We start from the raw sequence: 135,350 nt of genomic DNA on the forward strand, positions 1-135,350 counted from the left end.
GGAGTATGAACCCAGTGTCAGTTACGTCCACTGGGATGATGGGCAACCGTTGGACTTTTTGAAGGGCTTATGTGCTTCAATGTCCCTGGACCCTAAAAATGATTTCAAATGGCAGAGTGCACGCTGCTGTGAAAGAAAGAAGCCTGTCTGCTATAAAAGGCCAGTATGCCTCAATCCTTCACAAAATTTGTTTCCAAACTATATTCCTTACGTTTAGTGCTTGTTATAATGCTATTCTTCTTTAGGCTCATTAACTTTATATTTGTATCACCACCTGCATATCTGAGCTGTATTTTAAAATAAATGTCATTTGTCTTTATATTAGATTTATTTTAGACGGATAATACAATTAAATAAGGTTAATGACTTTAAGCAGTTAAAGTCAAATGACATAATTTGACTTAAAGTCAAATGATGTCAAGCAGTTGCGTTGATACCATGAATGTATGGAAATGTTTTAAACATTCAAACAGATGGATCCTGAATTATGTTTTCAACTTAGCTTAGACATCAACTCAAATGGAAGCAGGAAATAAATCCTGGAGTTATTAATGCAACCTCAACAATAAAATGAATATAATTAAAATTCTATAAAGCATGATATTTGGTATCAGTCATGAGTTATGCATTATGCTTTTTTAAAAATGTATGCAGTCCTTATTTGTGCCTTATTAAATATTAATTCACCACTTTCTATGGTATCATCTGCTGATTTAATGCTCAAAATGTAGTATAGAGACTGATAAACATATCTAGTAAAACATTTAGTGACCAATATAATCCACTTTGTGTACAGTAGCAAGTTGCTGTATCAATGAAAATCTGTAAATATCACTGTGTGCAAACAGAGTCTCAGGCCTGATGTGAACTGAATCTGACTCTGCAGGACTACATGAAACAAATGTATAGCTGGGCGAGCTTAATAGCTCTAATCTCACCCTGTAGGAACCATTAATCAGCCTATTTATGACAATTCATCCCTTATGGCATTGTTCTGTATGTTTGAGCCTCGAAAACTATATGATTTAAAGAAATCTCTATTATTTGATTAAATAAATAAATATGCTTTCATAAAGCACAGCATACCAAACATTCTCTAGAATGTTATAGTCTCTAGAGCCAAATTAATGTGTGTGTTGAGTGCTTTTTGTAGGTGCAAATTCTCTTTAACCAAGGCTGGATAGATGAGGGTATTTACTACCCACAGCAATAACTTGTCGGAATGTAAAACAACTATATGTCATAGCTACTGTACATTCAGGCTATTGTCAGCAGAGATGCTATAGTGAAGCAAACATTGACAAGCACTCAAGAGAAGATCAAGTCTGTCCAGCTTCAGATTAATGGTTCAATGGAATGGATGCTATGATCAACATTATCGCAAGACCGTCTTTATTAGTACCCGAGGGTAACCAGATAGGGTAACCAAACAGTTGATGGGCCCCATTGACTTAAAAGATACTATGGAAGTCAATGAGGCCCATCAACTGGTTACCAACATTCCTCTAAATATCATCTTTTGTGTTCAGCAGAAGAAAGAAATGCATACAGGTTTGGAACAACTTGAGGGTGAGTAAATGATGACAGAATTTGCACCCAAAATTTGTGGGTGAACTATCCCTTTAAAGGGGTGGTTGAATATGATTTCACTTTTCTAACTTTGTAAGCATAAACAACATCTGCAAAGTTACAACGCTCAAACTTCAAAGCAAAGGGAGATATTTTCCTTTAAAGAAATTGCTTTTTAAGGACTAGCTACAACAAACGGCTGGGGACTACACGAGCTTCCTGCTGGGTTAGTGACATCACTAACCCTAAAATTGACATAAACCCCGCCCCCAGGAACGTGATTTATAGATTATCTAGCTAATCACTGACTAGAAAATAACTAACACATAAGCTACATAAATTCATCAACTAACCATTCAGAAATGTTGTCTACATGTTGTCCCTTCTTCTTGAGTCTCTCCATTCTGAATTCAGTTTGAACATAAAAGGCTAAAAGTTTTTGAAATCCCCAGTGCATGTCTGTGTGAGGTAAAAGCACACAAGCTGTTGTAGCTCCGCCCCCTGTGCTGGGAGCAGCAGCTCATTTGCATTTAAAGGAACAGACACAAAAACGGTGCGTTTTTGCTCACCCTCAAAAACGGACAACTTTAACATGCTATATAAAAATATCTGTGGTGTATTTTGATCTAAAACTTCACATACACACTCTGGGGACATCAGAGACTTATTTTACATCTTGTGAAAAGGGCATTATACCACCCCTTTAAAGTGCCATGCAAAGTGCTTCATCTCATCTAATACTATTTATCTTTAAAAATGCAATCGCTACAGGTACAAAAGTATTCCTGTATCGTTTTGTTCTCCACCTAGGGGCCACAAACCGACAACAAAAACGAAGGAGCTGGAATCCAACATGGAAACAGTCTTTAATAGGCTAATAGAGCTAGCCTTACATCGCAGCTGTGTGGATAGAGACCTGACAGGTTGAGTTGAAGCTCACATAATCTTAGCCCACTTGACAATTTGGTTGAGAATTTCTGTTTTTCAGAGACAGATTATCAAACCACGACACAGGGGAGGAGGACACGGTTGATTCAAAGAAAGCCTGATAAAAAAGGGTCATCATAGATTTATCAATGTGAAATCTGGATAGTTTTCTGAGGTAAAACAGATGCTGGTGTCGCTTTTAACATAGGCTACAGATTCACAGTTCTTCTCAAAGGTCAATTTTGACTGTCTGTCACAGACCACAGCCTGGTCTTTACTGATCTTAGTATCATAATGTGAAACATGAGTTCTAAAATCTATAATCATCCTTTGTGATGCAGAGAGGAGATCCAGTCAGATGATTAAGTCAAATTGTATTTCTTAATAGCAGACGATCAAATAATAAATGAAAAGTAAAATGAATCCACATAATCAGGATTAAAAGTTTAATAAGGAAACATAAATGAACAGTTAAAATCACTTCTAATATTTCTAAGTAAAATACTTAGAATAGTACTTAAATACTTAAAAAACACTCTGAGTATAATATTCTTGCCTAAAGGCAAGTAAGTTGTTTGAGAGAGCTCTCTTAGAAAAAGACAGGTTGCCAAAGGAACAGAGTCTCGTCCAAGTTGAGACTGGCCATTGCAGAAAATATTCTTCCTCTTATGCAGATGCTTATCAGCACAGGGCTAAGTTCCTCTTTACTATCACATTGAGCAAACACTAACGACAAAGACATATCGTTCTTTTGTGGTTTCAAACCGTGGAGGGGGGCCCTATGGAAGTAAAATAATGGCAAATGTTTTTGAAACAAAAAAGCCTGTTGAATTGCACTACTTGAAAAAAATATGCATTGCATTAACCATGCTTGCATTTTAATGCATTGCATTTTTAGGGCTTGCATTTTTATGGGCTGAAATTCAGCATGGTTGAATATTTAAACTGTGAATATTTCAAATCAAAACATTTCAAACACATTTTCATTCATATTCATCCATATTCACCTTTCATATTTCACTTCCAAAATAGTCAAACTGTTTAAAAAAAACAACCTACAATATTCAACAGGCAATTTTTGGTCCATTTTATTTCACTTTGCAAACTCGCTTCCACAAATTCAGTGGTTCAAATTCGACAGAAAATTCGACGTTGACATCCAGGAACTGCAGGAAAAGCAGTAGATTACTGAGCATACTCTTCATCAGCTGTTAGTCGACCTCACCAGCAGGGGGTGCAAGTGCGTGTTGTTGACGAAGACCAGAGCAACAGTTAGAGCAAGCCATTCATTCATAAAACTAATTTACAGCAATGTAAGTGTATTTGTGATTATTTTACTTCCATACGGGCCGGACACACATTGTCTCGTACCCACAAGGTGTCAGAAAGTTGTTAATCTTACTACAATACAGAACAACTGCACAACATGTCTCTTCTGCAAGATCTTTAGCTAAGATAACATTCGTTTATCACTTTATTCTGAGACATTAGAGCATTTGTGGTTTGTCTACTGGAAACTTATAGATGACCTCATCTAAACCGCAAATACAAAAGTTCACCCTGAGTCAATCAGCTAGATTTGAGGCATAAATATTAATAAAAGAAAAGCATTAAACATCAAATTATAATAATGGTAAACACATGATAGTAAAGAGAAGCACATCAATATGATAATAATGATTTCTTAAAATATGATGATTACACTTGATTAAATGATATTTAAGATCTAAATGATAAAACGTAAATGATAAAACATATGTAAATGATAAACATAAGTAATATAAATATATATATATATATTCTTTTCCTGCTTCATCATTTTGTTTAAGTTTTGTTTAGCTCCAAAAAAGATTTTTCTTGCAGGTGACAAAATCCTCAATGACAGGCCCATGATGGGCTAATAATAATAAAGGTTCTTCATTGACATAATTCAATAAAGAACATTTAACATCCATTGAATCTTTCCATTCCACAGATTCTTTGTAGTGAAAAATGTTTTTCAGATAATTAAAATGTTCTTCGCACGAAGAAAAAAAGAAGAAGGAACTGTTAACATTTAAAAACTGTTAACTCAAAGGTTCTTTATTGAGGAACCAAAAATGGTTGGAAAACCAATAGCTGCAAACCCCTCCCTTTTGGAACCTTTATTTTTAAGACTGTAGCCTACACCGACCTGATAATGATTTTCCTGGTAATAGTTCAGCAGTCATGTCACGTTGTGGGTTTGCAAAAGATAGCCTGCTGAAATAGTTTCCGATTCAGTTTGATTCATTAGGACAGTTCAGTCTCACGGACTGAATCGTTTGCTGCGATTTCTCACACATCGTAACGGGATATTTTATAATACAGAAAACAAAAAACAGCAATGGATGAGGTCATGTCTACCTACAGTATGAAACAATACTCGCAAATGTCTTCTATAGACGGTTTTATCAGTAGCCTATCATAAAAAAAATATCAAAATATGAATACACTTTTGGTAGCCTACTTATGATTGTTATAATTAGGATTCCATTTCAGTTGATTTCGAACCTTATTCAATCTCAGACTGGTTTATCAGTTCCTAATTCTGAACGCTTGGTGGCGCTGCGTTCTAATAAATCACTCTTATTCATGGTCTGAGCCGGTCTGAGCTGTTACAACAGCTGTTTTAGGCTACAAGGGACCATCAGAAAAATAAAAATACATTAAGACGTAAAGATTTATGGATTTTAAATTTTAAATCATAAAACAAAATTGAGAACAAAAGCAAAACTTTTTTAGTTCATATAATGTTATCCTGCCTGAATTCTCAGTAATTTGAGAGATTATTCTGAATACATTTTTCTCCTCATATGTGGTCTTTGCATGAGCTCGCTTGTTAATATTAAATGTATTTACCCCTTCACAAAATATTTAATTAATGTAGGCCTATGTGAGCAAAGCATAAAGGAAACACAATATATTAATAGGCAGAATCCATTACATAATTAGTTATGTTATATGTAAATGATTTTTGGGGGGTCATGCTTTGGTTATTTGGTTAAGCAATTTGTTCTAAGATTTTATAAAATTACTAAATCAAAACTACACTTCCCATGAACATGTGCGGCACTTTACGGCAGCGCTGACGTCACACGGCGTTACATGTGGATAAGCGATCTGTAGCTTAACGTTTGAATTTCGTAAATTGTGTCGGTTTGCTGTAACGTTAGTCAGTTAACTCTGCATTAAAAAAAGAGATTCTCGAAGCTAAGCGTCCACATTTCATTTATATGGAACGACACAAGCCCGCAATTATTTAGAAGAACAGCTACAGCCATCTGAACTTGCTAGCCTGATCGCTACTTTAGCAAAGGAAACGAAAGTAAGTTGGTCATAATATTTCTCACGTGTCACTCTGAATAATGATGCTGTTTTCGATAACATATAAACACATATGTGACAACTTGCCACAAGCTGTCATTTATGAAAATCATCCTTGATCTGAGGACACTGCCAAATATGATAGTTAATTAGTTTTAGTTTGGAAAATGGTTGTTTATTCTACCTTATGTGGATATGGGGATCTTTGAAACCACCGTCATTATGGACGTTTTTGAAACCAACGTCACTGATACAATAAATGCACTTTTGCAGTTGGGAATTATATACTTTTGTGGGGAATTTTTGTGAGATGTTTTTTTTTTTTTTCAAAACAAACTACATATACTCTTGAACCACAATACATTATTACTTGCATAACTGATATACAGTCATTCATTCTGCCTTTTGTCCTTTGTGAAGGCTAAATGTCATGGAGAACTACAGAAAAGCACGCACAATTGACCAGCCCTGCCCGTGTCCGTTCCCCGACCTGCCCAGCAACACTCCCGAAGTTCGAGTGAAGGATGGCAGCAAAGTCCGCAACCTGATGAGGTTTGCTTTAAGCCGTATGGAGGAGAAAGCCCCTTCAAAAGATCAACCAGACACCTGTGAAGGCTCAGAGGTGAGCGTTGGGTCGGGGGAGAATCTATGCCGCCAAATCGTGTTCACAGGTGTGGGTCAGAGCGTGGCTAAAGCCATCACGTGCGTGGAGATCATGAAACGCCGTGTTCGCTGCCTACACCAGCATACCAAGCTGGCCTACCGCACGGTTCAGGAGGTCTGGGAGCCCCTGGAGCCTGAGGCCGGGTTGGACAGTCTCACAGTCAGCAGAAATGTACCTAGTGTATGGGTTCTGCTCTCCAGAGACCCACTTGATAGTAACCAGCCGGGTTACCAAGCGCCAGGTTCTTTTGATGCCTTTTGGGCTCAGGCTCTCAAAGAGGAAGCGGCAACCCCAAGACATGAACAGAAAAGGAAGAGGGGAGGAACGGGGGCTGGAAGGGCAGAAGGGGCGGGCAGAGGAAAGGGTCCGCGCAAGCACTCGGGCCGACCTGGTGGATCACGTAAACCTCTAGGTCATGCTGGGGGTGGGCAGGAATGAATGAGTTTTGCAGCTCCCTGCCACAGCCGTAGCTTGGTTTATGCTGACAGACACATTTTGATGAAGAATATTCAGTGCCGTATGTCATAAGCAGATTCTTGAGGATGTCTGTCATAAAATAGATGTTCAGTCCCTGAACATTTAACCCAAATTAAAAACTGTCATTATTTATTCACCCTTATGCCATTACATTTTTTTTTGTGGAGCGCAAAAGGAGAATTTTTGAAGGGTTTTCATGCCCGTACAACATTATTCAATCATGGTCACGTTTGTCAATCTCCATAAAGCACCATAGAAGTGGTTCATATGACTTGTGCGCTCTTATCCCAGTCTTCTTAAAGCCATGCATGTTTTCAATTAATTGTGACTTTAATTTGAATCCCTTCTGCACATAAAGGATTCAGAAGACTTGGAATATAACACACGCGTTTGAATTAAAGAATGGGCCAGTTTTATAATGAATTTTGGAGCTTCTGAGGTTTAAGGGTGTGTAAATAATGACAAATGTTTTCTTTTTTTTCTTTTTTTTGGTTAATTCTCCTTTAAATACATTAGACAGAAAGGCCTAAAACTAAATTTCCAGATTGATCTATTGTGCCAGAGACTAGAATGAGGTATTCTCCTTTTTTTATACATCAGCATGTTTTTTTGTTTTTTTTGTTAGAATCTCTTATTGCAAAAACAATTATTTTTTAGGTTTCTTTAGAGATGATTGTGTTGGCTGTTTTTTCAGCATATATGGTATAAATTGTTTAAAAAATTGTGTTAGAAATGTCCGAATTGGCGATCATATATGTTTAAATGGGGAAATGTTTTTGTTATTTATTTTTTTAGAGGAAGTGTTAGGTTGCTGCTTCAGGAAGCAGTTCAAACCATACTGAAGTAAACAAACACAATTCATTTGATCTTTGTAATATATTATTGCAGATTTGATTAACAGATGAAGTACCAGGAAAAGTTTTCATATCAGAAGAATTAAAATAGCCTATGTCATCATTTGCCACTAACATATCAATTATTTTATGCAAAGGAAAGGAAATTGTGTATTTTGAATACCAAATATATCTGCAGAAAATACACAAATTTGGGCTTAAAGGGCTCTGACCAAACGCCAGTGTTTTTTTAATGTCACAGCTCAGAAAGACTAAAGGCATCTAGATGTTGTATTGGGAGTTGTTTTTTAATATATATTGTAAAGTTCAAATGGAAAACATGTTATTGGATCAGATTTGGCCATATCAGCCCAACTTCAGACAAAACTCTAAATGAATTTCATAATGTTTTCCCAGCAGCAGACTGTTTGTTGGGGTAAATTATAAAGAAAGTGAACACTTAAGAGATATAATGAATTTAATGTTATGTATTCTTTAGGAAATTTCTATTTTGTGAAATTCAGAAAAGAGAAGTTCAAACAGTAGAATTGAAAGTTGTGATGTGTTGATACAAACAATGGTCAGTTCTGTGGCAGATAAAAATGTAACATGGAAAATATACTGTTTTGAAACAGAATTATTTTGAGTGAATAAAGTGTGCATTCTTATGAAGATGTTGGTGAATTTCTACATTTGTTATTTGAAACTTGTTGATTTTAAGACTCAAATCTTTCCAGCATCTTATGCAAAACCACATGGGGAGAGGAGAGAACGATTTTTGAATGTCAAATGTTCTTTTACTGAAAGAACAGAGAATGCACGGATCATTCTGTTCAAATAGAGGAAGAGAGCGCTGGTCAAAATATAAGGTAGGATATTTTTTTTCATTACATTTGAGTCAATAAAAATGCTTTCAAAAGTGGTCTAGCACTATAACAATATGTAGACTACTATTTTTCTTCAGAAGGGAATCTAATTAAAGGCAATGCAGAATAATTGGATGTCGTCATTATAAACAGTTGTTAATTCTATAGAAATACCAACAATTTAAGCACATGACAAATCAGTTTATTTTGATGAATAAAAAGCTTTAACACAGCCTCCTAGATATTTAAAATATAGATTATACAAAACCTTTATTTAATATGTGACTACTCAATCTGAAGCTGCTCAACACATTTGCTGAAGAGTAAATATTAATGTTGTTTAATAGTAACCATCAGGATTATGTTTCATATATTCTTCTTGATAGCTATAAAATGTCTATTTGTCTGTTTATTAATTTGAATTTTCTTGCTTGTTCAGTGTAATAATTTCACTGCCACCTGAAAACATGTAATGACAGTCCTAGATATGCATGTATGTATGTGTGTATATATAATGAATACTTTTATGGTGCAATAAATTGCCCAAAAGTGACAGTAAAAATACTTATAAAGTAACAAAATATTTCTATTTCAAATAAATGCTACTCTCTTGAACTTTCGTCAGAAATTCCTGAAATAATGTCACTTTCCACACACAAAAAAAATTTAGCAGCACAAATTGTTTCAGAAATGGTTATAATAAGAAATGTTTCTTGAGCACCAAATCATTTTAGAAGGATTACTGAAGAATTATGTGACACTGAAGACTGCTGAAAATTGCCATCACAAGAATCAATTATATATATAAAAAAAAAAAAAGAATAATACAAAATATATATTTTAAATTGTAATAATATCTAACAATATAACATTTTAACTGCATTTTTACCAAACCCAAACGTTAAAAAAATTGCAAATGAGAGACAAAATATATTGAAAGCAGGTATTTTACATAGTAGTCTTGTTTCAGCACTAGTAACTGTAACAAGAGCCTCCTCAGTGGAAAAATATTATCGTCTTTTTGAGTGCACGTGAATTTTGTACAGTGAAAACACTGGATCAACTGAGTGTTTTTAACAAATCTACTAAATAATTAGTCATTTACTCTTTCTTTTTTTGGCAGCTCAGCACACAGCAGTGGCTTACCATCTGAAAGCAACTTCACGAGTCACTCAACGAGGAGCTGCACAGAAGACACAGTCATGTTGACTGTTCTGTTGACCATTTTAATGTTTAGTCAAGGTAAGTTACTATTTAATGGGATTACTAGGGATGCACTAATACCATAAGATAACTCCAGAAGATAATGTTTTTTTTAATCAGATTGTCCTACCCTTGAAATCGCTGTTATATATTACAATTGGCAGTCTTTCTTTTTGTTCTTGTTTTAAAAAAAAAAACACTCAAATCTTTGATATTTTCAAAGTAGTCCAATTTTGTCGAATCAAGTCATCATTTCAGAGACATGATGATGATATTGATACCAAGTACAAGTATTTACTTACCCTCCTCCATTATCAACAGAGTAATATTGGTGCATCAGTAGTTATTACCATCGGCTGAAAATAAATTGAATTAAATAGCAAAACAAACTGTGATTGATGATTATTGGACTGTTGAACTTTCACAGGGCTTTCAATGGACAGTCGTGGGACTAGTTTCATCACTGCATTCCCTGAGAATATTGCTTTTTATTATAAAAAGACCATTAACCTACTGAAAATCACCACCCTCCACCCAAACACTACGGTCAATGTCATCTATATGGCCAACGACACCGTCAACACCACTGCATGCATCAGAAATGGGAGCATTCTGACAGTGAATTTGACAAAGAATGTTGAAGAATACAAGTTTGTTTCTTCCAATAAGTCTTTTCGAATCACCAGTGATAAAAACATCACAGTTCTTTCTGTGAGTGGATGGCAGGGGAGATTCCAGTCTCATGTTGTCCAGCCTGAACAACATCTCGGAACAGTATATCAGGTCCCCGCTCTGAATTACACCAAGATAGTTGCGTCCTTGAACCTTTCAGTGATATCGGCGGTCAGATTTCTCCCTTTTAGGCTGATGATTATCAATGCAGTAGACAGAAACAACAGTGTCACCATCGATCAGGTAGACGAAAGAGGTCAGAGCCAGGCAGGTAGAATAACACTCGGTCCTTACGAGCTTTTCCAGATTGAGATTAATGGGACAGAGAGAGAAATAAATGCAACGGACAAAGTGGCCGTGCTCCTGACCCATCCGTGTTTTGACAGAATAAACTGCTCATGCAACATGGTGTTGAACCAGCTCAAACCCCCAGTGTTTGACAGGAGTCCAGCCACATTCCTCGTGCCCTCTATCTTCAGTGCCAAACAGCTACTTGTGACAACAAATCAATCCTGCAAAGTCTGTCAGGGTCTTAGTGATTGTATTTTGGTGCAAAATTCTACAGACATCTTGCCGTTATTCAGGAATTTTATAAACATGTCTTTTATTTCTACCGCTGTGCATGTTTCCCTCCGATTAATCAGTCCTGGACTCATTCTAGACCTCATTCCGACAAGCAAGTTCTCTGGCTGCTATCTGTTAGGTTTTAATTCTTCAAGCAGTGGGGCTTTGGTGATCTCTAATACATCCAGCACTAAAGGTGTGCGAATAAATGATCAGCCTTTGCCTTCAAACTTCAACTGGAGTGTTATAAATGGCACAGAGTACTCTTGGGCTCTGGTGGAGGCACAAAAGATAGGCACTATCTGGCATCCTACCTCAAAGATTGGTGTATATATGATAGAACGCTTGGAGACCAACAGTATCTATGGGAGCCCAGCAATGGCTATAAATAAGGACCCAGGTAAGTCTGTGTTTAAAGAATTGTGATGTTCAACCATAACTATATTCTACACACATTTACTAAGACTGTCATTTTGAATTTTTATATATAAAAAATATGATTATTTTATATAGATGTACTGTATACATGTTTTTAAAAGTATAATCATGATGCAATTAAATGGCTGAACAATATGCAATTGTGTAAATCTATATATACACGCAGTGTTCAATCAAATAAATATAAATTTAACATATAAATGTCACCTAGGGACACGCACACACACACACACATACATACTGTACATACTGAAATGTTCATGCTACTGTGACCTTTTAGTCAGGTTAATCGGTTAGCAGCATGCTATGCTAATTGGTTAGCACTTTGAAAACGGTTCAATACCAACTGACGCCAAATATTTGTTTGTGTGTGTTTAGATAGTAATGGTTGTCTGGTGACTCCGGAGATGTTTGTACTTGGTGAAAATAAAATGAGCTGGTTCATGTCCCGTAACTACTGCTTGGAAAACGCTGATCAGTTTGCCAGGATCGTCGCTCAGAACACAGTGAATGTGATGGCTTTGAACATGACACTCCAAGAACCCACGGAGGGCTGGATCAGTCTGCGGCGCAACTTGCTCACAACAGAGTGGTACTGGAAAAACGAGGACAATTTCACATCCACTGTGAACTTCACTTACTGGCAGAGAGGACAACCTGAAAAACCTGAGAAAGGCTTGTGTGCCTCAGTTTCCCTGGACCCCAGGAATGAATTCAAGTGGAAGAGCGCACGCTGCTGTTCTAAAAAGAAACCTGTTTGCTATAGAACCACAAAATATCTCACTTACAGTGATACTGTAATACTGTAAACAACTTATGTCTCAATTACAATACTTATGTAAACTTCAAATATATTTTTGGCTTGCATGACGGTATGCTTATGGTTCAGTAGAGAAAATAGTATCATTTTCATGCTCAACATTAATCTGTCTAGACTAGATAATTATACCCCTGTATTACACTAGACTTAGTAGGCCTATATGTTATTTGGTGGGCAATGACATTATATCATTAGAGATACTGTTAACTTTTTTTTTTTTAGGCTAAATATGACTATTATTGGCCTATTATATGTTAGTGTTCAAGTTGAGATGCATTTTGAGGTGTATTCAGGTTAAGCTTTAAAACAGTGAAATTAATTAAAGAATGTTAATAGAACTAAATGTGTCCTTAGACTTTTTGTGGAGTTCTGTAGAGCCTTTTTTAAATACAAAATAGTGTCATGGGCTTTATTTGATATTCATTTTTAAGTCATTCAATTTACATTCTTTAAAGTTATAAAATAATAGCCTATTGTAACAGTCAAGTAATTCTTACAATATCTTTTTTTTTTTTTTCTTTCCAAACCCTCTAAGGACGTGTCATATATACCATTTTACAGGATTCAATTAATTTTTGATGGATAAAATAAAGTCCCAGTCTGTTGGCTTTATTTGATTTGTGAGGAAAAAAAACACTGAATTGTGATGATGAATGCCGTTTAATGTTGACTTGAAAGTGTCGAGAAGACAGAAATATATTTTTTTAATCTATTGGTACAGCATATCTCAGTTTAAGACAAAAAATAATGTAAAATTCCCTATATTTTCCAAACTCAGTTTAATTTTCAAAATGTTTATTTGACACTTATTTAACAGATAATTGCATTAATGAAGTTTGTGGATTTGATCAGTTAGTATTCTATAAGTCACTAGATTAGATTATCCAGACAGGTCAGACAAAGACGGAAGTCAGAGTCATATGGCTCACCTCAAAACAGGAAGTTTTATTTTAAGACCGTGTATTTTTAAAACACATGGAACAAGAAACAACTTTGAAGACCAGAGTGTTTTCATTATTTGAGCATGACATTTGTGTCTTTTCATTGGTCCACACTGCTGCTGAACCTCCTCTTGATCACCCAAGCTCCCACACCCAGAGCCAATAGCAGCTTGGTCCCCAACGCCAGAGCAAGAAGCAACACAAGGAGAGAGAAGGAGCTCTTTGCGGTTGACCTCTCTGGGCTGGGGGGCAAAACAAAGAGAGTGGCTTGATCCTTCCCCAAAGAGTTTGAAGCCACACAGATGTACTGTCCTCCAGGTTTGATGTCCAGTAGTTGGCTTGATGTGCGGTATTGCCCGGTAGCCTCCTGAGAAAGCGAGAATGAAGTATCTCCCTCTAGAACACCATCTGGTGCGATCCACTGAACATCTGGAAGAGGGGAACCCTGAACGTGACACACGGCTTTGAAGCCAGATGTTTCACTCCCCTCAGCTGACAAACTCAGGATTCGTGGTGCAGCTGGTAATGATATAAACAAAGCCTGTCAGAATTTAAGATTTTACTCCCTTTTAATGCATGAGGTGGAATTTGGATTGAATTGGCCAAACTGAATTGGAATTTGACAGGACATTGAATTTACTGAATTGCTGCAGGAATTCAAGCAAGTATTTTTGCACTTCTGGATTCATCGTCCTGAAGTCAATAGATTTTTTTTTAATCGAATTTTGGTTAAATGCCTGAAATAAGGTCTGTGGTTAATACAAGCTCAAAATATTTTTACATTTTATGCTACAACATGAAATACATGCGTCATACCCTACTCGAGAACTTTTAAGCTTTTATCCCTAGTTTCACAGACAAGGCTTAAGCCTCCCAGACTATAATGCATGTTTGAGCTGTTTTAACTGAAAGCAGCTTGCACTGACATATCTTAAAAATATGTCAGTGCCATTGTTTTGTCTCAAGATGCACACCACCAGTAATGTTTTTTTTCTAGGGCACGTTTATAAAAGCTACTGAAAAATCCTAATTGAACTAAGGCCTAATTCTGGCTTAGTCTAAGCCCTGTCTGTGAAACAAGGCCTATGTGTCTTGAAAAAGGCAGTCGCTAAAATAGCCAACAGAGGTTTTCTGGGATATTAAATGTCATCATGTCAAACAGGTTAACTTTATCTATTCACTAGTCTGCTTTTACAGCCTTGTTGTGTCTTGCAAACTATTCTAACTCAAACTTTCCATCATGTATATTTTAAATGAAGATTGAAAGAGTTTTCGAAAGCTTGGTGGTGGTGACGTTGAAGGTCATGTTGTAGTTTCTTTATAGTCTAAATGTAGCTTCTTTTTCTTCATTTAGGCTTCAAAATTTGTGTTAGTTTGATTATCTTGATAAAACTTATAAAAGTCATAAACTGGTGTAGGCCACTGAACTTATGTTCCACAATAATCCAAAAGCCAAAGGAAATATTCCAAATGGGGTTTTGTTGAGGGAACCGGGGTGAAACTAACTTCTGGGTTGGTTTACAAAAATACGCCATTACTGTTGCGCTCTAATAAGAGAAATTCAACAGGCATTAGGAGAAACGATGTGCTCATTGGTTCATAAATTCCAAGTCCATTCTTATTGGTCTTGGAACAACCAATCAATTTGGCGTTAGAGTTCATACCAACATATTCAGGTTTTTTATTTATTTATTTTATTTACATTTCTCTTTTAAGGGATAGCTATTGATTAGGACAGAAATGTTGATTCAGGAAGCAAAATTCTGGTCAACGTAAATATACAATATTACAATATATTTCCTTTCCCATTTCAAAGCATGTCAAGACAAGTCAAATGTTGTTTTTCTTACCTTCCACTCGTAGACGGGTTCCCAGCGTGTTTTCAAAGCTTATATGAGGGTGCCCCGGTAACTCTACACGGCAGTAGTAGCGGTCACTATCCTTCAAGGTCACGCTGTTGATCCTGAGTGAGATGTCATGGTTTCGGTGGTTGCCCTCCAGACGGTAGCGCTGGTCCTGGTTGGTCTTGGACTGGCACTGCTGGCTGTTGTTCAGGCTCGTGCAGCGGAACAGAACTGTGGCAGCCCGTCCGTGGCCCAGGGTCCACACCACATGCATGGAGGAGGGATGGGTGTGGTGCGGGTGGGTGAAAGAGCAGGGCAGCACTATCGGGTACCCCTCGGTCGCCCGCACCTCAGCTGGTGCTTTCATCAACCAGCCGTCATCGTCTTTGGCTATAGCTGGAGAAAGATGTTTATAAAGCTTGAGAAGTTCAAAGCAAAATAATTCTAATAAGTAATTCTATTCTAATTTTGTTTTGAATAGTCTCACCTGCACTATGAAGGACCACCAGCAGACCGAGAGTTTTACTGAACCGTTGCATGTCCATTGCAGACATTTATGATTCATTATGAAAAAGAAAAAATCTACTTGCAACATGTTCCTAGTTCTGACTCACCATCACACATTACTGACTTCATGACATTAATAAACATAATCATTTCTTTCTTTTCATCTATCTATCTATCTATCTATCTATCTATCTATCTATCTATCTATCTATCTATCTATCTATCTATCTATCTATCTATCTATCTATCTATCTATCTATCTATCTATCTCTCTCTCTCTCTCTCTCTCTAAAGGATGATGCTATTATAAACAGCAGCAGGGCCTTTCAGAAAAAAATACCTGCACATACCAGTTCACTTAAAAAGTTATTTGGGAAACGTAAGCAGACAGTTCCTTGTTTTAGTCAATACTTACCATCAAGTTTAGTCAGCATGCCTTCATTTTTAAAGTGTCTCTCTGTGAGATCCAAGAATGTTCTCTCTAAAGAAGCGAGATTTTGTGTTTGGTTTCCTTTTTTTTATTTGTAGTCTCAAAGGTATTTTTTGTTTATGTCTTTATATATTATGTCTTCTGGTCTAGCAGTCTTATCTTTTAAGATTTATAGTGTAAGAAATAATTAAAATTGAAACAATTAATATAAACTGGATACAACAGATTTATATTTTCTCAAGAATCTGAAGTTATTATATTATATATTATTATATTATATGTTCTGTTCTCATATTATATTATTATATTATATGTTCTGTTCTCATCCGCAGGCTTAACATGTTCACCATGGACCGTGTCAGTACAGCCTAAGGTCAACGGCTCTTTGGGGGAGAATGTGATTCTCCCCTGCGTCTTCACACATCCAAACCAAAACAATTACCAAGGCATCATTCGTGTCATATGGATGAAGGGCAGAGAGCACATCTTTAACTGCAATCTTCACAACAAGACAAATAGCCAAGACAACAATAACTGCACTGTTCTAAGTTCATCAGAGAAGCTCTCGCTTAACGGTAACCCCAAGAAAGGAGACATTTCCTTGCGTATCAGTAATTTAAAGTTTACCGATGCTACAAGGTACTGCTGTAGGGTGGAGCTGGATTATAATAAATGTTCATCGACAGACACAGAGCTTAATGTCAATGGTGAGTGTTACACATTTGTATGATCACACAAATATACAGTGGTATATAATATACAATATATCTAAGTATTCGGACACTTAAGTCACACTTTTCTCAGTACTTTCACTTCTCACCGGTGTAGTTCATTATATTAAAAATAAACATGTTCCACAAAGTTTGACAACCACTGTATTGATTTTAAACAATGGTAACACTTTATTTTAAAGTGATGTAGTTACATAAGTTAACAGTAAATTGCAGTAAATTATACATAATTACAAGGAACTTAACTTAAACCAAACCGTAACCCTAACCGTAACTCAGTACTTATTTGTGTAATTAAGTTTGTTTTGTTTCAAAATACAATACATACACAAACATATAATGTTTATATTATTATTGGGACCACTAAATGTACACATTACATTACTGATATATTTTTTGATGGTCAACTGTAGCTCCAGCACAAATCCTCAGCCTGTCCCTGGATTTAGATGCCAAAGCTCACTGTGTGATACTGAAATGCGTTGCTCAAGGGAATCCGTTTCCAGAAGTGAAATGGACCTCCTCATCTGGACTGGTGGAAAATGGTCCAATTAAAACAGACCTCAGCAACTACATAGTCAACAGCTCAGTTCCATTCTCTGACCAGGACGTGTACACCTGCCAAGCTGTGAACTCACTGGGCCGAGATCAGAGAACATTTACACCAGATCATTTACATCCTCAACCAAACTGTTTTGGTCTTTTGGTAGCGACTTGTTTTCTGGGATGTTTGCTGTTGCTTGGACTTGTGGCGTTCGTTATAGATGTGATAAAAAGAAGTAAGTATGACCTTTTTCTAAGTTTTGTTTGTGCATTTTTGTTTTTATTTTAAAATAGGTTGTGCAAATTCTAATGTGCCGTGTCTGTTATTATTTCCAAAAAAAGGACGAAGTGTGCAGGGAGTCATGCAACAGTAAGAATTAATGTTATTCAATTAAACTGGCCGCTGAAATAAGGAATCTTTAATGTGCCATAATAATTGTTTCATTTTCAGGCATATAGATGTACAAAGGGTTGAAACCTCTATATATAAAGCTAATGAGACAGTATATGCCAATGTCAGCACTGATCCAGTTGGTGAGTATGAAACCATTAATAAAACCAATTTAATTGTTCATTATAGTGTCACATATTAACATGTGATACACTACTATAATGGACAATTAAATATGTTTAATTTTATTGAATTTTTGGGGGGGTGACCTAACCCTTTAATAAAGGTTATGTGTACATATATTTGGGTTAGATCACCCAAAAACGAAAATTCAGTCATTAATGACTCACCCTCATGTAAGACTTTCATTCATCTTTGAAACATAAATGATCTTTTTGATGAAATCTGAGAGATTTCTGTCCCTCCATTGACGCAAATACCACTTTGACGCTTCAAAAAGTTAATAAAGAAATCGTAAAATATATACCAATAAATTGAGCAGTTTAGTCCACATTTTCTGAAGAGACATGATCGATTTACATGATGAACAGATTTAATTTAGGATTTTATTCACATCTCTCAGACTTCATTAAAAAAAATCTTAATTCGTGTTTACAAGATGAACAAAAGTCTTACAAATTTGGAATGACATAAGGGTGAGTAAGTGATGACAGAATTTTAATTTTTGGGTGGACTAATCCTTTAATCTTTTTAGGTTGTGAAACTAGACAAGAGGACATGTACTCAAAAGGGGTGTCACTAGAGGGAGGAAAGGTGGATCTGATTCCTGGGCCCCAGAATCACAAAAAACCAAACCTAGTCCGCCCCCGAGGACCCCCTCCAACCCCACACCCCAAGTCCTCCCTCACCCCCGGAAGGCACCAGTGAAAAGTGAAAGGTAAGGACTATTTATGTGTAATATCATAAAAGCATTGTCTCAGTCAAGGGTCAGTTAAATTGACCTTTATGAAGGCTCCATATATATTTTCATCGATTTTACCAACTTCTTGTCAACAGACCTCAAAGAGAAATGAAACCGATGTTGAAAGAAGATATCAAGATATAAACACAGCAACAAACAACAAAAAAATCTGGCCTTTAAATATTTTATGTGAATAAAGTTGCAGTTTAAAATTAGACATTTGTATTGTTTTCCTTTTTTATTTGTGTGATGCAGCAGTTCAATATAACTAGGTTTTATTGCAGCATGTGAGCTATCTGAAACCTTACAAAAATTGAACAGAGAAACTACCAAATAACCACAGTTTGAAGGGAAAATCCCCATAAGAATGTAGTCTATATACATATCCACCCGTGAGTTTGTGTGTTCAGTGATTTGTGAAGGGGGTGGGTGACATAACTAGACTCATTTTGACACCCCCTTTGCTTGTGGTGGAAAATTCTCATATATTCAGGAGAAAACTAAACACTAAACATGGCCACACATTCAACACTAGATAGTATAATACTGTTGCTGATTTTGGTCCCTCCTCTTATGCTGTTATAGCCATAGAAATAGAGAAGGTGGGTAGAAATGTCAATCCCTTTACAGTAAGTGATTAAAACGGGCGTGGCTTAGTGATCCAGAAGTTGTCTTTTATTCAGGCACGAAAGTGAGTAATATTTTTTATTTGAACTCTATACGTGTATATTCAATTCACTCACTATTATACTTTAATGTGTAAATTATTATCCAGAGATCGCTGCTGAAGCTGCACGTTAACGGTGTTATCACGTGGTTTCTGTTACTTTTCAAGGTGCTGATCAAGCTGTACCAATCACAGTCGTTTTTGATTACACTATGAGAATAAAAAAAAAATGACTTTATAAATATTTGTATGGTGTGTTTTGCTTCGTAGGTCAGATATAAGTTATTATAGTTCATATATTTTAAAAATGTGTGTTTTTGAGTATAATTGTTTACAAGAAGACGAAAAGTTTTGAATGCAGTTTAGTGGAAGCTTCAGCTTTTGGGCCTTCACGCGCCCCCTCATGGACGAAGGTAGTTTTGTATACCATGGGAAACCGCTAGGAGCAATGACTCCGAGTTTTACCAACGTCTATGGTGGTCACACCCTGTTAAAGTTTACACACTTCTCCTGTCTCGACCTTTGGTCCCATGTGAGCAGCTTTAAATAAAAATAATCTTGTTTTATTTGTAAAGTTCCTCATAAATTAGATACCAGAATGTCTCACACTGTCATTACTACAACCTCCACAACAACGTCCACCGTGGATGGAGGATTTTGCAACATTGGTTATGCTCGCTCATTTCAAGGATTACTGAAAATCGGCCAAGTGGTAAGATAAAGTTATACTTACATCACATTTATTTTATGCAGTAAACGTAGACATAGAATCCTAAATTTAAGGAAGATAGTTGGTTAAAGAGACGGTAACTGAAACTGTTTTACACCGCCACTGTGCTTCATTGACCGATTAACGGAACTTCCTAGTTTCCATGAATAAGTTACTTTTGCTTATGTACGAACCATTCAAGATACAGTAGCCTAATTAGTGGATTTATTTACAGTAGCTAATTTATTTAAATATCTCTGCAAAGTATACCAGAAGTTAAATCTAAACCTGATTTTCACTAACAAACGTGCTAAAACGTAACTACCGTGGTATTACCATGTTTTTGTTTTGTTACATGTATCATGTTATTATAATGTATTTTTATGGACAGAACCGTGTTATTTTTCATATATATAAAAAAAAAAATCCAAAATGTACCATGGACTTAAACACCATGGTATTAGGAATAGGAAAATCATTCAAAACTATTATGTAAATCGAAGTACCATGGCAAATTGCCATGTGACACTATTACTATTATAGTACTGCAACACGTGAAAAGAGAGGGCCCACAACAAAACCCACCAAAACCAAAGATTTTATATTTATCATGCTTTTTAAAGGAATTTGAGAAATGATGTTACAACTATTCACACGTACAGGAAAAATCCCAAAAGTTATCTAAATTAAATAATGTCTTTATTAACCTGGCTACTTAACCAGCTGTTGTGTTTTGTGGTCAGAGTTTTAGTGTTGCATGAGGAAGAGAGAGAGTGTAGTAAGTGATGACAGGCAGTGATAATTTGTAGAGACTCACACACCCCGGATGCTCAGGAACAGCCAGCTCCTAAAATGGTTGCGGTGGTGAGAGAGATTTAGAGAGATTAGCACTGCAATCTGAAACCACAAAAAAAAAAAAAATTGCAACCTCAAAACCGAGAAATCGGTTCAACAGGACACAAGTGTTTACAGGAAAATATACTCTTTTAATGTTTGCATAAATTATTCAACTTTCTATTCAAGAGCAGTTCGTACTGAAGTGGAAATACATCATATTTTGAGTTTAAACTGTAATATAGCCCAAATCAAATATGATTGCAAAACCTGTGTTGGGTGTAATGCATTGTAATTACTGTAATTTAATTACTTTTACTCTTAATTTTCTGTAGTTACATGTTCTGTATTAAATACTGCATGGATATTATAAAACAATAGTGGATTAAACATCAAAATGTAACATCTAATGTGTGTTTATAATATAACCTTGTCTGTTTAAATTCTTTGGCCAGTTCAAGAATAATTTATGCAAATTTAAATTATTTCATTTGAAAGAATTAAAAGAGCAGTTTCAAGTCTATCCTTGTATTGTTAGTAATTAGTAATAAGTAATGCCTTTAGAGAGAGTAAATAGTACAGTCATCTAATTACACTGTTGAAGATGTAATTAATAGCTAGTAATTAGTTACTTTTTTTTTTAGAGTGACTTACCCAACACTGTGCATAACTAATACCTAGTAATAATGTTGTTTCTTTTTTTGTTTTTTCAAATATTATGCATATATTTTTATTGTTCTAATTGGTAAGGTATTTATTATTGTGTTACAATGCAGAAATAGGACAATAATTCATAAAAAAAATATATATATTTTTTAACATTTAACAAATATAAAATTAAAAATGTAATACAAATCAGACAGTTAAACTTAAAATATCAGACACTTAAATATAAAAAGAATTTGCTGATAAAGAAAATAACAGAAACTTCATTATTCCTTTTGGTCCAAGGACTTGTTTTATTTACTGAGTTATATTATCTTGTTGAAATCTTGTTATTTAAGTTTATCCCAGGTGTTACTGCGCAAAAGCATTGCTTCCTCATTCTGTGGTTTCTGTCTAAGTAATTATATTAGTGTTTGTCTGTGAAAGACAAGGGGTGTTTAAATGAAATTGTCTACATCTGATTTGGTTTTGATCAGGTGATCCTCCTGATTGCTTTCCTTTGTGTGCACTGTGAGCGGGTCTATGCATCCTCTGCCTTACGCTACTTTGAGGTGGTCACTGCATGGTTTCTCGTCGTCTTCTTCTTCTTCTTCCTCATGTATTTGTTTCGACTTCAAAGCAAAATCACATGCATCAACTGGACATTGACGGCAAGTCGGCACAGTTCACATTTCACTTACGTATCTGCAAACTGAAGATCATGGCATTAGGTGTTGTTTATATGCTACTCTAATGAACTCTTAATTGCTTTCACAGGAGTTTTTACATTATGCTGTAGGAGGAATCCTGGTCTTTATCGCCTCTATAGTTGTAGCTGTGAATAATTATGGGAACTCATCTTTAATCGCTGGATCTGTGAGTGCTTGCAGTATTTACAGTACATGCAGCTGATTGGCCAAGGAAATGCACAAAGACTTCTTGTGTAGGAAGAGGAAGCAGGAAATACGTATCTGCAATGTTGCATCATGTCCTGTTACCACCTGGGCAGTGCATGTGCAATTCTCATAAAGCTCTTTTAAGCATCAAAAATTACTTTTTATGTTTGGTAATTCATAATTGTAAAATATTGTTAAAGTGCCTCAATTATGTTCTTTTTATATTACATTTTGGCCCTGTTTACACCTGGTATTAAGATCGTTTTTGGTCGATCAGATCACAAGTGGACGACGCTATTATTTATATGGAGAGGATTTGAGTATGTAGATACTCAGTAGATCTCTGTAGATCTCAGCACTTGACACATCTGACTGGCAATTGCTTTCAAGAAATCATCAGACATGCTTGTGATTGGCTACATTGCTCAACACTGCAAAAATACGTTGTAAATAGAAAAAAATATTTATATTACGCTCCCAAGAGCAAATTCACCAAATCTGCTTGTGTTTATCGGTTTATGATGAGAGTATTCGTGAGAGTGTCTGTTTTTTGCACTGAACAAAACTCCGGTGTTTCAGCGATGACTAATCTTAATGCCTCTGATTGGCCATTGCATTCATAAGTTCAACAGAGTCATGTGTGATTGGTTATAGTGTGCAACGCTGTAAAAACGTGTAAAAAGTATGACGCAACACGAGCAGATCTAAATTTAATGCCGCAATTGACACTTTATTATATTTTCATTTTATTACTAGATTTAGTTTAACTGGGCGATTGCACCAATCACAGCAGACTGGGCCATCTGACCAATCAGAGCAGAGTAGGCTTTACAGAAAGGAGAGTAGGAGAGCTTCAAAACAAAACTAGGAACCTTTAAAATATCATAATAAGTGCATTTTAATATGTTACTAATCCCTGTTTTTACATAAACACAGGTGTTTGGCTTTATGGCTACTTTTCTTATTGCAATCAGCATATGGACTTCTTATAAGGTCACATGTGGCTCTCAACCAACTGGTGAGTCCGACACTGTTTTAATAATGTAATTTGTGAAATATGAAATCTGTGAACACAGTTTAACAGAACGGACCTGTTGAATTTAATTGCATAATCTGCTGCTAATACTCTCTTGAAGGTGCCGCAGTGTAACCAGAAGGAAGAAACTGTCCAATCAGCTGGAAGTAGCTGGAAAAATTCTCAATTTGTTCTAGATGGATGATGAGTGCTTTGACAACCTGGAAGGGACATTTTTAAATGTTTTGGAAGATGCGTGCTTCAAGAGTAGATTTCTTCATCAAAATTTCAGTGCCTCAATGAACTTAACTGTCTCTTTTATCTCGGCATGCGCAGCAGCCGGGATCAAATTTTCACCAGTAGTAATGGATTATTTTAAGAGTGGAGTTTTATATTCATCGGCGATGTCTGAAACTAAAAGGGGCCATTTCTGCACAAGAATGTTTACATTATTTATTTGACAGTATTTCATGTGATGCAGATTTGATTCAGTGGCTGCAATCAAAGAATATTTAGGTTGAAGTGAGGTCATGAAGGATTGATGCTGTATTATTATTATTATTATCACAAGAGTTAAAGTGTATTTTTACTTTTCACAGTATCTCTATATATGACATTATTATATGCAACACAACTGTAAAGTTTGAAGAATGTATTTCTGGCTTTCTAAATGCGAGTCCCTTTGTTTTGTTCACTGTGTGATAAAAGGTTAAAAGTCTTCTAGTGTTGTGTATGTTGCGTGTTGCTTCTGATTCAAAACCAGAATTTGGGACTCAAAACAGGTGGTAATACAAGATAGTATAGAATTTGCATTTGTTGCATGGTAATAAGACTCACGAAAAGCCAGGAACGTGTCACATTTGAATTCAAAATAAAATAAAATAAAATTAATGTATTTAAAAATGTTTTTTTTGCATTGTGACATTTTTATAACAAGCAAATCTCCCCAATTCTCATAAACATGAGTTAAAAAAGTAAATTGAATTGAAATGTTTATACTTGATTATACATCATAATATTTGAGGTACTGTTGATTAAAAAAAATATTGTATTACAGTAATAAAAAGCAAAGTGTCTGGAAGCATTACGGTAATGAGAATTGTGAGAGGAAAGTGGAATCAAAATAATGTCACAATGGTCATACATTTTTTTTTCTTTATTACTTTTTTTTTCTTTTGGTTTTGGCATGTGTTTTCTGGCCAAGTGTTTGTTACAGCTATTATCCTTTTCCTATTTAGTCAGTGTGACTTTAACATAGCAAAATGATATGGCTTATTAGACATGCTACATATTTAAAGGTTTAAGACATCCAGCAGAAGTGACTAATATCATGCTCACTACTCGGTTACAGTAAGTGGGTGTTGCTGGGCAAGAGATACAGGAAAATACAATCAGGGAAATCCCTCCAAAAGAGAAAGAAGAGAATATACTGACATGCTAGATCGTAAGTTGTTGAAAGTCTGCTGTAATGGGGAAGGGAAACTATGAGGAAATGAATTTCGTAGGGAATAATTATGCTATATTTATGGATGTAGGGAGGGAAATGGACAGAGCTGCCCACATTCCATTTTAGTATTCCAGCTAATTTGGAAACACGACTCACGCCCATATTAACTCCTCTTTAAGGTTCTGTTTAGACTAGAGTACTGTAAGCCCAGTGAAAGAAGCTCTCCCATTGGCTAAAGTAATGTAAAGTGAACCATGGTTCTTTGGTAACTTATGCTCACACTCACGACATTGAAATGCCCCAACAAACAGGAAATGGGGGGGAAATGGTTTGTGTGTAATAGAGGAAGAAAGGTACTGTATTTCTCACAGTGGTGGGTTATACTTTACAGAAGTGAAAGAGTTACTCAAGCACAAACCCTGAATAACCCAGACCCACAAAATGTGGTCTGCTACTGATCTTGATGTTATACCCCTCAGAACATAACCTAGATTCTCACGTGTGTGTGTGTGTGTGTGGAAAGTCTCCATAAATTCTCCATTATGGAAAGTCTCAATAAATTTCCTCACTTGTGAAATATGACTGTCAGGATTCCATCACCATCTCCTTCCACTCATTCACTCACTCCGCCCACTCAGTCATTCACATGCTCATTGTCACCTGATTACTAATCACCGTCACCTGGACCTCATCATCAGTTCACCCATTTATACCTGCTACAAACATTAAGTCATTGTCTGATCTCGTCTACACATGACACAGACTCTCTGCTATACTTTCCTGTATACCTACCTTCGGTCCCGATCTTCTCAACCAGTCACCGTTCCGTAAGGAACTCCATCATCATCTGCAAGAGAAAGAGAGAGAGAGACTTGGTTACACTTCAGTTAAGCTATCATCTGAAATTCAACTTGCTGTTTACTCACCTGTTTTGCTGTACCGATCCATTCTGCAAATTAAAGCATTTAATTTAACTTACCATTCTGTCTGCTTCGTCTATGTCAAACCTGACAATGACAACCCACTAGTGAATTATTATTATTATTATTATTATTATTATTATTATTATTATTATTATATTTGTTTTTTTTTTTTTTTTTTTTTTTTTTTTTAAACAGTCTTATGTATTAAATGAATGTTGTCTGCGCTCTTGTGGTCTGTTGTGGTCGCGTGTTTATTGTATTATATATATAGATATATAGATATATATATATATATATATATATATATATATAGATATATAGATATATAGATATATAGATATATAGATATATAGATATATAGATATATAGATATATAGATATATAGATATATATATGTATATGTGTTTTTTTTTTTTTTTTTTTACAGTTTATGAATGTCGCCTGCCCTCTTGTGGTCTGTTGCGGTCTTCAGTGCAGGGTTAATATCGTTAACTTAAACCAAAACTAAAACCAAACAGATGCAACAGATCTCATTTTCATTTAGGCTAGTTTACCGTTAAGTAGGCCTACTAAAATAACTGAAACTAAATCAAATGAAAATTAATACATTTATATAGACATTTAAAAACAAAAACTAATAAAAATTACAACAACACTCAACATTAGCTACTAACACTTTAAATTAAAGTGAACATCATATTGCAAGAAATTTAGATAGTTTTAAAGCATTCAGTTTTTCAGTTGCTTTAAGGATTTAAATGTTCAAACCATTTTTTAAATGCCACAAAACTCGGAGTAACTTTAACAAGTCTTCAGTGAAACTGATTTTAAATGTGGCTTTCACCCACCTGGTAAAACACTCCCTCTGGAGGTGGCGCTGCAGGTCTTAGATGCCTTCATATTTCAGCAGGTATGTGGTCATAAATTCATTTATTGCATAAGAATGTAGCAATTTGAAATCAAGTTGTACTATTCAGATCAAAGACTTTGCAACACTGATCTAACCAGAATCACTCTTTATTGAGTGCAAAAGTTTGGCAGGATTTATTTAGAAACATATTTCGGTTAACTCAGAATACCCAATCATACTAATGTTTTGTTCTTTACTTTCAGAGGATGAGAACGGGTTGGACTGTCAGACAGCAGTTTGTGAAACAAGAGATAGTTCAACCAAAAATGAAAATTCTTTGCATTAATTTCTCACCCTCATGTCGTTCCAAATCTGTAAGACTTTCGTTCATCTTCGGAACACAACTGAAGATCTTTTTAATGAAATCTGAGAGCTTTCGGACTCTCTGTAGACAGCTACTGATGAAATATTTTATTCATCCTATAGAAAATAATTGTAGCAGAAGTATTATGATGCTGTGAGAAATAATTATTACAAAGGTCAGATGCGTCTGAGAAAGTCTTGTGGCCCACTGAGCAGTTTGTCACTTGGAGGCTTCTTGCCTCTGAGAAAGAGTTGATTGTCCTTGGAAAATGTTACATCTTGCCTCTGAGAAAGGGCTGACCATCAATTGGCAGGATTACACATTTAGAGAGAAAGGCGAGAGAAGAGGAACTTAATTGTTGGAAATAGGAGGAAAATTCACATGTGAATTTAGTCATTTGCTTATTGCAAAATAACAGAAAAGAAAAATGTAAAAGAATGGCACCTTGGCCAGAGACAAATCCAGATGTCCTGCAGGAATCTCGGCTTTGTTGCTTTCTTCAATATAGCAATATATCTTCAATATAGCTTATTTCGACTTCTGGATCTCTGCCTCCTGAGCTTCATTTGCAAGAAAGAGATGACTTTTCTCCACAACACTACGCAACTAACACTTTAACGCTTCAAAAAGTTCATAAAGAGATCATAAAACTAATCCATGTATTGAGTAGTTTAGTCCAAATTTTCTGAAGAGATTCGATCCCTTTAAATGATAAACAGATTTAATTTAGGCTTTTATTCACATACAAACATTGATCAGCGAACATAAACAGAAGCTCAACTGAACTTGCTTGACATGTGAGAACAAACCTTATTGGTTCTTGCTGAAGCTCAAACGTGATGTGCAACACAAGAATAAACCTCATTGGTTCTCGCATGTCAAGCAAACATGCTTGAGCTTCTGTTTACCACAACTGATATGTATGCGTTGATGAATGTTTATATGTGAATAAAAGCCTAAATTTTTCTTTTGCCCGAGTACTTTCAGGTGGGTATGCGGAGGCACAGAATACATGAGAACACTTGAATCCTACTGCCTTTTCTCACAAGATCAGCTCTAGTGGTTGAATGTCTGGATATTCTCAGAGTTCTTGTTAGATTCTGGCCATATCTTTGCCAAGTTTACTTGGATATTCAGGCCTGAGCATAGCTAACAATAAAGTCCATTGCTCTTTGAACTGTTTATCATTTAGACTATTTTGTAAAATATACTTGATATGAAATGTGGGAGACTTTAGGCTCTTGTCAGTTCACACCGGTCTTTACTCAAGTTTATTTCATTGCACTGAAAGGTTAAGACCCACATAGGGTTATAATCAAATTCTAAAACTGATCGATTCATAAAGATCCACAGTATATAAACAGCTCAAAGACATGAATTAAAACAGCAGTTTTCTCATTTTAGTGTTTTTTTTTTTTAATATAATGTATTGCATTCACAAAAAGTTGCAACATATTTCTCCAATCAGGAATGAGCTGACAGCCTATTTATGATATTGATATTGATTTTACACATGATATTGATTTTACACATGCTCAGTTAGCCCTTCTTCCTTCTTGGAAGAAAGCAGCCACATCGGACCGTTTCTGCTTTCAGAATGCCACAAGAGAGGAAATGCACACCAGAGCATAGTGGTGTCCCTCAGTTCTGATGTTTGCAGCAAACACAGTGAAGCATAAAGGCAGGACACTGAGGTCTGAGGCAAAAGACTTTGCCATTTGCCATTTAACCGTGCAAGAATAAGAATATATTCCAACATTCACTGAAACACACACACAGTTCTGTAAGCTTTCACAGAAGTATTATTATATTTCAGTGTTGAGTTTGATTTAAATCATATTTTGTATTTACTTCAAATAGGCTATAATTTACCAAAACCTGGTTGTTACTTCAAAATGCCTTTTTACTTATTAGTCGTTGTCTTTATACAGCCAATTTAACTTGAAGTGAAGTGAAGACCCTGTCTGTGCACAATTAAAATAAATCAATTTAAAAATGTTGAAGAATGATTTTATTACATTTTAATGAATGTTAAAACTGCCCCTGTGAACTGTTGCATCCGTCCCCTGTTATGGGGTTCAATTTTGGCTTTCCAATACAAACAGTCCCTGAGAAACTCAAGGAAATGCAAAACATTTAGCCATCGTCCCCACTCTCCCCAATATGACAAAATTGCAGCTTGATTGGAATTTTCTCACAATAAACTTATTCTGTATCATTTTCTTTTTCTACACACATCATATGTCTAATCTCAAACGTATGTAGCCTACTCTGGACTGACACTAATGTCTTCTTAGTAACCATGTAGGCTAACTTACACCAAGTTTTGGTAAAAGTCCAAAACTATTAGGCTACATGTGGTGGAAATGTCCAAAACTGAGGGAATCTCTTTGAAATACTCCAAAAAAAAAGAAAAAAAGAAGTAGGCTATAATACATTTCGCAAAATAGCCTAAATATTGCAAAGGTTTCTGAACGTTTCGCTCTTTGTTCAGATCATCATCGTTTTAAATGTAATATTTAAAATTGTATAATAAAGTTTATTGCACTAATGAAGGCATGGCAAGAACGTTTCAGGCGATCTTTATATAACAAAAATAAGAGTTGAAATCTGTTACAAACCCAGGGACGCATGAATAGCAGAAAGAAAACACACTAAAACACCCTTCTGTGTTCAGTCAGGGTTTTTAGCAACCTCCGTAGGAAGTCCATCCTCCTCGTTCGTTCAAGAAAACGGATTCAGTGCGGAAGTGACTGTTGGCCACACAAAGGACGCGTGAACGGCATAAACAGAGCACATTTAAACAACCGTCCGTCCGATCAAACAAACAGGTACGCCTATTATACCCTTAAACATTTCTCAATATTGTTATCACACATAATCGGTCGCATTACATCCAGCAGTTTGTTTCGATCGTTTTGTGTTGATCTGTTAGCTTAGTTAGATTTAACTTTGACTATAGTTTACTTTCACTTCTCTTATCGAGAACAGCAGCTGTCGATGTTTCGTTACTTTGTTTCCTTTGCAGTATCAGATATGTTTACCTTTGCTGATTTCTATATACGCACAGGTTACACCGCTAAACTGTTTAATATACTTCTCGCTTTCAGATTTAACTACAGTATATACAGCATGGCCACTACAGACTCTGTGTACAACACCACAACAGAGCAGCAACCCAAATCCAGAAAATGGTTAATCGTGCCATCAGAGAATCTGGAGAAAATTCGATGTGTGATCAAAGTGATTGAAGTGGTAAGCAGCACGTTGGTCTGAAAACAAATGTGACCATTTGTAGTATGTGATCTCGAAATATTACTGCCTTTAAATATGTTATTTATATGTAGGCTACCAGTCAGACGTTTGGAAACATTAAGAATTTTTTATGTTTCTGAAAGAAGTCTCTTCTGCTCACTAAGGCTTTATTTATTTGATCAAAAATACAGTAAAACAGTAATATTGTGAAATATTAGTAGGCCTACACTTTAAAATAACTTTAATTTTTGTTTTAATATGTTTTAAAATGTGTAGGCCTATATATATATTTCTGTGATGGTAAAGCTGAATTTTCAGCATCATTACTCCAGTCTTCAGTGTCACGTGATTTTTCAGAATTTATTCTAATATGCTGATTTGCTGCTATATATATAATTTTTTTTTTTTTGGAAACCATGATACACAGATGTTTAAAAGGTTGGAGTAAGTAATTATTAAAAAATAATAATTATTTTATTCAGCAAGGATGCATTAAATTGATCAAAAGAGACAGTAAAGACATTTATATTGTTACAAAAGATCTATTTCAAATAAATGCTCTTCTGTTTGCCTTTCTATTCATCAAAGAATCCAGACAAAAATGTATCACGGTTTCCACAAAAATGTTAAACTTGCAAAAGTGGTTTTCAACATTGATGAAAATTCGAAGCATTATTGATAACTGAGCACCAATAATAATTAAGCACAAAATCAGCATTTTACTAAGATTTCTGAAGGATCATGTGACATTAAAGACAAGAGTAATGATGCTGAAAATTCAGCTTTGACATCACATAAATAAATAGCATTTAAAATGATATTAAAACAGAAAACAGCTATTTTAAAGTTTAATAATATTACTGTTTTTACTGTGTTTTTGATATAATAAATACAGCCTTGGTGAGCTTAAGAAACAATATGACATGGTTTGAATTAGAGGTCATAGTGTCTAAGTGGTTAGTCTGGTGTAATGACAGTTAAAACACAATTCAAGTTAAGCTGGCATTATTGGAACTCCATTGTGTAAGTTTCCCTGAAAGTGTTTACAGTCTGTAAACAGCAATGCTAGCAGTACGTTGACAAATGTAAAAGGTGGGGTTGAAATATGACTGCTGTTGTTTTAACGTGTTAATTCGAATATTGTGGAGACTGTTACATGTTAATGAAGCATTCTGCTAAATGAATCCACTGCCATGTCTCACACATCTTTGATAATGCAAATGTCCTAATTTGGCTGTGGCAACTTTTTGTCTGCAATTATAAGTCACGCTTATTTTCTTAACAAGCTTGGGCATTTCAGAATTGCAGTCATATGCCGCTTTGGCTGTTGATCATGGGGCTTTTTGTAAAAAAAATTGGGAGTTTGAGACTGTTGGCCATTGTTCAAGTTAGAGATTCCCTCCATTTCAGTGGTATCTTCCATATGTGTCAAACTGAATTGTGTAATTTATGCTGCATGCATTAATTTATGCTGCATGCTGCATGCATCTTGGTTCACTCAGGAAAAGGTGCTGGCTGTTCGAGTGGCTATTCAGTAGATATTGCTTGAGCTTTGGATAGAGATGCAGTAGACTCATGTAAGGCGAGGTCCTGGTTTATTTTCGTATAATGGTTCAATGTCATTCTTCTTTAACTACTGCAGTGTTTACGTTGCTTATCTTGCACACAATAAGCGTTAGACAGACCTTCCCTTTTTAATTCCAAATACTGGCATGGACTTGACTTGACAGATTCATGCAAGATCTGATGCTCCATGTTATTGGATATGAAAATGTTCTAAATGTGTATGTGCTTCAAATGAATGAAGGAATTCAATTTGGTAAATTTTCTTGATTTGATGAGTGACCTAGAAATGGTGCAGAATCTAAAATGTTTCTTATTCATTTTAGTTCATTCAGTTTATTTGTTTTAAAATGAAATACTTTTAATTTATTTTGTGGTTTATATTAGACTTTGAATGTGGTCTGAAAAATTCAGAATCCAGTCCACTGTATAGCCTACTTAATCTTTTAGCATTAGCCATTGAACAACCTATATCAGTTTTATAATTTTCAGCGTCACTCATTGGTTGTCAATTTATTTAAGTGTTTGAATTTGCACATCTAAAAAAAAGACCAAAGGGCACTGTCTGCTTGCTTGTGACATGCTAAGTGATATCAGGTGTAAGTAATGCCTGTCTGGGTTTAAACTGTGAATGCAATTAGAGAGCAGATGCTAAATCCAATTACAGACTCAACTTTCACAGTATGTTGTGGCGAGTCAAAAAGTTTTCTAAAAGCAAGAATCTTTAAGTACAGGGAAGTACACATCAGAACACATTAAATTTAGCCAATAATTAACACATAAAGGTCAAATCATTATGAGTAAAGACTCCTACAGTCCAGGGCTTGGTCTCATGTTTCTCAGGAAATTAGATTTGATCAAGTATTTCTACTGTGCGTATTCAGGGAAATGCTGCTGGAGTTTTTTGTCCATGTACCCTAGTGTTCTCCTCGTGAAACACATTGATCTAATGACACGGAACAAAAACCTAATGACTTAGAATTTAATCATATACAGTTTAAATTGTAAACAATACTTCTTTCTGAGGTTTGAGTCTGTTCTTCCTTTGAATTAAGAAACATATCTTGAGATTAAGACTTTTTTTTATTTTTTTATGCCCTGATGTTTGAAATTCCTTACTTCTAATTTTCTCCTGAAACACTTGGTACTTTCCATGTGAAACCTCATCTAGCCCTAGGCCCTAGTAAGGAGAGGATCTTTCCTCATCTACATCCAAACCACTTTACCAAACTATTATCTACAAACCTAAATGTTTCTTTTAAAGGTGCAATAAGCGATTTCTGAGAAACGCTGTTGATATTTGAAATCACCAAAACAAGCACACCCCCATCTTTATAGCTCCGCCCCCAAATACACAAACATGCACCTCCCCCTAATGAGTGGACACGCCCCTTACTGCTGATTTGCTACAAGTGTGTTTTGGTTCTGGTCCGATTCACTTTCAACAGGGCTTCTCAGAAAAACGCTTACTGCACCTTTAAGTACTATATAAAGCCACTGGATGTTTGCAGCTGCTCTGTTCATGGTTATTACCTGAAGCTAAATCTAAAGCCATACAAATAAAAATAAATGTTAAAGGGATAGTTCACCCAAATATTAATGAAAACTACAATAACATCTCAGTGGTACGACAATATCTCCGACAGATATTCTGTGTATTTTTAAAGTTTTTTAATGTTTCTTAAGTTAGCTAGACAGCTTTTTTATGCAGGCACACCCAGTTGTGTCGAGTGAAACCAGTCTACCCAATGTATTCAGCAGAGAACCGATATCTGACCGCAATAAAGTTACTGTACTGTAGTGTGAAGAGATGTGATGCTTTGAAGGTTTTCGCACACTTTTTAGCACTTAATGAAATCTTTTTTTCAGGAGCTCCTGTAGCAATGCTTTCAGCGTTTTTACATTTAGACTTCAGACTGAAATCAGATATGCTTTCATTTAACCATTTTAACTTTGCGTGCTTTGTTACATTTGAGGTAATTTCACTCATAAACATCTAAAATAAGCCTCATGTTTTTTTGGGGGGCGGTGAGCGGGCAGTGTCTTTATTCTGTTGAACAGCAATTATGGTTTATCCGGCTCATTTGGATAGATGATTTTGAATGGATTCTGTGTGGTAGCGATAAGGTTCTGTTTCTTGAGCAACAATAACATTTGTGTGTTGTGGACTTGCCCTGTTCCTTCGGGGCTCAAAGCGTTATGAGTCAGACATGTGGGCTGTTCTGGCTTTGACGTTGCTTCTGATTAAATTGTAAATGAGAACACTTATGATTTCCTGTTCCTCCTCAGCACTTGTTATACAGTTATTTTGTTTTCTTTCATTTTTCCCTGAATCTGTTCTCTTTTTACCAGGTGAATGTCAGGCAAACACCAACTGTTTGTGATGGGCATGTTAGAAGATTGATAAAATGGTTTATTATTACTATTATTATTATTTTCCATATTGTTTCCTCCTTGTCGTAGTGATTTATAACAATGTATTTAGGTTTTCAAACTGTGTTAAAACTTCAAGCATATTAGTTATTGCTATGCATTTTATTTAATGATTTAAAAATTAATTATTTTCTTACCAAGACTATAGTTTAACAGCAGAAATGATGTAGAAATATTCATCAGAACAAACAATAGCCAGGGTTATTCTGAGGGACTTCTCATAATTATTTGAGTCACCTCATAGCTTTGCTGTGTCATTTACAGTGTCATTTTGAGCCTGTTTTAGTGTTCTAAAGGGAAGTGGAGTGAAAAGTCTCCTGGAATTGATATAACTGTGAATACTTCATCTTTTGACTGGAAGATAATTTAATAATTTTCCATGTGACTTAAACAGAATGAGTTCAGCATGATGATATCACACGTCTTTCATGCATGTGATATTAGTGAAAAGGAAACACAATTAAATAAATTGTTTGCTTGGGTGTGTGTGTGTGTTTTCCCAGAGTGAGTGTCCTTGGTAATGGGAATCCCCTACCTGTAACTGCTGTATTTACAGCACACCTGCTTCTTTCAGTTTCAAACTGTGACCTGCTGATGCATGTGCCCTAATACAGCAGCTTCCTTCAGATTAAATACAATATTTTGTCACTGAGGAAAATCCAAACAAATCTTTCATATTGTCTTGTATTACAGGATAGAGGTATTTACACTAAATCAGCCAATACTGAAAGCTGGTGGTTAATTTAATTTCTGTGTCCCCTCAGCTCCTTTCGTTCGTGGCGTTTGTGATGGAGGAGGTCGTGTCCAACTGTTCACACTGTGGACCGCTCTACTTCTTTGAGTTTGTCAGTTGCACAGCCTTCCTCTTCACACTGTTGCTCCTCATCCTCCTGGCCACACCGTTGCACCAGAGAGTCGGAATTAACAGCTGGCCTACTCTGGTGAGTCAACAACACAAAAACATGCTTTTAAATCTACTACTACTACTACTACTATTATTATTATTATTACTTGCAATATGTTGATATTATTAATAATAATAATAATAATAATAATGATATTATTGTTGTTGTTATTAATAATAATCGCATAGCAATAATAATATCTCAATATTATTATTTAAATATCAACATATTAATAATAACTTATTAATAAGACATGTAAAAATATTAATCAGAACCTTATCATTAACAACAATAATAATGTTGTTATTAATATTATAATGATAATAATATTAACATATTGTTAATAATAATATCAACTTATTTATTAATATGTTGATATTATTAATGATGATGATCATAATAACAAGAATAATATCAACTTATTATTATCATTATGAATGATAATATCAACTTATTATTATTATTATTATTATTATGTTGATGATGATAATATATATATTTATAATAATTAATAATATATATATAAACAAAAATACATTTTAGTTTATTATGTTCTACACTAAAATATTTGACCGCATCTTACCAGTCAGAATCAAGTATTCTCATTTACAGTTTTTATCCAATTTAAACTTCTTTTCATTTTTCCATAGGATTTTGGATACACAACAGCTATGGCATTCCTGTTCCTCATTGCCAGCATTGTGTTTGCGGCAGACAACGGTCAGACGAGCCTGGAGCAGGGCACTGTGGTATGATGCTGCTTCATCTGTGCTTTATATGATATGACAACATACCGACTGGCTAACATTTACCTGTCTTTCCTGTATTACAGGCATTTGGCTTCATGGCCACGGTGGCCTTCTTTGCTGACTTTGGCTACTTTTTGAAAATTCGCGGTATTCCTTGCCGGAAGGGAAACGACCAACCAGCAGACCCCACAGCAAGACCAGAGAATGAGAAACTTAATTCTAATGGAACTGAATGAGGCTTGCTCGTGTTTTCACCAGCAAACTGCTGTTGTATTCAAAAGCTTTTTTCCTTTTTGACAATTTTTTATACATGAGAAATGTTTTTTTACCCACAGCAAAAAATTCTTAATATTTCCATTTCAGTCAGTTACTAACTGGCATGTTGGACCAGTTTTATACTGTGCCTTAGCTGTTTTTATTTTTTTAAGTCTTAATTTCACAGTTGAAGTAGAAATCATTCCTATCTAGCGGTTTTTCGGTTTGGGAATCGCTTTTATTATTTTGCCATTACAATTTTTACACACAAAAAAAGTCATTCTTTTGTACGAGTACACAAATGAAGTTCTCGGCCCTATTGGAGTGTGTTTTCAGAGTTAACAAGTACAAAAAGATGCACTGTATTTCAGTCCTGATGTTTTTATAGTTATATGTCCAATAATAATATATTTTGGAGAAAAATCAGGGTTCGATCATGTTGAAATGAATGATTTATAATTACCCGTTTTATGGCACAGGAATATGGATATAATATTGGATACAATCATGAAATATTCTTTGTTTGTTTTTTTACACTTGTGGGACAGGTAAATATTGCACTGTATACACAAATGTCCTTAAGTCAGTTTTACTGTTAAGATGTTGAGATGAATGTGGTGACAGCAAGACGATGTTTTTATGGCCCTGTGATTATCATGTTTCGCTGTGCAAGGGATGTCAGGGGTGTACAGTCATAGATTTTTTATTGAAACAATCTGTCATTTTTGTATTGTGTGGAACTAGAAATGCTGTATATTTTTCTTTTGTGCTTTATCTTGTTCCATGTAAGCCCAGATTGTGTTTTTGTAAGCATGCTAAGCGATGAAGTGCTTTAAATTTGATTCCAAACCGATGTCTTTATTCGGGGGTATGTGCGTTAAAGGCCCAAATATGTTTGTTTAAATGCCCGCGGAGATGAACGGACTGCAAGTTTTCCGAGACACTAATCTGCCTTACGCTTCCACCCTCCTGTGCTGTACAACTGACTGCTGCTTTCTGTGTTAATTAAGCAAGTGTATATTTTAAAACCACATTTTGTTGATGCATTGAAAATAGCCAGCTTTCTTACTAAAACTTCTTAAGATGCGGATAAATCATCTGGTTAGTTTTGATTATTGCTAAGATCTTTATGATTTTTAAAATGCAAAAAGTTTGAATACCAGCATTGTTTTTACAAATAGTCACATGGAACATTTTACAGCACTGTTTTTTTTTTGTAAACATCCTTCCATTCCAGTTAAGCAATAAATAGCTCCTGGGTACGAATATCAGACACCTGTTTTTATATGTGTTTTTATATGTTCGGAAACATGCCTGTTTAGACTTAACAAACCAGGGGCCTGTACCATGAAGGTAGCTGAACAAACTCGGGGTTACAGGATAAGTTTTGAGTTGACAAAACCAAACCGATGCAATCAGGCTTTATTGGTACCATGATGCAGCTCATCAACTTTCTCTGTCAACTCAGGCTTTGATCCTCAAGCTATGATTACTCCACGCGCGCGTGCACATAAAAGAGTGACGTCGACACTGAACAACCAATCGCGGGTCGCGATTTTTCCGCGGAGGAGCAAGAGATAATCATTCATAATTACGATGAATTTAAATATGTATTTCAAGCTCGAAACAATACGGTTTCTGCGGCCAAAGCAAGAGAAGACTGTTGGAGAAAGATTGCTTATTGTTAATGTGTAAGTTAAACAAATACGTTCTATATTTATGTACAATTATGTATGTATGTGTAGCCTATACGTGTAATATAGCCTATAGCCTATTTTTATAATATATAAAAATGTGCATGTACCGGTACTAAGAAAAATTAATATTCATTGATTTTTAGATGCAACCCCAACTCCAAATGTTCTTGGCAGCAGATAAAGACAAAATATAAAAATATAATTCAAAGTGGTGAGTATTTACCACGACCTTTTATTATTTTTGTGAACATTTTATCACAAACACTTGTTTGCAGCAAACAGAAATGAAGAATTAAATTCAGAAAACCAGAATACACTGGCAGAGTAGTTGGCTCTCAGATTATGGATGATTACAGGTGCTGTACAATCTGACCCTGGTGCTGGCTCCTCTAAGCAAGTAACACTGGGTACGTATGCAATACATTACTACTTTTTTTTTTAAGTTGTAAATATGGCTGACTGTATGTTCTGCAGTAGAGGGAAATACAGTGTCCCTGTTGAAGCCAGCACACATACACACAGTCTCCCACACAGAGGTCAGTATGCAGCAGACAGATCACCAAACATAACCTGCTTTACAACAGTTATGCTTTACATTGGCCAACTTTTATTTATTAGGGTGGAGGAAATGAAGACACTCTGTCTGTGTGTTCTCAGACAGTTGCTGATGTGAATGCACTGAGCTTTTTATTGTGGCAAACATTTGAATGTGTGGCATAAAAAAGGGACTGGCCCTTACACATCTCTTTTATTGTAGGATTTTTCACAACCTGCCCCAGAAACTGAGGCCTCTACCTCAATGGGCTTCAGAAGAAATGTGTAAGGATTTAAAATCCTTGACATAAATTACAGTCAGTCCTGTGTTTGTAGGAAGTCAAGGAACTTTTTGTGATTTTGATGAGCCTCCAGAAAACTTGTAATGATCATGTTTGTGGTGGAATTATGTTTCAGGTGGAAACAGACTCAGTCAGGGCCCTGTACAAAAGGAGTCTTGAACTAGACTGCACACTAAAGGAGACTTGAACTAGACTGTTCACTAAAGGAGCTGACTGTGAGCTGAGGAGGCTTTAAACAAAATCAAACAGCTGGACAAAACTGATCTCAGTATGTATATATATATATTAGTATAACTTATTTAACCAAGTAACACTTTAGTATGAATATTTATTAATGCAACTTTCTCTTGCTCTCTTTCTCCCTCCCATCCCACAAAACCAATAAAACAGTTTGAGACATATCTGCAGTTTCAATGTGCTTTTATTAAGTGTAATATTGTATGGTGATTGCATCTACATCTGCACCAGCTGGGTGGTCAAGTGTGATCGGCTCAGTTTCATCGGGGAGAAGCTGTTTTTGTGGTGTTTTTCGCTCCTTTCTACTGGTGGCTATATTGTGCAGAATGGCACATGCAGCCACTATCTGTGATGCCCGCTCTGGTGACTCTTAAGGGCCGAACACCATTGAAACGTGCATTTAGGATGCCAAAGGTCATCGCTATCTTCACTCTGGTTTTACTGAGGGCCACATTGAAGCAGTGCTGTGGCCCTCTCTGAGGGTCATGATAGGGGGTTATTGTGTAGGTTTTTCTAGCTCAGTTCAAATTAACAGTGTTTTGTATTGTACCAAATTTAACTTGCTTTCCTCAAAGTGCTGACACAACACAGAATCATGGAAAATTTGTGAGACAAGCACTGGAGCCAGGCCATTTGGCATCCAAACTTGATCATATATGTTCATGACCACAAGTCGTCTGCAGATGAAATGTTTAGTAAATCATTATATCTGTTAATGTTACTATTAATTTAAAGATTCATCTCACAGAAAATAATCATCTCACATATTCACATCATCTCTACCTGAACATTAAGGCTGTGATAGGACTTCCTATTAACATAATCTGCCTCATGTTCCCTAGAGCATGAAGATTGGAGCAATAGACTGCATACATGTTGCAATGACTTGGGAATCCTATCATAAGATTAACAGAAGAATAATAAAAAAAAGATTCAAAATAATTCTTAACATGTATTATTTTGTATAGTACACTTGTGAAATTTGCTTTAAAAAAAAGTGTTCATGTGATGTCACCCTATCAATATATCTTACTGGCAATTTGATAAAAGCCCTCTTTTATGGACATGGTCGATAAATGTCCGGGGAACACTAATGAAACTTTTCATGTACTCCTGCAGAGCGAGGACCACCTTGCGAATGGTTTGACAAACCGTGTTTTCCCCTATAGCTTCTGTGCGTCACCCACCGTGAAAGAATGTACCACTTGCAAAAAAAAAAAAAAAAAAAAAAAAAAAAAAACCCGCAACACAATATTTGAGGTACAGTAAGTGCATGAATTCGACGTGTTAAATTCTTTATGTGCGGCTCAAGAAGTTCACAAAGATAAGAAATTCCTTCCGCGGAAAATCTGTATCTTTCATACAAGTAACTATCAGTTAGGCAATGGGGATTTTGTCTAGCTAAAAACTCTTTCTCTACGAAGTGCTCGTCAAACAATTTGCGCTGAGATGTCCACCGGATTTGGAAGAAAAGGTGAAGTCATTGCAACAGACACTTGGAATAAGTTACGTCACCTATATGTTTCTTTGCTCTCAGCTGATTGGTCAAACTTCAGTCTGAGATCTTGAATCCAGAACATAACCTGCCCCGGAGCAGGTTAGCCGTGCAGCGTAAGATACCATGGCAACGAACACCGATTAAAGCCGAGCTACTTTCATAGTACCTAAAACCCAGGGTTGGCGGAAACTAAGCTGAAACATAGCTGGCTAGCCACCTAATCCGGCTTCATGGTACAGGCCCCAGGAATTTATACTTGAACAACACGGTTTATGTGGTTCTTTGGTTCAGTCACGTGCAGCGGTTTCACATTGAGTTCACTGCACTCTTCATCTTCCTCTACACAGATTTATGCTATCTTGCATGTTTGTAGCTGTTTCTGACGACAGTATCTAAATGTAGCCCAAATACATAATTGTTTTTGTGAATTTATTTAGCTGATTCGCACGAGAGAGATGACAGGCTTTATTTTGTAAAACTTTATTTCCCTAAAGCTAACACTAGATGTCGCTGCCTGCAAAGTTACCATCTACAGATGATCAAAATTTGAGGTAGTCTTTGAGGCCTACTACTGGCATAAAGTATGGTTTTGTTTGGATAACAATTGTGAATTTTTGAAGTGACATGAATGACTTTATTGCTCATAAAGTAGGTCCTAAATGTTTTATAATATGATTTATTCAGCCTAAAGCAGCGTAGGGTGGCTTGCTGGTCTTTTAGTCGGTCTCACAGTTTGGCCAGTTTTAAAGTTCCCCAAACCCCTATAAAACCAGTCCGCTGACAGCAGGAATCGGTTAAGGTCAGCACACAATCTTTGGCAGAGTGGTGTTAAGGCACATTTTATGTGACATTTTATCATAAAAAGCTTTTGCTGAAAAAAGGTCTTTAAACTGATCTGGTTTTAGAGCACCTTTTACCAGATCAGACTGGGACAGCAGCACGTGTTTAGACTGGTTTAAAAAACTTGAATGGATAAATCCGCAATGTAAATACCATTGTGTTAGTGTGTATATATATATATATATATATATACATACACACACACACACACACAAACACACACACATATATATATATATATATATATATACAGTGAGGAAAATAAGTATTTGAACACCCTGCTATTTTGCAAGTTCTCCCACTTAGAAATCATGGAGGGGTCTGAAATTGTCATCGTAGGTGCATGTCCACTGTGAGAGACATAATAAAAAAAAAAAAAATCCAGAAATCACAATGTATGATTAATTGACTATTTATTTGTATGATACAGCTGCAAATAAGTATTTGAACACCTGAGAAAATCAATGTTAATATTTGGTACAGTAGCCTTTGTTTGCAATTACAGAGGTCAAACGTTTCCTGTAGTTTTTCACCAGGTTTGCACACACTGCAGGAGGGATTTTGGCCCACTCCTCCACACAGATCTTCTCTAGATCAGTCAGGTGTCTGGGCTGTCGCTGAAAAACACGGAGTTTGAGCTCCCTCCAAAGATTCTCTATTGGGTTTAGGTCTGGAGACTGGCTAGGCCACGCCAGAACATTGATATGCTTCTTACAGAGCCACTCCTTGGTTATCCTGGCTGTGTGCTTTGGGTCATTGTCATGTTGGAAGACCCAGCCTCGACCCATCTTCAATGCTCTAACTGAGGGAAGGAGGTTGTTCCCCAAAATCTCGCAATACATGGCCCCGGTCATCCTCTCCTTAATACAGTGCAGTCGCCCTGTCCCATGTGCAGAAAAACACCCCCAAAGCATGATGCTACCACCCCCATGCTTCACAGTAGGGATGGTGTTCTTGGGATGGTACTCATCATTCTTCTTCCTCCAAACACATTTTGTGGAATTATGACCAAAAAGTTCTATTTTGGTCTCATCTGATCACATGACTTTCTCCCATGACTCCTCTGGATCATCCAAATGGTCATTGGCAAACTTAAGACGGGCCTGACAGTCATGTTTAGCTTCTTCCATTTTCTAATGATTGCTCCAACAGTGGACCTTTTTTCACCAAGCTGCTTGGCAATTTCCCCGTAGCCCTTTCCAGCCTTGTGGAGGTGTACAATTTTGTCTCTAGTGTCTTTGGACAGCTCTTTGGTCTTGGCCATGTTAGTAGTTGGATTCTTACTGATTGAATGGGGTGGACAGGTGTCTTTATGCAGCTAACGACCTCAAACAGGTGCATCTAATTTAGGATAATAAATGGAGTGGAGGTGGACATTTTAAAGGCAGACTAACAGGTCTTTGAGGGTCAGAATTCTAGCTGATAGACAGGTGTTCAAATACTTATTTGCAGCTGTATCATACAAATAAATAGTTAAAAAATCATATATTGTGATTTCTGGATTTTTTTTTTAGATTATGTCTCTCACAGTGGACATGCACCTACGATGACAATTTCAGACCCCTCCATAATTTCCAAGTGGGAGAACTTGCAAAATAGCAGGGTGTTCAAATACTTATTTTCCTCACTGTATATATATATATATACATACACAGTATATACAGTCATGTGAAAAAGAAAGAGCACTCTATTGAATTCTATGTTTTTTTGTATCAGGATATAATTAAAAAAAAATCGTCTGGTCCTTGGCAGGTCTTAAAATTAGGTACATACTGTACATGGACAACGACACATGATATATTACATTGTGTCATTATTTATTCATCCAAAACTAGGCCAAAATGGAAAAGCCATGGGTGACAAACTAAGTACAAGCTTACTGCTTTCATAGGAATTAAGAGGGAAAGCAACAGTCAGGCCCTGCCAATCAAGTCTTTGACTACCTGATCATCAGCAAGTGTGATCATCACCTCTGAAAGCAGAAGTTTTGGCAGTTTGCTGGTCTGGAGCATTCACATGTGTGTTAACACAATGGCAAGGAAGAAAGACATCAGCAACGATCTTAGAGAAGCATGGCTGCCATCAATCTGGGAAAGATTATATGCCAATTTCCAAACAATTTGAAGTCCATTATTCTACTGTAAGGAAGATTATTCATAAGTGAAAAACATTCAAGACAGTTGCCAATCTTCCCAGGAGTGGACGTCCCAGCAAATTCATTCAAAGTTGCATCTGAACAAACCTCAAGATTTCTGGAACAATGTCCTTTGGACAGACAAGACCAAAGAGGAGATGTTTGACTATAACGCACAGCGCCAAGTTAGCCGAAAACTAAATGCAGCATCAGCACAAACACCTCATACCAGCTGTCCATCACACTGGTGAAGGGTTGGTGATTTTTGGCTTGTTTTGCAGCCACAGGACCTGGGCACCTTGCAGTCTTTGAGTCGACCATTAACTGCTTTGGATACCAAAGTAAGAGTCAAATGTGAGGCCATCTGTCCGACAGCTAAAGCTTGTCCGAAATTGTATCATGCAACAGGACAATGATCCCAAGGACACCAGCAAATAATGGCTGAAAGAAAAGAATCAAGGTTTTGCACTTGCCCAGTCAAAACCCAGATCTCAACCCGACTGAAATGTTGCGGCAGGACCTAAGAGAGCTGTGCATAAACAAATGTCCACAAACCTCAATGAACTGAAGCAACACTGTAAAGAAGAGCGGGCCAAAATTCCTTCAGAACGATGCGAGATACTGATTGTCATACAGAAAACGATTCCTTCAACGTTTTGCTGCTGAAAGTGGCTCTACAAGCAATTGAATCATAGGGTTTACTTAGTTTGTCACCCTTGGCTTTTCCATTGTGGCTTTATTTTTGTTAAATAAATAATGACATGGTGTAATAGCCTATGTAATTTGTTGCTGTTCATCTGAGATGGTACTTACCTAATGTTAAGACCTAACGACCAGATGATTTTTGTGTTCTGATAGCTAAAACCATCAAATTCCAAAGGGTGTCCTCCTATCTTTTTCACATGCCTGTATATATATTGCACATTTTAATTAAGGAGAAGGGGCACAATCGAGAGTGTTTACCTGTAGAACCTCCCCTTAAAGTCCGCGTAACCGCTGAAAGATTCTTCAGTAGCGCGTGAAGGGGAGGGACCGGCGCGCGAGATGAACGCGCTGTACTTTACTTTCACTCATTTGCACAGCGGCTTGAGGATGGAGCTCGAATCCTTATGTGGAGCATATGTCTTCTCAGTGCTCCGTGTTTGATGACAAGCAGACCCTATTTGCCTGGAATTATTGTTCATGTTCGTTAAAGGTGAGTGAAACGTTCTCTGATCTGTCACTGCAGTGCCGCTCACGAGCGCAGGTGCTTCATATAAAGGCGCGCGCTTTTATTTGCACCTTAATCACTTTAAAGTAAAATATATTTTTTTTTGGGGGGGGGGGGGGGGGGGGGGGGCTTGATTTTACGCTCTTGCAAGCTTAAGTTGTAGCACTAATGTCTTATACTCTGTTTATAAAGTTGTTAATAGGCTGTTTTGTATGTTTTTTTGTTTTTTTTTACCGATGCAATAGGCCTTCATGCACATTGATTCATTGAAGTTTTTAATGATTAAATTTGAAGCCTGCATACAATGTTGTTCTGTAATATTAACTAAAGAAAAACCTACATTAATTAAATGTACTTTATTAGGCTATTTGTTTAATTTGTTAAACTGTCTTCATTGGATAGCATACTGTATAACTGCTTTAACTTGGACAGAAAACAGTTATAAAACCAGAAAGCAAAATTATTAGTGCCTAATAATAAATTTATAAATGCCTTTAAATGACCGTAAGTCTGTTTTGATTTACAAATATGCATAGTAGGCTATAATTTCAAAAGCACTGTAGGCTGTCACTTACTTTTCTTTTACTTTCCTTTTAAAATGGTACCTTTCTTTATGTTTTTTTGGCCCGGCTGCTTACAGCCTTCATTTATAAAGACGCGATTCCTTCAGTGTCCAGATGGGGGTGAACAATTAAAGCAAGTGGTGTGCATGAGACCATCCTAAGTTTATTTTACTTGCACATGTCTATAGACAGACTTTTGTTTTAGCTGGATGTTCATGAGAACTTAGTAATGGGATTATGGACAAACATTAACAGTATTATGTGTATTTATATGCACATATGGCAGTGACCATGTTACAACCATTTTGGTGACTCAATCTAATGTTACTTTACTAATTATAGAATGTAATTGTAACAAGTGTCACAGTGAAAAGTAAATTAAAACGGGCCTTTTCTAAAACATTTTTAACAATATTTCATTGCAAAATTTTAATTATCTTTTAAAATAAGTTTAAAATATTTTTTTTTGGAAAGAGATTATTACTTTTATTTATCAAGGATGCATAAAATGGGTCAAAAGTGACAGAAAATACATTTATAATGTATAATGCAAAAAATTTCTATTACAAATAAATGCTGTTATTTTGAACTTTATCAATGAATCTAGAAACAAATGTAGCATGGTTTACACAATATAATAAGTAGCACATCTGTTTTCAACAGATAATTTGTTTAAAGTGATCAATTGTTTCCTGAGCACCAAATCAGCATTTTAGAATGATTTCTGAAGGATCATGTGACACTGAAGACTATGCTTTTTAGTATATTGTCATACAGACATTCTGCTTGAGTCTTGGATATTCATTCCAAGAACATTCCTAGAAATCCTGGTTGTATTTGTGGAGTGTGTCATCTCATAACATTCAGTTTCTTTGGGTTTCAGTTTTCCTTTATGTCAATACTATTACTATCTTCACATTCCTTTATCTCATATATATGTCTTATTTGAGGACATGTTTGATGAATTTTAGTTCTGAGCAAGGGCTGTTCAGGGTTCCATCTTTCCATTATGTCATTGCCGTTTCATGGGTGCCTTGTGTGTCACAAGTATTTAATGCTTCTCCATTTACAGAGTGTGTTATGTTCCAACTAATTAGCCAACTTCCTAAAGAATAATTAGCTGATTCATTTTCAATAGCTGCCTGCGGTCTTGTTCTCATCCTCATGTAATCGAGCAGGCTGATGAGACCATCACAGCCAAGTGAATAATTGGTTTGTTGTAAATGACTGGAAATAAGGCTAAATGAGCTGAGATGGCAGGATGCAAGACTCTGGTGAGATTCCAGGCGACTGCATCATTCATTCTCTGTTGAAAGCCATTATTGGTGTTTGTCAAATTAGACTGTACGGAGAGGAAATTACCTGCTGAGAGATGGGGAGAAAAATGTGGTTATCATCATGTTGAGAGAAAGGCGTAACGCAAATGGGCCTCAGAGGTTGTATCTGACATGGCACTCCTGATGTTTGTTTTTAGCATGAGTGAAATGATGCTGAATGCTTGGTACTTAAAAATAATGTGATGACGAGAAGTCATCATTAGAGCATGCTTTAATCCAACTTCACTGAAGTTTAGAAAACAGTCTTTCATGTCACATTAGTGGCTTAGTGGTTATATACAATACCGTTCAATGATTTGGGCTTGGTATGTCTTTTAAAATGTTTTTGAGAGTCTCTTATGCTCATCAAGGCTGCATTTATCTGATCAAATATACAGTAAAAACAGTACTACTGTGAAATATTATTGTAATTTCAAATAGCTTTTTTCTATTTTAGGAAGCTGAATTTTCAGCATCATTACTCCAGACTTCAGTGTCACATGATCCTTCAGAAATCATTTCAATATGCTGATTTGGTGCACAAAAAAAATGTCTTATTATTATTAATGTTGGAAACAGTTGTGCTGCTTAATATATTTGTGGAAACCGTGATATATTTTTTCCAGGATTCTTTGATGAATAGAAAGTTCAAAACAACAGCATTTATTTGAAATATAATGAATTCACAATTGATCAATTTAATGTTGAATTTCTTTAAAAAACAGCACATTTTGAACAGTAATCTATGGAAGCTTGTTTCACCCATGAAAAGAAAAAAAGTAATTGCAACTTTTTATTCTTTTGCAATTACACAATTGCGGACTTTATAACGTTTTATACGTTTATTATGAGTTTATAACTCGCAGTTCTGACTTTTTCTTACAATTTCTAAGTTTACATCTCGCAATAGATTATAACTTGCTGCTCTGAGTTTATATCGCGCAATTCTGACATTATTTCTCTCAATTCCGATTTTATTTTTACATTTAAATTCTGAGCTTATATCCGAATTGTGAGATATAAACATGAAATTGTAAGAAAAAAAGTCAGAACTGTGAGATATAAACTCGCAATTGCGAGAAAAAAGGTCAGAATGTTAAGATAAAAAGTTGTAATTATCTTTTTTATTTTTTTATTCCATGGTAGAAACAAGCTTCCATAGTAATCTAAATGCTGACCGGTGATAGGTGAGCTTTTGACATTCAAGAGAAGTGTAGATATGTATAATTTAGCATATTGGTGGGGCTATGCATATCTTGATAATATTAATATTGTCAGTGTTTGATTTAAGGGCAAATGTTTGTGCTGTGTTGGAAATTCTGAGTTGTGAAACAAAACCAGCTTAGAACCACCGCCTTAAATCACCTGCTATATCAAGATTAACCATGTAGACTTGAATTCTAAGAAATTCTATCATTTTTATTTTTAATCATTTGGCAAACATGGCATGATTTGCATATATCATTTTATTGCTTTTAGACAAAATCCTATAAACTCCAACAAGCCACATTTTCTGGCTCTAATATAAGGATAATCAAAGGCACCAGGGTTTGGAGACAACCCGTGGCCTCTGCAGAAATGATTAAGAGCCTGTTCCTGCTGGGAACAAACACTTCACACAAACAGGTTCATTTATCAACAGGGCTGATTTATACATTGAGATCATTATGAAGGGTTCAAACTAAATGCTTTGTGCTGTTTTTAAACCTATTACTCACAGCACAAAGAAACTGACTGGGAAGAAGTAGAGCCCACATAATTTAAACAGGGATTTTCAGTGCACTACTGTACACAGAACTCTTCATTCTTGATTATTTGAACAGGCTGAATAACTTTATTGATTATTCCTGAATCTATTACCTAGAACATATCACCACAACGTTTAAAACTGTGTAAGCTGTCATGTTGTGTGCTGCTGGATTTGATATGTTACCTTCTAACAAGTTCTCATTAATATTTATAGCAGGTATGCATATGTAAAGTGCAGTTCTAGCACACAAATCGTTTTTTGACAGCTACCACTTTATAAGTGGAATAACTTTAGAGATATATTTTCAAATCATCCACAAAGGTTCATAAGATATTGAATTCATAGTTCAATGAACAGAATTATTTTTTTGTATTTGTTATAAATGAGATTAAGTATTTGTCACGCTATTAAATTAAGTTAATACTTTTATTAAGCAAGGATGCATTAAATTGATCAGAAGTGATACATTTACATTGTTACGAAAATATGATATTTTAAATAAATGCTGTTTGAACTGTATATTCATCAAAGAATCCTGAAATAAATGTATAATGGTTTCCATAAAAATATTAAGATGCATAACTGTTTTCAAAATGGATGATAATGTTTTTGATAATGATAATGTTTCTTGAGCACGTGACACTGATCATGTGACACTGAAGACTGGAGTCATGATGCTGAACCATTACTGGAATAAATCACATTCTAAAATATATTCAAATAGAACAGTTATTTTAAATTGTAATAATATTTCCTAAGATTACTGTTTTACTGTATTTTTGATCAACATAATAACATCAGTTTCCACTAGCATTTTGTCAACAGGACAGGAGATTCATAAATGTTTGTGCATCTTTAAAGTTGAACGCATTTTATAAGCTGTCAGTATGTTGAAATTTTATGTTTCATTGTCTTTCTAAACTGCGCTTTTGTTGAATTTAAGACTAGTGTATGAAGTTAAGAAACCTGAAGGTTTAGTACTGGACTGCAAAGAATGGCTCAGCATTCAAGCTCTGCGCATAGATCTTGAATTACAGGGTCAAAAATGTGTTGAGAGCTTTGAGTGTTAACAATATTATGGTTGTAATGCATTCTGTAAAAGGAAGCAACTTTTGGAGTCTTGGGGAGATGGTATCATGGTATCTATCCATGCTGACAGGCGACAGCTCCCCTGTGGAGAAACTCTGTATGATATGAGAAATGAGAGAAGGGTTCAGCTGGAAATCTGTCTTTTGTTTATACTTGTCTATGATTGAAGCACAAGTGAAGTGTTTCATGTAACTGTGGCTGAATCTCAAGAAACACCTGTAACAACTCATGACAGTGTAAGAGTCACCTGTCAAAGTGCCCAGCGTCATTCAAATCAGCCCATAATTTGCTGAATAGCTATTGCCAAGCTAACCCTTTATGAAATGTTTTTGATTGTTTATTTGTTACTTGATATTTTTACTGTATGACAAGCCTACGGAATGTGCTGCTGCCAGGTAATTGCTTGTAAAATACTTGTCAAGGGAGACTTGCAGATAACCGTTCAGAAGTGCGCTCTCGCCATCTGTTTACCTTGGCAGTTTTATATATGAAAACTTTTTTTTAACTCGCTCTGGATAAGAGCATCTGCTGAATTCCATAAAGGAAAGTGATATTAAATATCTCAAGTCTTTATTTACTCAGTTATGTTGGAACAAACTTGTATGCTCTGTAGTTTTTCTGTGGAACACACAAAAAGGATTTTTTAAAGAGACTTCACATTGATTATGAGTTCTTAGTAAACGTGGCTGTCAAGTTCCAAAAAAGGACAAAAAACATCATAAAAGTATCTAACTAAAAGTCTTAACTGAAAAAGGTCTTTTTTTTCTTTTTTTGTGTTTTCCATGGGAAAAATATCACATTACAACATGAGGGTGAGTAAATAATTAGAATATTAGAAAATAATATATAGAATATCTCTTTTGAGTTCTGGTTCATTTTGATCTTTTAATTTCAGTATTTGAGGAATTTTTGGAGGATTTTGGAGGATTTTACAAAACTAGTGGCAGTAAAACATAGCAATGTTTAATCCTTTTCACACAAATTATTATTAAAGTGGCAGATTCCTGATTAATAAAGACTTATTATTCAGTTCCTTGCTACTGTATATTATAACCACTTTTTACAATAGCAGATGATTTGTAAACTAATCCATTTTGACGTTTGCATCACATAACAAGCTCCATATGTTTTGCTTTTTCTGACATAGTAAACTTGCTCGGTAAACCTGTACAGCCTTGCACCTGCGAAACACGAGTCATGATGAAAGAGCCCAAGAAACAAAGTAATATAATTTTTAAGAAATGTCGCCACCAGCATGCTTTTCTAATTAGCTTTGGTTGTCATACAAATACCAGAATTTTTGATTGTTGGTGGGTTTTATGAGGCCAAATAAGGGGATCTGAATCATGATAGTGGCGATGACAGTCCCGTAGTTCTGCCAAATCAAATGGATAACTGGAAGCCAGAGGAATTGTGTGGCAAATTGAGGGATTTCTTTGTGGATTTCAAGATACAGTGTTAAAAAATCTGCCTTGTTTGTCAGCACTGCTTCCACCCTCCTGCTTCCAAAAAATCTATGATGCATGAAACATTTTGACTTCTGTTGCTTTAACAAGCAGGATGCTGTATAGAAATGTTGTAGAAAGCAGAGGGCGATTAGACTAACATTGTCAGATTGGTGGAAGGCATCCTGTTCCATGATTACAGCTGTTGTCGTTGGGAGTTCCTCAAATTCTCATTCACTCTCACCGGTGGAGACCACATGCACCGCACCTGCCGCCCCATCAGCTCCACTGTGTTGCTGTTCTGTTGAGACTGACACTTTAATGAATACAGAGAGAGGGTTTCAGCACTACCTCTATTCCAAGCATGTTCCAGAAGACACTGGGGATACCAAGTCTGTACATTTTTCTCTAACCCTAACCTCATATAATATGTGCATTAGACTTAAAATTAGCCTTTACTTTCATATTTATGCATGATACATAGACATTTGAGATTAATTTGACAAATGAAACAGCATTTAGCAATGGATTATGTGTTTTATGCTTAATTGGAACATGTTGCTATATTTTTGGTTAACGGGTGAATCTCAGGAAAAAGTTTCCAAGAACATTTTAAAAAGAGCTTGGGTCATATTTCACCTGAAAATCTGAATAAATAACTACTATGTTGCAGAAATGACAAACACCATTGAGAAGAATGAGAATATATAAAAGTGAAATACCTGTGCACCTTATGATAATGAGAATCTGAGAGATGAAATGTGTTTAATCTCATGCAAAAAAAAAAAAAAAATCCTAATGGATCAAAACAATTTTCATTACGCAAAATAGCATTTCTTCTTTTTTTTCTCTTTTGATTTGGAGTGAAATGTGACCTGGACATGTTTTTTTTTTAATTCAATTTATTCACGCTGATACTATTTTTTTTTCAACACCTGCACAGCCTTGGTCTTTGCAGAGGCAAAATTAAATTGTTTAGCCTTTATATGCCACTTTTATTCATAGTATGGTAGAGAGATGGGAAGATGGTGAATTGAGAAAATAGATTCAAACTCACTTCAGCTGCATGAGCACCAGGACTCAATATGTCAGAGCTTGTGCACTATGGTGCTATATTTTGATGAAAGACTATAAAATCAAGCTTTTTCTTTGGAATAATGCACTGATAAATCATGCACAATGTGACCAGGGTTATTTATTCAGAAAGCAAATGGTTCCATTTTTATTTAATGTTGTCTTTAAAGTCATAAGAAACCAATAACTGCCACCATTAGATTTTAATGGAGTTTGATTGAATGTCTCAATGCTTCCTTGTGTATTGTCAGAAAGCAGTCATAAATGAGGTAGTCAGCAATGGAGCAGGTCCACAGGGACCATCTGAGGTTATTGCCTTCTGTGGAGGTCATTTCATGAGGTTTTCTGGGGGATTTTAGATTTATTTGTGCAAGGATGCAAAAACACTGAAACTCATGATATCAATATACTGATAGCTTATAAAATGTGTTCAACTTTACAGATGTGCAAATATGTACAAATCTTCTATCCTGTTGTCAAAATGCTAGTGAAAACTGATATACAGTATGAACTGTGATTATGTTTGCAAAATGTATAAATTTGTGTTAAAAGTATAGCTTATATGAAACGACATACCGTATTTAGATTTATTTACCAATCAGAAGGGGTTTAATTAGTTCAAGTGTTTTTAATGGGTGTAATTTAACATTGAAGATTTCTTGAGACTCAAGAACTGTTTCTGCTGCAAAAATTGTGTGTGTATATGAAGAGGCTCAATGAGAGCCATTGACAGAGTCAGAAATAGATGGGAAATTGGCTGAGAAAACACTCAAGTGGCAAAAATAGCATCCAGAGGATGAAAGACTGATGACGTAGTTAGCCGTCGCTGTTGAAAAGTTTGCAAACATACACTGAGGAAGAGAACTGCCCACCTCCGTATTATTGGTACTGACCTATAATGTATGAGGCTGTCACCTGTCAGTGCGATACAGTGGGAGTAATGGATGACTTTGCATTGGCAGAGTATTATCCTTTCGTTGAGCTGTTCTCTTTCACATTGCTGTTCTCATGGTCAGATCTACCTCTCGTGGTCTGCTTCTACTGGTCTGTGTGAGGCACAGCCACAATTTATTACTATTTACCTAAATCTAACAGTAACTAAAGCAACATAACTGGGAATTTAAAGACCAATGTGTTTTCTATCTTTTAAGTATTTTTTGTTTGTTTATTTTTGCTATGGCAAACATCACTATACTATTGCAAAAATGGGAATTTGCGTTCTCTATATTAAGACATCCATCCATCATTCAATATCTATCTATTCATCGACTCAGATTTCTCTCTGTCTCCCTCCTCTCCGCATACGCTGTGTAATTTTAGTTAGCTCAGATGATTTGCAATTGCTCTGTATTATAACTGGGGAATTTTTATTCGATATTTTCCCACTCATCAGCATTTCAATAAATTAGTGTCTCTAGAGGCTTCCCATATGTCTCACCAGAAACACACACACAGTGATTAAATATATATTCCCAGTGAAAAATTATGGGGCGTTAAATCACACGTCTTTTTCTTTAGCAGATATTTTGAAAAATGCATATCCTCCATGCATAATAACCAGATTTATTTGCATTCTTTGAAAATAACAAAAAACCAATGAAATGATCTGACTGTTTTCACCGCTGGAAAGTTGAATGTGTATTTAAATTGGGTCATTTATGTAGTAGAAATGTGAAATTATTTTAGAAGTTGGTGCCTTCTAGACTGAGAAAAGCCAGAAAATGTATTTTTGGCTCATGTGGATGAAAAACAACAACTCCCAGAATGCACTTGCTTTGCTGCCCTACGAGGACACTCCCAAGCCACGCCTACCGGTTACAGAGGGCAGTATCGGAAGAAATGATACAACTAGGTTACTAGTTGGCTTGAAACTGAAAAGACGACGTTTTATCGTGAGATCCTACCCTCTATGGGCGGTTTGAAAACATGCGGAACGAGCTCCTACTACTGGCAGTAGTCTCTCGCCTCTGGCCAAAAAAGCCTCCGATGACGCAAAATGACGATTTTCGCGTCATCTGAGTTTTTTTTCCAGACACACAATACAGAAATCTCTCGTCTCAGGGGGACATGAGGGAGGGAAGCATGGTCATTCGAAAATACTACCGGGTTTCTACTGATACAAAGCTTAATGCTTATCGGTGAAGTATCCCTTTTAATGCCATTGATTTTGTGATACAAAAATACTAAATCATTAAGGCTGTCAATTGATTAAATCTTTGAATAGTCATTACAAAAAGTGACTTTATAGGTCAATATAGTATTGTTTGTTTTATTTTCATATTGAATAACTGATTTACAGTCAAAAGCAGCTCATTTTGCAAACAACTTCGATTTCAATTTGCTAATGTCGATTTCTCTGAGGTAGACTTGCTTCTAAGAAGGGACCATTTACAAAGGACACATTTTTGTATTTTAAAATTGTTAAATTAATTGTAATAAATCACATAAAAAAATATCAAAACTAAAAGAAAAATATAATAAAATATATAATCTCTCTTTTCCTTACAGCACCGTATCTCCTGAAACATGAGCGACATCTACGAGTCTGCAGCCAATTCTCTGGGCTTGTTCAACAGCCCCTGCCTGACCAAAGTAGAGCTGCGGGTCACCTGTAAAGGCATCTCAGACAGGGATGCCCTCAACAAACCTGATCCCTGCGTGGTCATCAAAATGCAGTCTCATGGCCAGTGGTTGGAGGTGGGTTTGTGTTTCCAGTCAGATGCATGACATTTCTGGTAATGTGACTAAATTAAATCATTTTTAGGTAATACGGTCTTCTAATCGTTTTTGTGGACCGTATCAATGCATTTTTCACAGCACTTGTGCCTTTTCACACATTCCTTTGCTGCTTTCTTCCAATTTTACACTCATTTTCACACCATGGGCCCTTGCACCCAGCGCAATTGACTTTGTACACCGACGCATGTATCATTCCTATTTTGCACCCGACGCACAGTGGACTTTTCCCTCCACAGACGCACGTCGATAAATTAGGGAATGAACCTGCGCTCTTGGGGGCGGTTCAGCAAAAAGAGGAGGCGTGTTCTGGTGCAAACGTTCCCTGGTGCTATTTTGCAGTTCCAGAAAACAATTCCGCCACTGACCAGGAAAAAAAACTAGTCTAAAGTCAGTGGCGCGTTGTCAGTGGCGCGTTCAGATGCTATTTTAAGGGCGCATGCTTGGCCATAATGTAGCGTGTGCACAACGTGCATACACTTTGCTTCTCTCATCTACACACAGACGCAGCAGTTGCCATTTTTGCAAACTATACATAATTACAAGGGAAAATATTCCACATGAGGGAAATCATTGTGGTGTCCATGAAGATGTGAAAAAATAGGCATAAATCTAGCTTACACATTTACCAAAATTATTATACGCCTGTTTAACCTAAGCTTATTTGGGTGGGTTTCTCCCATCCCCATACAATGTCACTTCTCTGTCTTTTACGGCCCTGACGAGAACGTCGGTCTCCTCGGCTGTGAACCGCTCCTGGCGTGCCCCTGGCAAATCCGCCGTTATAATAGCCATCCGCCATGGAACAAGCACGCCTGCTCTTAAAGGGAATGTGAGATGATGCTCTGATTGGTTTATTTCACGTTATGAGTAATGTAGCTACTTCAGACCAACCAATTTTAGATTTGCGTCGGGTGCAAGAGTCATTTATCCCGCTGGCATAATAGCAGGGCCTGAAATTAACACCCGACCACACGCCAAATGCGGGTGAATTCTGCAATTGGCGGGTAACACTGTCAATCTACCTGCCACATTGGCAGGCAGCCAATGAGAACCCTTCGCGGGGAGTTTGATTGACAGGCGATCTGGCCAATCATAATCCGCCGAATCTGCCTTTTTTTGTCTGACAAAGCAGTCAGGAGAGTTCAACGTTGGAGGATTTGAACTTGAAAAAACGGAGTGTACTGAGTAAGCCTAACTTACTGACATCTTTCCGCAGTTAAAACTACATTCCTTCTTATGTTCATTCATGTTTATTTGATGCTATAAATTAACTAGAAGGAAGAGATGATCGGTTCACGAGCAGTTTTAACTGAGGCACCACAGTGATCTGTCAAGACACATACAGAGCCACAAAACGGTATTGTCTAAATTTCTTTAAAAATTACCAAATTTTAATGTTGAGACTTTGTTTAATATCAAAAGTAACCTGGACTGTCTTGTCTGTCTCTGCTGCGCGATGTGTTTTTCATTGCGTGAGATCATGGTTTGGCCAGAGTTTGGCGTGAGTACGGTGTAGCTTGTCGGACATAGCAACAGTAACTAAAGGGGCCGGGTCTTTGCGGGTTTTTTTTTTTTTTTTGCAACTGTTGTTCTTTGACATTTAAACGAAGCCAGCCATTTCGTTGGATTTTAGCTAAAAATGTGGTGGCACATTACTGGAGTAAAGAACTGTGAAAGCAGCGCAATTTGAGTGTTTCGGAACGTGATCGGAGAGAAAGATGAGGCCCTTCTCTGACTACGTTTGAATGTGTGAGTAAACTGTTGGTGAGATGAGATGAGATAATGCAACGCTGACATAGGCTACAGTACAATGACAGTTGCACAGATGTTGGGAGTTGGGAACCGGTGAGAAAATGTCCGGTAGCCTACCCGGTAACTTTACCAGTACTAACAATATTAATTTAGTTCTGCTTAACGGTTCCTGAACGCTGTAACTAACAGCTGCCCAGCCATCAACACAGCCGCGTGTGATTTGTTTACGAGCTGGTCTATATCTGTATTCTAAGAGTTATTATTACTTCTATGGATCGTTAATAACTTGACAGCACTTAAATGTGTATTCTTACAAGTTAAAGAACAAATGTTGTGCTATTCCTTTTTTTTCACCTTTTATGAGGCCAAAAAAAAACAAAAAAAAAAACTGGCTGGTAAAAAGTCACTGTGGCGGGTGGATTTAAAAATCCACCTGCCACAGTGGCTGGTGGTCAAAAAAGTTAACTTCAGGCCCTGCATAATAGCAACAGTGCCCGAGATCAGCCCACAAAGTTACTTACGTTTCGTGTTTGATACTTGCGTTTCAGATCGTTAAAATAGGGCCCCATATCTCACATGAGCGTAGTTTTGGGTATATACACTCTTTTTTTGGCACTTGGATGTTCCATGAAGAATCTTAAACATCCTCTCCATTGCACAAAAGGGGAAAAAGGTTCTTTAGATTATTAACTCTTTCCCTGCCATTGACACAATTTTCCTTTATTTATGACATAATGCTTTCCTGCCATTGAAGTCATTTTCTAGCAATCCATGTTTTCAACATGGTAACTGGTCCCACTCGAGCCGCTCTGAGCAGGATTCGAACCGTGGTCTCCGGTGTGGGAGAGCTACACAAGGACCTCAGGCATAACACAAATCCACAGTATTGCCTCATAACCAACCTGCCTAAAGTATAGTTTTTCCCCCAATGGTTCTCCCATGTATGCTTGATCTATGACAAGCTGTTTGTTCTTTTCAGGAGAAATACAAAGTTCTATCATGAAACTCTAGATGGTGCAGGCTGATAGGTCCTTCACTCAATATTGCTATCACATTCTCTATAGGGCACAGCTGATTGGTTCTTGCTGTATCAGCAGCCAGTGAGCTTGCTGCTTAACTTTCAAATACTTGGTCAGCGTTTGCTGTAGAAATTTGCAGTGTGCTGTATCGGGTAATTCATGTATGTCATTGTAAACAGCAACATGTCTTACTTGCTCACAGCAGCGTGTTGTATATGTATTGGCAGTAGTAGTCCCAGACTTGCTCTGCAGCAGCAGCAATACCAGCAGCAGTGTTGCAGATCTTTTCTGCCAAGACCAAACATACCAACATTGTCATGCCAAACACTCAGAGAGTTGTCATGACAGAATTGTATATATATATATATATATTTGTGTGTGAGTGAACGAGAGAAGCAGACAGCATATGTACACTGAGAAATCTCCCTGTCAGGTTATGAAGGCTTTGCCAGCTCACCATTGGGAATCTTTTCTCACCACGCTCTGTCACATTAAACATTCACATATTCACTTATAGTGATTCTGCTCTCTGAGTGTGTGTGTCTCTAAAGGAAACCCCACTCTAAAATCTTAATTTTGCAACCGCTTCGTACATGTTCTCAAAGGATCTCTTCATTCCCCCTGGAAATCCCGCTATGAAGAACATTTGAAGAACGTCTTCTGTTTAGCTGTACTGTTTGTTCTTTAAGGGCTGCTGGCTGAGCCTGTTGCATCATGCTTTTTCTACCATTTTTCCAATTTCACTACATTGGAGATTTTAAATGGGATTATGTGTGAAATTGTGTATAATGTCATAAAAATATTAAAATAACGCCAATAAACCAAACACATTTACAGTTTATGAGCTATGAACTAATGTGTATTAAGAGAGAAATATCATGATATTTAGTTTCTCTGATGCTGCCTGAAGCAAATTTACATTTCTAGTGCAACAAACAAGAGCAATGTGATTTATTGCAGTCATGATTGCATTTCTCTTCACACCTCTTAACCTGTTTCCTCAGTATGCAGTGCTATGGGTCAGACTCATTTATCTGAAAATGTCACTTATACATGCTATTGTATTGAGTGCCCCAATGACTTAAATTTCATATCCGTGGGTTCTGGCTAAATCTAATTTGAGTGGAATATCCCACTGTGATAGTCTCTCTCTCCGTTTGATAGCTCATCTCTCAATTTCCAACTACACTGGGAGCCATTATCAAATCTTTAGCTAAAGTATGACAGTGTTAATTAAATTCGGTCTGTATCTCACTACCAAGAATATCCCTCGTTCATCTGGAGCTGTGAGAGGAGATAACTCTATGTGTAACGGAGGCCAGCTAGTAGTTGCTGTGCGAGTAAACCTCACTCCTCTGATCTCAATAGGCGCTCTAGCGACAGATGCTAGAGGCTGCAGTCTTTAGCCTCCTTGTTAGAGCGCCTGACTCTCATGCCGGAGACCCGCACGGAGCGGGGTGTGAAGGACCTGGTGAGAGGGGTTACATATGTACTGTTTCAGAAATCACTGGTTTGGGTAGAGAAAATGCCAGATACAGCTTTTTAAAATGTATATGTATCTATATGCATGTTAAAAATAAATTAAATAGATTGAAATTTGAATTTATGTATTAAATTCAAATATATTAAACATTAAATTATATATATAGGGCACAACATTAACTTTTTTGCTCACCAATCACTGTGGTTAGTGGTTTTCCAAAGTTTCTAGCCACTTAGCTTTTTCACTGGCCAAAATTTTGACATCGATACCATGTGGAAAAACTGCCATATAGATATTTTAAATATTATCTCATAATTTGGCAGCAGGTATAGCCCATTAGGCTTCTGTCACTTTAAGACCTGACCCACGGATATATGGCTTATATGGCATTTTTCCCCTATGGTATCGATGTCAAAATTGTGGCCGTAACATTTAAAAGTTTGGGGTCAGTAACATAAAAAACAAAAATTGCAATATATAATTGTATACATTAAAATAAAACAGTTATTTTAAATTGTAATAATATTTCACATTATTACTGTACAGTGCAGTATAGTTTTTACTGTATTTTTGATCAAACAAATCCAGCATTGGTGAGCATAAGAGACTTCTTTCAAAAACATTAAAACATCTTACAGTAGTGTACTTTGAAAGTGGGTTTACTATAATAAAAATACCACCTGTCAATAGTGTTGCATTATGAATTTTCATAGTCAGCAGTGTTTGTCTGTTGACCCTTGATCAAGATTAGTGTTTGTTTGTTTAGCTGGTGGCTCCTGAGTGAGTGTAAGTACAGGAAACATGCTTTTAAACTACGGCAGTCAGGGAGAGTAAAGACCTGCTGCTGACCCTGCCTGCGATTAGCCAGAGCACGAGCACCATCAAACAGAGAGAGATGGTCACAAACACTCTCAGCAAATCCAGTATGCTCTGAATCACAAAGAAGGCACTCCATAATGCTGACTGCGGACACTAAATCATGATGGGCCCTCAGTCTCTGGGGTGAAGGGCCTTTAATGTACTGTATTTCCGGACGTTTCCAGGTTGTGCCCTTGAAAATGTAGTACATTTGTGAAAAAGTACATTTGTGCATGGCAACTCCTTTCAAAGAGGATTTTGTTCAATGGTCCTGAGCAGTGGTCTAATGTGATCTGTAAATCTATCTATCTATCTATCTATCTATCTATCTATCTATCTATCTATCTATCTATCTATCTATCTAGGTCTTTAAAAGAATCTAGTAAAAAACTTAAAAAAAAAAATTAACAACTCAAATAATAATAAAAAATAAAAAGCACCCTATTTCAATTTACTATTATTTTGGAACAATGGACTTTTAAATTTATGTAAATTTATTTAAATGTATTTGATTTTTATTTAATTGAATTTATGCATACTTTAATTATAATATTTATTATGGTAAAAAACAAAATGCATTTTTTATATTTTTTATAATTTCTTAAAATGTCTAATGTTTTGACAAAATATTATTTCCTTTAAGATATTACTTCCTATAAATACAATACATTTATTATATTCAGATTTATGTTCAGGATTTCTACAGTCATGCAAAACCTAGAAATACTAAATTTGTGTTTTCAGGGCCAGGAAAAGTTGTGAATATAAATACAATTTTGAAAAGTCCTTTTAGGTTTTTATTTATATTCATGACTTTTTTCTAAATTTGTCTAAAATATGTTAATGGAGAGAAATTGACTTTATGAGTGCAAGTACAATGATTCTGAATGATCCTTGTCCAGCGATGATGAATTTATTAGTCAGAAGGTGTGGGAACCCTGTGTACTGTATCATCAAACGCTTCATTTCCAGTTCTATGTGTGAGAAATACCAATAAATAAAGGTTTTCTCACTCAAAGAGCCTCATAATGTGAGCTCTGATAGAACTGACACCACCCTCTCAATTTCTCTAAAAATGAATGCTATGTGAAGAACACACAAAAAATGTTCGGCTCTAAAGTTACATTGCCGTTGGCTATAATGACCTGTCAGCATGTCAGATCCCAGTCCTTGGCTGTCAACTCTCACCAATAACCAGACAAAAGGCAGAACTGAAGATAAGAATCTGACTGTCACCTACCGCACTCAGTCGCACATGTGAATGACTGTGGCAGGTGGAGCTGTTCTTTCATCTACCTATAAATGCCAATCACAGGAGCAGGGAGCACTCCTGTTGAATAAGGATAGTGTATCTCCATATCTCTCGCTTCGGGGTGCAATCTAGTTTTCGCTTAGACTGATTTCATGGTCTGAAATAATTGGATATTGATGTAAAAAGAACTAAAAAAAAAAAAAACTTCGAGCTGTAGTGATGTCATACTAGTGATCGTCTCATCACAATCGCACAATATAGTGAGTGATGTTTGCCCATTAAAAGAGTCACTGATACCAGGGTGTTGTGATTGTTTTTCCAGACCATTTCTATGTTGTTGCTAAGTCCTGAATTGTCCTGAAATCTGTCTGTCTATTCTAATTGAACTGAACTGAGCTGAATAATGACACTGTTATCTTCTGTTTTATAGGTGAAGCAATTGTTTTCAGAATCAACATCAACACTGTTATTTAACTGAATTGAATCAAAATTGAACTGACTTAAGCTGAATAATGACATTATCTTCAGTAGAGCTGCTTATTGCTGAATTGAACTTGTTTCATAATTAATTAACTTTACACAGTTATTGAGCTGCATTGAGCTGAAAAATGACACTATTGTCATAATTTGTTTGCTATTAATATGTGAAGCTGCTTTTAAACTCTATTTCTATGGTGTATAAAGCGCTATATGAATAAAGGTGACTCGACTATGCTGATTATTATCCATTAATATTGGTGCTCAATTATTAATAATGGTTCTTATTATATCAATGTTGAAAACAGTTTTTGCTGCTTAATACTTTGTGGAAATATCTTTGTAACTTTTTATCAGTTTAATGTGTCCTAAAAGTATTCATTTCTTTCTGTCACAGTTTCCACAACGGTTTTCAACATTAATACGTTTCATGAACACCATATCAGCGTTAGAACAATTTCTGAAGGATCATGTGACACTGAAGACTGGAGTAATGGCTGCTGAAAATTCAGCATTACCATCAAAGGAATAAATTACATTTTATAAAACGGATAGTTCTGGTCCTTGATTCTGATTGGTTGAGCCACGTTCGACACAGCCGTTGTAAATTACTCAACAAACATACACCTGCGACCGCATTACATTAGTATTACTGCGCAACTGACCTTTGTGATTCTTTGTTGCTGCATGTGTTGCTTGGCAACCTCTTTGGAACTACATTGCTTGGCGGAGGAATAAATGTGTTATAACGTTAGATTTTTTGTCGCTGGTGTTTATTTTATGAATAAAATAAATATTAAAATGAATATTTTGATGGAGTAACGTTTTATAAAAGCAATAAGCCCCTTGAAGCCGTGTTTTACAGTGAATTTAGGGGGTTTTAGGCACTCCACTTCGCTGGGCTTATTGCTTTATTAAAGACTGCGTAACTACTTGCGTAATTTCGATGCATGCCTTAGCAGAATACAAGTTTGTTTCTCTTTTTGGTGATTAAAATTTGCCATGGTTTATCAGTTCTGAAAGTGAACACTTTGTAAACAGCAGGCTGACAGAGTTATGCGGTTAGACGTGGGTCATCTGGGCACTCACGATTACCCCTCTGTGTGCACGTGCAAGGTCTGCTCGCTGTTCTTTTTGTCCATTGCATCTACACGATGGAATGGGGCTGAACATCTCTTTGGGAGCTCTGTTTCACCATCATTAATTTATCACAGTCAAACTTGCATTTGAAAGTTTCTCCTTAAATGGACATTTTCTTGCGGCATCTTGCCTCACTGACTGTTTCAAAATGTTAATTATGAGTGTGTTTTAGTAGGAATTATATGACTATGTTCGCAATTACTATTTTGATCTTGCCTATACATGAATTTCAAGAATCATTTTGAGAATAAGTTTCAAATTAACAATAAAATTGGATAATAGGTATCAAATGCTGCTTCTTTGACTGAATTTATGCAGATTTCCATGCAGGTTCAGCTATTGTGTATGCATGTTTTTGAGTTAACAAATGCTATTAAAAAGATGATGGAAAGGTGCCATATCAAGCATTGTGATTTTAGTGTTGAGTTTTATACAAGGCATCTGTCTCCTCCTAGTATACTGTTTCTACTACTGCCTTAAAGATAGTGAGTAAGGCACTATTCCATTATAAATGTTTACAATTGTCGTGTGCTACATTTTACTTTATAAACAATACCGTTTGGGGCCAGTACATTTTTTTGTATGTCTATTATCCTCAACAAAGCTGCATTAATTTAATTTAAAAAACAGTAAAAACAGGACTATTGTGAAATAATATTACTGTTTAAAATAAGAGTTTTTATTTATTTTTATTTTCATATATTTTAAAATGTAATTTCTTCCTGTGATGGCAAAGCTGAATTTCTCTTAGTCTTCAGTCACATGATCCTTCAGATATCAATCTAATATGCTGATTTGGTGCTTAAGAAACATTTCTTATTATTATCAATGTTGTAAACAGTTGTGCTGCTTAATTATTTAACCGAAACTGTGATAACTTTTTCAGGATTCTTTGATGAATAGAAACTACAAAAGAACAACAACATTTATTTAAAATATATACAGTTGTAATTGAAATTATTCAACCCCCATTAGAAATCAGGTTTATTTGCAAAATGTACAGACTTTCAGGGGTTTGCAATGATCAAATCAAACTAAAGTAATTGAAATAGCTCAACACAACAAATGTTTCAAGTTGTTTCCCCAAATCCAACTGAAAATGCAACTTTTAATGACTGCAGTCTCAAAATGATTCAACCCCCTGAATAGAACCCCTCACAACAGTTCAATTCTGCAAAACAGGTGTTGTCTCAAGCACACCTGATGCCACTAATCAAGGGCTTCATTAGTTGCACAAGGTGTGCTTGACCTAGAACACATGACAAATCTGAACTGGCTAGGTTTGTTGAGTGTCACGTTTGACTGCATGTTAGAAATTTGGCTAAGTAAAATTTTTTTTCCAAAAAGTTAAAAGAATATATCATCGCCCTTCACAAACAGGGAACAGGATACAAAAAGAGAGCGAAGACACTGAATGTTCCTAAAGACACTGCTGGAAACATATTTTGCAAGTTCAAAGTTAAAGGAACAGTGGTTACACTACCTTGACATGCTCATTTATCACACTGGGAACAGTCCATTTGAGTGCACTGCATTGTGAGATATAGGATCTCATAAAAAATATAAATATTAGTACGCTATTCAGAATGGCTTTATTTCTGCAAATAGCAATTAAATTGGGATATTCACACTTTCTGGTTCTTCCTCCTCCATCCTTTTATCTTCCTCTTTGAAAAATCCACTTTTCTGCCTTAGTGTCTCCTTCACATGTATTTAAAGATAGCAAGCGAGGTCTCAAGTGGACAGATGAACGAGGGAAACATTTCTTCACATTTCTTCACACAAGTTGGCCTTATTTAAAGCTCAAAAAAGTGAAGCACTGACGTGAGAGCATGGTAAATAGCTTATTTGGGGTGCTGGCATGCAGTTGAAATGGTTAATGATATGGTTTCTGCACCCTGCAGCCCTCCTCTCGGGCCTGCCATCATAAGTGTGGAGATGAACTATGCAGAGTGAATGTGGCTGCAGAATCAGAGACCCCATGTTCTGCAAAGGAATCACTGAGACATGGGATTTTGTGAGGAAAGGAAGGTAAATGTGGCTTCCAGGGGCAATTAGACCCATGTGTGGTGGATGTTGCACATGTTGAGGCTCATCCTTTGGGGCAGTGCTATTTGTGACTTGTGTATGAATGTGTGTGTGTGTGTGTGTGTGTGTGTGTGTGTGTGTGTGTGTGTGTGTTTTGTATGTGTGAGAATGGATGTGATGAAACCTTATGAAATATGCTTATGCTTGCCAAACTTCCATCTGGCATATCACACTCACAAGAAAGGCAAAGAAACAAGGCTGGTGTGAAACCATTTATAGTAGATTATTTTGCATTCTCTTTCAGTAGATCAGACATTTTTAATATGCTTACACAACAATATATAACTGCTAACACAGTTACACTTTCCAGGCCATACTTAAAGGAATATTCCAGGATTAGTAGAAGTTTAAGGGTTAGTTCACCCAAAAATGAAAATTATCCCATAATTTACTCACCCTCAAGCCGTATATGACTTTCTTCTTTCAGCCGAACACAATTCGAGTTATATAAAAAAATATCCTGGTTCGTCCTAGCTTTATAATGGGAGTGAATACTGGTAGAGGAACTGGAATCTACCTAATACCGGTTCCTCTAGCTCTATTGCTTAGGTGGTCGCTTTTACTACTCTATTAGCCAGAAGGAATATTCTCCTTAAATGGAGATGTGCTACTTCCCCTACTCACAATAGATGGATGAAAATATACTTTTTTCTACATAAAATTGGAGAAAATAAAGTGCCCCTATTATGCTATTTTAAAGTTTCCTAATGTTGTTTTTGAGTCTCCTACAACTTTACATGCATCAAAGGTGAAAAAACTGTTTAATTTCCTCATAATATACATTTGCACATCACCACATTTTCAATGATTCTCAAACGACTCGTCAGATGAATCAATCTCTCTAAATCCCTATTTTCCGCAAGCTACTCTGCTCTGATTGGCCAGACAGCTCAGTCCGTTGTGATTGGTTTACCGCGTACAGCGCGCGTGTCGAAAACAAAAATGCCCATTGCCATAACAACGTCAGGTCTGCGTGTCCGGAGGCTTCCTACACCGTAAACTAAAGACAGTAGGTGTGTTCGACATCGGCTGCGGCTGGATGCAACCGATCGGCGAGAGTAGCCGCGTGCAGGCGGGGAGGAGCTGCAAACGGAGACGTGAAGTCGGACACTTTCTGGTTCCCGTAGTGACCGCTCACGTTGTTTGCATACTTTACCACAGCTGAAGTGAAATAAATGCAATATTGCCAAATAATACACAGATGTTTCAGAGACATTTTCATTCAATACTTTATGTACTGCTTCATACAGCGTCTGTTTGAACAAAAATAAAGTTCAACATAAGCTACTATCAATGAAGTGGAGTCTACGTTTTTTAAGCAGTTTCAATTTGATAAACATGACACAATATAACATGACAACGACATGAAAAGAGTGTTCACTGTTATAATAAACTGATTTGAGAGCTTTAGAGGAACTAAAGGTTTTCGAATAAACACGAAACACACGTGATCGTTGTCATGCGATGAATCCGGCCAATCGTGAAACAGCTGTGTCGTCATCAGCCCACGTGCAGCCCAGTGCAGCCGCTCTTGAGAAGCTGCGCTGGCTGAGTTCTCCGGCTACTCTCGAATTGCTCTCGCGGTACTTTGATGGCATACGTCACAGTCACGTGGCGTCGGCGCTGTATCAAGTCGGACAAAATTTCTAACCGGCATGCACTGCTTTAAGTCAGCCGCCGATCGGTCTGCGCAGAGCTGCATGAAGTCGAACAAGCCTAGTAATGAACAATGACGTCAATTTTACCATATCAATGCGAGCGCGAGTCCGATGATGAAACACTGGAAGAACTAGTTATTCAACCCGAACCTCCATCGCAAGGACGGCTCGAGCAGGACGTTTCTCAGTGATACACTACTCGGTTTGAGGTACATTATGAGATGTTGCAACTGTAATTCCTCACCATCAGCATTAACAAGTGCATGTCCATCAACAAACCGATTATTTTACTTGTACTAATTTATTTACCAAGTATTTTTCTAATTTATTGAGGTGAACATGTGGGAACTGTGTCAATAACAGTGCATGCAATGTATACATTAGCTGAGCTCTATGACTTATGTGAATGACTGATGTAACATAAACTATGTGAATGACTGATGTAACATAAACGTTGATAAAACAGATCTTGCTCCATGCTTAATCTTTACTCAAAGTAGTGAGAACGACAGACGTTCTGCATTAAAGCAGGGCTCAGTAATTTCAGGATTTCTTCGCTGTATTCTCGCTTTTGGCTCGCAGGTTTCTTTCTAGAGCTCCCCCTACAGCTTCGGAATAGATATTTGACAACACTGTTGTAAAAACTCGTTGGCGATTCTCAGACACCAGAGGCTAGTAGATCAACGACATCAAAGCAGATGGGACATTCTTTAAAACGTCTTCTTCATTCGGGTTCGAACAGCGTGAGGGAGCGCAATAATGACAGCATTTTAGCAGATTTCTTTTGGCCGTAAAGCGATTGTTTACATCGCGAGACCTGATATCACGCGATACTTCCTGACGCGGCGGCCGGCGGCCCGCCGGCTCAAAGTTGCAAGTGCGGATTTTCCGCTCACGGGCACCAGGGGGGTGCGAAACGACCACCATTCAACCCGAAATAAGTAATATAACCATTCCAGTGACTCCGAAGCTGTTCAGTTAAGGTAAAAAAGTTACTTAGTTCACCTTTAATAGACACAGTTTTAGGTAATAGTGGCCCACAACTGATTAGCAGAAGAATTTCAGTAAGACAGTAATAATGTGAGTAACCAGTTAGCAGGAGACCTACACAATATAAAACTCAAAACTAAGTATTTTGAACACCATCTTTCAAGAGCAAGTGGTTTGCGAATCCTGCATTGAACTCCGAGATTTGAGAAGCAGTCGTCAGTGAAATAAAGGGAACACAGCAAAAGTTTAGGATTATACTGCTATGATATCATGGTAAAGATTAACTTTAACCACTGATTCTTCACATGCTCGTCCTTGGGCAGTGAAAAAAAACTGGCTTTACCTTTACATTGTAGAGCACAGCGTCTTCTCGACATGATGCTATCCAGGATCCACAGGAATCAGCTGCAGTGTTTGAGGTTCAAGTTTTCCCTGGTGTCTGCTGCAATAAGTGGACGGGCAATATGCTAATGTTTCGTCTTGACATCGCAACGAAACGGCTTATGACTCGTTTGAAAAACAATTCATTTCAGTCAACTCTTACTTTTGAAAGACAATAACTTTATATGGTGCACTTTCAGATTTAAAACTTTGCAGGATGTTTTCATTCACATGTTACACACTACAGGTCATTTTCAAAAATCCATAATTGGGGCCCTTTAAGGTCCATGCTTTGAAGTTCTCTTAAACCCTTTAGTAACATCTGGGATCCCTTATTAAAGGCTTGCTTTGTGTTATTCATGAGAGAATAATGTGTCTTTTTCTATCTTTATTTATTTATTTATCTATTTAATTTTTTTTTGTTTACTTATTATTTTATTTTGTTTATTTATTTATTTTCTCTTTCCCTCCGTTGTGTGGGGATGGTTAGGGTTTGGGGTTTGACATGTTATGGCAGGGACATATTTTTGTTTGCTGATCATTTCGGTGTATAATCTATGTCGTCTTGATAAAATGCCAATAGAAAAGACTGGAAATAGAAGTATTTGAAAGTGGACAAAAGAGATGGATCAAAATACCTGGTGTAAACATGTATGTGTCTGACTCGTCTACTTGTGATCCGATCGACCAAAACACATCTTAATACCAGGTGTAAACAGGGTCAAGGAGTCCTGAATTTTTTTTCCCGGTTTCAACAAAAATATTAAACAGCATATTACACTGCTCTTTTGAACTTTCTTTTTAAGTTTTTCAATTGCCTTAAATCATAATTGTTCAACATATTGATATCACCATTTGAGCAAATGTCCTTTGAAGCATAACTGAATGACTATAAGCCTTTCCACCAGTGGTGTCTTGAATATTTATTTGTATCTCCAGAGCTCTGCTGTCTAGGTGTTGACTGCTCTGCCCTTCACTGCCAAAAGACTGTCAGTCCAGTCTAGAGATGCTCTCAGGCCCTGTTTATGCAGGCATAAAGGGACTTTTTTAGGGCTGAGAGGACACACGTCTTTTCTGAAAAGCTGGCTTGTCCAGGCATTCTTGTCAGAAATTGTCATGTGGGATCTGCTTGTTGATGTGTATGAGTAGAGTGATGGAAGATCCAGGCTTGGCTTCGGATAGTCCCGCTTTTATGGTTCCAGGTCACTTTTTTATTTGCCTGAGGAAAAATCCTGTAAAGCCTGATTTATTATCAGTGAGCAATAAAATTAAGTTCTTGTCAATATTATGCCATTCTGACATTATTTCCATTATTGTTCTTGGAATATTTGTAGTAGTTCCCCTTGTGTCATTTTCTGTTTTGAATTATTTCTTAGTGAATTTCAAGAAAAATCAGTGTTAATTTAATTTCAGCAATTTTGTGTGCATCTCATTTGCTATCATTAAATAGTATATTATGTATATCTTATATAATGTCAAATATAGACCACTTTGTTATCAGCATTAGCACTAGTCACTATGCATATGAGTATTTAGAATTATTTTATATTTATTTTTACACTTTTTTCTGATCTTTTCCATGAACTTTTCTTCTATTTAAAAAATAATGAAGTTAGATGAATATCTGTTTTTCACGATCAGTAATGTATGAGGTTTGACAACACAAATGTTCTTTTTTGAATCAAACAAACTCGCAAGTTTAAGAAGTCTCTTCGACCATGTATACTCTGTAAAGTTTCAGGGGTGACAACCATATTTTAAAATGAGAGTGAATCCCCATAATTATCATTTCGTGTGTGTATAGAATATAACCAAAGTCCTTTTAAGAAAAGTCATTTCACTCGGCGGCCATCTTTGAAACATCTCTCAGGCAGCTATTTCAGTTATTTTAGTGCAGCTCCTATCTCTTTGAATGGGTAAACATCTAGCTCTCTAAAGCTGTTCACCAAGCTTACAAATAAATGTAATATTTGAAATCATCAATGAAATCTGACAACAGTGTCTCATAAATGTGGTTTCTTCTGTTAAAATAGCATTAAAAAGCTTATTTTTCAGGCTGGAGCAGCCAATGCACATGTGCGATCCTAGGTGCGCATCTCAGAACATTGACTGTTTATATAGCAACTGGAGCTTCTAACCAAAGATTTTATACATAGAAAGACGGTGCACTCGTATGAATGGGAGAAAGTGTGGAATAAGTCCCGCCTTCTAAAGAAAAGAGCCAATCTGTAATTGGTAAAGTGATTGCGTCGTTAGAAGCTCCGGTTCCTACAGAAACTGAGACGCTGCACATGCACATTAGCTTGGTCCAGCCTGAAAAATGCATTTTTTTGTCATGATTCGTGTGTTTAGAAACAAAATGTATGAAACAGTTGTTTTCAGATTTCATTGGTGATTTCAAATATGAAATCTAATTGTAAGCATGGAGAACGATTTTGGAGAATTTGATGTTTTCCCATTCAAAGAGATAGGAGCTGCACTTGCATGCCCGAGGGGCGTTTCAAAGATGGCCGTCGAGTGAAATTACTTGTCTTAAAGGGACTTTGTTCTAACGGCAGCTGCAGTGACGCGATGACTTTATCAATCAGCGATTGGCTCTTTTATTTAGACATATTACGTGTTGCACTTTCTCCCATTCATAGTAAAGCTGCATTCAAACTACCAGCGACTTTGTCATTGCATGTCGCCAGTGGCTGGCGGTGAGGTCTCGTTCTCACTAGTGGGTGTTCCAACTACTGTTTGTGAATGACATTCACGGATGTTACTTTATAAACTAAAATAACTTCCTTCCAATAGACAGCCATACGCATCGATTTACGGCAAATTATTAACCCTTGACCTGACGCAGGACCTATTGACAAACGCGGAAGCGCAGAGGATAGAGCCAACCAAAACACCAATCATGAATTAAAAATATAAAACAAGAATTTTTAAAGAGAAATGTTGGAGGATTTCAATATAAGAGAAGAGGAGCTTGGGTTTGTTGCCCAGCCCTATTTGTTTGAACCGCAAGAAGCGTCAAAGCTTACGCTACTCCTACATCCTACGTCAAACGTCGTCAAGACGGCCTACGCAAGTCGACTTGCGCCAAAAGAGTGTTTTGGCGCAAGTTGACTTGCGTAGGCCGTCTGCCGGAAGCTAGTTATTTTAGTTTTAAATATAGATATTTTTCTTACAAAAAACATCGCTTTGCGTCTGAAGGCCTTTATTAACCTCCTGGAGTCATATAAATAACTTTTATGATGGATGGATGCAAAATCAGGACCGCCATTCACTACCATTATAAAGCTCGGAAGAGCCAGGATACTTTTTAATAGGAAGAGCCAGGATATTTTTTAATATAACTCCGATTGTAGGATGGCTTGAGGGTGAGTAAATCTTGGGATAATTAAATTTTTTGGGTGAACTATCCCTTAAAAGACTTATTTACAATATAAAGCATTTTGATTTATTTTTGTTTATTATGGGCTTGTTCTTGTTTGCTGGGTTTTTTTTCAAGATCTAGCAACATGAATGAGTCAAGGCTTGTACCTCGTTCCTTGTGATTTTCTCCACCACGTATACAGCAGAGAGACACATTTTACATACGGCATTAAAAACTGTTTTTTCAGTTCGGTTTCACGCTTGTCACTACACATTTTTTCGGGAATTAATTTGGTTGTAGAATGTGGTTGTCACTCCCTTAAATTACTGAACTGTGTGTGTATAGAACACGATTAAGCAATAAAAGATAAACTGACAATCGGATTTAGCTGCTGTGCTCGTAGCCTTATTGGTTGATTAGTTAACCAATGCCCACAAAACAACTATACAGTATTCATCACTAAAAGGTCTCCGTTAACAGTTAATTTTCTAATATACCTTTGCCAGAAGCTTAAAACGGCAAATTTCAGTAGTGATTTGTGTTTCTAGCCAAAACTCAACTAGAGTACTTGCTCATCATAAAGACCTTGACTTGAAGTATCTGAGAGATTACTTAATTAATTTTACTAAATTACTCTGAGTATATAATTATTAAGGTTTACAATGTTCAATCCTCTCACAGTTCGTGTGACACCAACCTGTTTTTGACTTGCTTAACATGCTCTTTAAATGTTTACTTTCTTTTAATAGACCAGATGTCACAAAACAGTGGCAATTACTTCTTTTCAGATGAATAATCACAAGGAGCGTTCTGAGAGGTTAACAAGTTATCTCATGTACAACAGAGCATATGTTTACTGACAGCAGTGTCGGAAAATTCCCTGTACAAACAACAGTTAGACAGAGAAGTGATGTGTATTAAGCGTCATCAGAACTGTATTATTTTCGCTTTGAGAAGTGAGATTTATTTGCATATTCACCAGCAGAATTAAGCAGCTGCTTTGAGGTCCATATCTCCCCGATTGATGTTTATTCCCTCCAGGTGCATGCTGAGTAGATGTCATACGCAACTTTCTCAATAAAACAGCTCCAGCTGCCCAGAGGAAGCCCCTGTAAACAAAAAGAAAACATCTGGAAGAGTCAGGAAAATATTTATAGATCTTAATGAAGAGGAATGGTGGTGTCTCCAGATGGTTGGTTCAAATGAAACGGGTAGCCTGAGTTATGCAAACAGACCAATTTAATGGTGAGGTAAATTAAAAAGAAAAAAATAATAAAAGATAAATAGATAGATAAATAAAATAAAATGATAGTTTTTGCATTTGTGGTAAACAAGATTCTGGAGCGGGCAGGAAAAAGTTAGAGGAGGAACTCCCGGAGCCATGTTTTTCCTGCTTCTTTGGAAAACAGTATGCTGAATATGAATATGTTGAAGTTGAAATTTGGAAAAGTGCTTAAATGTTAAGCTTTTGTTTATAATATCACACAAATGACGTGAGACATACAGTACACAGCTCATGATAAACATCCACATAAGTGAAATGCATTATTGTGGCAGACGTTTATATGATTAAATCTTTTTAAATGGTATAAAGACCTCAGTCAGAAAGAAATAAAGAAAGAAAGGTTGGCACTTCCCCTCACAGAGAGCAGACTTAAATGAAAAACAGAACAGAATCCTGAGTCTCTAAGCTGCCCGAGGAAAGTTAAACAACTGAGACTAAACCATGACTAGGCAGCTGAGGCATGTCAGATAAAACAAACCCTTTTCTTTGCCTGTGTGAGGTGAGAGGCAGATACATTCTTCAAGAAAAGGGATTTGGCAGTGACATGGCTTTTCAGTGACATCTGCATTTTTTTCCCCCTTTTTGTTCTGAGTTTTATTACATTTGCTGGTTTCATTTAAAACAGCAGTAAAAAAGTTAACTTTAGGTGATTATAGGTCTCAAATGAGGGTATAATAAGGGTTATTTAATGCATACCATATCTCCTGAGTGAACTAAACCTTGTTTGAATCCTCTGCATCCAAATGCTTTGCTATATCAGCTATTAGTATCTTGTCAGTTAGTAGATTGTACTTTACTTGAGATTGATGATAATACATTAGGGCCATTAGGCTATAAGCGCACTAGGAAAAACAACTAGAGTTGCCTTTGGTGATTAATGGTAAGATAAGTATAAATGGATTGGGGTTGTAAAGTACAAATTGATCCGTTCTTTATGGTCACTTCCCAGGTCACTGAGTCTAAGTTGATCAGCACTTGTCAAACGTCTTGTTACTTCCCTATCAAGCAGCTGGAATATTGACTTTAGAAATCCTCCTGGAAAGCTGTTATGTAATGACTAACGTTTCCAACCAATGCCAATTTAAAGACTTCTCCCCCAAAAAAGACCGCATGTTATTCGATTCCCTTTCATTGTATGGGAACTTGCACAATGTCAATGTTTTATCAATGAAGTGGGGTCTACTTTTTTTAATCAGTTTTATTTTGATAAACATGACATAACATAACATTGCATAACATGAAAAGAGCTTTTACTGTTATATAAAAAAAATAGATTTGTGAGCATTAGTGGAACTGGAGTTGTGAGAATAAACACGAAAAACACGTGAGCGTCATGCGGTGAATATGGCCAATCGTGGAACAGTTGTGTCGTCATCAGAGCTCGTGCAGCCGCTCTGGAGAAGCTGCGCAGAATGAACCAGCCGGCTGCTCTCGAATCGCTCTCGCGGTACTTTGATGGCATACGTCACAGTCACGTGGCGTCATGCTGTCTCAAGTCGGACAGAATTTCCGATCGGTCTGCACAACGCTGCATGAAGTCGAGACAAGCCTAATGTTTAGTTCAGTGAGTGGCATTCAATTAGAAATAACCTCAGAATATCCATTTATCTCAGAACAGCTATTTTGCATTTTTATTCAGATTTTATGTTAAAACGGCAGAAATCTTGTCAATCAAATCAAACAAAAACTTCTAAGGGGCCCTCAAAGATAATTTACACAAATACAAGACAGAATAAGCATTAAAATAACTAAAAATCAAGATATTTCTTATGTTAATTCAACCCCACAAAATGTGTCACATCCGCCAGCTGGAGTCCACCAGAGTACAATCTCCACCAGAGGGCGCTTCTCCCGACTCCTGGGCTATCTCATCATGAACTTCAATTCCCATAACCCATTGCCTGGACTCATTAGGTTGTGATTTGGTTCAACTGTGTTTCATTAGCTTGTTTAGCCCTGCCTATATAAGCCCTCCCAGACAGCATACATATCAGGTCCTCATCTGGGTCAACTATGGCACAGTTGTGGCAGCAGAAAAGATCATATGGGCTGTATCTGGCCCACACACATTAAGCTGGTTTTAGTGTGAGTTGTGGCTTGCTGTGTGTGGCCCATGTGACCTTTGCTGATGCCACAACTGAGCCAAATGTGCCATAGTTGGCTCAGATGAGGCCCTGATATGTACTGTATGCTATTGCCAGCCACGCTCAGGTTGAGTGAACGCTGTCATTCCATGTGGTATGTGAGCCACAACTGGGCCAGATGTCTTTTGCTGTCTGGTCTGTGTTTTCACTCTTTCTTTGCGAAATCTTGTTTGTGTCACCACGGCATTGTTAGAACAGTTTCACAAGTTTTTTTTAATATAAAAAATAATGAAATAACCAAATAAAAAAATTCTAGTTATGTCAAGATTTAAAGTATGTTAGAAATTGAATGCAAAATCTTTGTCCTTAATCCTTATCCAGTAAATAACGAACGAGTGGGAAAAATCATGCCGCCTTTGCATATTGTGGACAATGGACCTTGGGGTCAAAAAGGTTGAGAACCACTGTTCTAGATCATGGGTCACACTGGAAAGGTTGAGTGCATTGCATTGTATGATGCAGTATTCTGTGCAATACTGTAAATTTGGGCAATATTATAGGTCTTTCTTTCTCGTAATACAGACATTTTATGTCCTGCACATTGTGTGCTTACTGCAGAAATAGTAGCGTTGTAGTACAGTATGTTAGTGTGCTATTCTGAACATAATCCAAGTAGGTATTTGTTTTCTGCTATGTTTACAGGTGGACAGGACGGAGGTGATTCGGAGTTGTATAAACCCCACGTTTTCTAAGGTCTTCACCCTGGACTTTTACTTCGAAGAGGTTCAGCGACTACGTTTCGAGCTCTACGACATAAGCAGCAGTCATAATGGCATGAGAGAGGCGGACTGCCTGGGAGCCGTTGAGTGCACACTGGGCCAAGTGAGCAACCATCTCCATCTCACAATATGCATAGAAATTCAAGCATGTTATGTGTAATTATTATGGTTTTTCATGTTTTGCTTGGTAAATGCTCATTTTTGCAACAGGATCTCTATGTGATCATTGATTGCACACAGTCAGGAAAGAGTAGGGCCGGCACTGTGCCCAAATCAGATGAAGCCTTCTAATTAAATAATCACACCAACAACCGTTAAGAGCATTTCCGGACATTTTACGGCTGATTGAATTGTGAAACGTGAGATGTCTGTGTAACTGCCTCAGTGTGGGGGGAATGCCAGCCCAGATGGGCCATGGCACTCTCTTATCTGTAGTTTGAGGAAATGGAAAACCAGACACATGATCTTCCGCCAGATGGTTTAGATTTGCAGTCTCTCAGTAAAGAATTGGCTAGAAGCTTATAATGTATAGCAGATGCCAATATTCATTTTGTTCAATATTCATGTGTTTATCTTTTTGCATCAAAGCCACTTTCTAGGTCTGGTTTTCTCTCCGGGGAGCTGAGTTGTTTGTTTTAGTTTAGTCTGTTTTGGTTGGAGGGGGAAGAGGAGAGGATAATTGTTGAAATGGTTTGCGTTTAATAAAGGGAGAGAGCGAGGTGTTGACGCTCGCTCATACAGAGTTTCTAGCGGAATAAAACCAAAAACACTCACTCCTATTTATAAATATTTAACAACTAATAATGAAGCATTTATCTGGAGTGGATAAGACTTCTTGGTGTAATTATGAACTAAGCTTACATGCCAAATTCTCCCTGAGGTGTTATTATGTGCTGCTCTCTGCACATATTTGTGTTTTTATGTGTGTGTTCTGTCCATTAAAAGCAGCATCAAAACAAGACGGCCTCCGACCGACTGAAAATATCTTATTTCTCTCCAAATAGATCATCTCCCAGAGAAAATTCACCAAAGCCCTGCTTAAACAGGGCAACACAGTTGGGAAATCATCTATTACGGTGAGCACTTTCCCAAATCCAAAATTCATCTGGTTGCTCTCTCTCACGCTCTACTTATGCAAACATCCAGCAGTGCACAACACCAGCAAATGGCCTTACGCAAGCGTTTCATGGCCTAACCTTTAAAATCTTTGCACTTTATATGACAGAGGTGCTTAGAATTATCAATGCCACTATTGAACCCAGGCAAACAGAGCAAATTTTCAATGTACACAAGAAGCTTCCAAAACAGTCAAGTGCGGTATTGAAGGCAGGCTATATGGTAGAAAATAGCCAGAGGATCTTGTTAATACAAGCTGACAGAATGCAGTGGCAACAGTTGAACATGCCAGGCTCAGTGGGTGAGAGGAACGAGATCTATAAAACAAATGTCAAACAAATGGTTAGCTTCTGATTCAGTTTTCTCTTCTGCTGGAAACAATTCATCATTCTTAATCTCTCCAGATCACCGCTGAGGAGCTGACAGGAAATAACGATTATGTTGAACTCTCATTCAGTGCGAGGAAGCTGGATGATAAGGTAGGAAGACATCCTGTGTATATGTTTATTCAGAATATAAAATGATCTTCCATAACAACAAGGATATGATGCCATATGATGCTTTTTAAGGATTTATATCATAAATATTTCATCCATTTGAAATATTTAACCCTGCGCTTTCCTAGCTTTTCCTAGAGTTTTGGGGTCAGTACAATTTTTTTTATTTAGCAAGGATGCGAAAGTGACAGTAAAGTACATTTATAATGTAACAAAAGATTTCTATTTCAAATAAATGCTGTTCTTTTGAACTCTCTATTCATTAAAAAAATCCTGAAAAAATGTATTACAGCTGTCACAGAAATATTAAGCAACACAACTGTTTTCAACATTAATAATAATAAGAAATTGTTTCTTGAGAACCAAATAGTATTAGATTACATATTAGGATAGTCTTCTGTCACATCATCCTTCAGAAATCAGAGTAATGTATGCTGGAAATTCAGCTTTTCCATCATAGGAGGACATGTTCAAATATATTCAATATTTCACCATATTACTGTTCTACAGACTACAGTACTTGTGATCAAATAAATGCAGCCTTGGGGAGCAGAAATTTCTTTCAAAAACATTACAAATCTTATCGACCCCATACTTTTGAATAGTAGTGAATCATTTCCTTTACATCGAAGACACTCATAATTTTTTTTCAACCTTTTCTCACAGTCTCTCTGATTCCTAGAATTAAACAGTCCAGTTTTTGCAGCTGAGCAGTTATTTGCTCTCTTGCATTAAGACTTGTGTTTATCACGTGTCAAATATAGTTTAGCTCTCCCATCCTTCATCCTTGCCTCTTGGCAAAGTCTGCATTATATTGTGAGAGGAAAATGAATTGAGCTGCTCAAACTGTTGAGATCAGACGGAAATGATCAGGGATGCTGTTAAAAACAAACTTCAGCTTTGAAGTCCCCATACTCGGAAATGCAGTCAGAAAAAGGCAGAGAGTGAGAGCGATTGACAGAGAGAGTATACTGTTCCTCTAGGAGACACAAGCAACTCTTGTCAGCAGGGTAATTACATGGGTCTAAAATTAAGAAGAGGGATTAATACAAGCATAACAAATGATCCACAGGAGTGTCTTAGTTTCACACGGAGCGTCTCGTTCTGCTGCTTGACAAGACGTCAAATGGTAGTGTGACAGGGCCATCAGGTAATTGAGAAAATGATAGGGAGACACCAGAAACTCTTAACTAACGCTCGACCACGACACCTGGAATACACCGGGAAAATGAGACCCAGGCAAGGCAGAAGTGCCGTTACATCAGTAGATGTACATTACACCCCATAATAAATCGATGAAACCCTTGGACGTGCAGTCAACCTGTCAAACATGAAACAGCAGAAAACAATCACAAGACAAAAAAGAAAAGAGAACGACTATCGTACATTCCAAGAGATGTTCACAACACGGTAATATGCATGGTCGCTCACCATATCAACGTGAAGCTATTTGTTCATCGAAAAACTATAGAAACTCAAAAAAATAAATTAACCATTTCGTTGACGAGAATCCCTCTTAAAACAGAAATACCAACCTGAAAACACGGGGCAACCTATGCACAGAGACGCCACACCAAACACTATCTCATTCCATGGAGAACTTCCGTAAAGGGGCAGTATGAATGCTAACGCATCCCAGGTAACCCAACCCCTCCCGTTTTATATTATGAAACCCCAGCACTGATTTTTTGTGCAACACTTGCCAATGAACAACGAGGGTACACTTCACCCTGCTACAATAGAACAGGAAAGCCTTCTTTAAATCACTTTTCATTTAAGAGCCCTTTTCTTCTCCTTAGTCATAATCCTTCAGTGAAAATCATATCCTCTGCATCTGAGTTATTAAAACTCTAATTAAGCTTCTAGACTGGTGGAGAGATCAGAGACCCAGGCTGTCAAAATTCTCTGAAAACTTTTGATAATTTTTATTTCATTCCCCCGTCTTTAACTTTGACTGAATGAGTATAAGGATTTAGGAGAACACTACTGTTGTAGACAGCATGTTTGAACGTTAAGCTGTGAGTGGTCTGTTTTGACTCTTTTGTGCGTTCTGTTCTTTTTATGTGTTAAAGTTGTTCTGAAAGATCTGAAAGTCCTGAAAATGGCTCCTGGTAATTCAGTGCAGTTTTGATCATTCAGCATACCTGTCCTCTGAGAAAAAGTGAAAAGTGACTAATTAACTGAGGAAAATTTGCAACTGTAGGAAACTTAAAGACATCCATGCTAGTTTCTTATTGTCAGCAGATAATATTTTTTCTAGTTTAAGATTTACACAGTATTAGGGAGATATAAATGCATATTTCAAATATGCACATTTAATGTTATGTAGGCTAACTTTTCAAGTGCTGAAAATAGTTTAAAAGAAGGGAAATATTTGAGGTCTAGGTAATACGTCCTTCTTGTTTACAATTTAAGAAAGTGATTTGCCATTAAGCAAGTGATTCTTTTTTTTAATGGTATGTTACTTACTGTACGTATTCTGAAAAATGTGTTTTATTACCCGCAGTTACCAAGTTCAGTGTATGTGTATATATGTTTCTGTTAGTTAATAGAAATGTTCATGTTAGTTCACAGTGCATAACAAATACAACTTTTAATATAAAAAATGTATTAGTGCATGCTGAAAACTTATTGCAAAGTGTTACCTATAATATTTATTTACTTTACTTTATTTTATTTTAATTACTTGTACACAATTATACAGTTAATTAACTGTAGGTCATTTGATTTTGATTATATTTTATATAAGGAATAATGTCATTATTCAGACATATTTAATAGCTTAATGCTTTTTACGTTGCAGAGTCAACATTATTAAATCTTAAATAATAAAAGGGATTTGTTTTGAAAAACATTTAAAAATAAATAAATAAATAAATAAACTAAGTAACAGGACAAATTTGATTGCATTTATTAGTGCTATTAATGTAACATCCACCCCCTCAATATTTGGCTCCCAGCTGGTGAAGAGACCCCTATCAGACGGATAGCAGCAGAGATGGGATGGGGACAGTGGTTGCACAGAGAGCTGCTCAGAAATGTCACCAGCAAGGACACAATTAGTTTTCACTGACAGTGCCAGGCAGAATTTAGAGCAGGTGCAATCCCAGGAAAGAGCAGTGGAGTGCATGTATATTACAGAATTGCTGAAGCAGTGAGTAAACTGATGTTATAAAGACAGTGAGTTGCTAAAAAACGATGTTTCATGTAGTGACGATGCTGCTGGGTCACATAAATGCATATTAGATGCATAACACATATTATGGAATGTAACACTTTGTTTTGATAGTTCACTTTAGACGTGCTACTAACTAACTTTGTCAATCAATCATAAGAGTGTCTTCTTAATATCTGCTTAAACTTTATTTTGACAGAAATTCTACTGACTATAAGTAACTTTAAGTTTGCAAATACCTTCTAACCCTAACCCTAACCTAACAGTCCACTAATACTCTGTGATTTGTATTTGCAAATTAATGAGAGTTTGTTGAAATGTGGTTGCAAAGTTAGTCAAATATCTAATGTGGACTATTGAAATAAAGTGTAACCTCTAAAATTTCTCCAGGATCACATTATGGGTCATGTTTGTGATGCTATCAGCTGATCTGTATGCTTCTGTTCTTCCCTCAGGATTTTTTCAGCAAGTCAGATCCGTTTTTAGAGATCTACAGGATAAATGATGACGCCACTCAGCAGCTAGTGCACAGAACAGAGGTAGGATAACAGTTTCTCTCGAAGATCTCCCTGTGATAGTGCTTCAGCAACGTTGAATTGCTTTTTCCCCTCTCTTCACACAGACCATTATGAATAACCTCAACCCCATGTGGAAGACCTTCAAGACATCCCTTAACTCGCTCTGTAGTGGAGACCATGACAGAATACTGAAGGTAAATTATGATTTATCAACACTTGCTGTAGGAGATGAATGTGTGGTCATGTGTATTTGACTGACACTAACAAATAAATATATGGATCCATTTTAATTTAGTTTTACATTTACATTAGCATTTGCAATTCATGTTCCTGGCAGACGGCAGCTTGTAAGAAGCTTAGAAGTACATTGTGTTTGTAATTTGATGTAGCTGCTCTGCTTTTTACCCATCAATAACTCTACTACACTTCAGTTGAAATGCACTTCAGCACTTTGGGAAAAGTTGTTTTAATTAATATATTTCAATGTTTAGATTTCCGGTCTATTTTGATGTGGCTTCAGAAATATAGAATCTGTTTTTTGTGTGTAAGTGAGATCTGTCTGAAGATCTGTCAGTCTGCCTTCATGTATTTTGCTATATATATTTATATATTCTGCTTTATGTTATCCTCACAGTCTGATCCACCCAACAACTGCACATAATATATATATTTTTGCCTTAAAGGGTTAGTTCACCCAAAAATGAAAATTCTGTCAGTAATTACTCACCCTCATGTTGTTAGAACCCTGTAAGACTTTCGTTCATCTTCGGAACACAAATTAATATATTTTTGCACTGATTCTTGAGAGTCGGGACAAAAGACGTTTTAAAAACCTTTTTTTTAAAATACACACTATATCAATTAGAGTTATATGTTTCTGCAGAGAAAGGTCTTAGCTATTTAACCATGTAAAGGAACAGGTTCTAAATAAAAACACATTTTTAACAAATAAACATGTTTCCCTTCAGAACTGGATTTGTGTCAACTCCGTCAGACACACTAAAAAGTATACAATTTTAATTCTTCAAATCCAACAAGAATCTAAAGTTCTGAAGTATATTTTAATAGTGTTTAGTTACTCTGATATGTAAAATAATTATAATATATAAACTTAAGTTGTGATGTCACACTATTCTGAAAACTCAGATTTCAAAATATTTGCATTTTCAAACTTTGATTTTAATTTCAATATTGTAAAAACAAATTTCTTAAATAAATAAAACATAAGAGGATGTAGATCAGATGGTCCTTAATTAAAATAAAATTCCCCAAAAAATTAACAAAAACATTCATACATCCAACGCTGTTGACGAAAAACTGACGGTGTTGACAAAAAATGTTTGAATGTTTTACCTCAGATTTGTGAAGTGTTCACCTGTTTGTCATGATATGTTCTGACAATAAAGAGTAGTTTAAAACCACAATTAACGCTCTGTTTTCTACAACTTTCACTTAGGAGCAAAAATCTGCCTTTAAACTTGAAAGAAAGAAATATTTGACATTTATCATGATAATTATCGATATCGACTGATATAAAAAAAAATTACCGTGATAATTTTTTGGCCCATATCGCCCAGCCCTACACTGGCTTCTCATTTCTCTATCTCTACATATAAATATATATATTAAAGTGCTGGCAAAGTTACACGTTACACAATAATAAGCAGACCACTGCCTGCCTATTCTCTACAAGTCAGATGCGTGTGGTTAAATAATGTAATGCATACTATGTATGTGCATTTATGTGTAAATACAACCCTGAAATAACAGTTTAACCCTTCACTATATTCACAAATAATAATATATTCGCACATTAAGAGGTATTGGTGGATTTGTCAACTCCGTCAGCTTACAGGTCAACTCCGTCAGGTTCTATGTCTGATGACGTCTGACGGAGTTGATGTAAGGGCATGTATTTTCCCACCAAAACATGTATTGTACACTGCAGCTAGGTAGTTTTTCCTCAGTTGCTAGCTGTCTGTGTCTTTAAAGAGCTTTATGAAAAAATATGACGGAGTTGACAGAAACTGAGGACACAACTTTAATAGGCAGATTTTTATGGAAAATATTGTTTGATGTTCACTTCATGCATTGTTTTTTTATATTTATACCCCTTATTTTTTATTTGATATATATGTTTTCACAATTGTAGAGCTTTTTTAAAGTTTTTTGGGATGGTTAATATTGTGACCTCTTGCTGAGGACAAGTGCAATAACATGGACCTTCTTACCACAGACCATACATTTAAACAAATTTTCCCCAAAAAGATAAAAAGGTTTATTCTAAAAATCAGATAGGTATATACAATTCCTTTAGATTTAACTTTGTAAGTATGTCAATCATGATGAATTTCTTAATTTTTGCTATAAATTAGACTTTTCTATGTGGGACATGTTTTGTCCCGACTCTCAAGAATCAGTGTTTGATTAAATCTGAGAGCTGGATCACTTCTCCATAGGCTTCTATGTTATTGAAACTTGCCGGCCCAGAAAGTTAGTAAAGACAACGTCAGAACGTAGGCTCACTATTACGTAGGCCAGCATCACACGCATCACACACATGACCAGCGTCGGCCAATAGTGAGCCTACGTTCTGTCGTACAACCCAGAAGCGCTGCGCTGTTACACTACGTGAACTCACTCAGAGGCCCGAAATAAAATGAATAGTTGAATAAAGTCGTTATTTTAGGGTTTTTTTGCGCACAAAAAGTATTCTCGTCGCTTGATAAACTTATGGTTGAGCCACTGTAGTCACTTGGACTATTTTAAAAATTATCTTTACTAACTTTCTGGGCCGGCAAGTTTCAATAACATAGATGCCTATGGAGGAGAGAGACGGCTCTCAGATTTAATCAAAAATATCTTAATTTGTGTTCCGAAGATGAACGAAAGTCTTACGGGGTTGGGACAACATGAGGGTGAGTAATTACTGACAGAATTTTCATTTTTGGGTGAACTAACCCTTTAAAAAGGAATTTATGGCATCAACATGACTAGATAAAATGTGAAATTAATCATGCACAAATACTTAAATAGATTGACAGCCCGTACTTTTTTGTTTGTTTTGGGGCATCGATATTTAGCATGTTTAAAGGGATAGTTCACCCAAAAATGAAAATTCTGTCATCATTTATTCACCCTTAAGTTGTTCCAAACCTGTATGAATTTATTTCTTCTGGAGAACACCAAAGATATTTTGACGAATATGGGTATCCAATCAGTTGACAGCCCCATTGACTTCCATTGTATGGAAAAAAAATACTAAAGAAGTCACTGGGGCCCATTAATTGTTTGGTTCTTTCATATCTCGACATTCTTTAAAATATCTTCTTTTGTGTTCAGCAGAAGAGAGAAATTCACACAGGTTTGGAACAACTTGATGGTGAGTAAATGATGACAGAATTTTCATTTTGGGGTAAGCTATCCCTTTAATGGAGATTTTATCATTATTTGGAGAGTATAGAATTAAGCTATAGACCATTTGGGAGCAGACGTCACAGTTATGTCCCTGCAGTTGCACGCGCATTGTGGTAGCAGAAAAACAGTGGTAACAAGTGAAGGAAAATAGGCGATATCCACGGAATAAGAGAAAAAAATCTCTTGTTGTGCCTTTAAATGTCAGAATCGGAATGCAAAAAAAGAGGGTCTTATTTTTACAGAATACTGTATATAACAGATAAAATAACAGATTTTCTTTTAATATCACTATTTAAATTATGTTCTTAATCTAGAATTGACCGTTTTACTGGTAGACGATTTCTTGGGCAGAGCTAGACAAGCTTGGTGAGGTTGCATTTACGCGGACAGACGAGCATTGCTGATTATCATACTACTTTGAAATTCATGTGTTGCTGGACCACCGTGTGTGTTGATCGGATATCTGGGGCAGGAACTCTCATCAGTCACATGGTTTAGGATTATTAGGCTTGGTGAGCATGTGTTTAAGCAATGATTCACCAGGATTTCCCATGTGTTTTTTACTTTCCCTAATTTGCCTTCCTCTTTCTGGTCTCTTGCCTTCTCTTGCTTCATTTATTCGTTCGATATTCATCAAAGACTGCCTGATTTAATTGGGAAAGGAATTACTCAGGGAAAGTTTGAGCTAAACAATGTGTTCAAGCGCACTAATTTAATATTAAAAGTAAATTCCCGCAGGAATCTGAATTAAAGTATACCTCCTGTTAAATTATTATAATCATGATATATAATAAAATGTGCCTACTAGATACTATTAATACAATAATTATAATTTGTTTTTGCAAGTTTTTTTATATGAATGATGCTGTAATTTGTCTACATTTTTACATTATAGAAATGTTGTTATTCTTCTATGTATTTTATTCATAAATATATAAGTTTTTTTGTTTAAAAATGTCTCTTGAATTTTTAAGGTTCATGTTCTTAAAATTCAATAATTCACAAAACATTATTATCAGCACAAACCATGTTTATCCTCACTGCTCAAGTAGCAAAAATTCCTATATTATTCCTGTAGTTGATTCATTGATTAATTTGTCAATAGTAAAAACATATGAACTGCTGGATTTTTAGACTTATTATATCTAAAAGTTCAAAAGTTGGCGTCTGTAAGATTTTATTTTTATTTTTTACTTTATGACTCTTTAGAAATCATTCTGATATGCTGATTTGGTACTCAAGAAACATTTCTTATTGTTATGACAGTTGAAAACAGTTGCTGTTTAATATTTTTGTGGAAACCATGATCTTCTTCGAGTCCGTTGCAATTTCAGATGTCGTTCTGCCAATATCTGGCGCAGGTCACAGCTGATGGGGTCGGTTCAGCCAGGTCCTGGGGGCTGCACTGGGGGGCGTTTTCACACTCCAGTAGATGAGACATTGTCTGAACTGCTCCACAGCTACATGTGTCATCTGTCTGGTGGTTCCATGTTTTCATAAGTGCTTTGCACCTCCCCTGTTCCACTCGTAGTCTGTTGAGGGTCTTCCAGGTTAGCCATGGGAGGTCGTGCCCGCTGGCAAGACATTCAGTCGGGGTGATTCCTCTCTCCATCCAATCCTGGGCTCGTGTAGTTAGCTGGTTCCAGTCATCTTTCCAAATGTTGGTCCTCGCTATTTTTTTGGTTGTCTGGAGAAGTGGGACTGTCAGCAGGAAACTGGCTCTCGATTTCAAACGGGGTGGGGGTGCAATGTGTCCGTGCAGGGGGTGCCTGGTGTCAAACTCCTGTGTTCTCCGCTCGTCTTGGGCAATGATGGATCGTCTGATGTAAGGGGGGGCAATGCCAGCTAGAGCATAGAGGCACGGGACTGGCGTTGTCTTTATACATCCCGTGATAATGCGGCAGGTGTCGTTGAGGGCTATGTCAATCAGTTTGGTATGGTGGGAGCGGCTCCAGCTTGAGCACGCGTATTCGGCTGTGGAGAAGCACAGGGCTAGGGCAGTTGCACGGATGGTTGATGGATCGGCACCCCATTTTGAGTTTACCAGTTTGCGCAGAATGTTGTTGCGAGTGTTGATCTTGGCTTTGGTATTCTGGAGGTGAGTTTTGAAAGAGAGTGTCCTGTCGAGTGTGACTCCCAGGTACACAGGGTGAGGGTGGTTGGAGAGTTTGTGGCCATCCCATGGGATGCTCAGTTCTTTTTTCGCATCTCGATTTTTGAGATGGAAGCTGCATAGTTGAGTTTTTGATGGGTTCGGTTTCAGGTGGTTGTTTTTGTAGTAGGTTGACATCTCTTGAAGGGCATTTTCCAGGACTGCCTCAATCTTCTGGAAGTTCTCCTGTTGGGTGGTGATGCAGAGATCATCCGCATAAATAAAGCGGCGGCATTGTGAGTGAAGTGGTTGGTCATTAGTGTAGATGTTGAAGAGGAGTGGGGCCAGTACACTGCCTTGTGGTAGGCCGTTCTTTTGGGCTTTCCATTTGCTCTTCTTGTCATTTAATTGGACAAAGAAGCGCCTGTTGTTGAGGAGGCTTTTGATGATTTGGCACAGGTCGAGGTCACCAGTCATGTCAAAAAGTTTCCTAATCATGGTGCGGTGCTGGACTGTATCGTAGGCAGCAGTAAGATCTATGAAAGCTGCTCCAGTGATGAGTTTACACTCAAAACCATCCTCAATATGTTGGGTGAGGTTCAATAGCTGCCCAGCACAGGAGCGACCAGGACGGAAACCAGCTTGATCTTTAGTAAGCTTGGAGTCTATAACTGGCATAAGGCGTTGGAGTAATAGCCTCTCATAGAGCTTGTAGGTGATGCAGAGGAGTGAAATTGGTCTGTAGCTCTTTGGGGATGATGGGTCCTTTCCAGGTTTGACAATTGCGACTATCTTGGCCTTTCTCCATGCCGGAGGGATTATTTTCTCTGCCATGCATGAGTTCAACATTTCTAGGAGCCAGGTCTTTGCTTTAGGTCCCAGGTGCTGTATCATTTCCGTCAGTACGTCGTCGGTTCCTGCTGCTTTCCCAGGTTTCAGCATGTTCATTGCAGCTTCCAGTTCTTGTGGATCGAATGGCTTGGTAAGTGCTCTGGCTGGTTGTGGGTGGTCCGGTACCGCTGTCCGGCGGTATTCTCCTGTGGGTCTGCGCCGGTTTTGGCTGCGACCGTTTGCCACCAGCTGTGCTGCAACTGCGTTTGCTGTGACTGTTGAGAGCGTGGGTGGTGTGGTATGGTCTTCGCCGAGGCGGCGGATTGTGGCCCATGCCTTCCTGCTGTTGTTGGTCATGTTGGTATTTTCTAACAGCTCCTTCCAGGCTAGCCTTCGATCTTCCCCAACTTTGTTTAGCAGGGTCTCTCCGAGTTCTGTGACGGTGGGGGAGAAGGGGTCCTCATGATATGCCTCGTGGTAGGCTTTCAATAGCTCATTAGATGTTTCTGACAGTCCGGAGATGTACTCGGTCTGGCATCCTCTTGGTATATGTCGCCTGGCTGACCTTTTCAACAAGTCTATGAACATGTTGTAGTTGTTGGGGTGTGATGGAATGCTGGAGATGGAGTTTTCAATCTCCTGTTGGAACGGCAGCCAGTCTGCCCTCCGCAGATTAAACCTTCTGCGGAAGGGGACGGTAGTTGCTTGGAGGACAGATTTGATGGTTATGGTGATTGGCCGGTGTTGCGTGTGGGGGATAGGATCCAAGACAGCTTTCACAACTCTCGATGTTAGTTCACTGCTCACGCAAACAAGATCTGGGTTATATCCTCGTTTCCATCTGGCGCTGTGGAAAGATTTTGACAGTTTAGCGTCATGGATCAGGGTCAGGTGTTTCGACTCAAGCCAGGTTTCGACTTCATCTCCATCTTGATTGTTCACTTCATAACCCCACAGTGTGCTATGAGCATTGAAGTCCCCAATGTTAATGTGGTATTTCCTTTTGCATCTATCTGGCAGTTCAGGGTGGAGGAACGGGCTATGGGGGGGTTTATACACTGATGTGACAGAGACATTCGGGAGGGCAACTGTGATGGTTTCCATTTGCCCTTTGGTGATGTGGGTGCAGACCTCTTCGATCGCAAGGTTTGGTCTGCTGAATACAGCTGACCCATACTGTCTGTGTCGGATCTCAGCCACCAGCTTCATTCCAGGGATGGCTGGTCGGTGTTGTGCAGGGCCGATATGGGTTTCCTGCATGCACACTATGTCGAAGCATCTGACCGTTGTTGCTAGTATGTCTGCCTTGCGTCTGGAGAAACCTTCAATATTAATTGAGGCGATTGACAGTGCAGGCCCCGAGGGGGGCGAGTATCTGTTGCGCTTCGGCATCGTTCATCTGTTAGATTGCTCGGGTTGGTATACAGATATTGGCCTACTGGCAGTAGTAATATCGGATAGAAACTATCAGATTGTACCAGTCAGCGTTTCCCAGGCTGCACCACGGGGAGGTTTCTGTATTAGCAGCCCATGATAAGTTTTTATGAATAGAAAGTTCAAAAGCATTTATTTGAAATATATATATATATATATATATATTTATAAATGTAAAAGTCTTCCCTGTCTCTTCTGATTTAATGCATCCTTGTAGAATAATACTTTTACTCATCAAGGATGCATTAAATAGATCAAAACAAAACAAAATGGTATTGGTAGTGTACTTTAAAGCGCAGTGTTACACTGGGGTGCTGGAGTCTGTGTACTCAATGAACTGAGTCCGTTTAACAACAAGATGCTTTGGTCCCTCAATAAACATCTCTTAAGGGCACCTGTGTGCCTCTTTCTGCTCATATAGTGCATCAGCATATGGCTGCGTGTGGCCTCCCTTCTGCCCACTTATGACTTAACAGAACACAGACCTTAATACAGCAAACGACTCAGGCTCATTTAGTGCCAGCCATCCTCCATGCCATCTGCAGAATCACACCACTCACAGCTGGAGCTCACTCCATTCACAGACCTGCCCTTTAGGAGTCCATTAGAGCGCTGCTGCCTCACCACTCAGAGCAACAACGCTCAGTGTGGGAAACATGTCTTCCTTTTAGAACATACTGAACACTTAAGGAGTGCCGTGATCGAGCCATGTGTGGTTAACTCGTAATGGCTGTGATTGATTGAATCCCTCCGATATTCGACAGGACTTATTATGACTCCAGTGAAGCGTATTTGTTGTGGGCTAATGAAATATTAAGCATTTTGATTTCATTTTTCTTGCTGTGTACACTGACATCTCACTCTCCTGCTAACAGAGGAACAGCCAGTTAAAATGATGAACCAGACTCTCTCATGAACATTAAACTCTCAGTCTTTCTACCGGGTGCTTAACATGGCTGTTGGTACATCAGTTGTTTGGTTCTTAATGTGGTTCAGAGATCCAGTAAACATAAAATGTCAGCAATCATGACACAAGTCTCCTTTTGAGGACAGCTGTTACTTGAATTGATGTCCATTTCTTAACAAGCTTACTATATTGCATACACTACCATTCAAGATTTTTAAGAGGCAGTGAGACCTTTATTCAGCAAGTATGCATTAAATTGACTGAAGAAGTCACAGTAAAGACATTTGTGATGTTACAAAAGATTTCTATTTCAATTAAATGCTGTTCTTTTGACATTTCCATTCAAAATATCTTGAAAATTGCAAATTACTTTATGTATTGCAGTTTCCACAAAAATATGAAGCAGCTCAACTGTTTTTGACAATGAAAACTTTTCTTAATAAGAAATGTTTCTTGAACACCAAATCAGGATCATGTGACACGACTGAATAAATCTATTCTCTGCATGCAAATATGACTAATATTTCTTGGTTTAACAGATTTTGCATTTATTTATAAACTTAGTTATTATTAATTTTTTAGGACTATAAAGTGTATAGTTATTTATAAATATAATGTGAATATCACACCTGAAATGTTTTACCATTAGTTGTGTCCTCTCATCCCTTTCTGCTTAATTTTACAGTTTAGTTTTTGTCCCCTAAATGTTGTGCAAATTACAGTATTATGAAGTATACTCTTTGATGTTTGTATTTTGAAATTCAGACAAATACAGCATGTTATAACATCAAAATTCATTCTCAAAGTCGGCTTCAATGGTTTAGGAATGAAGTTATTTTTTGATAATTTTGGAATGTATTTATTCTTTACTTTAAAGCTGAAGTGTGTAATTTCACTGCCTCTAATGACACCAAACAGAATTGCAAAAATATATATATATATTTTTGTTTCCAAACAAATATCAGAAACACTTTGTCTTCCATCGGTTGGACATACAGATAGTCCTGCCTCCGACTATCTTCATTAGTTGTTGCTGTGTCAAGCTGGTTTAGTTATAGTTGTCTTGGCATATGTTGGGATAAAAATATCCATTAAAGGGGCTATATATAAAAATGTTCATGCAATAATCGCTTTTTTTATTGCCAATGTGTGAACAGCTTGTAATGAAACTTAAAAAACGAGACCTTCCCTGACTTCCTAACTTGTCTATGAAAGCCTGTAGACTGAGTTTTATGTGAAAAAGAATTTAGCTGTAAATATATTGGGGCATTGCATCACTTTCAGTCTCTTGTACGTGTTACGTGTGCGCAAGTCCAAGCACGAGCAGTAAGTTGCTTGCTGTAGTTCTCTTAAAGGCCACCGGTGTCGCCAATAACAGGGGTTTCTGAATTCTACATATAGCTCCTTTCCGTCTTGCATCATAAAAGTATGATAATGTGGTAACCAAATTGCTCAAGATAAGATGTGTGAGATATGATAAGTGTGAATAAGAAGCAACCACACTATGTACTGGTTTCATCTTTTACACAAGCGGCAACCTCCCCGTCTCTCTCTTGAAACCAACACGGAAGTGAGTTAAACTGCAATTCATTGACTGGCCGCTTGGCCTGGCTGCAGAAGTGAGTCAAATCTGTATCTCCCTCATGTTAAAATTACCAACTTTACAGCAGAAAAAAATATGTTTACAGCCTGGATCTCTATGTGGCTTTGGTCTATACAGCTAATTTTGCCCTTCATAACAACTGTGAGGGGGGTGAATTATTTTATAACTCGTCCGTTTAGTTGATTAATATTTAAATTTAAGGGTGTGGCCAGTGGCCACTTGAGTGACAGGTGGGTTGTCGCTGATGTCAATGCTAGCCGTTTGTCTGCTGTTACCAGCCGTCACTTCACCTCAGCAAATGTTAGCTGCTGAACTTGCCATCTCTGCAGTGTTTGTGCTTTTTTCGGGATTATTTCATACAATTTAATACTTGGGTACAAAGCCCACGTCTTTGGATTCCGTCGTTATCGTTCGAGAGAACAACCAGCGCTGTATTTCAGTTGTTTTCCTCCGTGAACCTGCACTAGCTGCTAATGGATGTCTGACAATTTCGTTGCTTTTTGGGGTTTTCAAATTTAAAACGTCAATAAATGCTCGTTCGTTCTGCTCTCACGGAACAGATGGATTATAATATGCTTATGTACCGTCAGATGAAATCATGCAGGCGTCGGCGCTTTCTCCGTCCATGCAATAAATGCACATGAATGAGCGCGGATTTTCTAGCGCATTTACTTGAACTTCATAGGCAATATATCTATGGTTTAACCCATTTGAGAGACGGCCAAAATCAGAATTTAAAATGGACTGAATAAGCTCTCTACGAACTTGAGCAATGCCGCGCTGACGGACCATGAAAGAGTGACGGACATACTGTATGCACATAAATCACTGTCACACACAAACACTCTCGAAGTAATACACAGTCTCACTTGTTGTAGCCATGTCTTTTAACTATTATAATATTACGAAGGGCAAAAATAGGAACGTTTAATTGGCTTTACATCATCAGCTAACTCGATCACGTCGAGCTAGGAGATTTCAGATAGCCAGGCCAGGCTCCTCAGCTCCACTCACGCCCCGCCTGTTTGTCTATTTTCTGTTATCCGGGAGTGACGCAAGGCCAAGATGGCGACGGCCGGCTCCGCCCACTTTAGGCTTCAAAAATGCTCTTCAGAAACCTACGGGTGACGTCACGGACACTACGTCCATATTTTTTTACAGTCTATGCTTTTACAGCAACATTATATACAGTGAGGAAAATAAGTATTTGAACACCCTGCTATTTTGCAAGTTCTCCCACTTGCAACTTGCAAAATAGCAGGGTGTTCAAATACTTATTTTCCTCACTGTAAGTCAGCCCCTTGTTGTCCTAGAAATTGCAGGAAACCATCAAACTTTAATTAATTTGTCATGTCACTTTATGTTTAATGCATGGATGCATGGATGCATGGGGCACAGTGATGGTGAGTCTGCTCCAGTTCTGTATGCTGTGTGTTCGGGTTCCAGACATTTCTAGTGTTCAGCGCTCTCTGTGGACTGTATGTAGGCAACTACAGAGTGGGTTCAACAAGGCTATGGTGTCCCCATCCCTCAGAATATCTTTTATGTATGCTCCAGAGGAATGCTGAAAAAAAAAAAATGGTATCCAAACTAGACATCTATAGAGGAAACAAATATATGTATCTATGTGAGGGGGATGGGGAGTGTGAAGAGAAAAGAAATATAATATGATGAAAAGATTCAATGGAAAAAAGCAGAAGTCTAAGAGAGGTTGAATCACGCAATAACAACTGGACCAACACATACCATATAGGTTTTAGTGATATTTTTTGTATTTAATTTAATATCTGGAATGTAAATGAAATCGAGTTCAAGGCTTAAGATTGTGATATGGGGCTTTAGATGCCTTATTAATATCTGTTGTTTGCCTTTGATAATTTTTTGCTTGTTGTGTTCTTCCCTTGACATCCAGTGTACAGTTTGGGACTGGGACTCGAACGGAAAGCACGATTTCATTGGGGAGTTTCAAGCTACGTTCAAAGAGATGAGATTGGCGATGGATGGAAAACAGGTAGCGGTTTTAAACTTGTTATAAAAAATACTGCAATTTATTTTAGCACTTTCACATCCACCACACATCTACAAGCCAAGCAGCTTTTTAAATCCAATTGGCTTTATTTGAAACAGCTCTTTGAGATGTAGCAAGTTAAGCTAATGATGAGAAGGAACTAGTTTGGTTCAAAGAGTAATCAGCAAAAGTGAAAGATGAAAGAGAAATGAGGTTACATGAGGGGATCTTCATGTGGGTCACAGTCAGTTTAGTTTCTTCTACATTCTGTAGAGAATTACCTCAAGTGTCCCTGACCTAAACTGCTAAGATGGATGGATGGATAGATAATTTTACAGTGATAGATGGATAGATAGATGGATGGATGGATGGATGGATAGATAATTTTACAGTGACAGATGTAAAAGATAGATAGATGGATGGATGGACAGACAGACTTTGAGACCAAATCCTTCTAAGAAGGACCTGACATACACATTCCAAAAACATAATTAAACTCAAAATGACTGGCTTTGAAACGAACAATGTGCTCTAATGGAATTTTCATTGGAATAATTGCATAATTAGAATAATTTTAAACCTTAATGACAACTGATGGAATGACTTTGAAACGCTATTCTGTAAGTCTGTTGCAAAACACCATGCTGCTTTACGCTTTAAATTTCATGTGAACACACAAGAAACATCACATCAGAGTTCATATCCCTGTACCTTTTAGATCTCTAAGTGTCCATTAAGTCATTCCGCACAACTTTAATTTGTAGTTTACGCTTTATTGCATTTCAAGACCACTATGCTGTGTAGAAAGTGGAAGCAAACAGGATAATTGGCATTTTAAGGTTGAAAATTCACACAAAAAGAAGCACATCCTCCTTTATAATCAATAATGAGGATGTTGTTCTGTGTAAGGTGTTAAAGAGTTTTTTTTGGTACATCCCTATTAAACACTAAAAATGGCTCCATGATTACCCATTACTGCTAAAGACTTGATTAAGACCGCATCTCTTTCTGATTTTGATAACAATAAGCCATTGTCTTTTAAGCTGTCAGTTAATTGTAACTCCGCTAAAATGCACAGCTACAGCTGGATGACACCTCGTTCACTTGTGAAGTCCCAGCGCTCTGGGCTGGTATCTCAATACCGCAGGCATCAGTACCACACTCTGCTAATTATTTTAGAACATTGCTTCCAGGCTTGACATCATTCCTCATTATTATAACTAAAATAGTTGTTTTCCGAGTCTATTGTCTATGGAGCTCTTGTTTTGCTGCTCCAATGGGAAGCGATTATGCACCATCTCACACATTCTAATGAAGCTATTTCATTGTCCAGGTTGTCTTGATCAAACACTCCAACCCGTACTGATGGAAAGCTAATGGTTTTTTTTTTTTTACTTTGTTTTTTTTAAACAATGACAGGTCCAGTGGGAATGCATAAACCCCAAATATAAAGTCAAAAAGAAGAATTACAAGAACTCTGGGATTGTCATTCTGAATCAGTGCAAGGTAATATTTTCATCATATAATGATGCTCTCTAGAGGACATCTGGCCCTTGTCTCCCCGAAGGCCGTGTATTTCAAAAAGCGGCAGTGTCACACTGTCAGCAGAGGCGTTGATGGTTACAGTAGATGGAGGTGGGAACTTCACACAGCTAGAAGTCATTACATCCGGCTAAAATGTGAGATCCTGGCTCTGTAAATGGCCACTGAATTTGATCATGGTTGACGTAAATTAGAAATGATGAGAAGATAGCAGCATAAAAAAGTGCTTGAATTCACGATAGCCTGTCCTTTTGTGTCCTCAGATAATTAAGATGCATTCCTTTCTGGACTACATCATGGGAGGTTGCCAAATACAGTTTACAGTAAGTCCAGGCAGATACCACTCGTGTTTTCTTAGTCGATGGAGTTCATTTATCTGTGTTTATATCAATAAAACTTATCATCCATTATCATTTTTTTTCTCTGACATTAGCATAGCCGCCAGCTTTGTTTAATGAACTATGTTCTTATTAGTCAGAGCATTCGTGATTTATTATTCATTAATATGTACATACTAATGGGAACAGGAAAAACAATGTGTCATTCTAAATGTTCAATTTTTGCATAATTTATAAAACAATAATTGTCTCACCTGCTTACAGCACTGTTATTTTCACATGATACTGTGTGCACTGCAGTGTTTCATTATTTTTTATTATCTGTCACTGAGATCTTTCTGAATTGTTGTCATGTAAGGTCTTCTGAAAGGTTTTTATAATTAGTTTCAATTAAAGGCTTTCGGTTTGTTTAATGAATTTATATAACGTGCAATTTTAATAAGTGTTGATATTTCTCTAGAAAGCATAATGGTAGACCTGCATTTAAAAAAAAAAAGTTTTACAAACATTTTCTGCTAAAATACAACATTTTGTTACTAAGGAGAGGGATCTTACTTTCAGGGATATTGTTAATTAAATGTTGGTTCAGACACTTTAGATGAATGCTATAAAATCCATTGGGGTTCACTGGCTGAAAAATAACGTAATCGTGGACTGTACTTCAACCTGTGAACTTAGTCATTTGATTTTAAAAATTATAATTGACAAAAGCACCAACCTTTAATTAATTGCCTGAGTCATTGAATTATATGATTATGTCAACATTAATTTGTGATAAATGTAGTTAAATACAATGCAATGAATAAAACAAAAGTTTTTGGGTTGGTGATAGAGACTATTTCAAGAAATATAGGTATTACTTTCCCCCTGATTAGGAGTGTTATATGGTTCGCAATTTTTGTTTTATTGGTTGTCCTCCTGAAGATGTTTGAGAACCATTACTTTAGAGGACGTGGGTGTCCATAAGAAACAGTCAGTCAAGTGTGTCCAAACTTTTGGCTTTTGGTGCATTTCTTTTGGTATATAGCCTATAATGAATATTGTGTTATGAAATATGTGTCATAACCAAGTATATTTTATGTACATACATAGTCCCAACTCATGCATTTTACAGCGCTACAGCTCTTACAAGCTGTTTACTCTCTGTCAGTGCTGTTAGGAGACGGCGCTCTGTAGAGATTTTCCACATGTGGTGTATACTTTTTAAGTAATTAGCTTCAAAGCTCCACATTGATTGCTACTTGTCTTTTCAGGTAGCGATTGATTTCACAGCCTCAAATGGGGATCCGAAGAACAGTTGTTCGTTACACTACATCCACCCCTACCAGCCAAACGAGTATTTGAAAGCTTTAGTCGCAGTGGGGGAGATTTGCCAAGACTATGACAGGTGAGCAGGCTGAAAGGCCAATCAAATCCCAACTTCTGCTCTCTAGGTTCTTGACTTTTTTCACACGACAGTTGTTTAGGTTCACACATATGCAAGCTCTCTTTCTCAGAGTGTGCAGGATTTTGACAGTATAGTGAGTAAAGTAGAGCCCCAGCATTGGGGTTTTATTTTGTGTGTGATGAAGTGAATGTGTAGTCTGTCTAAAAGGAAAAAAAAGTGAAGTGAATGAATCAAAGGTTCAAGGTTTGGTTGGATAGCATGGTTCCAAAACCTTGTAGATGTGGATGCATCATTCTCCATTGACAGACATTCAAAAGTAGCCATGTATATTGACCAAAGAATGTTTTTTTCCAAGAAATAAATAAATATTTCATAAGATAGTACAGTAGGTGTCAAATTTTGAAACATTTTGAGTGTGTGAAAAACTGAAAGCCCTGAGGCAAAGAGGGCAGTATGCAGGTTGTATATTTACTTAAACATGATGTTATGGTGCCTTGGAAGCCAGTCTGAAACTAGTTTCCTTGGGAAGTACCTTCATACAAAACAAAGTCCAAGTCAGTGACTGACTTGCTGGCTATAGTTTCAGACACGTTACGATGTGATTCCCTAACCTTCAGATATTAAACAGGAAATCAGTTATAGTGACGCAACCAAGACAGAACACAATAAATATATTTATGCTTTTCACTTCAAACAGTACATTTTTGAAAAACATGATTTTATTTTGATCCCAATTTACTTACAGTTGCCTTTTGCAGTAAAGTGAATAGGTAATTCACAGAATAGGCATGTTTTAATTAAAGATTGTTTTTTAGACCTGTGACTTTTTGAATTTCAACAGTTGATTCTTTTGAAACCCTGAAGCAGTCTTTGTATAACATTCTAAATCCCAGCATTTTTACCACTGTAGCTGAGCTGTTATTGGAGCTCTCTGAAAGGTCATTCAAAAACTAATTTTCAGCTCCATGTCAAGCTATGGCCTCACTCCAGAACAAGATGGATACACATCCATCAGGCCATTTGGTTGGGATGAAATCTGAAATCACAGCGCATGCTGATTTGTCAGGCACTAACAATAACAATTATGCAAATCTGTGTCTATTACAAATGAGCAGTGATCAGAGGCCATTGAGAAAGGAAAGCATGATAGGAAATTTGGTATTTAATCCCCAAGATCCTCAATTCTTGCTAGCTCTAATCTCCTGTCCGCTTTCACTTCCGTGCAGTGACAAAATGTTCCCGGCGTTTGGCTTTGGTGCTCGAATACCTCCGGACTTCAAGGTAACTTCTTTAGCATTTATAGCGGGGGTTTTTTCCATTAACGGGATGAAGATTGAGCGATACTTCTAACTAGGCTACTGCAGGAGTAATGTATGAACTGATATCAGCAGGTTAATTTCTCTGTGACAGATAATGTGTCTTTGTGCTGGGCTGAGAGTGTTTTATATTCATCTTAAGCTTCAAGCGTTTTTGATTAGATATATTGAATATCTGGATGTGCAGCCCTCACTCCAGGCTTATTGTTAAAATCTCTTTAAAGTATTCAAACATTGATATGGAAAATCTTGTTTATTTACAATATGAAGCGAGGGGTATTGAATCCCCCTGAAGGGGTTATTGACCGGCGATATTGACCAGCTAAATGTACATTATCCTGCTTAGCCTATTTCAAGACTACTGACTTCACATAAATAAATAAATAAATCTATATTAAATATTCATTTAAGTTTGATTTATTTATTATGTGAGAAGATAGAGACAGCAAACTGATAGCTAAGATATGACACTAGCACAGCTATGTAAGAAATCAGATGCTTGGGATAATTATACAATTTAGCAGTCAGTCCATAAAAATGTTTGACTGCTAAATTCAGCAGTTGACCAATCAGAATCAAGTACGGCTTGTCCCGTAGATGGTTTGCTCGCGCTCTGTTTCCTCTCTGGAGAAGCGTTCAGTCTTTCCGCTTGCAAATTCTGTCATGTAAATAGCAATCCACCATGGCGGGAGCGCAACTGGCTTTTAAAGGGAATGGGAGATGAGACTCCCAAAACACACCAATTACTCATTAAGAGAATAGGGACAGCTCTTTTAGACCATGAAAATAGGACCCTTGATTCTCCGAGCAACACAAAATACGAACTACTAAACCAGTTTATTCATTGAACAGGTTGAACCAGTTCACCAAATCAGACTGAATCATTTGAATCAGTTTGACTTGATCAATGAACTGGTCTCTCAAATGTGTCAAATTTTCAGACTCAAAAGTGAGTAATATGTTCCTAAAACCATAATGTCACTGACATTATGGTTCACTGAAACAAACTGTCCAAAAGAACCGTTCAGTTTGCAGTAATATATTGGATTTCCCCTCATGGTGTGTTTCATTTCTGAATAAATCAGCGTTTTGAAAGAATCAGTTGAGTGAATGATTCAGTGACTCACTCATAAAGGCAGTCATTTTTAGTCATGTTTAGTTCCTAAATGAATGGGGGTTATGGGCAACAAACTTCCTTATTCTGTAAAAGAGGTTGCATCGCTTCCGGTCTGGTCTTGTACATTTACATTTAATCATTTAGCAGACGCTTTTATCCAAAGTGACTTACAAATGAGGAGAACAATAGAAGCAATCAGACCAGCAACAGTATACAAGTGCTATAACAAGTAACAAGTGTAACAAGACTTAATATTTTAATCTCTTTTGTATGTGCTTTGTTAAATATAGAGCCGTTTTACTCAAGATACCTTCAAAGGAGCAAGCAAAGATGTGCACAGGCAATGTTCATCGCATATGCAGATTGATATCTAAAAGTTTTTTTATTTTTATTCTCCTTCTCACTAAAATTTAGATATTTAAATAGAATAAAACACCAACAGTAAAAAGGTAAAAAACTAGGTTTGCTGAATACCTTAAAAGTCCATAGATATCGCCATGACGCCATCAGTTAGTACTGCTGTTAACACTCTCCGACAAGTGTATGCAGACTGGTTTTTCTGTTTGTTAATGTGACATTCAGCATAAAGCCTGTGTTTTTGAATGAAGGAGGAAACCGCGAATTATCGCCACCTACTGGTGTATCGATGTAACCTGCAGAAATAGTCACTGAAAAATGGCAGTGAAAAGTCCCTTTGCTGATGGATTGTATATAGCACTCTTGGAACGTCGCTCAGCCGATCAAATTCAAGGAATTAACAACTGTGTGGTATGAATTATTCTTGAAAAGTACATTATTGATGTCACAAATAAGAATTTTGTTTCTTTTCTTTTTTAATTCACAGGTGTCACATGACTTTGCGGTAAACTTCAACGAGGACAACCCAGAATGTGCAGGTATGATAGAGCATTCATTCCAATTCTAGACCGTATATCTTAATTTATTTCGTCAATACAGATCCATTAACTTCCCAATGTGACCTTTGCCAACTGGGACTGAACAACTCAAAGCCTCAACATAACATTGGCAAAGTCAAACAGCCCTTCAGTATAGTGTTGTCACCCCACACAAAGGAGATCAATATATACAAAGCCGACTTACAGAGCTACGCTATTGACAAAAGTGGACACATTAATGTTTAATGCTGCTATAAAATATACAGCCTGAGGGGAATGTCTGAAGGAGGGAGACCTGGATGATGTCATCATCACACCCTCCCCTTCCCCAATAATTAGTCTCTCTGGGCCTTGACAGCAGGCAAGAATGACTGTCAGCACAAAATGTTTTAAGGCCTGGTGAAATTATTGTAGCTGGTTGCATTAGATCAGAACTTCTTGTACAGAGTTTTAGGACGTGGTTTAATATTGTAGGATACGTTTACATATTTTATTGAAATTTGTTAACACTGCTTTTTATTTAACTGCCCTCCGCTGCAAAAGCAAGATTGTTTGTAGAACGTAATCTCTTGGTATGCTTGCATCATCACAACCTGTTTAAAGTTTGAAACTTGTCTCCTAAAACGGTGGTAGCTATCAGAAAGTAAAGATGAGAATATGATAACAGTGAGTGCTAGAAACACAGAAACAGATGGGACAGTAAAGTAATATAAATGATAATTCTGTTATTGTGAGAAAGCCCCTGCAGAGCGATCTCTGCATTCGAATGTAACCTAGCTCTCTTTGGGATGGTGTTACTGTGGAAGTCAGGTCAGAAGTTGCAAATTATTGGATTTTGTATTTAGTTTGCTTCCAGTTTGTTTGGTACTTGGCTTTTTCATCATCCCTATCTTCGGCCATGAGCAGGATAAATTGATCATCGCTCCAGTGTATTGGTGTCATTTAATTTCCCTTGCTATTTCTGTACCACCTCTATCAGCGCAGACACACCAGGGTGGCGCCCAGAATGAGCACAGACCCCTCAGCTTTTGATCAACCAGCCAGGCCTGTCTCTTCTAGGAATAGCAAATGGCTCTCAGCCACACCAGGACACATGCCAGCCAATCTCCCCCGAGCAGAGAGCGCACCTTTACGCCCTGGTATTGTCTGGAAAATCCGGCATGACAGTAATGCGGTTCCAACAAACCCGAACGAGACACACAAAAGCGCTTGGATAGCGTGAATGACATTAGTGTGCAATTATAAAGAGTTTTTACTTTCTAAATATTGACAACCTGTTGTTGACAAGCTGTGGCGAGGCGTCTAGAGAGCATGGCTGTTTGCTGTCTATGAAAGAGGCCACTTTTCAGACTCATCCAAAGTCACTCCTTTGGCAAGCTTTTAAAAAGTTTTGTTCATCTGTAGACCTATAAGCAGTGGGGTGTAAACATCTTGCAGACAAAGGGTCAAGGTTTGACTGGTTAGCATTACCCTGCTGTTTGAAATGATGACTAAACCATTCTGCTGCCATTCTAATTTTCCCAGTTAAAACCTTTCAAAAGCAGCCTTGAATTCTGGCACTGCTTTTTGTAAGAGGCATACAAGTCACACATTCAAGTTTAAATAATACAAGTTTTCTATCATTTTTATTAGATTATTATTTATTTTTTTACTCTATCATTCAAAAGTTTAGGGACAGTACGAAGTCCCTTATGCTCACCAAGGCTTCATTTATTTGATCAAAAATACAGTAAAACCAGTACTTTTGGGAAATATCATTATACTTTAAAATAGGTGTTTTCTATTGTAGTAGAAAATTGTTTAAATTATTCCAATGATGGCTAATTACTCCAGTCTTCAGTGTCACATGATCCTTCAGAAATCATTGTAATATGCTGATTTTGTGCTCAAGAAACATTTCTTCTTATTATTATTATGTTGATTTAACGGCGTAATATTTTTGTGGAAACCATGATAATTTTTTTTTCAGGATTCTTTAAAAAATAGAAAGTTCAGAAGAACAGCATTTATTGGAAATATAAATCTTATTTTATTTTATTACATTATAAATGTCTTCACTGTCACTTTTGATCAATTTAATGCATCCTTGCTGAAATAAAGTATTCATTTCTTTTTAAAAATTGAAAAGCTTCAAACATTTAAACGGCAATATATATTATTTGAATTTCTATTGCTTATTGTATTTATGCATGTATTTAACAAAAACATTTATCTTGTATAAAGCAAACCTTTATTTACTTTACATGTCTATATACTTTTTTCATCTAACACCTTAATAATATCATTTAGCAGGACATTTTTTAATTATTTCACAAAAAAAAAAAAAAGTGCTGCCATGTTTCACACTTACATGCCTCGTTCAACCCGAGTATTATCTAGAATTCAGAGTTTTCCACTTGGTCGTTTATAAATATGACACAAGAATTCCCATGAGCAAGCATGTCGAACACTTGGGGGTCCTGCGCTAGCCAAGCAACTGATTGAGATGAATGAGAATTGTAATGGATATTTCTTTTCCCCCTGGTAGACCTCCTCGGCTGAAACACAGCAGAACTTTTACACATTCACACAAGCTACTGCCCTGAGGAGACTTTTGTTGGCCAATGCAATTACTGTAGTAGACTGTAATTAGAAATGGGGTAAAAAGGCAAAGAGCTCATTTAGCTGTGTGTGGTTTTCCCTGAGCGATTGTGGGACGGTTCACCTGTCAATCACATCGAACAACGTTTACAGCATTCTATTTCCGGAGAGTGGTGGAGTTTAATTCATTGTGCTAACAATACAGGCAGACACATATAGGCCACGTGCACACCCCAGGGTGAGACATTCTGACAGCAGCAGTGTGAACTGGCCTAATGTCATGTCACTGACGATGCATGCAAATTTAAAAGGTCTTATGACGAAAGGACGTCAGCAGTAGCTTAATTCAAGCCTTTTAATGTCTTAAGCATGACATATCCTTTAAAGAGACAGTGCAGTGTGTGTGTCAAAGTTGAGTCTATTAGGGTCCTGAGCATCTTTGATTTCTCTTTGCGGGGAAGCCACTGAAGCGATTACATCCATTGATCTCCGGTTTGAAAGTCCTCTCATCTTAATTCTGCTGCTGCACAGCATGGCATGCTTTCACCTTTGAGCCCCTGTTTGAGCGTCTTCAAGCTCACAGGTGTTAATTAAATGAAACAGCTGGAGGCGTGGAGAGGAAAGACAGGCTGACCTTAAGATTCATGCTCATCGAGTCAGTAAACAGCATTACTGCTTCATTGCCGAGATTTAGCCTTCACTGACATTCGTTCCAGTCCTTTAAATACTCGTTTACATTGCCCATGCAGAATATTTTTGATTGATCAAATATCAGTTAGTATCATTGAAATACTGTTATATTTTGAATTAGTTTTTATTTTATATTTAAATTTTGTGTTTGTGTTTAATATGTCTGTCTGTATTAGTTTTAGTTATTTTAGTACAAGTTAAACTAAATGAAAATGAGAAATGTTGAAAGTGCTGAAAATGTTGAAACTAGCTGAAAAAAAAAATATATATATATAAAAAACTTAAATATTTTCTTTCAGCTAGTTTCAACATCTTTGTTGCCAGGTATATAATAAACATTAACTGAAATAAAATAAAATAAAATATAAAAAACTTATATATTATTTCAGTTAATGTTTATTTTATACCTGGCAACAAATATGTTTTTTTAAATGGTTTTAGCTTTAGTTTCAGTTAGCTATAATAACAAATATAAGAAAACTTTTAAATCGTTAGTATTTATCAGTGTCATTTTAGTATCATTGATATACTATTATAGTTTTTGTTAATATTTGAATTAGACTTTATTTTTGCATTTTCATTTTAATTTGAGAAATTTTGTTGTTTTTTTGTGGATTTTTTTGTAATATGTCAAGTTTTACTTTTAGTTATTTTAGTATTTCAACTTTAAATGAAAATGAGAAATGTAGTTTAGCTAAAATAAACTACATTTAAAGTAAAGAAAATATATGTTTTTAATGGTTTTGATGGTTTTTTTTTAGTTTTTTTTTTAGTTTTAGTTAACAACAATAACCCTGGTATTTAGTTAGCAGAAGGGTAACACTTCATTTTAATGTGTCCTTGTTACACGTTACATGTATTTACTATAGTAATAACTATAAATTAGGCATAATTACATACAACTAACCCTAAACCAAACCCTAATCCTAACCATAACCATATAGTACAGTACATGTATTTAATTATTATTACTCAGTACTTAAATATGTAATTACACTGTAACACAGACACCTTCAAATAAAGTGTAACCGTATGAAGCGACATCCAGAAAGCTCCAGACTTTCCTTCTTAAACGTTGCAGGTATCCAGGGTGTAGTAGAGGCCTACCAGAACTGCCTTCCTAAGATTCAGCTGTACGGTCCCACAAACATTGCCCCGATCATTCAGAAAGTGGCCAACTTTGCCTCTGAGGAAATGCACACCAAAGAGGCCATGGTGAGTGTGTTTCTATCCCATCTCTTTTCATCTCTAAAGTTCCTCTTGTTCTAATTTTCCTTTCTTGCCTTGATGCAGCAATACTTCATCCTGCTCATCCTGACGGACGGTGTGATCACAGATATGGCGGACACTAGAGAGGCGATCGTCCACGCTTCTCACCTGCCCATGTCTGTCATAATCGTGGGAGTTGGAAGTGCAGATTTCACTGACATGGAGATGCTGGACGGGGATGACGGAATCCTTCGTTCGCCTAAAGGGGAACCAGTGTTGCGTGACATCGTACAGTTTGTGCCGTTCCGTAACTTCAAACATGTGAGTTTACATGGGGTTTATATCTAATAATTTAAATGACAGTAAAATAGCCATTTATTAAATAGACTGTGTTCCAGCTGTGCTAAAATATGTTTTGATATTGACATTTTCCACAATGAGGGTGCAAAATAGGCCCTAATAAATGCAATAAAGCAATAAACAATTAAATGTATAAAATAAATAAATAAGCAAATGAATGAATAAATAAAAACAATTTTCAATTTAGACTAAATTAAACTCAGTCAGTGTGAGCTAACAATGGTTGCAATGCAGTCAACTTATGTAAAAATTTACAATATGGAATGGGAGTAATTACTTGTCTTCCCAAATGATGTTACTTTATGTATAGGATGTCACAATTGTAAGATTTATTTTAATTGCAAAATAATGACATGATTTTAGTTGCTGGACACAGTCGAGAAGGTCAAGAATGCAGAAATTCCCATTTTAAGGGGCCGATGCAGACCTTTAAGGCATTTAAAACCAGCCAAATACCAGATTCATTTTTTTAGATAATAGTGTAACATCACAGCAAACTCATAAAAACGTGATTGTTGTACACCAAAATCTTTTTTTTAGTAAAGTGTACCTTATTTGTGGAAAGTAAGTTTACTATTATTTTATTAATGAATACTTTAGCTTTTTTTTATTTGTAAAAAATTTTTTGTGCTTTTGTAAGTTTTTTTTATTTCAATTAATTTTTTTATAAATTAAAATTGTATTTCTGTTTTAATTTTCGGAATTTTCGTACTTTAACCTAAACTTTGTTTTATTTTTTATTAATTTTTAATTGATTTTATTTCGGTTTTCATTTAAGATTTTGATTGAATATTTGTCATTTATTTCAGCTTTATTTCAGTTAACGAAATTTTTTTTTCATAATTTTAGCTTTAGTTAACAATAACAACACTGCATTTAGTAATATCGGCAAAGGTCCAGCGTGGTGTCCTCGAGAGCTGATTGAATTTTAAGAGACACCCTCAACAGAATCAAGGTTGAAATCACTGGAATAGCAAATGTTTATCACGTCTATTTACTAGTTCTAAGTGCCTAATGTTTCACAGCTAAAGAGACCTTTTCATGCCCCACGCCTGAGCTCCCTTTACTTGGAGTTGGAAGTTAAAATGATTATACATGCAGCTGAACTGTATATCATGCCCTTTAATCAGTGCATTGCTATGCAGAGGTTTTCATCCAGCATCTTTACAATGTCTGAAGTACCTCTAAGGAGAATCTCTCCTGGTTAATTACTCCCTCCTTCCTCCTCGCTCTCGCTCTCATATTCCCACCCAGTCTCAGAGCAATCTAATAACCTTTAGCTTGATTGCTCCATTAATTACCACATCTACTGCCGGTCCCTGGTGGAAAACAAACCACAGAATGCAAAGAGTGGGTTAACTCTTGAGTGGGTTAACTAGCGCAAAACAAACCCCAACATTTTCACATGACATAGAGGGTTGTGTTTTTTAATACAGAGCCGAAAGGTCTGAGGAACATTGTGGATTCTGCGATTTAGATTTTGGGGTCATTAAGACTTTTTTGAAAGTAATTAATACTTTTTTTCATCAATAATTAAATTGATCAAAAGTGACAGAAGACATTTGTAATGTTACAAAATATTTACATTTCAAATAAACGCTGTTGTTTTAAAATTTCTATCAAAGAATTTTTTGGCAAAACCAGCCAATGCAGCTTTGAGAGGTGGCACCCCGACAAATCTCGCAGGAATCACGACTTGCTTTATGGCACGACGTCACATAGGCCTATATCAACAACCAATGAAGCAGCCTCTATGGAAGACACTAGCACGCATTTCAGACGTGAATCATGGCAGAGTCGACGAAGAAAACGAAGAAAGCGCGGAAGAGTGCAGAGACGGCTCTGCGTGAGTGGTATTTACGACAGTAACGTTAAATATAAGTACTCCACAGCGACTCTAGGGGGCGCTGTTTGAGAAAAACGGAAACTGCATAGTGTGCCTTTAACTCTTTCGACCCCACAAACGGCTATCCGTGTTTTCACTTATACGGTAGGGGGCGCTATTACGCATCTTCTGAAAGAGTACAGAATCTCCTGATCAAAACACAGGTGAAAAAGAAGCAGAAACAAATGATAAATAACGTGTATAATAGCGTGATCATCAAACATTAAACACCAGATCACAACTGCCAAACGTTACTGAATGAAATGTTCGACCCAGGACGAGGTGGACTGTAAAGCTTTGGGAGTGCTGATGGACTCAGTTTACTCCATCTATGTTTTGATCATCGTTCTGAAAGCAATCCAGACGTGGTCTTTGAAAAAAATGCGATTTTGTTCTCAGCTTTTTGTTCAAAATGTTGCTTTTTTAATGACACTTACCCACATTCAAGTGTTGATAAAAATAATAATATATGAAGCTGCTATTTCTTATAATTTATTGCATTTTCAGATATTCATACAACAAAAAATTCTGGAAGCCATTAAATTCTTGTGAAAATGGTCAAAAGTGCTAAGCTGAGTTAAGTCGACAGTCTACTAATACTCTAATGACTGGTATTTGACATGTAGTTGCCAAGTTATACTGTAGTTAGTTAGTAGAATGTCTAAAGTGGACCATCGAAATAAAGCGTTACCTAATAATGTTTTACTGTGTTAACGTTTTACTGTAATCTTGATCAAATGCTCCGTCTTTCAAAAACATTTCAAATCCCACACTTTTGAGTGTTAGTGTGTTTATACAAGTTTAATATCAACATTAAACTTACTACAACAGTCAACATACAGAACACAGAATGAATGAATCTACACATTTGACATGGCATGTCTCTAAATGTGACCGAGTGTTCATACAAGGCAAGCCAACGTGACAGTTTATTGGGATCCTCTCGGGAGAAGTGCCAAGGCTTGTTTTCTTTCCAGACATATACTGTATTGATGGCCCCTGATAAACAACACCATCTTCTCAGCCGTGTCTCCTCTCCTGTCCTCCATCTAATTGGGCAACAGGGGTTGGAGGGCTTTGTCACGTCTCCTTTAGCGTGGGCATCCTCTGATTTCCTCTCAGCTCCTCGAGGCGTCTTTGAGTCACTTTTGCTGAAGGTTCAGGATGTTTTTCATCAGTGTGCATGTGGGTTTCAGCAAGTACAGTATCTTCACACATCATTAGTGCAGGACCAGATGGCGAAATGGAAAAATGGCCCTGCAATTGTTTGTTTCTGTTCTTCTTCTCAGGCCTCTCCTGCTGCTTTGGCAAAAAGTGTCTTAGCCGAAGTCCCAAACCAGGTGGTTGACTATTACAACAGCAAGGGGATCAAGCCCAAGTGCCCCAGCGAGTATGAGTCTTCCAGGACGTTTGGTCACTGAAGCGCCATTACAAAAACTAGCACGTTTCTGTGAATTTCAAACCTAATCTGTTCTACTTTGTTCTGTTTGCATGCGTAGCCTGTGAGGCTTGCATAGGTGTTGCAATGCTACCGTTCCTATTATGTACATGTGTACATGTACAGACTTACAACTATGAAGAAAGCACAAACTCAAAAAGACCTACTGAATTAAGCATGATGACTGTGATTACAGTAGTTGAAGAAATACATGGATCGTCTGTTGTTTTCTTTTATATAAAGGTTTATTGAGATTTTGCTAAATTTCGTAATGTTCTTACATTGTAAAGCATTTTCTTAGAGAATGAACAGCTATTTGAATTAGAATATCTGTGGACATTCAGGCTCTCTCTCTCTCTCTCTCTCTCTCTCTCTCTCGTTCTTTTTTTGCAAATGCAGGGCCAGATGCATGATTGTATTTTGCATGTTAATAATAAACCAGCCTCGTTTTTCTATCGGTTCCTTTTGGGGCGAGTGATATGAGTTCATGTGAAGCTGCTCTTCTGACCTGTCCACAAATAAGACTTTAGAATGAAGTATTTTTTGGTAGATTTAAGTGATGATGTGACAAATTGTTTGAAAATAATGTTTGTGTTATGAATGATGTATTTTTGTGTGGATTTTGACCGATGTTGAAGCAACCAAACAAAAATAATGTTAATTGATGTTTTGATAAAGCATTAAAGAAATGTTCACCCAAAAATTTACATTTTGTAATCATTTACTGGCTGCACTTTAGTTCCATCCATCCATCCATCCATCCATCCATCCATCCATCCATCCATCCATCCATCCATCCATCCATCCATCCATCCATCCATCCATCCATCCATCCATCCATCCATCCATCCATCCATCCATCCATCCATCCATCCATCCATCCATCCATCCATCCATCTCAACAGGACTGATGGACTACAACACATTGTTGAAAAACCACCTCTAAGTTGGCCATATATATATATATATATAATTTTTTTATTATTTTTTTTACAAGTGATACACACTTTCTAATGAGATTTCCATTTATCTTTGCAGTAGGCAGTTCTTCAGTTTCAGGCTTCCCAGAGCTGACAACTGTATTTTAGAAACCGTTAGACATGCTCATTATAAGCAATGTCAGGGGACAATTTTCCTCAAACATAAAACACAAAAAGCATCAACAATGTGTGTGGGTCCTCAAACTGTCATAATGTGTGCTGACAGACCTGCCATGAACCCGACGAGCTGCTGTGCTCACACACGGCTGCTACGGGACTTCAGCTTTCCCCTGAAGACCATCACAGAGAAGCTTTTGCTTGTACATCACTACTATAACTGGATCTGGGTCACTTTAACATGTGTTTTTGGCAGTGTTAATTTTGTCAACAAAATGACTCTCAAAAATGTTTGCTTAAGAACAATGTTGGGGGTAACGCATTACAAGTAAAGTAATCAGATTACTTTTTTCAAGTAACTAGTAAAGTAGCGCATTACTTTTAAATTCACAAGATTTCTGAGTTACTTTTTCAAATAAGTAATGCAAGTTACTTTGTTTTCCCAGTTATTGCCAGACACCTCTTCTGTCCCCATACTGAGAGAAACCGGGAGTAAATGCATAGGTGTGTGAACATGATGGCTATTGTTCTAGACAAAATGTGAGTTTGCATTTACTCATCTCACTCATAAAAACAGATTCTGTATTCCTCAAAATGAATAAAATTCATAATATTTTTAAAAAAAAAACCTGTACTTAAATGTTAAATTACACAAATTTTCTGTATTTATTTACACTTTATTAAGCTATGACCTTCGATGATCCAATTCAACCATATAATAAGCAAAATCTTAAGATAAACCACATTTGTGTTTAATTTTTTATATTGCTGAAGTAAGAGTGTTGAAGCTCCTGCATCCTATTCTCCTGCAATCCAGCAGCTGTTCTGGCGTGAATTTGCATTTCCTTCAGCCTGAGGCTTATTCATTTCACTTTTGATGTGAAAGGTCCTTTACATTTGCCAAAAATAGAAGTTTTATTAAAAACAAACAAGCGAGCCCAACACACCCCAGATGAGAAAAAGTAACACAAAAGTAAATGTAATGCATTACTTACCATAAAAAGCAAATATGTAATGCAATTAGTTACTTTTTAGGGAGTAAAGCAATATTGCAATGCATTACTTTTAAAAGTAACTTTTTTCCAACACTGCTAAAGGTTATTATTTTTTATTTCCACAATCAAAAAAGACAAGATATAAAAAGGGGGAAACCTGAAAATTATATTTCATTAAAACACTGTTAACAAGACAAAAATACTTAAGATGTATTTATCTATTATCTAACATCTAGATGTTAGTACATTGTTATCTATGCACTAACAATGTTTTTTGAAGAAAAAAATATTGCTACAATAATTTCGGGACTTTATTCAGACTGTTTGAGCTGTGTGAACATAAACTATTTTATAACTGCACCTGCACAAAATTTGGATAAATAAAAGAGTTTCCAAGCCTGGTCCCTTCCAAATGGCTCTAAATTTAGAAAAAAAAAAAAAAAAACTTAAGGGCGGAGGTGTCGAAGCCACTTTTTTTATTGAGTGAAATGCAAGAAGAATGTGCTAAAACCACATCCAGACTCAAGTCCCTGAAGGCTTTAGCGCTCTCGGTACTTCATTATCTCATTTGTCCTCAATCAACCAGAGCATGTCGTGACTCCCTAAAAGCCTACACGGGTCATTTGTATTTTATTAGGTCCATCATTGATCTCCCACTTGAGGACGACCACAGGATCCAATATCATTAGGCCAATGCGTTCTGAAGAGCTTTGGTTGGTGATTGGCTCAGTTTGTGTTGTTGTCATGGAGATCTGTGGCCCAGGCTGCAGTTTAGAAGTGTAACATGAGATAAATTCCAATAAAAAGTATGAATATAAAAAGAAAGTCATGTCCCAGTTCAATAGCATTATTTTCGTCTCAGTGCATCTGCAGTAAGTATTTAAATCTAGTCATCAAAATAAATGAACTGATTAAAGTCCAGATTGATTGTGAGTAACATCATGATTTTGCCAAGACATGTTATACCTTACCCTGGTTGTAAGCCTAAACTTGAAATAAAACTGTAAACTTGTCCCTCAAATCTGATTGGTTGATTGGAATGTTGTTCCAGGATCAACAAAGATGTTGTATTTGGTGAAATCACGTTCACAGTGTTTTGCAGGCAGTAAAAAAATCACTTCTTATTAAATATAAAGCAGATAATTAAAATTCAGGACAGGAAATCCAATGCTAATTTGACATGAAGCTGATTAATTCTGTGTGCATGCTCAAATTCACCAATCAACGTTTCATATTCGGAGCGTCTTAAACAATGACCCTTCTGGCATCTGCCTTGTAATTATAAGGCAACAAGCTTGTCTCGTCCCAATTTGCCAAGTGATTAAAACTTCTAAGATTTTCTTTTGTTTCGGCAGCGGTTTATAAATAGTCTAAAGACAGGTATTAGTCTAATGAGGGTCTAGTCTAGAGGAACAGATCTGTGATTGGAGCTGATAAGATTCACTGAACAAAGGATCAGGAAGGGCTGCGCTGCAAATGAGCTTACAAAGGTCCTGCCACTCTTTAAAGCTTCTTTTTGTGTTCTCAGAGCCTGTTTCACTTTCATTAAGATTAAAATACATATTGAATACTTTAGTAACATAAGGGCTTTAGGCTGCAGGCGTTTATAGAAAACAGACCAGTGGAACATTCATTAAACAGCAATGGTCAAAATCGCCATGGTAACCTCATGCTCTCTTATAAAGTCCTGGCTTTGACAGTGAGTGTCTGAATGAACCTATCAATCTTGAGTCTTGGACAAAGGGGAAAGCTTGCTTAAAGTGAAAACAAAGAACAAAGAGACTTTATAAAATCTTTAAAAATTAGCTGGCAGTAAGAAGTAGTTCATTCTGTTTGGTCATTTGCGGCGTTCTCTGGTTGTTGTTAAATATATATATTTTTTTAAATAATAGCTGCCTATTTTTGTCAATGGAGTTCCTGCACAGTTGTACTAAGGTTCTTGTATCATTAAGTAAGCTCTGCTCCTATATTAAAAGGGCTATACTGTATGTAAGAAGGGTAATATCAAGGGTTTCTGAATTCTACATAGGCCCTTTAAAATAATCGGCTAAATAAGCTATTTCATATCCATCCAATCTATCCATCCAATTATGTAAAAATAATATTTCTATTAACATGTTGTAGTGCTGTCAAATCGATTAATCACATCAAACATAAAAGTTACACACACACACACACACACACACGGCTTGACATTAACACCTTCCAAATGCGGGTGGATTTCACGGAGTCACTCCTAAGCCACTTTGGCGGGTTGAATTTCATATATAATATACACATTTTTCAATTGTAGTTTCTTAAAAGGGCATCTGAAATATAAACTAAATGCATTGTAGTGGTCAAAAATATAGATTTTTTGTTACATATCGATACTGAAATATCTGAAACACTTCCTGAAACTCATTTCCCGCTGAATAGACACTCGATACCAGCTGCGCTTTCTCGCTCTCTCATCTCTCCGACAGCGAGTTGACACAAACCCTCCTCTCCTCACTCACTCGTTTCATTTGCTCCGGAGGAATATTGTTGCTGTTACAGGGCTTGATTTTCACTGTGGGATTGCACGTATTGTGCATAATTTTACTCTTTCCTGCAAATTTTGTGCTCACACCCAAAGTGCACGCACATAAAGCCGCCTCTCAGTACTATTTTTTTTTCGCTACTTATTGCCCTTAAACAGTCAAATACACCCAAAATAATGTCAAAACGCCGCTCTTGATGAGTATTCACATAACCAGTCAGGTATGTTTTAAGTGAACGTAAACAGTTAAGAAAGAAAACGTATAATGGATTCGTGTGTCAGGTCTTAAAGTGACAGCAGCCTAATATATGCCAAATTATGACATAATATTAAAAATATATGGCAGTTTCTTCCCATGGTATCGATGTCAAAATCGTGGCCAGTGAAAATGCTGAGTGGCTAGTAACTTTGGAAAACCACTAGCCACATTAGAAACAAAAAAGTTAATGACAAGTGCGATTAATCCATTGTGAAATATGTTTTCACCATTTATAGTGCAATTTCTTCTAAGTCTAAAAAAAGACCTTCTGAAAACTAAAGTATACACACTTTATCCACATAATCCTAATTATGGATTGTTCTACATACAGTAGCTGTACTAGTCTTCTTGTATCACTCATCAGTATCTTTCTACTCCCATCTTAAAATAACATCCATTTTTATTTATTTACTTTGTTGGTTTAAATATTTAAATAATATAAATTTGTAAATATTTGTAATTTTCCTTTAAATATTCTGCTAAAATAAGTAAAATTATGTAATAAATAATTATTCTTATTAATATAATGTTATGTTCTCAGCTGCAAAGGACCTTTAAGAAGACCTCCTGCGACTCTGAAAGCACACAGACCTTATACAACTAATCCTTTAACGTTATTGAGGAGGAATATGGTTTAAGGTGAGCGAGGGCTGATCCTCTGCATTTGCAGTGAAAGAGTAAAAGTGAGGCATCCATTAGCATACTGTGAGTCCTGTGGAATTAAACTAATTGAGTTGTGGTAGCGAGCTGGTCCTCGGGAGAGATTACTGTTTTGTATAAATTACCACTATTCCTCGGAAACCTGCAATATTATTATTCTGTACCTGGCAGGCTAACCAGATGCCGCTTTTCAGGAGAATTTCAAACACATTTTAGGGTTTTTTGCAACCCTCGTGTCCGCTGACATTTCCTCGTGACATTTACCCACTTGCCTGTAAACATGCTCAGCAGGAGGACTTTTTGGGCTCGAGGGGGGTGTCAGTTGGAAGAAGGTGATTGGCAGTGCTGTCGGCTCTATTCAGAGCCCAGAGCTGGCCTTGAAGAGTGTGTGAGTGGGATCGTTCACGTACTCTGACGCGCAGAGCGACATTCGCTCAGTGACACGGGAATGAATCCTCTCTAACTGTCCTGTAATCACACTCTTTGGGCTCCTGCTGTCGGTCTTGATTTTGTAATTGGGTGATTTGATTGTAATAGTGCAATTGTAATACTTTTGATTAGAGTTTGCTCCCACATTGTTTGTGCTGTATGGACATAATTGATACCTCAAATCATGTGGCTCTATAAAAAGAGGTGTATTATTACTTTTTGAATCGTTTCTTTAAAAAAAAAAAGTGAAAATATTTAACTAAAAGGCACTCCAAACACCTTAGCAACTACATTGTCCTAACACACAAAATGTATTTTAAAAAATGCATGGTTTTAAATCTTTTTGAGCACTGATTCATGCATAATAATCATGAATATAATGGAATTGTTGATATTTTTCTGTGTGATATTCCAGCTCACTGTTGCGGTTTGCTGATGACAGATCCTCTACCCAGAACCCCTCCGTAGGCAAAGCTTGTTCTGGATGGGTGATTTCACTGTCTTTGACCAGTTCCCATGGCAACATTTCAAGTTGAAACATTGAAAGAATTTAACTTTTTTTTTATCCTCTGTGGATCCATGTCATACCTTCCTTTGATCTGCTGTCACGCTAACACGGATACAGTGTATCATAAAAAAAAAAAGAAACCGACAAAGAAAACCATGATAAATCTACAAGTCTTTCATTGAGATCAAGATCCAGATTTTACATTTTTGAGCTCTATTTTTTTTTATTTTGTAAAAGTAAACAAAATTCCCTGAGAATCAAACAATATGGGCTGATAGGAATACTCACAATTTTTCTTTAACCTTACAGTTTTGTTCAAGATTTTTGAGGAATAGAGGATACAGTATATCAAGCGACCTGTACATGTTGGCATCTACCTTTGCTTCTGTCAAGGGACACATTTGAAAAAAAATAAAAATAAAAAAAATACGGTAAAGAGCATTTTGTCCTCCTTTTTAAACATTTTTAAGCCTCTTTTTCTATGATAACTCTGCATGATTATATGATAAGTTTAAATTTAGCATTGATTTTTTTTCTCATGACCCATTTCACAACATAGCAGTTGAGAAGTAACCTATAGCTGTGGTTTAATTAATGAGAGCCAGAGAAGCGCTCTACTTATAGAGCAAACATAGCTTGGGCAAGTTTCTGGCTCTACTAGAGCTGATATTTACATATTCCACTAAAATGAACATCTTTTTGAATAATGAATGCAAATGAGATCCAGCCGACTGAGTATGTTTGGATCAGTGGAGGAATTTTTCTGTCTCTGCGTGTTCCCGCAACCTTTCTCTCTCTTTGTATTTCTCACTTTCTCTGGGCGTGTGTATCATACTCAAATTAGCCAGAGCCAGTGAAGACTCTTGTCTGAGGAAGGGAGGGCTACCACACCAGCAATGAAATATGTAGGATGCTGTCAAAATATGTTTTTAAATACATAGTAGTGTGATATATAGTCTGGTCCAATTTCCACCTTACAATAACACCAAACTTGCATGGAAATAACTTATTCAAATTATACCCTGTGAGAAAGTAGTACACTTTAGCATACTTTTTATACTTAAGTGCAAACTGAATGTAATGTTTTCAGACATCTAATGCATGTTAATTGCAACAGATGAAAATGTATTTTAGTTTAAATTGATATTAAATGGAATTACCTGAACTTTAGAGTGCTTTTTTACCCATCTATTTTCTTTGAAATACTGTATGGTAAAATACAATATAATTTAATGTAATTCCTTGTATATTAAAATATATACAGTGAGGAAAATAAGTATTTGAACACCCTGCTATTTTGCAAGTTCTCCCACTTAGAAATCATGGAGGGGTCTGAAATTGTCATCGTAGGTGCATGTCCACTGTGAGAGACATAATCAAAAAAAAAAAATCCAGAAATCACTATGTATGATTTTTTAATTTATTTGTATGATATAGCTGCAAATAAGTATTTGAACACCTGAGAAAATCAATGTTAATATTTGGTACAGTAGCCTTTGTTTGCAATTACAGAGGTCAAACGTTTCCTGTAGTTTTTCACCAGGTTTGCACACACTGCAGGAGGGATTTTGGCCCACTCCTCCACACAGATCTTCTCTAGATCAGTCAGGTTTCTGGGCTGTCGCTGAGAAACACGGAGTTTGAGCTCCCTCAAAAGATTCTCTATTGGGTTTAGGTCTGGAGACTGGCTAGGCCACGCCAGAACCTTGATATGCTTCTTACAGAGCCACTCCTTGGTTATCCTGGCTGTGTGCTTCGGGTTATTGTCATGTTGGAAGACCCAGCCTCGACCCATCTTCAATGCTCTAACTGAGGGAAGGAGGTTGTTCCCCAAAATCTCGCAATACATGGCCCCGGTCATCCTCTCCTTAATACAGTGCAGACGCCCTGTCCCATGTGCAGAAAAACACCCCCAAAGCATGATGCACCCCCATGCTTCACAGTAGGGATGGTGTTCTTGGGATGGTACTCATCATTCTTCTTCCTCCAAACACGTTTAGTGGAATTATGACCAAAAAGTTCTATTTTGGTCTCATCTGACCACATGACTTTCTCCCATGACTCCTCTGGATCATCCAAATGGTCATTGGCAAACTTAAGACGGGCCTTGACATGTGCTGGTTTAAGCAGGGGAACCTTCCGTGCCATGCATGATTTCAAACCATGACGTCTTAGTGTATTACCAACAGTAACCTTGGAAACGGTGGTCCCAGCTCTTTTCAGGTCATTGACCAGCTCCTCCCGTGTAGTTCTGGGCTGATTTCTCACCTTTCTTAGGATCATTGAGACCCCACGAGGTGAGATCTTGCATGGAGCCCCAGTCCGAGGGAGATTGACAGTCATGTTTAGCTTCTTCCATTTTCTAATGATTGCTCCAACAGTGGACCTTTTTTCACCAAGCTGCTTGACAACTTCCCCGTAGCCCTTTCCAGCCTTGTGGAGGTGTACAATTTTGTCTCTAGTGTCTTTGGACAGCTCTTTGGTCTTGGCCATGTTAGTAGTTGGATTCTTACTGATTGTATGGGGTGGACAGGTGTCTTTATGCAGCTAACGACCTCAAACAGGTGCATCTAATTTAGGATAATAAATGGAGTGGAGGTGGACATTTTAAAGGCAGACTAACAGGTCTTTGAGGGTCAGAATTCTAGCTGATAGACAGGTGTTCAAATACTTATTTGCATGATATTGATATGATATTACTTATCATACAAATAAATAGTTAAAAAATCATATATTGTGATTTCTGGATTTTTTTTTTAAGATTATGTCTCTCACAGTGGACATGCACCTACGATGACAATTTCAGACCCCTCCATGATTTCCAAGTGGGAGAACTTGCAAAATAGCAGGGTGTTCAAATACTTATTTTCCTCACTGTATGTAATCACACAGGAAGTTTAGTACATTTAAAATATATTAAATTAAAATTACTTTAAGTACTTTAAGTTAGTCGACACATCAAAATAAGTGTACATCTTTAAAGCACGACAAAAGATATTTAAAACAATGATATAAAATGTACTTTAAAGTTAAACTTTCAATTTAACATTACAAAGTGCACTTCAGTGTGTTAAGAAACATGAAAGTCTAATTTTATTTATAAAGGGGCCATGTACAATTTTTACGTAAATGTTTCCATTTCATGTTTTAGCCAAAGGCTAATTTTCATCAGTGCATTTGTGCAAACTGTATAACTTAAAGAGATAGTTCACCCAAAAATGAAAATTCAGTCATAATTTACTCACCTTCATTTCCTTCCAAACCTGTATGACTTTCTTTCTTCTGTGAAACATAATAAACAATATTTTGAAGATGAGATTGGGGTGCAAGGTTGCAAAAATTTTGTAAACTAAAAAAAATGGGTCACAGAGCAAGTCCAGATATTCATTGGCCTAATGTGCCGGGACACTGCTCAAGGTTATATCACCTGTGTAGTGCTGGGTGATAAATACAGAGGAAATTTGGGTTATTGACACCCAGAGTTTCTATGCTGATAGCACAATAGATCAAGCCTGCGAAGAGCAGATCTGAGGAAACACAGTGTTCACAAAGAAGCGTTCTTCATCCGGTCGTGAAATCAAAACCGGATCTCTTTCCACAGCCACATATCCTGATATATATCCTAATTTAGATATGAAATGAAACCACGCATCTCAAGGGTGATTGTTCTAAAACATAACGCATATTCTGAAAGCGAGAAGAGTGTTTTTTTATTTTTTATTTTATTTATCAGTTCTTACATCATATACATCTTACATCTTACAATCAGAAAGCAAGGAAGTGTCCAATTTAAATCCAAATCAAAAAGAAAAAGAAAAGAATGAAAAAGAGGGTGTCCTTTTCCTGGCAAAATGCTTCACTGCAAAGTTTTTGGGCCAAGAGACGGGACAATTTCAAACTATTTAATTTAGTCCAAATTACATTGGACCTTCACCTGACTGAAGGTTGAAATTGGCCTAAAAATGTTCAGAGCCTGACAGAGGAAGACAGGACAGAGACAGAGTCCATTTCTCCCGTCCATCTGAGATCAGTTCTCTGGCACACTGTTAATGAAGTCGGGTCTGTTAATTACCAGCTGCTGTGAGTCAGCTTATATTTCAGAAATACTTAAAAGCTGCCATTTTTAATAGTTCCAGACTTTGTGTTTTTCTTTCTTTTAGTAAACATCAGGGATTAAGCCTCCTTCTGTTTCCTATGCATTAGCCAAACCCTAGTGAGCTGCCTATACCAAAGCAGCATTTGTAGACATCAAACACATGCACATGTATAGTAATAACATACAGTACCTTGTTTGGCCAATATCTAAAGGAGAATGAAGTGTAGAATGCACTGTGACTGTCAAATGTTTATCCAAGATGGCAAAGTTGATCGACGTTTAACCTTTAATATATTTAAATGCTAATATTAAACATATTTTCATTTAGTACTAGAAAATGCATAAAAAATAACAGCAATAGTGTATAGAAGGCAGAGTTGGTTGTTAGTAGCCAGCAGCACACCAGCTCCAGACAAACAGTGACACTCAAAACTGTCCTGTTACAGCTAACATTACAACAACATATCTTGGTTCTGTGAAACAGAAACAACCAATGTTACTGTATGGAGCAGAAACAAAGCTCTTGCCTGATCATAACACTTTTTTTCCAGTGATATTCCTCAGACCTTTTCTCTTTTGTAATGTCTCTCAGTCATCTCTCTATCTACAGTCTTTCTTTTAATCTTCCTCTTGCTCTCTCTGGCCTGATCCACTTTCAACAGCGTTTCTAGAAATCGCTTACTGCACTTTGAATCAGTTTCTTCAAATCAATATTTTAAATCAATATCTGTCTATTCATTTATTTATTTAAGTAACCATGTAATTAGTAGGATAATGTACAATGTTTGCGAAATAAACCACTTAAGGTTGATACAGGTTGTACATAACATATAAGTAAAGAAAATTATATAAAACAAAAATACAAAATGTAAGCAATAAAATAAAAATAGCTGACTGTGCAAAGCAATAAGTCGTCACCAAAAAAATACCTATTTTACATTCTTGTACATAAAATAAAAAATTTAATTAATATAAAGAAATAAATATAAAATGTAAAATAAGAATGTTATGTGGTGTAATAGTAATAAAATAAAAAATCTATTTAAAAATAAGATAAAATCATATTTTATATTCTTCTACATACTAAAAACACTTTGTGCTTTTATGAATCCCAGCTCCTGTTATAATGCACATTATGTTTGCAGGCTTACAGCTGTAGCCAGTGGTCAGTCTGTTCCAATGAGGCTGCGTTTATGCATTAAATGACTCTACAAGCTCTTGGGTCTTCTAATTCCTGTCGTAATGGCTTATACGTTTGAAGGAAGCCAACTGAGCACTTATAATATTGACTTCAGCTTCCAATCTAGTAACCCAGTAACCAGCACACAGAATGCTGATTTTCAGATTTGCCACCTCCCACTAGGGTACTTGTGTAAATAGGGGCTGTCAGGATACATATTAAAGGCATTGATCATGATCTCTCTCTGGTCCTTGACCAGAGGTCATTTGACTAATCTGAAGAAGTGTCAGGAGGCTTCTTACTACAGCAGGTTGTGCTAATGCCTTGATGTCCTTTATTAGGCACAGCAGTCGTCATCCTACAGCACAAACTCTATGAGAAGGTAATGACAAAATCTACAGTATAACTTCATTATGCTGCCTCATCAGATACTTCATTTTAGTCACATTCTAAGGCAGCTTGCCTTGAATACTCGATGGAAAAGGTAATCCGAGAACGCACTGCACTTTTGGAACACATATTGTCAATTCTTTGCACTGCCTATATGTGACTGATTGAATATTTATGACCTCTTACATATTAATGTGCGGCTTTGTGTCTTGATAAAAGAGATAAAAAAAACACAAAAAAAAAACACTTTCAACATCGGGAACATGAAATATAATCTCAGTCAATAAAATAGCATGGAGGTGGTGTTGCATATAAATCCTCTCATTGTATCAGCGTGAGATCTCCAAACCAATTGGCCAGACTCAGCCCCCTTCTGTGTAAGTGGCATATGCAGATATAGGAACACGCCACACCGTTGTTAAAACTCTCTGGTAGTTTAGGAAAGAAAGGCTTAAGACAGGTGCATGGAGCAGATAATATGTGATAGACATTTGTCCTTGGTTTCCAAGTTCTCAAAACCCATTCAGATATTCACAAGAAAACAGATGCCATTTAGAGAAAATCACAAACAGGTGCAACAGTAAGAAAGTTCAAGGTAACTGGAGATGTTTTGAGATGATATTCAGCAATGTCCAGTCTGCATATGAATAAAATATAATAAAATAAAATATACATAAAATGAAATTATGTAAAAGAATATCAAATATGATTATTTTTATTTTCAATCTTTTTTTGTGGTGACGTACTGCTTTCTTTCGATTATTATGCAAGTCAGTTAAAACCTAAATTTTTATATTTTATTTTATTACATTACATTTTTATTTTAGATTTTATTTAATTAATTTACATAAGTGGCTTATTTAATTAATTTCAAAAGTGGCTTATTGCTTTCTTTCAATTATTATGATTTATAATGCACAGTCAGACATTTTTTCATTTTTATTATGTTATTTTATTACTATTACACCACATAACATTTTTATATTTTAATTTATATTTTATTTCACTAATTTACATAACTTTTTATTTTATTTTATGTACAAGAATATAATACGAATAAAATAAAATGAAAACAGCTTAAAGGGTTAGTTGTCTATTAAAACACGATGCATGCACGAGAACTGATTTCATAAAAAATATCTTAATTTGTGTTCCGAAGATGAACGAAAGTCTTACGGGGTTGGAACAACATGAGGGTGAGTAATTAATGACCGAATTTTCATTTTTGGGTGAACTAACCCTTTAACAAACTAAAAATAGCATAACTACAGAGCCCCTAAAAGGACATGGTGAAGGAAAAATATGAGATAGGAGGAAAAATGATATGATTGATAGAAAAATTATCCTCTCGCAAATGTTTTGCGTTCCCCCTGAAACTTTGCAGCCGCTCACAAAACTTCTGCGAGAGAATGCAAAACATAACAACAGATAACATAAAATCCTAAATAAATAAAATAAGTGTAATGTAATAAAAAATCAAAATATAAAGTAATAAAAATAAAATAAAAATAACATAAAATAAAAAATAGCTTAAAATGAAAAACAGCATAACATTAAATACAAAATCAACAAAATAGAAATGTTATGTAATAAACATTAACAATGAAATACAAAATAATATTAAATATTGTTTTTAATTTTTAAATAAAGTTCAATCCTTAGGGTTAGGGGTTTGTTTAAATAATCCTAAATATCAGCAAAAGTAACAAGGATGCTTGCTTTTGCGAACACAAATAAAAGTTTCCAATATACTGAGACTTGAGAAGTCCTACTTAGTATTCAATCATGCATTCGTTTTGCATAAACCTATTGTTGCTGTTGTCGTTTGGCAGACATCTGAGTCCAGACTTCTATAAAAGTCTATTCCTATTTGCACAAGAGGCACTCCATTAAAGATAAGTAATGGTCTGTCAGCCTCTTCCCACGATCCACATTCATCTCAAAGCCCAATTTATGGAGATAAGAGAACGTCATTACCCCCTGCTACCTCTCATCAGTTCTGATTTTTAGAGGAAACAGCAGTGGGATAAGTGAAAGTGGGGTCTCAGGGCGTCAGTGATGAGCTCTAGAGGGCGATTTCGACTGTTAATGACCACTATCATTCGGAGCACCTCATTTATGTCTAGGGTTAAGTCTTATTTTGTGTGTGTGTGTGTTTAATGAAACAAGAAGGTGGAAGGATCCACATCCTTGCTGTTATTAGGGCACGAGTGAGAATCCTACACCAATTAGATTCTTTACCTCTAACATTTCACGTGATATCTGACATATAAAACCACAGGAGATATAAATAACATGCTTTCATTATACAAAGCACTTCCAGGTGCTTTAAAAAAGTCACTGAATACAAATTACCATTGAAAAAAGTTCTACTTCCAAGAGAAGACAATAATTGCACATTGAGGCTCATTTCAATATAATGCTAAATCTTGTATATAATACGACCATCACTCAGAATCATGAATCAATCCCAACAGAACCCACAGCGCTTTAACTGCACAGGTCTGTCCACTCATTGTGATTGAGCACTGTGGCTCAGCATTGTGAGTGAGAAATACTATGAGAAGCACAATTTGTTTTAGAGAATCATTACCAAGGAAAACACCTGCAATTCATCTTCTTAAGGCTTGACTCTGGCAGACAGTTTCTTTACGTGCAATTATCCACTAAAGGCGGCAGTTTTTTGATGTCTCACATTATTAGCCCCTTTCACACTTGGCCTACAGTCTTTACTGGCAAATTACCGTTAAGAGATCGTGTGAAAAGGACCTTTTCAAAATTACAGGTAAATCACTTCTGGCAATTACCGGTACGAGAAGGTTGTAACGATATTACCAGTACATTATGATGCTGTGTGACCAAAGAACAAACCCATGTACAAGCATGTACGAGGTACAAAAATGCGGACATAAAAAGTCTGCTTTGGGCCAGTCATAAAGCTCTGTCTAAGCTGTTTATTGTAAGTTCTGCAGCTATTAACTATTTTTCTATGTAAACAAGCACTAGACGGACGTGTCTTGCGCTCGCCTTCTTTTCCATTCATCAGCGCTGCGGCTCTACAGTTATTGCAGTAGGCCTACTATAGTAACTGCAATAGGCTATAGTAACTATTTGAAGAACAAAATAACATTCTATGTGATCATCCCCTTACGCCTGTCACTCAAAACTGAAAGAAAAAAAAAGTCGTCAATTAAACAGTATTTTCAGACATTTCTGATGATTTACTGGTATTTTTGAACTGATGAGTGAATCGTATCTTACTGGTAAAAAATTGTTTGTTTATTTGTTTATTTACTGGAAAAGTCTCGTAATTTTATGCTAATTTACCGGGATTGCTGTGTGAAAGGGGCTATTGTCATAATAACACTTCTGATATATGGATATAAATAAAAGATTCTACAATCATTTAGGCTACTTACCTTCATGTTGTTTATATAATTTTCTTTCTTCCATGGAAAATAAAAGCAGAAATTTTGGTCACAGGGTCCAATTCTCACTATTAACTATAACTATTAACTACGACTTTTGCCTCAATAAACTCCTTACTGCTTATGAATAGTGTCACGACCCCTGTACTGTCTTGTGTTTTGTAGGACTTTTATGTTGAAGTATATTCTTAGTTCCCCATTGTTTCTGTGTTCACTTCCTGTGTTTGGTTCCTGTTTTGCCTTGTACCTTGTTTGTCACCATAGTTACCATCATTAGTTCCCATCACATCAATCACCAACACCTGTCCCTCGTCAGCCCCTTGTTAACCAGTCTGTTTAAACATCTGTGCTTCAGTTGTTGTTTGTCGGTCGTTACTGCTGTTTGTGTATTCCAGTCGTTGTTCTCCTGCCTTCTCTTTATGGATTTTACCTTTGTTCCTGGATTATTTTGTGTTTATGTTTGTCTATTAAAACTTGTGCTTGCATCTGGATTCCCTCTTTGCCTCGTCCCTGCTTACATGTTACAAATAGGTAGTAGTTAGTTGTTAAATTTAGGTATTGGGTAGGATAAAGGGATACAGAATATGGTCATGGAGAATAAAACATTAATATGTGCATTATAAATACTAATAAACAGCCAATATATAGTAATATGCACGCTAATAAGCAACTAGTTAATATCAAATCAAATCAAATCAAGTATATTTGTATAGCGCTTTTCACAATACAGATTGTATCAAAGCAGCTTCACAGTATTAAATTAAAATAAAATAATACAACAAGGTTTGTTTCTAGTGGAATTTATTGATTGATAGAATAAAATTAAATATCCCCAAAATATCCCCAACTGAGCAAGCCAAAGGCAACAGGTAATAGTGAGAATTGGACCCTAAACTAAAGTATTACCGAACTTTCAAAGGCAATAAATACAAGTGTGAAATACGACTGAAGATTTCAAGATTCAGAAAGGACGCAAAACACCATAATGACTCATGCGCCACATTCCAATTCTTCTGAAGTCATTTTATATGTTTGTGTGAGAAACTGAACAAAATTTCTATTATTCACTGAAAATCGGAATAATAAATCTAGCTCTCATTGGCATGTTCATGAGAGCCTTCTAATTTGTAAACGAATCATTCAATAATCATTCAAGGTTCACAAAACCTGCCTAAATGATTCGTTCAAGACTCGAAGATCCAGTTGCAGTGGTTCACACCTAACTGGAGGTAAACTTCAGCCTGTGTCTTACAAAGTTATTGTATGACTTGAGAACTCATGGGTAGAGCAATAGTCATATATGCATCACTTTTATGATACTAAATCCTTTTTTTTTTTAAGCTTAAAGGATAGTTCACCCAAAAATGAAAATTCTGTCATTAATTACTCTCATGTTGTTCTAAACCCGTAAGACTTTCGTTCATCTTTGAAACACAAATGTTTTGCCAATCTGATGAATTTGATGAAATCTGAGAGCTTTCTGTCCCTCCATTGACAGTTACGCAACTGACACTTTGACGCTTCAAAAAGTTTATAAAGGGATCGTAAAACTAATCCAAATGAATGGGCTTTATGCACAGCTGCACTACTTCCTGAACTTCAGCCAGCTCTTTGTTTCCTGTCTGCCATTATTGGACAAACTGATTAATCCAGGTGTGTCTGATTATTGTTACTGAGGTCAGGCACACCTGGATTAATCAGTTTGTCCAATAATGGCAGACAGGAAACAAAGAGCTGGCTGAAGTTCAGGAAGTAGTGCAGCTGTGCATAAAGCCCATTGAGCGGTTTAGTCCAAATTTTCGGAGACTTGATCGCTTTATATGATGAACAGATTGAATTTAGGCTTTTATTCACATATAAACATTGATCAGCGAACATAAACTGAAACTCAACCGAACATGGATGACGCTCAAGAATAAACCTCATTGGTTCTTGCGAAAGCTCAAACTTGCTCAAACACACAAGAATGAACCTCATTGGTTCCTGCTGAAGCTCAAACGTGCTGCGTAACACAAGAATGAACCTCATTGGTTCCTGCTGAAGCTCAAACGTGCTGCGTAACACAAGAATGAATCTCATTGGTTCCTGCTGAAGCTCAAACGTGCTGCGTAACACAAGAATGAACCTCATTGGTTCCTGCTGAAGCTCAAACGTGCTGCGTAACACGAGAATGAATCTCATTGGTTCCTGCTGAAGCTCAAACGTGCTGCGTAACACGAGAATGAATCTCATTGGTTCCTGCTGAAGCTCAAACGTGCTGCGTAACACAAGAATGAATCTCATTGGTTCCTGCTGAAGCTCAAACGTGCTGCGTAACACGAGAATGAACCTCATTGGTTCCTGCTGAAGCTCAAACGTGCTGCGTAACACGAGAATGAACCTCATTGGTTCCTGCTGAAGCTCAAACGTGCTGCGTAACACAAGAATGAACCTCATTGGATCTCACACGTCAAGCGAACATGCTTGAGCTTCCGTTTAACTGATGTGTGAGTTTATGAATGTTTATATGTGAATAAAAGCCTAAATTCAATCTGTTCATCATATAAAGTGAATGTGTCTCTTCAGACAATTTTTGACTAAACTGCTCAATTCATTCAGATTAGTTGTTACGATCTTTTTAAGCGTCAAAGTGTCAGTTGCGTAGCTGTCCGTGGAGAGACAGAAAGCTCTCAGATTTCATCAAAAAGATCTTCATTTGTGTTCCCAAGATAAACGAAAATCTTACGGATTTGGAACGACATTAGGGTGAGTAAATGATGACAAAATTTTCATTTTTGGTTGAAATAACCCCTCAAAGATTCAGTTGTCATTATGTGTAATTGCATGCAAAATAAAGACCAGTACAGTCTAATAAACTTGTCCTTTTGTGCTCCTCAGAAGAAAGAATATCATGCAGATTTTGAACATGAGGGCGAGTAAATTATGACAGAATTGTAATTTCTGAGTGAACTTTCCCTTTAAATATCTAATCAGTGTTGTAGCTAAATGTGGATGTTTTCCACTTAGGAACAGCAGATGCTGAGACAAAGCTGTTAGCCTTCAACACAAAAAAACCTGTCACACTCATTTCAGCAAGTCTAGCATGACAGATTTATTACACACTTAAGCAATATCATTCAAGCTAGAGTGCTGTTGTTCTAAGTATCAGTAATTTTCCAGTAAGCATGAAGATACATTTTGATAAACAAGAAGTTAGTATTCTGTAAATTGCATTTCAGTCAACAGTTAGTGGCCAGTTAGTTCACGCTTAAATATGAAGGTTCCAAAAGAGGGTTTTTGCAGCAATTCCATATAAGAACCAAAGAAACTTTCAGTGAACAGTTCTTAAAATAACCATTACTTTCTCAGTGAAAAGAACATTTTTAATAATCTGAAGAACCTTTTTCCATTATAAAGAACCATTTGTGCAATGGAAAGTTTCCATTGATGTTCAAGATTCTTCATTAAACCATCAATGCAAATAAAGAACCATTGTTTTTAAAAGTGTAATTACTTTCCCTGCCACAACTGCAATTTTCCACAAGTTCTGCATGTTGCCAGGCAAAGTACAGACTGATAGCCTGTCTGGAACAATGCAACACATAGACAAGTGAAGGGATGCAATACAACAGGTGGTGTTATATGAAATATCAGCACTTTTGAAACATCGTTCATCCAATTGATCCATTTTCCAAATCACCTGTCCCGTGGTCGTGAGCCAGTCGAAACTGACAATCGCAATAATATGTGTCGCTCCAAGCTTTTTAATAAGAGAGGGTAAAGGTAGGCCAGTGTTAAACAAACTCAATTTTTTTTTTTCTCATTCAAAATGAGATCTCAAATTGCTCCAGAGAGCAAACTGCCCATCTGAGGATAGCATCAATCTCTCATAACCAGGGGCGAAATTCAACCAATCTGACTACATTCAAAGTTTGAGACACGAATTTAAGAAAAATGTATATCTGCATGCAGTGGGATTGTTATGGAGGAACGTTGGCGTATAGGTTAATTAGATCTCACAACTTAAAAGACCTTTTCCTCTCAAAACAGGAAGACACAGAGCCTTCCAAGGATTAGCATGAATTAAATAGGAAGGAAAGGTGGTCCCATTGATTCCTATAAGCCTGGCTTTTTTATTAAGGGATTAAAGAAAAATGCAACAGCCAAGCAAAAAGATAACCAGGGATAATGAACGAAAGTTCTTGTCCTTTGTATAAACTTACGAGTGATGCCTCCCATACTGCCTGTGTTTAATGAGCATGATTTATTTCTCCAGGAAAGAAAAGCAAAGCACCTCAAGGTCACACATTTTTCTAAGATCAACAAAATGAGATACGATACCTCTCCGATTAAGTGCCTACATTTATCTGTCCCATTAGCCGGTCTTTTTTACATGTACTTCATATTCTCGTAATGAGCACATACAGTGTATCTAAACGCTTAAATCTTGTAAATAATACGTAATGCTGAGCTGTGCAGAATTGGATACACTGTCCAGTCAACAGGAAATTGTGTATCAGTGTCAGTGAAACATGGACGAGGATATCTAGAGGACGGAACAGAAAGAGTTTAAGATGTCAGGTATCACTCAGATGCCCTTGCTGTAACCCTGCAGCTCCTCTTGCTAACAGGCACTCAGAGAAATCGCAGTGTTACTCACAGACTGTGTAAGTTCACGGAACTGATGGCACAAATGACATTTGAGGTCTTCCAGAGAACTAGATTAAGAGTACTTGAGCTACCCCTAAAAATCTCTTATTGTGTGAATTCTCTTCTTGTTTAATGAAAGCAGCCATTGCACTAAGATATCTGTGGGTATTTCACTCTAAATCCCCTTCTTACCAGTAGTTAATACATTTAAAGTAAAAGTTTGAGCCTGCCTAAGACCAGAGCATCCCTAGGTATTTTTAAAAGAGAAAATCTATAAGAAAAATAAAAGTGCATGCATTTTGCGGAAGAACATTGTTTTGCCTGTGCTTTGTTTTTTCCCTTTTCTTAGTTTATGGATATGACGACATGGGCGAGTTATGTATGTACACAATTTCCCATGAAAACCATCCCGCCCGGTCTAAAATATAAACACTTATAACAGGTTTACCATAGTGAATCAGGGTAAGACAAAAAAACATTTTGGAAGAAGTATTGAAGATGTATTGACTCATAATTTAAATTTTGAAAAAAAAAAGTGACAATGTACCTTTAATTATTATTTAAATAAATAATAATGATTTTATAGATCGCCTTATTAAAATAATACTAATACTAATAATTCACATTAATAATAAAAATAGAGAAATTCCAGTAGTTATGATTTTTTTCTATCATACATTTAGTATTTAATTATTATTTAAATAAATTAACATAAAATTTTCCCTCTTAGGTTCCCTTGCCATGTTATTAATTGTAACATAATTATTGATTCAAATGAATAACTATTTAATATTCATTTATAATAAATTATAATTCAAATAGACCAAACATGTCAAAGCAAATCACACGGTCTGATCAATTATCTGGTCAATAATACCAAAGGTTCCCGTGTGTCTCGTAAACGATTGCAATGCAGCAAATCTGAATATCTTCATATTCATATCGTGAGATTTGAGAGCTATGAAGGAGGGGCAACAAATTATCATATGGCTTCTGAATACTGGAATATAGAGCACAAGTCCTTTTACAAGCTTGACAGCACACTATTCACTTTCATTATAATGAAATGATCAGCATGAACATCCTGCCAAAGATCTTGTGTTTGACAGAAGAAAGAAAATCACGCAGGTTTGGAACGACGTGTGGATGAGGATGATGACAGACTTTTCACTTTTAGATGATCTATCACACAGTTTGATCCCCACTGCTGGCCGATCACAAGAAAACTGTTATTTCTATTCATCAGCAGTCTTCATGATATCTCTCACTTTTATCTCTACATGTCCCTTGTCTGCGTTTGTTCTGCCTCTAAAGAACATCTAGTCTTAGGTTGAGAGGATAAGCATAAAGAAACATTTCCACCCTGTGTACAAGGTTAATAAAAAACATTTTGAGAAATATCAAAGATAACGAACAGTTCATAAAAACTCTTTGGACAGAAAAAACCCTGAAACCTCCTTTCCTTGCATGATAGCTGATAAAAGAACTGAAATGTGATGCCTTATATATCATTGAAGGAGCCCAATCTAATCTGTGAAACTCGAATGCCCTCTAGACCCTTTAACCTTCATTCACAGGTGCTGCTTCTGCCCAGTATGAATAAATGATCTGATAAGTTAAAGCCCCATTCAGCCATTAAGCTTGTCATCTCAGTTTTAGCTGCATATGATAGTAAAGGGCCTAGACCTTTCCCATTATACAAATGTAGAGGTGAAGAGAGTGAGAAAGAATGGAGCAAAGGGAAAGAGAGAGGCACAATGATATTACTGGACCTGACGTTCCCTTTTGTCTAGTCACATAAAACCATAATACTGACATAACACCTGAGGAAAAAAAGATGCAATAGCAACCAGTTATGGCACTGCCACAGCCAGGAAATCGCTCGTGACAGTCTTATCCTGTAGGCATGAGCTGGAGGAAAGCTTTCCTCTTCAATCTCACACAACATGTGGGCATCCTCACTAAATCCATCACATGCTGACAAATCTAATGATAAGGAGGCCACAGAAGGAGGATTCCCACACTGAAAGTGAGTTCACAATTTTTCACTCTAACAAACTGCTTATAAAGAGCTTGTGTGGACGTATCCAAAATGAGTTTTTATACTCGGATACTTGCACCCAGTGCAGCACTTCTTAGAAAACACTTATACTTTAACATTGGACAGAAATGCATTTTAGATAATTTGATTAATCAAAGAGTCCTGAATAAAAGTATCACAGTTTACACACAAATATTAATCAGCACAATTGTTTTCAATATTGTAATAATAAGAAAAAAGATTTGAGCACCAGATCAGCATATTAATATGATTTCTGAAGGATCATGTGACACTGAAGACCGGAGAAATGATGCTGAAAATTCAGCTTTGCCATCACAGGAAAACTTTAAAATATATTAAATATGCAGGAAAAATCCACTGCCTTTCAGTTAATGCAACAAAATGATTCATTTAGTCTGACTCATTAGATTAATAGCAATGAAACGGAGTTGTGACAACATATTTAAAATCAAATCTAAAACTCTGCTGCATTAGCTCGTAATCAATCAGCAACAATCTTTATTTAAGTGTTGAGTGAAAGTGTCCATAGCTGGAATTAGTAAACAGATTTTGAATAGCGGTGCAATTCAGCCAAGTAGATCAGATTTATATCCCAGTGTAAATTAAATGTGCATATCCGATCAGACAGCAATACGATCGATTTGTGTAAACAGACCCTAAAGACCATAAAGTTTTAAAATGTCATAGAATCACGTAAACATAATCCAGTACTAATGTAACAGCGAAACAGCTCATTGCCTCCAAGACTAGAGCAAATATCTGCCAAATCTCCAGTACTTCACACAGAAATAAGACAATATTGGTCAATATTTGCAATTCATTCATTTGGGAGGTGGGTAAAAACTACATGAAGGGTTAGTTCACCCAAAAATGAAAATTCGGTCAGTAATTACTCACCCTCATGTTGTTCCAACCCCGTAAGACTTTAGTTCATCTTCGGAACACAAATTAAGATATTTTTGATGTAATCTGAGAGCTGGATCACTCCTTCATAGGCTGCTAGGTAAATGATATCTGCCATCTCAGAAAAGTTATCAAATACATCGTTAAAATAGTGACTACAGTGGCTTAACCTTAAGTTTATCAAGCGACGAGAATACTTTTTGTGCGCAAAAGCAAACAAAAAAAATGACTTTATTCAACAATCTCTTCTCTTCCATGTCATGTGAAGTGCACACACTCTCTCTCTCAGTAAGAGGAGGCATTACTTCTCTTCAGCGTTCCCGGCATTAACATCTCCTCGATGGCATTATAGCTCATTGCACTTGGTCAGGGACTCAAGAGTCAGGGTTGATGGGAACGAGTGATTAAAGGCACAGCTGTTACGGCCAGAGCGCACTGAACGCCCACTCTCCACCCGAACCTGATGACACAAAGAGGCAGGCAGAGGAATACAGAGATGAGTCAGATGCTGGATATGCCCGGTCGAGGATCAGGATCGAGACATGATTGTCTAGCTTGAGGCCTTAACAACATGCATTCCTTTAGACAGTGTGTTCACTTACAGACTCCTGGATGTACCGATCTGTGCAGTTGGTTAAGCTTTGAGAGTTTGAATCTATCTATCCATCTATCCATCCATCCATCCACAACATTTGAAGTGGATCAAAACCTTTCATCAAAGCTATACATGCATTTTGAACAATACCCGTTCTTGTCTTAGGACAACTTTGATTAACTTTTTGATCCACTTCAAATGTTAACCACTGTATATATACTGTACATATTGTTTGAATACAGTAAAAACAGTAATATTGTGTGATATTATTACAATAAAATAAGTTATAATAATAAATAATAAATAAATAGTTTATTTTTAAATATATTTTAAAATGCAATTTAAAGCTGAATTTTCAGCATCATTACTCCAGTCTTCAGTGTCACATGCTTCAGAAATCATTCTAATACGCTGATTTGCTGCTCAAGAAACATTTCTTAATATTATCATTGTTGAAATCAATTGCGCTGACTAATATTTTTGTGGAAACCGTGATGCATTTTTTTTCAGGATTCTTTGAATTCGAAAGAACAGCATTTATTTGAAATATTTTGTAACACGAAGTAGGATACAAGCTGTCTCTCTTCCGTTTACCAATTTCCCAAACATCTATAAAAATATATTTTCAGAAAATTAAAAATAAGTCTAAAGTACATGTATCCATTTGCTGATAATAGCTTATAATAACGAGGACTATACAGTGCAAAGACTGACATAAAAAAACCCCCACATATCATATTGATGAAGACTTCTGTTCAAATTAGCCATCATTATCAACAAAAACAACAACTCTGAATGCATTTTGAGAATGTTTAAATCTTGGAGATCTAAATTAAAGCATGAACTCCAGTTTTTGGGATAGTGGGTCAATTTGAAGAACTGTTGCAAGTTCTCCACCGCCAAAATATCAATTCATTTATCCATTGGCAGCCAGAATCCTGCTGAGCTGAATACTAATGTAGCCCACAGGAGGAGGGACACAAAGGCACAGATCTCCCAGAGCATGAGGATCACAGTAGCTGGAAAGCACTGCTGGAGCCAACAACGATTTATACTGAGCTGCATTCACTGTGCAGGTGTGTGTGTTTGATTGCAGAATCTGAAGGTGGAATCTCCTTAGAGCATCTCTTATTCAAAACTTGCTCTTTAATCGGATCCCTGCACCTGCGCCCAGCGTGGCTTCTTCTGCAAGTCATCAAGCACAAACTCGGGAAAGTACCACAACTTATAGGACTAATTATAAATAAATCGTTACAGGCAAACTTACAGCTGGGGACCTTTGAGAGGGGTGGCAGTGGCTCAGTGGTTCATGTAGGTTGTCTACAAACCGGAAGGTTCAATCCCGGGTTCCACCTAACCAAGTGTCTTGTATGAGCAAGACACCTAACCCCAGCTGCTCCCGACGAGCTGGACGGCGCCTTGCATGGCTGACACCGTTGTCGGTGTATGAATGAGTGAATGAATGGGTGAATGTGAGGCAATATGTAAAGCGCTTTGGTGGCCATGGGTCTGTTTAAAGCGCTATATAAATGCAGTCCATTTACCATAATGTGCATCTAAACTGTAACAAAAGTTTTTTACTTGCTATTTGACACTACTATCAATATAAATCAATGAAATTAGTGCCAAACATGTTTAATCAATATATACAATGTTCAAATGATTGATTTAATTTTGCACATTTCTTGTTAATTCAAATTTAAACATTTCAATATATATATATATATATATATATATATATATATATATATATATATATATATTGTCAACTAAAATTCTAGGCCATACTGGTAAAATTGCTAAAGTCTGATCATGGCCAGGAGGGCCAAGGGCAGCAGGAGGCAAAAAGGTGCTTATTATACCCATGTCTAATTATGTCTTGCTCTTTGCTGAGCTGAACACTCACAGAATTCGAAATGCTGTTCGGTTTGTGTTTGAGACCTCCTTAAGTGATCACTGTAATTCTGAGGTCAATACAGAGCTCTGTGCAAACACAGGGGTGTTGACAGAGTTGCAACAATTATAGATCGCAACACCCAACGGTTGTGTGCTATCAAGGATTTTCTCATGGATACTCTTGTAGGCTACAGGGATATGGTAGGGTTGGGGAAGCTACTTTAAATCTTACCAAGCTACATGCTAATCATAATTTACAGTAGTTCAACTACAGTCAAGCTACACTAGGGCGATATATTTTTATATATTTGGTTCAGGCACATTCAGGTTCATTTATATTAGGGTTCCTCAAATCCAGTCCTAGAGGGTTTAGTTCCAACCCTAATCAAACACACCAGAACAAGCTCATCAAGGTCTTCAGAGTTACTGGAAAATTGCAGGAGAGTTTGATCACTAAACTCTGCAGGACAGTGGCCCTCCAGCGCAAGATTTGAGGAACCCTCATTTATGAACAGCTTGAACATACCAACTCACTGAAATGAATCAGACTTTTTAATGTTACATTCTGTACTCAAAGAGAGAGGCCCCACCTTGTCATCTGCCATTTTCTTCAGACAAGGATCTGTGCAAAATCTTATGGACAATATGCAAAAACTCAATTCAGTTTGTGCTCTTCACAGTTTTTATCCTGTTACAATGTACATTACAAAACCTTTGCAATGTCAGAATTCATTCCTGTCCATGAAGGAATAATTTATCAACATATTTTGATATATTCACACTGTTCAATTAAATATTTAGTCCATTGCTAAGGGATGTTTTGGTTGTCTGTTCTATCTTGTCTGCATTAGCAACAGAAACCTAGAGAGGCAGAGCTTAGAGAATCTTAGTGACTTCGTCAATCACCTCAATTCCACTGTCATTTTAATAACCAGGTCAAACTATTATGAACACCTTATTTGCTGTGCTGGTTAAAGCTACGATACCATTCAAAAGATTTGTTTTTAAAAGAAATTAATACTTTTATTCAGCAAGGACGCATTAAATAGATCAAAAGTGACAGTAAAGAAACTTATAATGTTGCAAAGTATTTCTGCAAATATGGTGATCCTGGATGGACACTATAATTGGTCATGATAAAGTGGCAAACGATGAAAGTGATCTCTTCCATGTAAATCTGAGTAAATGTCTCAACTAGCCACAACCTCAGCAAACTACATTTGCTGGTCGCTTTCTGTCACTATGGTTCCAAGGCTATCGAGAGAATAGAAAAGAGGCAAGTCAAGTCAAGTCACCTTCATTTATATAGCGCTTTTAACAATATAGATTGTTGCAAAGCAGCTTTATAGTGATAATAGGAAATTAAAGTAACAGAGATTGTTTTGGCTTTAAAGCAGCTCTAGAATAAAGTTATTGTCCAGCTAAAGTTAGTTTTGATTGAATCACTTCCGTCGCAACGGTCATTAGTTATTAACTTAGGGGCCGCTAACACGACACCGTTCTAACAGAAAACCCTTAAGTACTCTCTGCGCAAACTTTAAAAACGCGAACCTGTGAGAACGCTGATGGCGTGCACATGCGTATCACGTGTTCACATCGCATTCTTGTTCGTACAGACAGTATTCAAGCCGCTTCTGTAAGCTGTTCTATGAACAAGACCCTTTTATAAAGTCACACGTGTTAGTAAATACAGCTGTCGATCCCTGTCAAACACTGACTGAGTGAATGTAGCCTGTCAAAACTAAACTCACTATGTTTCGGTCAATCTCTCCATCCATTTTAGAAACATCTTTTTTTCTCTCGTTTGACTGGAGGAAGCACAAGCAGCGAATCCCTCACAACATTTGTCATTGTCCGAGACAATATTCTGCCTCTTTCCAGTGGAACGTGATAAGATGTCTGAACGGAATGTGATTAAGGTGTCTGATAACACCGTCAAAGTAAAGAGACAGTGTTGTTATTAACTAGTATTACAAAACAATGGATTTTTCGCTATCATCTCTGAACCTTTGAGCAGTGGGGTGTTTGATAGCTTTGTTTTTTTTGACATGTGGAAAAGTGTGCACAGTAGGAGGACGTGGGGTATGCGGTTAATACTTGACAGCAAACTG

At 36.8% G+C, this 135,350-nt stretch overlaps 7 protein-coding genes across 10 annotated transcripts in view; 6 read left to right on the forward strand and 1 right to left on the reverse strand.

Annotated features, from left to right (window-relative positions):
• Positions 1 to 694, forward strand: part of LOC311067225 (IgGFc-binding protein) — a 3,415-nt gene extending 2,721 nt beyond the window's left edge. The window contains exon 4 of the mRNA XM_084088947.1: positions 1 to 694. This exon is cut by the window's left edge and continues 223 nt beyond it. Within this exon, the coding sequence (XP_083945073.1) occupies positions 1 to 217 (217 nt within the window). The 3' untranslated portion in view covers positions 218 to 694.
• A 4,899-nt stretch (positions 695 to 5,593) lies between these two features.
• On the forward strand, positions 5,594 to 12,714 carry LOC311067185 (ribonuclease P protein subunit p25-like protein). Of its 3 annotated transcripts, XM_084088859.1 has the most exons (5): positions 5,594 to 5,842; positions 6,262 to 8,684; positions 9,805 to 9,923; positions 10,312 to 11,520; positions 11,937 to 12,714. In XM_084088859.1, the coding sequence occupies exons 3-5, from the start codon at positions 9,884 to 9,886 to the stop codon at positions 12,365 to 12,367; spliced, it is 1,680 nt and encodes a 559-aa protein (XP_083944985.1). In that variant the 5' UTR covers positions 5,594 to 5,842; positions 6,262 to 8,684; positions 9,805 to 9,883; the 3' UTR covers positions 12,368 to 12,714. The 3 variants fall into 3 exon arrangements, with proteins under 3 accessions (XP_083944985.1, XP_083944987.1, XP_083944986.1); XM_084088860.1 differs by lacking the exon at positions 5,594 to 5,842 and having other exon boundaries at positions 8,578 to 8,684; positions 9,810 to 9,923; XM_084088861.1 differs by lacking the exons at positions 9,805 to 9,923; positions 10,312 to 11,520; positions 11,937 to 12,714 and having other exon boundaries at positions 5,599 to 5,842; positions 6,262 to 8,487.
• Positions 12,715 to 13,297: 583 nt separating this feature from the next.
• On the reverse strand, positions 13,298 to 20,214 carry LOC311067449 (sialic acid-binding Ig-like lectin 15). 2 transcript variants are annotated; one of them, XM_084089322.1, is made up of 3 exons: positions 20,088 to 20,214; positions 15,170 to 15,559; positions 13,298 to 13,838 (listed from the first exon to the last, which is right to left on the reverse strand). In XM_084089322.1, exons 2-3 carry the CDS (start codon positions 15,528 to 15,530, stop codon positions 13,420 to 13,422), a joined length of 780 nt encoding a protein of 259 aa, XP_083945448.1. In that variant the 5' UTR covers positions 15,531 to 15,559; positions 20,088 to 20,214; the 3' UTR covers positions 13,298 to 13,419. The 2 variants fall into 2 exon arrangements, with proteins under 2 accessions (XP_083945448.1, XP_083945447.1); XM_084089321.1 differs by lacking the exon at positions 20,088 to 20,214 and adding an exon at positions 15,651 to 15,807.
• Positions 16,051 to 18,902, forward strand: siglec15l (sialic acid binding Ig-like lectin 15, like). The gene is made up of 7 exons (XM_084089320.1): positions 16,051 to 16,206; positions 16,433 to 16,807; positions 17,245 to 17,610; positions 17,717 to 17,744; positions 17,826 to 17,908; positions 18,481 to 18,663; positions 18,783 to 18,902. The coding sequence occupies exons 1-6, from the start codon at positions 16,143 to 16,145 to the stop codon at positions 18,651 to 18,653; spliced, it is 1,089 nt and encodes a 362-aa protein (XP_083945446.1). The 5' UTR covers positions 16,051 to 16,142; the 3' UTR covers positions 18,654 to 18,663; positions 18,783 to 18,902.
• cmtm7 (CKLF-like MARVEL transmembrane domain containing 7) lies at positions 19,803 to 24,171 on the forward strand. Its single transcript, XM_084089323.1, has 5 exons — positions 19,803 to 20,066; positions 22,040 to 22,213; positions 22,320 to 22,418; positions 23,375 to 23,456; positions 23,575 to 24,171. Exons 1-5 carry the CDS (start codon positions 19,953 to 19,955, stop codon positions 23,586 to 23,588), a joined length of 483 nt encoding a protein of 160 aa, XP_083945449.1. The 5' UTR covers positions 19,803 to 19,952; the 3' UTR covers positions 23,589 to 24,171.
• Positions 24,172 to 29,750: 5,579 nt separating this feature from the next.
• Positions 29,751 to 37,470, forward strand: cmtm6 (CKLF-like MARVEL transmembrane domain containing 6). The gene is made up of 5 exons (XM_084089450.1): positions 29,751 to 29,868; positions 30,148 to 30,292; positions 35,053 to 35,229; positions 35,844 to 35,942; positions 36,026 to 37,470. Exons 2-5 carry the CDS (start codon positions 30,170 to 30,172, stop codon positions 36,176 to 36,178), a joined length of 552 nt encoding a protein of 183 aa, XP_083945576.1. The 5' UTR covers positions 29,751 to 29,868; positions 30,148 to 30,169; the 3' UTR covers positions 36,179 to 37,470.
• A 16,924-nt stretch (positions 37,471 to 54,394) lies between these two features.
• Positions 54,395 to 108,289, forward strand: cpne4a (copine IVa). Its single transcript, XM_084089140.1, has 15 exons — positions 54,395 to 54,583; positions 75,159 to 75,338; positions 76,240 to 76,311; positions 76,756 to 76,830; positions 80,479 to 80,562; positions 80,646 to 80,735; positions 92,738 to 92,836; positions 94,253 to 94,339; positions 94,639 to 94,698; positions 95,967 to 96,100; positions 97,327 to 97,381; positions 99,378 to 99,429; positions 103,781 to 103,914; positions 103,993 to 104,229; positions 107,443 to 108,289. Exons 1-15 carry the CDS (start codon positions 54,413 to 54,415, stop codon positions 107,572 to 107,574), a joined length of 1,662 nt encoding a protein of 553 aa, XP_083945266.1. The 5' UTR covers positions 54,395 to 54,412; the 3' UTR covers positions 107,575 to 108,289.
• Positions 108,290 to 135,350: the final 27,061 nt, after the last annotated feature.

The sequence above is a fragment of the Abramis brama genome, assembly GCF_963993115.1.
Source record: "Abramis brama genome assembly, chromosome: 17".
In the NCBI taxonomy this organism is placed as follows: Eukaryota; Metazoa; Chordata; class Actinopteri; order Cypriniformes; family Leuciscidae; genus Abramis; species Abramis brama.

Coding starts and splice junctions, on each gene's coding strand:
- LOC311067185 (XM_084088859.1), top strand. CDS start 9,884: ATGTTGACTGTTCTGTTGACCATTTTAATGTTTAGTCAAG. Junction 9,924..10,311: donor CATTTTAATGTTTAGTCAAG/GTAAGTTACTAT, acceptor GAACTTTCACAG/GGCTTTCAATGGACAGTCGT. Junction 11,521..11,936: donor GGCTATAAATAAGGACCCAG/GTAAGTCTGTGT, acceptor GTGTGTGTTTAG/ATAGTAATGGTTGTCTGGTG.
- LOC311067449 (XM_084089321.1), bottom strand. CDS start 15,717: ATGTCTGCAATGGACATGCAACGGTTCAGTAAAACTCTCGGTCTGCTG. Junction 15,560..15,650: donor GGTGGTCCTTCATAGTGCAG/GTGAGACTATTC, acceptor ATCTTTCTCCAG/CTATAGCCAAAGACGATGAC. Junction 13,839..15,169: donor AACCCGTCTACGAGTGGAAG/GTAAGAAAAACA, acceptor TATCATTACCAG/CTGCACCACGAATCCTGAGT.
- siglec15l (XM_084089320.1), top strand. CDS start 16,143: ATGTTCTCTCTAAAGAAGCGAGATTTTGTGTTTGGTTTCCTTTTTTTT. Junction 16,808..17,244: donor CACAGAGCTTAATGTCAATG/GTGAGTGTTACA, acceptor GGTCAACTGTAG/CTCCAGCACAAATCCTCAGC. Junction 17,909..18,480: donor TGTCAGCACTGATCCAGTTG/GTGAGTATGAAA, acceptor TAATCTTTTTAG/GTTGTGAAACTAGACAAGAG.
- cmtm7 (XM_084089323.1), top strand. CDS start 19,953: ATGTCTCACACTGTCATTACTACAACCTCCACAACAACGTCCACCGTG. Junction 20,067..22,039: donor TACTGAAAATCGGCCAAGTG/GTAAGATAAAGT, acceptor GGTTTTGATCAG/GTGATCCTCCTGATTGCTTT. Junction 22,214..22,319: donor GCATCAACTGGACATTGACG/GCAAGTCGGCAC, acceptor TTGCTTTCACAG/GAGTTTTTACATTATGCTGT.
- cmtm6 (XM_084089450.1), top strand. CDS start 30,170: ATGGCCACTACAGACTCTGTGTACAACACCACAACAGAGCAGCAACCC. Junction 30,293..35,052: donor TGATCAAAGTGATTGAAGTG/GTAAGCAGCACG, acceptor GTGTCCCCTCAG/CTCCTTTCGTTCGTGGCGTT. Junction 35,943..36,025: donor GCCTGGAGCAGGGCACTGTG/GTATGATGCTGC, acceptor CCTGTATTACAG/GCATTTGGCTTCATGGCCAC.
- cpne4a (XM_084089140.1), top strand. CDS start 54,413: ATGAGCGACATCTACGAGTCTGCAGCCAATTCTCTGGGCTTGTTCAAC. Junction 94,699..95,966: donor GTTGCCAAATACAGTTTACA/GTAAGTCCAGGC, acceptor TTGTCTTTTCAG/GTAGCGATTGATTTCACAGC. Junction 103,915..103,992: donor TGCACACCAAAGAGGCCATG/GTGAGTGTGTTT, acceptor GCCTTGATGCAG/CAATACTTCATCCTGCTCAT.